Consider the following 136884-nt stretch of genomic DNA (forward strand, 5'->3'; position numbering starts at 1 on the left):
AACGGATCCACTTTAGTATATAAAGGGTGGTGACCAACTTAAGATTCTGCCGTAGATGTGCTCTTTCTATTCTTGTACTTTTGTTGGAAGAACACACCATGCTAGCATTACTGATTGGCTGATTGCTTCTATTGTTGGAAAACTTCTAATCTATGGATTGTTGGACCAATGATCTGTGAGAGGTTATGCTCTACACACGTTTCGGCCTAATACATACTTCGGCAGTTGTGCACTCTTATGTCAGCAACAAGTTTTATATATGTCCATGGTCATCAAAGCATGATTGAATCTGGAATGGACTTGTTTTTCAAGGGAAGCTGAAACCACTCAGGTGTCTCTTGCCCTCTAAACGTTTGATTCTTAGTGCCCCAGATGTGCATCAAGATTCATGCCCCAGGTATACATATGAGGTAAGAAAAAATTGTGTATTTTTATTATCATTCAATATATACCTAGATTTATTTATACCTTAGTTACGGACTATTATGTGTATTTTGAGAGTATGAGGACCGAGATGAGAACTCAAGACAAGTTTAAGGAACGGGATGAGCGTGTGGGACAAGTTTAAGGACATATATACATTTTAAGAGTACCAGGACCGGGATGAGAACTCAGGACAAGTTTAAGGACCACTGATGAAATTTACTCCTAATTTAATTTGTTGCTAGTTTATGTTGAAGTCACAACTACTTTATTTCGTAGCTAAAAGCATTGCTGGTATGAATAATTGAGATACTCAAGTGAAGGAGTTTCCAATATATTTATATATAACACTAGATTTTTGTTAATGCAAAACTGTAATATGTTTAGGCTTCACATCCCATATGGGAAGGCATTTTTTTTAAAAAATAAAAGTGATAGTAGGTCCTATCCCACTTTCAGGTAAATAGATATAAATTCTCCCAAACATTTGCATTTAGACGAGAGTATTTTTCTCTTTGAATATAATAAAGTCAGTTATTAAACCGCATGATATATACTTTATGCGTCCAAAAATGTAGGTCGTTTTGACTTTTGTATGTTCATAAATTTTGCTATGCATCTAGATCACATACACTTATATCTAGGTACATAGCAATATTATGAATTAAAAAAACAAAACGACCTACATTTTAAAATGGAGGGAGTATATTTGTTTTTTTATATAACCTATATGGCGTGTGAATGGCATGTATATATATTTCCTTTTCAATATAGACAGGATGACATTCAAGATATTGACGTGCTACTTATTATATTCCTTACTAATGATGTGGTCAAGGCTTACAAACAAGAGGAGAATGGCCAGGATATAAATAAGAATGCCATATGATACAGAACCTATAGGATTCTACTATATATGCCAATGTTAGGCTACTTTGGATCGCTAGGAGTAGATCGAGTGGTTGAATAGCTTTCTGTAGAGGAAAATACCTTGCTCCTGCTGCTCCTTGCCATGGCGCTCTTGTGGACGCGCCGGAGTGGACGTCGCAGGGGCGGCGGCGACAATGGCTTGATGGCGATGGTGCGTCGCCGGTGGAGCTTCCCGTCGCTTCAGTGCCTCCCTCTCGATCGGACTAGGGTTAGGACGGCGGGACACTGTGGTGGCGGCGAACCTTGTGACCTGTGCCGCAGTTCCACCTCCTCTATATATGGCACTGCGTGACGGGGGCCCACCAGTCATCTATTGGGCTGGGCGTCCCCGATCAAGACGTGAGTCAAGGGCTAAGTTCGCCGTTGGGCCAACTGGTGGAGATCAATACTAACATCTAAAAGCCTGGCTCCAAATGGTGGGATATATAGGCTGGAGGGTATGGGACTATGGGTATATAGGAAATAAAAGCCAGCATGACAAATAGAAATAGGACGAGAACCAGAGTTAAACCCGACGTCAGACCGGTGCTTGCGCAGGAGAGCCGCTAAGCGAGTGGGTCTGGCATCAGCTGACAGCACGCCGGCCGGACAGGTGGCCACAGTGCTCGCGTCACATCCGATCCGTTCCGTCGATGCGCTCCTGACAGCGCCCCGCAGCTTAGTTTAGCTACTAGTAATAATCGCTGGGGGCCCTAACCCCGCCATCAACTTGATGGCCGTCGACGTCGCCGGGGACAAAGCTTGCTCCGGGCCTCTCTCGCGGCGCGGCGCGCGTCGCGACACGGCGGGCGATTCGCCGGGCCCAGCGGAACGGCGACGCTGGGGGCGACGGCGAGGAGACCTTTCGTTCCGATCGAGCTCGCTCGCCGCCGTGCAACTTGCGAGCGCGCGCACGCTCGCAGCTCACTGCGGCTCCCGGACTCTTGCGGTAACTTCTCCATCGGATCGATGCCGGGATTATCTCCACCAGCGACGTCGTTCGCTCGGCGCCAGTCACTGAGTCGTGCTATCTATTTTTTTTCCTCTTCTTTTAACACCCACGTGAAATGGGGAAGAATCCGCAGTAATCCGTCGTCGGATCATCATCGTCAGGATCGCGATCCCGATCTGATCGACCCCGTCGCGTCCGCCGTGGTCAAGCTAGTTGCGCACCTGACGTTGCCTCCCGATCGATCGACGACGCTCGCATGACGACCCTCTGTGTCCTCTCCCGCGCCGGCAAGCGCTCACCTCTCGTTCTCCATCGCGCACAGTGACTTGCCATGCATCATCAGTAGGCTGTGACGTCCACAGGCGCGGCAGCGCGCGAGAACCACGCAAGCACAACCTGGCCGATCGGGGGGGGGGGGGGGGGGGGGGGCAGGGCAGAGGGCACGGCGTCGTGCGCCCAATGCAAGTGGCCGGGGCCGACGGCGACGCGGCCGCGGTGAAACGATCGCCGCCGATCGCGCGTCGCGGACCTCCAGCGGCCGGCGGCCGGCCAGCGGCCCTGTTCGATCGGCTCTAGCAGCTGATATCTCTAGATTCTCTCATATCCGGGTGGCGGTGGCGACGGCGACGTGACCGCGGCAGCGGCACCGAACGGTAGTGCAGTAAAAATTATTGAACGAACGAACACTCCCACGCGGGCGCGCCGCGCATCCGGGAGACGATTGGGCCGCGGGTCGACGCCGGACCGGGGGGAATCGCCTCGGTGCGCCGCCCGGCGACCGGGGGTGGCATGCCGGCGTTAAAAGTAGTGGCGCCGCGCGCGGGTGCTCGGCGACGACGATCTCCGCTGCCCTCCTGGCCAGACGACGAGATGCCACGTCGCACTATCGATCGTTCCCGGGAGGAAGAATGTCATCGTCGCCTTTATTTGCGTTATTTTCCTCGGGGTTCGCTTATCTCCTTGGAGCTAACTACCCTCGCGAATCGGCCGGGCGGGCTTGCCGCCGCCGCCGTCGTCGCCCGGACCGCCGTTAGGTGAGGCCCCGGTACGGTGCACGCACGGTCGCCGGAATGCCTGTCGTCTCGTGGACTCACGGGCCGGGGGCCTCCCAGCATGGCCGGCACCAAGCTGCCCATGCCACGGCGGCGGACCACGCTAAAGACCCTAGGGCGCGTCCTGCTGCACCGCACTGTCTCGTCGGTATGCACACGTACGTACGTACGACCAGCACACCAATCACGCCGCGTAGCAGCGGCTGTGCGTGTCGTCGTCGGTCGACAACGGGCGCGCGGCGGCAACGCATCAGGTTGCGAGTCCGCGTCCGATGGACGCCTAAATTTGGGCCGGTTCGCCGATGACGCGACGCGACGCGGCAGGCCCCCCTGTTGGCTGTTGTGGTACAGCCTGTACGACTGTACGAAGTGGCATGGCGGTCGGGTACGTGACCAGTGACCTGATCGCTCTCGGTGGCGACGGGCGACGGCCATCAACACAAGGGGATGGGGAGTGATGGACGGGCGGCGTCTGATGAGGGGGTGACACTGATTAGGCCGCACCCGGTGAGATTATGGGCGCTCGCTATCCGTCCGGTGCTGGCGGATAGCACCAAGGGGACGTGCGCACTGTGGGGCGTGGGCGCCTGCCGGGTGCGGTGTAGCGCGCATGGGCTTCACCTGGGTTTGTTGAGTTCAGAATCCCTGATCGGCGAGCACTGTCGAGTCTGTACCTCTGTTATCCACTGTTCCTCACTTCCTTGTGTCTGTGCCAGCCAAACTGGTGCGGTATGATGATGATCATATCATTTTTTCTGTTTTTGTTCTATTTTTTTTAATTACACAATACAACTCAGACACTTATAAAGTAATGAGCATACATTGATGAAGTCACCGGAATGTCGCTTACCACTAAAAACAACACTATTAAATTTTAAAATATTCGATTCTACGAAAAAATCAAACCTAAGAGTCCAGGACCTAAGACACTACCGAGGTCTTTCATCCCTTGTTTTTCTAGAGAGTGTGGTGTACTGGTGTGTGTTTTCTTTTTGAGACAACAGGAGGAAGAGAACTTCCAATGTTGACCTTTCTATAGGACCCCTACCAGCCCAAAATGAAACGTTGGGCCCAAACTTCGCAAAGCTACGTTACGACCCGGCGTGGTGTCCCCCAGGGCCCGGAGGATACCCCTCAAAAAAAAAAGGCCAGAGGAGGGAGAGAAAGGGCTTGCCTAATGGCCCATGTGACGCTGTACCTCTAACGGGCTGAACTCGAGTAAAACAAATGCAAAACTTACTTGCTAGCAAGCCCACGCGGGGACCTCGTCATGGGCGTCTTTTCATCAGAAAGAAAGAAAGAAAAGAACTCGTCATCGGCAGCTGGGCCCGTCCTTCTCGCCCGCCTCGTCTCCTCCCCCGTCGTCCTCCCCGGCCGCCTCCCAGCCCCTCCCCTTCCTCCGGCTACGCCATGGACAGCGCCGCCCCGAACCCTGGCGCGGCCGCGGCCGCCGCGGCGGGGAACGGCGTCCAAGCGTCGGGGGCCGGCGGGGAGCGGCCCGAGGACGCGTCGAAGCAGAACCTGGCGCAGGTGACCAGCTCGATCCAGAAGACGCTGGGCCTGCTCCACCAGCTCAACCTCACCGTCTCCTCCTTCAACTCCGCCTCCCAGCTCCCCCTCCTCCAGCGCCTGTGAGTTCTCCGAGCTCGCCCTCTATCCGGCTCCGCTTCGTCCCGTGCCTCCTTTTGGCGCGCGCTTCTGCGTGGGATGTGGTTGTTAGAGTTTGCGTTGCCGTTGACCGCTGCGTGCGCCGTGCCGCAGGAACGCGCTCGTGGCGGAGCTCGACACGATGCAGAAGCTCGCCGAGGGGTGCGACATCCAGGTGCCCATGGAGGTCGTCAAGTGAGCTCCAATGATTTCTTAGCTTCACCCGCCCTCCGACCCGATTTCGCTCTTGACTTGTTGTACTATGGTTCTGACTTGTGCTGTGATTATGACTGGTTTGTGTTCTGTTAGTTTGATCGATGACGGGAAGAACCCCGACGAGTTTACAAGGGACGTGCTCAACAGCTGCATCGCCAAGAACCAGATCACCAAGGGCAAGACTGACGCTTTCAAGGTATGGATGCATTGTATCGCTTCAATCATTGCAGAGATTGGTTAGCACAGACATATATGAGAGCTTCTCAGCTGCTATGTACAACTAATTATGACTGGTTAACACGAACAAACATGCCTGCTTTTCAGCTGCTCTGTAAAATTTGAATGAGAGTACACATTGACGCAATTATGTACTAGGAATTATAGATACACACTGGCTGTTCTTGTTGTCTGGCTTTCTCAATAAATGATCATTCTGCGCCTTGGTATTGTTTTGCAGAAGTTATAACTTTGTTTTGAGACGACTCCATACCATGGTTTCTTGTGATATACATCACTAGAATTGCCAGAGAATATTTTTTTCCTGTTCTTGGAATCCAGTTTATGTTTCATACTTGCTTTTGATATAAGAAGATACAAGTGTGAATTGAAGGGAATGTGGACCTTTGTCTTAGATTTAAGCAGCATAGGACCTATCTTGTTCATAGATTGACATTAGAGCTACCGATTTTTGCACTGCTGAGATTTGTTATGTTTACAGTCTGTCATCTGCCTTCCCTCAAAAATAAGAAGAAACCCTGTCAAACCATTATCATTTGTTACAGCTTTTCCCTGCCCTTTTCATGACTTTCTATAATATTTTATAATTTAAACTAGGTGAAACATCACCAAACTCTTCTGCAGTACTGCTCATACAGATAGCTAGCACCGTGTTATCTTGTTTATTCAGTTAGTGATTCAGATTTCTGAGTGACTATTTTGAAGTTGGAATAGTATGATTGGAAATTCTCTATGCGACGCTTAGTATATCATCTGTTCAAGGGATGTATGGCTGCAAGGTCCTGGTTTTTTTTATCCATATGGTTATCAGTGTTACAAACGGTTAGAAATTATTCATAAAATTTATCGTTCTCAGTGATCAAATGGGTGCCATTTTATGTGAACGCTGCATTATCTTTAATCAATTCACAATTCATACTGCATTTTATTTTTTAAAAAATATGAGCTTACTTCATTGGAAGTTGGTTTGTTTCAGAGTCTACGGAAGCATCTTCTTGAGGAGCTTGAACAAGCTTTCCCCGAGGATGTAGAACACTACAGGGAGATACGTGCTTCTTCTGCTGCTGTAAGTGGAAACACAATTGTCCTTATCTGATACCCATATGGCATCGATGCCAATGTGAACTTTACTATTTGTTAAACCTAATAAGATTTTGGCCTATCCTTAACAAATGACATTTATACTTTGATTTAGGGACGAGATTAACCAATATTTTACACCTTTAACCATAAGCTGCCTATTTAAAATCTATTTTAGCTATTAAGGGTTTAATCTAGCTCACACCAAAATTATTCTGTATATTCAACTTCTATTTTGTAAATTTATATGTTCAGGCTTGTTCGTTATTAGTTCAAATATTCCATTGTATGTCTTTGTTGGAGGCTAGGCAATACCTAGCTCTTATTCAGGGTTAGTTATTTGCTTAGGCGGGCTAGGTGCCTAGGCGGCACCGTAGCACCGCGTCTAGTTACACCAACTTGTATTAGGAGACCACCTTTTAGAATAGTGCTGTTAGAGATTCAGGAGACAATTAAATGGCATAATTACTTTGGAACTGTACAGCTTAAGATTAGATCATCTAGTGTCACTATCTACTGGCCTTGATTTTCTCTGCACCTTATTCATAAGGAGCTGCCTGAGGCAGGTTCTCTGCACCTTATCCCTTGGGCTTGTTTGGATGGGGGCCTCACCTAGGCAGCTGCTGCCACCTGCCAGGCAGCCATCCTGGCCCCAGGCGCACGAAATCGAGGGCCTGGATGAGCTACCTGGCACAGGCAGCTTTCCCAGGGTGCAATCCAAACAGGCGCAGTTCCTGTCCAGGCAGAGCTTTTTCTTTCTCCTAAATGTTCGTAAACCCATAACTCAGACGGACCAGGTGGTTTAGAGCTGTTTTCATGAAACAGCAGGAACTGAGAGTTACATTTGCCCCTATTCGTTTTCAACTTTTTAGCAACTGGTAACAAAGAAAGGTGAAAAGTAATTGGTTTCTGTGAGAACTATGTGCATTTCATAAAATCTTGCTCCTTGTTAAGGTTTCCAGTGACCAAGTTTTCGGCATAGTTATTTTAGTGATTATGCGTGTCTAGGTGAGGTGGAACCCCTCCACCCAGTGATTATGCGCGCCTAGGCGAGCGTGGAATGCCGCCTTGTTGAACACTAATTTTCACACATTGCCAATGGTAAGAATAAGTCAGCATTTGTATCTTATTGCATTAAGTTTGTAATTTTTCCATTTTAATGCAGGAGGCGAAGCGGTTGGCTCAGTCCCAGAGCACTTTGCCTAACGGAGATGCCAAAGTGAAAGCTGAGCACTGAGAGGAGGCTACACTTGCAGAAGGGCAAGTTTGTTACCTGTTTTTAGTTTGTTAACCAGAAACATGCATGTCTTTCTATGCAATCGCCCTTCATATGATTGATCAGTGAATCTGTACATATTGTAGTAACATGTGTGGCCCAATATATTCAACTTAACCAATAACTGAAATCAATTACATGATGCTGCGTTGTCATAGCTAGCTCATTAGGTGTTCCTGTAGGCACTAGCCCAAGAAAAATGTGAAGCAGGACAGTGCATGCAAGTAGCTAGCTATGTTTTGGTTTCTCTGAAGATTTTTAAGCACTAACTGCCATCTAGGGTAGGGGGTGTGCCGCATACTCCCTTACTATCACGATATAATGCATGTGATTGCTTTGTACTCCATTCACCTGCTAATCCAGTTGGTGGCTGCCCCTAGATTCATTCCATCAGTCTGTGCCCTAATACCACACTAGAGTTAAAATTATCTAGCGATGAGCTTGCTTTGGCGTGTGTAGTGGCACTTGTCTTGTTGCCACGTTTCGGAGTCGTCGCAGTGTTGGGCACATGGGGATTGGCCGTCGGCGTGTCCATACATGAACACGTACGGCTGTGATGCGAGAAGAACGCATAGGCACACTTGGGCTAAGGATTTTGTACTAGAGACGAACACACATGAATAACTAATCGATCCAGCTCATGGATGGCAGGATGGGTGGTTGCAGCCAGCGGTGGAGATTGGGACGGAGGGGCAAGAGGGAGCGCGATATGTGCCCTGGGTAACACAACAAACTGATTAGGAGGTCCGGTGATCAACGGATACGATATTGTATTACTCGCAGCAGTATACTATATGATCCACGACTCGGGAGTTGGGAGGGGAAAAGCGTATGATATTGTGAGTACGAGACTGATCCAACCCTTGCGAAATTTATAATGGTCACTGTGCTTAGCTGATGAAGTAAGCTTGATATCGACATCTGCACCGATATATATAATATCTATATATAAACTTATCAAAGATGCAGAGGATCTTTAAGACGTAGCATGAATGACCCGCGAGCAAGCGTATGGACTGGCCTCATAATGGGGCTGGATCGGTTCGGCCCATCGGATCTTCGAACCGGCCCAAAAAAACGACCCTTTTGGGCCCCTCCTTCAATCCATTTCAGCACATAGGTTCGCTGGATCGGAACAGGTCGAACCTGTGGATCGTGTGGTTCGACCCGCTCCTAATGGCCGCCGCACATGGTGCCGGCGGAAGCGGAGGCGGGGATCCAGCAGGAGGCACCGGCGGAGGCGGGGACCGAGCAGGAGGAGGCACCGGTGGAGGCAGGGACCCAGCAGGAGGTGCCGGCGGGTACGGGGACCGAGCAGGAGGCGTCGGCGAAGACTGTGCCGTTGGCGACTGCGGCGCCGGCTACGGTCAAGAAGAAGTGGAACCTCCCCGGGATGCCAGGTCTGTGCCGACCCTTGACGTGCTTCCTCTGATGGACTCGCGTGCTTCCTTTGACGGCTTGCTTGACCCGCCACTGCTTCTCTGCGGCAGCAGATCTGGACGCCGAGGTCATCGCACTCTCGCCGGGGACGCTGCCGGCCACGAACCACGCGGCACTCGCTCGCCGGCGCCATCCTGCTCCCGCCCTCCTCCTCCCAAGGTAAGAACCCGCCATCCACGGCTGCTACCTCAGTTCAGTGTTTTCTTTGTCATGTTTGCAAGTGATTTTTAACTTTCTTGCCTTTATTTCATTCAAAAAAATTACATGTGCTGCTGTTTGTAACATTATATATATGTCAGACACTACCATTCAGTGTGTCAGTTTGACTCCATAGATTAAATCATGTGTACATTATTTTCAGCAAATGTTACTATCGCCTGACATCTTGTACCCCGCTGTTACTTCCACACCAGTGTTGCAGTCTCTGAGGCGAGTCATGTAACTAACTGTGAGAGAATTTTGCATGCATGTATGCCATGTTCCTACCTACCTATATATTGTAATACTTGATTCTAATATACCGGTCCTCTTTTTACCTGCAGTGGATTCAAGAGAAAAAGAACTCCTCGTCAAACTAAAATGCCTGAAGCTGAAAGAGCACAAGTGGCAGAACAAGTGTTTGTTGGTAATGAGGCTGAAGAGGATGTGGGTTTGGATCAAAGTGTTGGTTTGGATGCTCAAATGGGTGAGGGTTGGTCACAGCATGCTTATGGAGGTGAAGATTCAGATGACTTTGACAGAGGTTATACCATTGAGGGGGTAATCGAGCCACATATGATTAACGGATTCCTGCATGGTGAAGAAAATAGACAGTTCAGATCAAAGGTTTGGGATGAGTTCACAAAAATCCGTGTTGGCGGTGTAGTCACCAAAGGACGGTGCATGCACTGTAACGCAGAGATTAGTGCTAAGCGTGGAGCGGGAACCAGTGCTATGGCCACACACTTGAGGCGGTGCAAAGCTAGGATGAGTGTGAATCGAGTTGTGAATCAGCTAAAGTCTACTGTTATGTATCCAGAGGGAATAGCTCTGAAAGATTGGAGATTTAACCAAGATACCTCTAGGAAAGAGCTGCTTCGAATGATATCACTTCATGGATTTCCTCTGGCTGTTGTGGACTATGATGGTTTTAGAAGGTTTGTGTCAAGCTTAAATCCTGTGTTCAAAATGGTCTCTAGGAGGACAATCACAGATGACTGCTCAAAGAAGTATCAGGAAGAAAAACAAGTTCGGCTAGATGTTTTGAAGAATGTCAAGGGCAGAGTTTCACTAACAATGGACATGTGGACCTCTAACCAGACCTTGGGATATATGTGCATCACATGCCACTTCACTGATGATGATTGGAAGATACACAAGCGAACTTTGAAGTTCCCATTCATGAAGACTCCACACACGGGTGTTGCCATATTCAATGTTGTTTTGAGGTTTCTTCAGGAATGGAACATCGAAGATAAGCTATTTGCAGTCACATTGGATAACGCTAGCAACAATAATACTATGATGAAGCTATTGAAGTCCAATTTGTTGGAGAAAAAAATGTTGTTGGGAAAAGGGAAGTTGCTGCATCAGAGATGTGCAGCACACGTGCTGAATCTGAATGCAAAGCAGAACTTTAAATCATCAATCCAATTGTGCACAAGATAAGGGAAAGTGTAAAGTATGTTCAGGGGTCCACTTCACGGAAGCAGAAATTTGAAGAAATCATTCAGCAGCTGTCTCTCTCTTGTGAGAAGCGCCCAAAGGTTGATACATGTACACGTTGGAATTCAACATATCTTATGTTGAAGATTTCTTTTAAGTTGAGGAGAGCTTTTGACTCATTGGGACAACAAGATCAAGAATATACCTTTGCACCTACATCTGAAGAGTGGGAAAAGTCCAGAAAAGTACGGAAGTTGTTGAAGATCTTCTTTGCTGCCACCACAGTTGTCTCAGGAACACTATCCAACAGCAAATTTACACTTTCATGAGATTTGGGAAATCAGATTGGTTTTGGAGAACCAAGTTCCTGAAGCAGATGCAGAACTTGCTGAGACAATTCAATATATGCAAAGAAATTTCAGAAGGTACTGGAAATTGACGTGGCTGCAAATTGCATTTCGTGTCATCTTTGATCCACGTTTCAAGCCTAAATTCATTGATTTTCGTTTGAAACAAGCCTTTGGGAGTGATGCTGAGGCAAAGATTGAAATTGTGAAGAAGACCTTGCTAGATCTGTTCAAGGATTACTCAGATAGTCAAGAAACAACACAAGCTCCTAGTGTTACAGTACAGACAAATGCAAGTGGAAGATATGCTGATTGGGATAACCATGTCAATCTCAATACCCAACCTACCAATGAGGTACCTTCTGAGCTAGAATCTTACTTATCAAACCCAGCCATACCACGAAGTGATGGATTCTTCGATATCCTGGGTTGGTGGAGGAGCAATGCGCTGGAGTATCCAACTCTGTCCCGAATGGCTAGAGATGCTTTGGTGGCCCCTGCTTCATCAGTTGCATCCGAGTCAGCATTCAGCCATGCGAAGAGACTTATCTCAGATTTTCGAAGCCGCTTATCTCCAAAGACCGTGGAGGAATTGATGTGCTTACAGGACTGGTTCCGTGCTTCTGGTTCAACCAAATTTAGCATGGAGTCGATTGATCGTTGTCTTCTGGATGAAAGCAATGAATTGTGAAGGAGGAGAAGGAGGTGAGAAATATGTGTCTCTGAACATTGAAGTATGTGATTAAATGGGATGCCTCATCTACTAAAATATGAACCTTTGTTAAAGCAAAAGATAAACCTACCTTCAACGCAAATAGTTTGCACAAACTGAGCCTAGTGGATATGGTCGGATACCAGGATTCAGGATTAATTAGAATGCTCACTGGAGCCTTATTTAAAAATATAAGTGCATTGTGGCCATTTCAGCTGCAATTCAATGGAACTGCTTGTTCAATTATAGTACCTTTTGTTTGGGATATAATATTAATACTTATGAGAATTGCCATGACACTTATGAGAATTGCAATTCAATGGAACAACTTGTTCAGCTGCAGTCTCTTGTCTTTGAATTGTTTGCAGTTCATTTGCAGGTTAGCACCAGGAGTGCAAAGGGACACACATGCCCATATCAAGGCTTTGAGAAGTTGTAAATTAAACCATGTCAAGTCTGTTACAAGGCTGCAGTAGTGTGCAGCACTTGACTGATCTACTTTGAGAAGTTGTGAACTTTTGTTCAGAGGAGCTTGTCTTTCCACTGCAGTTCAAGTCCAAAGCATAGAAACTTTTGTTTTTATTTATTGAACTAGTTACAGTTCAAGTCCACTGCAGTTGTGATCTTGCATTGAACTTTTTTTCCACCATCTTAGCTTGTTATATTTATGCAGTAGTGGGTGGCACTGTACGTACATGTGCTTGTAATTTGAATGTACATGTTAGCTCCGGCAGGCAGACAAGTCACGTAGACTCTCCGGCAAGCAGGTCAGGTCACGTAGAATCGAACCTTGATATCCACTGGTGCACCGCATGTCAGAAGATTAATTAAATGGATCGACCGGTGCTCCTCTAGCTAGCAAATGGATCGGTGGTGGTTCAACCTAAGGTTGACCCACCCCCATTTTGAGACTGGCCATTGGTTTGTTTTTGAAAGATATTCCGAGTATATAACTGAATAGGGATAGCTCTATGTTTTTCCCCCTTTCTAAGATCATTCTACTAGATTGATTGTTCCGAACTCCAAGGTGCTGGAGCTTTTAACTAATGATGAACAATTCCTGGCCACTCAAACTTCAGGTGCTGGAGTACCATGTCAGAATTAGTAAGTAAGTAACTATGAACCGCTAATCAAATCAAAGATGCCACTGTTTCCGCTTCTAAATAAATGAGGAAAATGTTAGATGTTTTAGGATCTTAAGCTCAAAATGGAACCACATAGATAACATACCTTGGTCATTAGGGCCTCCCATCTTCTTCTTTCTTAGATCTTGTCTTTGGTTTTTGCCTCTGTGTGAACGTATGTGTGTGTTTGTGTATGTCGGTGGTAATCCCCGGTGTTGGCAACGGGAAGGTGATCAGTGCCTTTGCACGGGGTTCTTACCCCGTTATTTATACCCGTTGCACACCGGGGGGGCCGCCATCGTTTTGGGTCGGTTGCCGTCCCTGATCAGGACGAAACGGGATGAAAACATCCCGTTCTCTTATCTTTTCCATTAATTGTTATCTTATCGTTTTACTGTAGATCATTTAATGAGCTTACTGTTTAAGCTCACAGATCATCATCCCAACATTCTCCACCTTGATCGTAAGGGCTTAAACTTACAAGTTTATTTCTTAACAAAATAGTACATCAAGACAAAAGGATTACAATGGTTAATAACAAACACCACTGAACCCAGTGACTATAATATACCACTTTATTTCGAAACAAACTTTTTTTTAACTTAGGAGCTCCATAAACTTATTACATCAGACTTATACAAACTTACAGACTCACTCTTTGATAGACAGTACACCAAGACACTAAGTTACAATAGTCAATTAAGTACTACTGAACTAAGTGACTATGGTTCCTGAACAATCTCCGAGGAAGTCCACATTAGGATTATGGGGAGACGATGTCATATTGGTCCCAACTAATCCAGGATCAAGGGCTTATCTACCAGACCCATACCGGTAACATGATCTTTGAATACACTGGGTGGTAGGCCCTTTGTGAGTGGATCCGCCAACATATACTTAGTGTTTATATACTTAATACTTATTGTCTGATCCTGGATCCTTTCTTTCACAACATGGTACTTAATGTCAATGTGCTTGGCACCACTCATTGACTTGTTGTTACTCGAATAGATTACTGCTGGTTGATTATCGCAGTATAATGTGAGTGGCTTTGAAATGCTGTCGACCATTCTAAGTCCCGGGATAAAATTCTTTAGCCATACTGCCTGCCCGGTAGCCTCATAACATGCCACATATTTAGCCTGCATTGTCGACGATGCAGTAACACTTTGTTTGGAGCTTTTATACGATATAGCTCCTCCTGCGAGTGTGAAGATATAACTTGACGTGGATTTCTTAGTGTCAACACATCCCGCAAAATCAGCGTCTGAATAACCTATGACTTCAAGGTTATCAGACTTCTTATATGTGAGCATGAGATCTTTAGTGCCTTGCAAATAGCGAAAGGTCTTTTTAGCTAATTTCCAGTGTTCTGGTCCTGGATTTGACTGAAATCTGCCAAGCATCCCTGTCACAAATGCCAAATCAGGGCGAGTGCACACTTGTGCATACATTATGCTTCCGACAGCCGAAGCATATGGTATTGATTTCATCTGCGCAGCTTCATACTCATTCTTTGGACATTGGAATTTTCCAAACTTATCACCCTTAACTATAGGAGCAGGCGAGGCTGAACACTTATGCATATTGTACTTTTTTAGCACCTTTTCTATATATGTCTTCTGAGATAGCCCCAAGATCCCTTTGGATCTATTTCGGTGAATTTCTATGCCCAGAACATAAGTAGTTTCACCAAGATCTTTCATCTCAAATTTGGAGGTAAGGAACCTCTTTGTTTCCAGCAGTAAATTCTTATCACTGCTGGCCAGGAGTATATCATCCACATATAATATCAAAAAGATGAATTTACTCCCCCTGAACTTAGCATAAATGAAGTTATCCCTTTTATTCTCTTCAAAGCCAAATTCTCTGATAATTTGATCAAACTTAAGGTACCATTGTCTTGACACTTGTTTCAGCCCATAAATAGATTTTTTCAATTTACATCCCAAATGTTCCTTTCCTTCCACAACAAAACCCTCAGGTTGTGCCATGTATACATTTTCATACAAATCACCATTCAGGAATGCCGTCTTAACATCCATTTGATGCAACTCCAAATCATAATGAGCCACAAGTGCCATGATGATTCTGAATGAATCTTTAGAAGAAACAGGGGAGAATGTTTCATTGTAATCAATGCCTTCCCTCTGTGTAAAACCTTTTGCCACGAGTCTTGCTTTGAACCTTTCGACATTACCCTTGGAGTCACGTTTAGTCTTGTAGACCCATTTGCAGCCTACTATTTTGGCTCCTTTAGGAATTTCTACTAAGTCCCATACTTCATTAGCATTCATGGATTCCATTTCATCTTTCATAGCATCAAGCCATTCAGATGAATGCTCATTATCCATGGCCTCTTTAAATGATGTGGGATCATCGTCCAACATTAGCTCATTCATAACTTCACTCATATAAGTGACATAATCACTAGGAATAGCTGATCTTCTTTCTCGTTGTGACCTTCTTAGTGGTTGCTCATTATTTTGCTCATTCATCACAACTGGAGGCTGTTGAATATCCTCATTAGGCTTATCATTAGGTGCAATACTTGAAGTGGTTGCAGGAGTTTCAACAGGTGTTGTATCAACAGTCCTTTGGACTTGAGGTGCAACATCAGCATGCACAGGGAAAATAGGATCTTGAGTTATGGGCATTGGAACATATTCCTGTTTTTCTTCTAAATCAATTTCCCTGGGAGTCATGCTCTCCCTGATCACTTCATCTTCCAAGAACACAGTGTGTCTTGTTTCAACAAACTTAGTAAACTGATTCGGGCAATAAAATCGATATGCCTTTGACTTATCAGAATAACCGATAAAATGACAACTGATTGTCTTGGGGTCTAACTTTCCCATATTTGGATTGAAAACTCGAGCTTCAGTAGGGCTGCCCCACACATGTAAATAATTTAGAGTTGGTTTCTTCCCAGTCTATAATTCAAAAGGTGTCTTAGGAACTGATTTGCTGGGAACTCTATTAAGAATGTGTGCAGCTGTCTTTAGAGCTTCCATCCATAAATTCACAGGCAAAATGGAGTGACTCATCATACTTCATACCATATCCATTAGAGTGCGATTACGCCTTTCAGCTACTCCATTTTGCTGTGGTTCGCCCGGTGCAGAGTACTGGGCTTTTATGCCATTTTCTTCCAAAAACCTTGCAAAAGGTCCAGGAGTTTGGCCATAAGGTGTATGCCTTCCGTAGTATTCTCCATCACGATCAGACCTTACAATTTTGATCTTCCGATCATGTTGATTCTCAACTTCTGCTTTGAAAATTTTGAACTTGTCTAATGCCTCGGATCTTTCTTTGATTGGATAAATATATCCATAACGGGAGTAGTCATCGGTGAATGTAATGAATGAATCAAAACCATCCACTGATTTTATATTAAAAGGACCACAATTATCTGTGTGGATTATTTCCAAAACTCCCGTGCTTCGGTTTGCACCTTTCTTGATTTTCTTTGCATATTTTCCTTTGATGCAATCAATGCAATGTTCTACATTTGCATCCGAGAAATCCAAAGGATGGAGGATATCTTCTTTAATGATACGCTCAATTCTCCCCCTCGAAATATGGCATAAACGATAGTGCCATAATTTCGAAGAAGTCTCATTATCATTATATTTTCGTTTGGTACTGACGTTTGAATTTGAGGTGGAATCAACATGATAAGTGACATCACATAAAGATATTTTATAAAGTTGTTCCCGTCTAACGGCGAGACCAACATTTTTATTACCACATATAATTATACATCTATGGTCTCCAAAAGTACAACGATAACCACTATCATCTAAGCATGAAACAGAAACTAAGTTTCTTTTCATAGAGGGTACATAAAGAACATCATTTAGCTGAAGTCTAAAGCCAGTATGAAGAGTAAGAGTGAAGTCTCCAATTGCCTTGACTTCTGCTTCAATTCCATTAGCAACTCTAATTCTTCTTTCCCCTCTTCTTAGGGTCCTCCTCGTAGCGAATCCCTGTAAAGAGTTTGCAACGTGAATTGTTGCACCTAAGTCAATCCACCAAGAGTCGGTGGCATAATCAATATAAAGGGATTCATCAACAAAAGTTATAACATCAGTACCTTTCTTATTGAGCCATCTCATAAAACCAATGCAGTCCCTCTGATGGTGTCCACTTTTTCCACAAAAGTGGCATCCTTCGGGATCTTTTCCTCTGCACTGGAGCCACTTGCTGGCTTGTTCTGCTGGCCTTGCTTAGAAGATTGCCCCTTTTTTTTGAATTGACTAGGCTTAGGCTTCAAGTATTCCTTCTTAAATTTCTTATACCTTTTCTTTTCAGAATGCTTGAATTGATTAGCATGATCAATCATTTCTGCCTTAAGCCTTTCTTCTTCTTGCACGCACATGGCAATTAACTCATCAATCCCCCACTTTATTTTCATAGAGTTGTAGTTGATCACAAATGGAGAGAACTCCTGGGGCAGTGATGACATAATGAAATGGACAAGAAAACCATCAGAGATTTCCATCTCCATTGACTTAAGCTTGGAAGTCATGTGACATTTCTTCATAATATGCTCCCTTAGACTGCCAGTAGCATCATATTTTTCACCCACCAACTTTTTGATGAGGGTGGTGGCATAAGCTTTAGAGGAGCCTTTGAATTGCTCCTCAATCTTAGTAAGATAATCCCTGGCAGACTGAGTATTAGAAATTGCTCCTCTTATTGCATCAATAATGGAGCTTCTAATGATCATAAGGCATTTTCGATTTGAAATGCTCCATTTTGCCCTTTCTTCATCATATTCCTTTTTCAGGACTTCATAATTTTCATCCTCTGGTTTAGGCTCAACCGGAGGATCCTTATGGAGGGCATAATCAATATCCAGCAGAGTTAGAGTGATCTCCAGCTTCTCCTTCCATGAAGCATAGTTGCTTCCATTAAGCTGCTCAATATTGCCTAAGACACTGGCAATTTGAGACGCTGCACAAGAGAGAATCAACATCATTAAATAAGCATCTCCTTTTATTGATCAAATCCAAATCAGCTTTGGCAAAAAATGAATAAGAACAATAAAATTTTGTGAATAAGTATTTATTAATCAGCTTTGACCAGAATAATAAATACAAACCGCACTTTATTGAATTTCATGAACTTCTTTTATTAATTCAATCAAATCAGATTTGGCCAGAATTGATTTGAATTAATAAAATTTTGTGATCAAATAAGCGTCAATCAGCTTTGGCCAGATGACAATTATTTGTCACACTTAATCAGAGTAATTATTTGCAGCAGAAATAATTTATAACACATAAAATGATAACTTTGAATAATAAACATAATGTAATCATCATAAAATTAAATAAACATAAGAAAATTTCATCATATAACAAGTCTAATTATTATTTGTATCATTATTTGCTAAAATACAATAAAACATCTTTAAAGAATTAAACATGAAATAACATTTATCATAATAGATAAAACATAAACCAATAAAACATAAATCAATATTTGTAACCTTAATTTCAATATCATTTTGGCCCATAAACTTTTTCAGCCTGTTACTATGCAGCCCAAAGCATTTAGACCCAATACTATGCAGCCCATTATATATTTCGTAATTTTTCATAATAAAAATTGGCCCAAACATCAAATTTTGGCCCAGGCCGTTTTTGGCCTGGCCGGTTTAAGCGCCGCCACCCCTTTCCCGGGCCCAGGCCCAAAAACCTGGGCCTGGGCCGGGAAACCGCCTCCCCCCGTCGGCCTCCGCCGGCCCGTCCGCGGCCAACGCGCGCGCGCCGTCGGATCCTATCCGACGGCCGCCGCTGCTCCCGCGCCACCTTAAAAGGCCGCTCGGCCGCGCGCCCCCAAACCCTAATTCATTTCTCCCCCCTCCTTCTCTCTCTTCTCCCCGCGGCGGCGAGCGAGCGAACGAGGCGAGCGAAGCGGGACGGCGGCGAGCGGCGCCGAGTGCCTCGCTGGCGCGGAGGAGGAAGGAGGCGGCACCGCCGAGCTCCGCTCGCCGGAGCTGCGTGCCGCGAACGCGGGCACGCAGCTTTGTCGAGCGTTGCTCGACGGTGCCCTAAGGGCACCTTGCCGGCCGCGCGTAGATCCGCAGTGGTGGCGACGGCAAGCTTCAGATCCGGCGGTCGCCGGTGTGAGGGGTGGGCCCGGTCGGCCCGGGGCTCGCGAGGCTGCTCGGGACCAAGTCCCGAGCGAGCGCTCGCCATCAGGGTTGCCATGGCGACGACAACGGCCACCACGGCGCTCAGGTAAGCCCATGGCCTCTTCTTTAGATCTTAGGGTTAGGGTTTTAGCAGGATTTGGGGATTTTTCTAGGGTTAGGGTTTCGGCAGTGGGATTTGGGGGGTTCTTTAGTGGATTTAGGGTTTCGGGCTGCACTATTTGGGCACAAAACATCATGACAGAGGCATAAGCTTATAAAAGATGAATAAAAACACTTAGATTAAGCATGATTTGTGTGTTCAGAGTACTATATAGGGTTCCAATTCGATGCTAACCAAGCTCTTGATGCCACTGTTAGATGTTTTAGGATCTTAAGCTCAAAATGGAACCACATAGATAACATACCTTGGTCATTAGGGCCTCCCATCTTCTTCTTTCTTAGATCTTGTCTCTGGTTTTTGCCTCTGTGTGAACGTATGCGTGTGTTTGTGTATGTCGGTGGTGATCCCCGGTGTTGGCAACGGGAAGGTGATCAATGCCTTTGCACGTGGTTCTTACCCCGTTATTTATACCCGTTGCACACCGGGGGGAACCGCCATCGTTTTGGGTCGGTTGCCGTCCCTGATCAGGACGGCACGGGATGGAAACATCCCGTTCTCTTATATTTTTCATTAATTGTTATCTTATCGTTTTACTTTAGATCATTTGATGAGCTTACTGTTTAAGCTCACAGATCATCATCCCAACAGAAAAATGTAGCCACTATTTGATGCCATGCTAAATTGTTGCGTGCCATGTGCTCATTTCTTGTGTGCTCTGTAACCTGTTTGGCGTCGACACCTATCGTTGCCAATTGGCTCCTCCTCATGGGCCGGTCAAACTAATTGCGTGCTTAAGACCGATGATGGGAATGTATGGAGCATCATCTGAGCAATAATGCGTCTTGTATACATGGTATACTAGCTGCACCAAGGTGTACTACTATGGCACTGAGTGTTTAGTGGTAAGGCGGGCTGGCCACGTGTGCATCTGCTGACGCCAGAAACCTTTCGCTCGATCAACAGACAGGCTAGCTGTACAAGTGGCTCCATTTGCCGCCGGGATTAGGAATTCGGTGCCATTACTAATCTGGATTAAATTATATTTCTCCGGCCCGCCGTGGCCTTCCCTTCCCTTCCCCGATGTGGGGCCGTCGCCTTTGACAGACAGGGACACGCTGCCTTTATTTTTTTGCTTATATATATAATACGTGGGACATGAGTTGTCACATTGAGTGGAACCCATATCGGTGAGATGGAAGCAACGCTAACCACCTCCACGATAACACGACAAGCGCCTGTGATATTCTGGAGCCACGGATGGATGATCGCCCTCACTCACATACTAGCCAAATACTCCACTATATATATAATTCTTTTAGTTATATATAACTACTATATTGTATATATACACTGTCTAAATTTTTGTGTTTTTTGCACCATCACGTTCTGATTTCGGTGAATTCTTGCTTACAATCAATCTCTCTGGAATATTTTCGGAGAGCTTGGCGGCTAAACACCGACATGCACACATGTGCTGTCATCACGGACAGACATAGCTCGCCTTATAGTATCTAGGATTCTACACAGTCACGGTGTCGTACAGTGACATGTCATTATATGCCGTGGGGCCCGCGCGGCAGCAGCTGAGGGCGAGAGAGAAAGGGACCTCGGCGAATAAAACAGCTCTGGCTCGGACGCGCTGCGTTGCCGTTTGCGTGTGCATCTGAACAACACAGCGGGTGATTTGGGTCTTATGTTAATTACTGGGGGGTAACTTGCTAATTGCTATTTCTCGAGAGCTAGCGCCTAGCGTGATGATAATCCTGTGTTGGAGGCGTCAGAACTGGGTCTCGTGGTGGTGACGGCGAAAACAGGATAAGGGAAATATAATGCGGGGCTGGTAATTCATAAGGAACAAAAACGTGTACTCCTACCACGACTTTTTCTTTTACACCTCGTTTTTTTACCACGTTTGTGCTGGTCGCTGTCAGGATAGAAGCAGCTTACAGCTATGCCGGAGGTGTGAAAGCGTGAAACTCTCGAGTCGCTTGTATACCTAGGATAAGTCTTGGTAGAATCTAGAATTAGGATAAGCGCCAAGGATCAGATCAAAGGTCCATGTTTCCAGCATCGTCATGTTTTGACTTCATTTAATTTGGATCTCAACCCTGAAGGCTAAAACTAGTTTGATGATCCAACATCATGAACCTAGTTTGGTGCTGCGTAAATACTTAGCAAGGATAAGACGGGAGCGAAGAAGAAAATAGAAATTTAGTCTTCTAGTTTTCTTCTTTTGTTTTAGATCATTTTTTTCTTGTATTTTGAGGGCCTTTTACAAGATTTAGATTATAAAAACTCATGCAACTATTGGGCTGTATATATCCACGCTGTTTTGTTCCTTATTAAATAAACATCATGAACATGATAGAATGGAGCATCGGCCAGCGTACATGAATTTACTTGACATCAGTGCACTCGCTTGCTCGACGCGACGGCCTCGAATCGTAAGCTTGCTTATTCAAGTACAATCACGCATGCTCCCATGAAGATTGTTGTACGAGGATGAGCGCATGTCCCCGTTGATCGTTTCTTCAGAGTAGATAAGGAAGCGTGGTTTCAATTCCACTCAACAAAATTACAAAAATCAACTTCGGACAACTCAAAATTTTGGCATTACCAAAGCATTTCTTCCATCTATGCCATTTCCACGAATAGTATTATTAGCCAAATCTATTTTTCACTGGTACTCTTTGCCTATGATCTAGTAATTTCCAAAAAAATAATCCTACCTCCATTCCAAATTACAGATCGTTTTGGCTTTCTTAAATACACAGTTTCTCTACATATGTAAGCATAGTATATATCTAGATGCATAGTATATATCAGAAAGCTAAAACGATCTACGGTTTGAAATAGAGGCTAGATGGAGTACTATGTATATATATGTCACGCCCATTCAAACTCTTATTAACTTCCAATCGTTCCTTCCAGTTGTACCTTCGTTTGCGGTCGTTAACGGGGGTGCGATCCAGGCTGAACTCACTAAACAACACTAGAGATCCCGCATCAAAATTACTATAACAATACAATACGCATTTCGGCTTGACCTAAGCAACGCGGCTCATCACCTGCATAAAAGAATGGCCGCGTGCATGTTACCTGTGTGATCTGTGCCACCCTGTACCCTCCCGTACTGTACCGTGCCCTGCTGTTCGATTCCCCCCTCCCCCTCCTCTCCTGCTCGATTAAGAATCCCGATCCACGTCGGCGTCTTTTCGCAGCCCGTGCTTCCATGCTCATGTTCTCTCCACACTCTACTAGCTGTTCATCAGCCATCTTTGGGAGAAAGAAACAACGAAACGATTAAAGAAAGAAAGCGGCCACATCGAAGAACATGGCAAATCAACTAGCTCGCATGTGACCTTCTCTCTATAGGTTGGTTTCGATCTTTCTCTACATGTTCCTGGATTACATGATCTGGGTGTAGCGACAGCAGGAGGGGGGAAAGAGGAAATTTTGTGTTGCATGATGATGGTGACTAGGAGAAGAAGAAGAGACAGCCCGGACGTACAGAGCTGGAGTTTGTTCTACTGACTGGTGAAGCTATGTACACCGTTGCTCCGGGGCTGATCACCTCTACGGACTCGTGTTCTTCGACGACCTTACGTACGTGCTCCGATAGATGTCCGAGTGGTCCGCCGCTTGTGATCGATCGTCGCATCATGATCAGCTGGTCATCACTACTCACTCAGGGACTCGAATTCCCACCATTGCGAGCTGCTGCAGGTCTGCTCCGTCGTCGACGACGGCCAGCAGCTCGACTGGAACTGGAACGGCTGGTGCTCCGGCGGCCCCGACGCGGTGAACCCGGCGGCCGGCTGCTGCGGCGACGGCCGGAAGAGGGCGCCGGCGTCGTCGTCCGCGAAGTGCGCGAACTTGCCGCCGTCGGCAGCAGCCTCGGAGGAGTAGAGCCCCGCCCCGGCGTCCGCGAACTCTTCCTTCATGCCGCCGACGCCCGGGCGCACGTCTTCCCCGGCGCCGGCGCCGGCATTGCCGCCGTACTTCCCCCGCGGCTCCTGCAGCATCTCGGCGAGCTTCTCCAGCTGCAAGCGCGAACCGAGCGACCGTTATCAGCAGCGACCAGGGACCGCATGGGAGTACGATGAACAAACAAGAACTTAGTATTTAGCTAGCAGCGGCGCCGTGATGATCATCCGGCGACGGACCGACGCGCGCGAGAGATATCGATGTCTACCAACCTGCTTGAGGAGCGCGTGCTTCTCCTTCTTGAGCGACTCGTAGCTGCAGAGGAGCGCGTCGTAGTCGTCGCGGAGCGCCGAGTACTCGCGCTCGAGCTGCTTGGACTTCCAGCGCGCGCGCTTGTTCTGGAACCAGATGGCGACCTGGCGCGGCTGCAGGCCGAGCTCCCGCGCCAGCTGCAGCTTCTGGCGCGGCTCCAGCTTGGTCTGCGTCGCGAACATGGACTCGAGCGACTTGATCTGCTCCTCGCTGAAGCGCTTCTTGTTCTTGTCCAGCCCGCCGCCGCCGCCTTTGCCCTTCCCCCCGCCGCCGCCGCCGACCTCCATCATCCACTCCGGCACGTCGTCCTCGCCCTCCATGACCAGATGCCTTCCCTGCTGCTGCTGCTGCCGGGGAAGAGGAAGGAGGAAGCAGACGGGGGGCAGCCGGATCGCAGGCGAGAAGCAAGCAGGCTAGCAAGCAAGCTGGCGAGGCCGGGCGATCGACTAGTTTAATCGGCGTGATGGCAACGGCGCTCCCAATGGAGCGCGGTGGCGTGCGCGCTCGGCCTGTCCCTCTCCCTCCCTCCCCCCCGCTCGCGTCGCGTCTCTGTAGCCCGCGAGCCCCGCTGTGCCGCCCGCGTCGCTGTCGCGGGCCGGGCAGGGGCACAGAATTCGCTCCCGATCCCTATCCTCCCTCTCTCTCTCTCTCTCTCTCTCTCTCTCTCTCCAGCGGCCAGACGCTGAGCCCGGAGCCAGCGCCAGCTCGCGCGCCGGGGGGTTGGAGGAGAGACCCTGGAAGCCGGTGGCGGCCACGTATATATCGGTGCCCGCGCGGCGCGGCGATTTTTTTCTTTACCGGAGCGGCGAGTGGTGGCGTGGTGGAGGTTGTTTGTGTGACGGCGCCGCGCCACCTTGGCAGCGGCGCGAGGAGGGGGCTGCGGCTGGACGCTGGAGTCCGGAGGAGGGGCGCCGCCGCCGACCCGACAGGTGCGGGATAACGTTAACAAATCGCCCGCCCGCGTGGCTCCGGTCCGGTCCGGTCCGTTGCGCTGCGCTGCGTGCGCGTGGCTGGTTGGTTGGGAGGATGGGCGGCCTAGCGAGTAGCGACGCCGCGCGCGGGGCCGGACGTGTCGGGCGGGCAGTGGCGCCGTCGGCGTCTCCGTGTGCCAGCCTGCCAGGCTAGCTACCTATACCCCGCCGAGCCGAGGCCCTCGGGGTCAGTGGCGCGGCGGCGGCGGCGGCGGCGGCGTGCTGGTGGTGGCTGGCGTCGCACGTCGTGGCTGCTGGCGTGTGGTGACTGCGCGCGGGCGGGCCATGGCGGCGGCGGTTAACGATGCGGTTGGAGCGCGCCGCTGGGGTGGCGCCGTGCGATCACCGCCGCGCGAGGCGCGCCCGCTCACGCTACCTCGCCGCCGCCGCGCGCCGACCGTGGGTGGATGGCTGCCAGGGCCGTTCGATCCGGTGGGCGGCCGCTGCTGTTTCGTTCCTCCGAAACCAAAACCTTGGCCTGGCTCACACGTCACACGTGCAAGCAGTGTCACCTTGCATACCTGCACAGCCCGCCCAAGTCTCGTAGTCGTAGCAACACCAATCACCCGCGTACGTTTTTGACTCGCCTTCTTCCTTGACAACTCACGAGCATCGCACGGCACACGTACACCTCCGTCTACGCGCGGCACGATACGTGGCCGCGCCTACAGCAACACAGCACCCCATGAGTCACACGCTGACGCGTCGCGGACGCACGCCGCCGCCGCGCGCACGGCGTTCCGGCTGTGTGCCGTGTGCCGGAGCGGGAGATGCTGACAGCCGAGGGTAGGGCACCGCCACCGGAGCAGAGCAGCAGACGGCGCAGCCGGATTGGGGGACGGCCGGACGGGAGCCGGCGAGGCAGCGACGCCGACGCTACCGGCCTAAGCTCCATGCGCGCGTCACCCAGGTGTCCTCCTCCTCTTTGTGTGATCGCCCGGCGGAAAAGTTCTTGACGCTGCACGCCTGCCCGGCTGGCGCTCCCGAGTCCACTAGCCCCGCCTAAACTACTCCTACTACGGCTGATGGTTGATGCCTTCCCGGTTAGGTCCCAGAATTTCGTGCCTTGATAAGCTACTTATCGTTGACCGGCGAAAGCCCGTCGCCTTTCTCTGCGATGGAATACTGAACGCGTAGAAAATTCCGTTCAGGCGCCCCGGCGCCACGCCGCTTGAGCTTTCCTGTTCATCGCCAGGGTCTGAACTTTTCTGCCATTCAGAGCGAAGCATCTGCTTTAATGCGGGGGTTTGGATGTGCTAAATCTGGCTTAGGATGTAACGTTCGAACGTGGCTTTAATGGTGCGAGACGAATTTTGTTTGAAACAGTGCCTGCACCTGCCATTCCCACTGATGATCCAAATCGATCGCCTCGTCGGGCGAAGCAGATAAAGCTCGGTCCGGAGCCGATCGAGGCGAGCAAGAACCTACCCCGCATTAATGGCCGCCGGCACTGTTCATGGACCCTCCGTCCCTCCCGCGAGCAGCTCCGCGCCTCCGCCGATCGACCGATCGCCATCGGCGCCGCTGGGGTGGCAATGGCATCAGGCTCGGCATGGAGAGGGGGCCGAGGGCCAGGCACGGCGCGCCCAACGAGAGGCGAGGAATCGGCCAGCGACGCGTACCCGCGGCTCCAGCGCCTCGGCATGGCATGGCCGCATGGCCCTGATCGACGCCGAGCGCGGGCGCGGAATCGACAGGGGGCCACGGCCACCGGCGCGCACACGTACACGCATCTCGATCCCGTCACCTGTCGGCGTCCAACAGTGCCCGGATTTGGCCTCCGCTGGCCGCTGCCGGCCGCCCTGCCTGCCCCGCTGGCCCCCGCGCGGCTGCCTTTCTTCCGCTCCACCACCCACCTTGCCCACCCCGGTTGCTCCCATGTTGCCGCTGCACATCAGGCCCCCCCTCCCCACGGCCGGAGTTGCGTGCGAGGGTGCGCTACACCGCCGCCGGCATCTAGCTGAGTAGCTGGCTGACTAGCTACGCCAGTCGTGAGGTGCCCTCTACGCAGTGGCGGAGCCAGGAATTTGCGGCTGGGTATGCCAAGTTTCAAAGCAAATACACAATATAATAGACGATAAGTTATAATGATCATAACAAATCCATATAATAGTAACCAAAATTTAAGTTCTAAACATGAATAATTAAACAATATTACAGAACAGCGGTCCGAGAGGGCCACCGGTCAGAGGAGGGCCTTGGACGTCGTTGTCTTGGCCGCCGGTGCCCGGTGGGCTGGTGGTAGTCACCTTCTATTATTCGCAACTCGCGCTAGCAGGAGAGGACGCAAGCCATGGCCCATGTGGGCGAGGACATGAGGTCGTGAGGCCGTCAGGTCTCCGGTTGCCGATCACCAGTGTGGGGGGAGCATCCGAGCGGAGAACCACCGTCCCGTCGAGCACCGAGCACCAACTGGACGCGACTCGCATAGCAGGACACGAGCGGTCCTCCGCAGCGTTGAGATCACATGAGGGACGTAAGTTTCTGCATTTCTAGGCTTGGTTCGTGAGCTTTGGTGTATTGAGCCAATTAACCATATTTGACAGTATAAGAGCAACTCCAAGAGACTCTCTATATCTTTCCTCTCGTTGCTAGGAATAGAGATTTTGATGGAAAAATACCCTACAACAGTTTCTCTAAGTGGTTATCCAAATGTAGCCATCCCCTGTTCTGTATTTCTTGCTAACTAAAGATAGATAACGAAAATGGCTTTCTAGAGTGTACACAAGATATATAAAAACTGTTGGAGAGTGAAAACATATAGAAAACAACTTTAATATAGAAGGCTCCTCAAATGATAATTTAGATAGTATGTTTTAGAAAGACTCTTGGAGATACATCTATATATCTTTACTAGTATTTTCTTCCAAATCTTGGGTATGCCAAGGAATACAGGGGCATACCCCTGGCTCCGCCCATGCCTCTACGTGTCCCTGGAGGCGGGACCTGGACCTGCTCTGCGCTCTCGCCATGCTGCTCGCCGTAGGAGCACTGTAGCCAACGAACATCCGGTCCCTGATCTGGCAGCGGCGTATTCACTGAACTGCACCGTATGGCTCGTACGGTTTGTCTGAACGACGAATCGGTGGCGAGGTAAAAATCTTGCGCGTGTGCGTGCGTGGGGAAGAGCGAGCGAGCTTGCTTTGTTTGGGGGTGGACGAATTGAACGTCGTGATCGGCCTCCCCGACAGGCGCGGATGGTTTCTTCGACCAGGACAAGCCGCCCGGGGATGAACAGCGGCGACAGTCGACCGCGGGCCGGGCTCCGCCCCGCACAGACGGGTCGACGGCGACAACCGGTGGTGGTTGACTTGTCCGCGACCTCATCACCTCGAGAGCGTTGAGCCCCTCCAGACTCCAGAGAGGATCACGGTGATCGATCGACAAGCAGCGCCATCATGATGCTTGCATTGGACCTCCGAGATCTGAAACCTCGTCCATGGCCAACGCCGGTCGCCGACCAACCTAGGATCCGTGATACGCCGGTCGAAACTGATGATTCCAGTTCCAGCACAGCGTCGAGATCCGAGGAGAGTAATAAGCACTGCTAGCTACGAACAAGAAAAGGGAGGAAGAGGAGGAGAGCTAGTAAGTACAGTGCAGTACAGTAGTAATTCTCGTAAGCGTTTCCGGTAGCTCGCTCGTCATGGTCAGGCACTGTCCATCGACGTACGATCGATCCATGACCTGAGGGGAGCGGCTGCCGAGCAGACGGCGACGACTCGACGACGGAGGAGGAGGAGCCTTTTCGTGGTGGGATTTTTTTTTGAGGAGAAACTTGTGTCAGCGCGTTATTATTAAGAGGGAGCGCGACGCAAGTGTGCGACTCGACTGGACCCAGCCAACGCGCTGATGTACAACGCGCAACGCCCGGTCCGGACCATGACGTGACAGGCCGAGGTGGGCTGGCGGGGCTGCGCGCGCGTGCACCGCGGGTGGCCTCTCGCTGCAGCCTACGCGTTCAGTCCCCCCCCCCGCGTTGTTTCCACGTCGAACCCTTCTCCTTCTCGTCCTGCGCGTGCACGTCGCTCGAGTGACGCACGTACGCAGCAGCAGGGAACGCGAGAGCGGCAGGGCAATTGTTGCCGAGCGGAGGCGAGCCGCTCCCATTAACCTTCGCTCGGCCCGGGCATCAGCGAAGGCAGACATGTAAAGATAATATAAGGTTCAGACTCTTATCTTGCATAATTGTTAGTTAAAGATACGTAAAGATCACATTGGGTCGTGAAGAGAGGTCTAGCACCACGACCGGTCACCACCCAGCGCGAGTGTGACTAGCCTTCCCCCTACTTGTGTGTGACTGGCCTTCCCTAGAGGCTAGGTAGAGCCGAGCGGCGCGGATGCAGGCGGCACCAGTCAGCTGACGCGAGACATGTGGCCTGGGAAATCCGACGGCGGGATGAGCTACTTCTTTAATATGTCAAAAATGTGGGGGTATACTTTTTATGAAAGAAAGCTGAAAACAGCATCTCGCAGCCAAGTTTATTTTTCTCCTGGAGCTTCTGCTCCCTTAGTTCTCGATCTCCCAGCCACAGTAGCGCCCGTAGCTGTCAATGGTCTCCTGCATGACATTAGGGCAGTCTGACAAATTCACTCTCCTAAGCTTGGGCAAGGATGATGTGGCTAAGATACGTAGAACATTCTTGGTGATCAAAGGGCACCCCATTAGATTAAGCTCCTCAAGGTGCTCAAATCCTGCAACCATGAGGCTCTTAATGTCGCCGTCGTTGATTTGAACACGATTCAAACCCAGCTTGATCAGATTGGGGCAATGCGCTCTGAGAAACACCGTAAAGTTGCCTGAGATCTTTGGGCATTCATCCAGGATGAGTTCCTGCAGAGCTTCCAGGGAGGAACGTGCAATAATGCAAACATGCATGTCTGTAACATGGCAGGACCTCATTTCAATCTTTGCGATCCTATTGCGGTGCAGGATGCTGCTTAGACGGCCTGCGATACCATGGTCATCAACAGGTGCTGGAGATCCAATGAGCCTAATCTCCTTCAGCCCACGGCAGGCTTTGTCGACCCATGACAAGAAGAGGTACATAATTTTCTCACAGTGCTCCATTCTGAGGACCCTCAGCTTCGGACACCACCGGGCCACAGCTCCATCAAGATGAAGTGGCGTCATTATGCCAAAATCACATGAATCCAGAATTATTGATTCAATTGTTTCGCAGACAAAGGATATTACTTTCATTGCAGCTGCAGCTGTATAAAATTGGAACCTGGCAAGTTTAATGGTCTTAAGCTTCATGGGATTCATGGCATCACCCACCAGCCATATCAGGCCCCGGTCTGTCACTCTGCAGTCATCAATCACCAAATGCCGTAGCATTCGAAACTGAATTCTAGCAAACTTGAGCATGCCCAGGTCCTGTAAACCTGGGCACTTCACCAGGATGAGACTAGAGAGCTGGCGAAACAAGCGAAAATGCCTATTGAGGGCTGATGATTGTCTTGCACCAATCCAATGTGACTCTCCAGCCATCATGCCCTTGAGCTCAAGCTTGTCTAGATAAGGTTGGTTCATCAGTAAGGTCAAGATGGCGTCTTCTCGAATTTGAGGATAGCTTCCCAGAGCAAGAGACTCAAGTCTCCTGGCATCCTGCACTAGGGCTTTTAGTGATGCCTCAGTGATGGACAAGCTCCCTTCAATACGGAGGGACTTTAAGTTTCTGCATTGCTTAGCAACCTGTGAAAGACCATCGTCACTGATTGAAGACTGTAAAATCACGAGATTTTCTAATGCAGGGCAGTTTGAAGCAATGATCCATGCAGCTTTGTTTGTGAGAGATAAGCAGTTGACGAGACAAACTGACTTCAGGTTACGGCATGCAGTGGTTACAAAACGAATAGCAGTATCAGTGAGCTGAGGACCACCAGCAAAAACAGCCTCGCGTGGTCCATTATGAAGATCAAGATCAGTCACCACACCCCTTGAGTGTATGCCAACAACAGCTTCCACAAGCTTGGCATCATCAACATCAGACAGGTGCAAGCAACGGTGAACAGCTTGATGAACACTGAAGGGGCTCCAAAAATCTGGTTGCTGAGAGACCAATATATCGGCCCATCTCCAGCAGACAGAGGCGCATGATTCCCGATCTTTACTGTTTTCCAGATGTCTGAATATTTCAGCTATGCAAGCTTCTGGTAGCATGTTTATCAAATCCTGCTGAAGAACTCTTGACTGATACATGGACGGACCTAGTGGTACCTTCTGACAAGATTGAAAAGCAGTTCCAAGAGCTTGATTGCTTCATGTCTCCCACCCTACAAACAAATTAGATAAGATTTGGAGCCATGAAGAAATAATGAAACTGATCATGAACCGAGTTGGAAACAATTCTATAAAATATTAACATGTAAAGAACTCATCCAAACTAAATAATATACATCTGTTTGTGCTGCAATATATTTCTTTATTAATACAAATGCATCATGAAAGATAACCAAAAGAAATTCACAAGGTAAATTCCAACCCCTAGAGCACAGTTTATAACAATCCTAAAGAAGGTATTTTTATATTTGCATAAGTAGCATGTAACAGCTACTGCAAATGTATAGATTTTATTTTCTGTGTGCTAGATACTATAGAAATACAACAATTTATGGACGTCATAAGTTGTGTTTTACAAGCATATTATAGCAAGCAGAATTAACTTGACAATATTATGGAAGATGATTTCAATGTTATTTTCAACTGCCCAGTATAGAAGTTTGTTTACATATACTGATCAGAGCTTGGAAACTTCAAACGTGTAAATCCATCTTGTAGTGGTACATAATGTGAACATTACATTTCAAGAAACAATTTGGGAATATATAAATCTTACTAAAACATTAACAAAATTGTAATCTAAGGTAAGTTTGCTGCTTTTGACCATGAATCTTTGGCAGGCAACCTCTTTGTAAAAAGAGATAGGCAGGAGGCAAAGTACATAGTGGTGGATCCAGGATTTTTGAGTTTGGTATTCTCAAGCCAAAAAGGAAAATATTCAATCCAAATATATGAAAAGTTCACAGTAACATGCCTGTTATGCTGTTTCTCTGTTACCGGCTTGCCCAGTGCCCAATTGTTGCTGCCTGCCGCGCACCTGCCTTGCGCCCTTGCGGGCCTGCTGTGTGCGCAATCTGCCAGCAGGGATGGTGCTGCTGCCTGCCAGCGCTTGGTGGTCACCACCACCGTTCTGTGTGGCGTTGTCTAGGACTCTAGGGTTTCCACTTGGGCGATTCAGGGAGAGAGGAAGGGGACTACGCACTAGAGTCTACACGAGGAGAGGAGGAAAAACTGAAATACCAAGTCTCAGATCTGGGCAGAAAGATGAGAGCTAGGCAAATGATGTAAATAACTGAAGAGTGGCGGCGGAGAGGTGAGCTGTATCGCATTGCTCAACATGCACCTGGTCACACAACATGTCTTGGTGCCGGGACACGCATGGCTGGGCCAGCATGCAATGGAGAACAAACCGGCGGAAGCGGTGGCGGCGGCTAGAGGCTGGAGGATAAGTGGCGGCTTGTGGAAAGTGGAAAAGAGAAATCCTAAAGGGCTTAAAAACGGGACAGGTCATGGGCAGGACCATGCCCAGGCCAAACAAGACCAAGTACACAGCCATCCCGTTTGATTGGCCGATTAGACCCCTAAACTATGCAGAAGTTAAAATAGGTTAAACCCTTACATAGGACCTCATATTCCACTGGCATGCTGTGACACCCCAGATGTTTAATTAGCTAAACTATGGTCATTAGCACCAAATCATGCATCCTTAACCAAGAAGCGTTGAAATAGATGTGTATGTATGTGTGTCTACGTGTATATATGCATAGGTCAGAAACCTTAAATAATTTTTAACCCAATGCAAGTATGCATATGAAATTGAATAGGCATCTCACTAACGTCAGGACAAACCAAAGTTTAGTTGAAGTCAAAAGGAGAAAATGAATTTTTGCACATGAAATGACGAGTCTTTCAAACCACAGTTTTCAAACATTTAAACTGTCCTTCAAACTTTAAACAAATATACTTTAAAAATAATTTCTAAAATATAGCTCAAATGAATTTTTGCCTAAAACTAAAATTGTAGGGTTTTAAATGATGAACAACTTTCGTGTTCAAAGTTTTTCAAGTTGCTATACAATCATTGAAGAAAATTTTGAATTCAAATTTGAATAGGGCAATAATGTACATTCCTCAAGAATTTAAATTTAACTCTTTAACTAGGCTTCAAATGAGTTTGTGCCTGAAATGAAAGTTGTAGGATTTTGAATTTTGAACAACTTTCGTATTCAAACTTTTTCGAGCTTCCATTGAAATTTTTTCGAAAAATCAAAGTCAACTCTCTCTCTCCCTCCTTTCTCCCTCCTCTGCTCTGCTTCCCTGCTTCCCGAGAGCAGAGCCGATCACGCCGCGGCCCGCACGCCTAGCACGCCAGCCTGCTCGCTGCCTATGCCATGATAGCACCGCCTTGCTGCGCCCTGCCTGCACCGCTGCTGAGCCTCTGCTCCTCCGCACGCCACCACCCGACGAGCGCTCGGCGACAACGCCGTGGCGACGCCGCTGGCCATCAATGCCGCTCCCAGCGCCGCGCCCCTCCCCTTCACCTGCCCGAGCCGCTGCCCGGGGCCGGCCTTCAATGCTGCAGCGCCTTCCCTCCCCCTTTTGCTGCGCAACAAAGCCCCCTCTCGCCTCTCCTCTCCACTCTAGCGCCCAAAGAAACCAGAGCCGAGCTTTCCCCTGCGCCCAGGAGCACCCGCCGGCGCCATTGCCGCCGTGCGCCCCAACTCACCGTCGAGCCCCCTCCGCTCGGCCTCCACCCCTGCCCACCCCGGAGTGGCTTCACCACCACCCACTCCACCTCCCAGGGCCGCCAAACCGCCCGCTCCTTGCCCCCACCGAGCCAGAACGCCGGCGCCACCGCCGGTGCCGCGTCATGGCCGCCGCCCGAGCTCCACTGCCGAGCACCCTTCTCCAGCCCTCCTCCGCCCAAGCCAACCCCCGAAACGGCATCCCCACCTCCCCCTGAAGCTCCACGGCGAGGTCCCGGCCGCCCAGACCTGCTGGAAACGCCGCCGTCGCCATTCGCCGCCGCCGTCGCCATTCGCCACCGCCGGAGCCGCTGCTCCGTGGAACCGCCTCTCCGGCCCTCTCCCTTCCAAATAGAGCACCCCAGCACGACTCCCACCTCCTACCGAAGCCGCCAAACCTGGCCGCCCCCTCCAAACCCTGCCTGCGAGCCGCCGCCGGCGACACAGAGCCCCCTTTCCATGGCGTCGCCGCCACAGGCCGCCCCAGACCCAATCCGAGGCACCAACAGGTAGCACTCGGTCCCCTCTCCCTTTTTCCCCACATCTCCCTCGCCGCCGGCGAGCAAGCATGCCGGAAACTCGGCCGCCGCCGGTCCTCTGCTCTGCAAGTCTAGCCAGGGACCTCCCTGCAAAGAAAACAAAACTTCCAGGGTTTAAACTGCAAACTAGACATGAACATTAAGCTGCGAACTTTGAAATTCAATAACAATTCGTAGAAAAATCTGAAAAATGCAAACTCAAGTGTTTTGGAATCCTTGAAACTAGATCTACAACTTGTGTTACATCCACTTTTGCTTTTGACCAATAGTTTTATCTCCGGATTACATATTAGTTTAATCCACATTTGTATGTATCTCAAGTTCTACCCATGATCTTTAGCTTATTTTTAGACAGTGTACTGCAACCTAGATGAGTAGCTTATTGTAAAAATTTGAGGACTTTTTGACTACTCTAGCTATAGGTTTCATTAGATCTTGTTTTATGCCTATGTTAAATAGATTTAAAACCACAGGGTGCTATACTAGTTTAATTGATCTGAAATTTTTAAAACAGCCTTACCTTAGTTTCTAGATGCTATAGAAAAATTTTGGGAATTTTTAGTAATGTATAACTAGTCCTTTTGATTTATTCATGAATAAACTTTGTAAATTGAAAGCCCTAGTTTCCTTCATTAGAAAAATCTCATATTTTTACTAGAGCTTGGTTTTCAGCACATGAACATGCCTGTAAAATTTTAGCCACTAAAACTTAGTAGTTTACTCAATAGATTTTTAGTTAGATAAATGCCTAGGAAAGGAATCTAATGTACTGGTAAAATTTCATTACCAGAACTTGCATTCTCAACCCTAGAGATTTGTTTTTGTACACTAGTAGTAATAGATTCATGAGTTTTTCTAATTTATTTGTTACATCAAATGACCTGAAAATTTTACTGCACACTAGTGACCCAGTAAAGCATCTCTCAGAAAAATATCAGCACCATTCTATGCTTTTAGCTTTAGTTATAGTTTTCCCTTGTTTTTCATGTGTTAATATGATGAAAAACACTTTTTCTGCATTTTTCTAAAAGAAAAACAGCAAACCCAGCTCCTTTGTGAGTTAAGTATAAATAAAATACTACTCGATGAATGTTTGCCCAATAAAGTATTTATGAAAGTGTTTCATTCTCCAATTCGGGTTTTGTTGGACTACAACTTTATAGTGAAAAATGAATAAATGAATAATATCACCAAAGTAACTCATATGTATGCATTTCATATAGATTCGACTACTCTCGCTGATGGTACGTACGAGCTGGTGCCGGAGTCCGAGAGTGAGCAGCGTGAAGCTCAAGTGAATCTAACTCAAGCCACTGAAGACCCGAACCAAGTGTCGAAAGAGCCCAAGGCTAGCTACGCTCAGGAAGGCAAGCCCCGGAGCATGACCTATTACTTTCAATTCTATGCAACTTATTATTTCTATATACTTGTGCATTTAAGTTTACAAGAGTTGATTGAAACCTTAGCTGCATGATCCTAGGTACCTATGCTTGAACACTAGTTAGTTTAGGTCGCTAGTTAGCTATGCTAATGATTCGGTAGAAATCGAGTGATTTCCTGTCACTCGTGATCTCATAGGAGTTGAATGTCTACTACATGCTGCAATCATAAGGTCCATGGGCGGCGCTATGGTACTTGTTGATGCCCCGTCTGTTTAGTGAAAAATGTTAAGGCCGCAGTGTGTGGTAGTGGTGGTTAAGCGTTTGAACGTACTAACAACATGCCGAGAAATATAGTAATCGGTAAGCTTAAGTACCTGATCGGCCCGGGGAGTGGACTTTTCCCTCACCCTCTTTAAACGTTGTTTCTCATGCGGCCACATGCGGGTGCAAGCGTGGTCACGACCCGGCGTCGACCGTGGCGTGGGTCTCTTGTAGTCGAAGGGGGTGACCCTGATCCACGAGCCGAAAAGAAAGGGAAAATGTTGCGTGGGGACTCGGTTCCCATGCGTGTGTTTAGGTCTGCCTGGCCAGGTTAACAAATTCGATTCGAATCGTCCGCCTCTCACGGATATTGGGACTGCTTAACCCTTTTGCCACATAGAGTAAGAAGTGGAACAATGAGGATAATGAATATGGTTGAATGATGAAAAATAATGGCAAAATTGGCCAGCGGACACCATTCAAAGTTGGTTTTTGCCACAAGTCATTAAAAAATGATGTCTTTGTTGGAAGACATTGCTCAAGAGTGGTAATTTGCTAGAGAACACTGAACCCGTTATAATATTAGATTTTAATAAAAAGCTACAGGAATTTCCCTCCTTGTCCTTGCCCGTCTCCTACCTCGCACCGCGCTGGAGCACTGCCGGCCCGTCCGCCCCTCCCTCGCGAGCGGCGCTCAGCGCCGCGTTGGGAGCGCCGCCGGCCCGTTCGCCCCTTCCTCGCGCGCCGCGATGGGAGCGCCGCCGGCCGGCCGGCCGGCCCGTCCGCCCCACCCTCGCTGGGAGCGCCGCCGGGCGCCCGGCCCGTGCGCACCTTCCTCGCCTGCCGCGCTGGGAGCGCGGGCGACTGGCCCGTCCGCGTCCACCCCTCCCTTGCGTGCTGTGCTGGGAGAGCAGGCCACCGGCCTGTCCGCGTCTGCCTTCCCTTGCGCAGGGAGCGCCGGCCAAGACGCACGGCGCACTGCAGCTAGTTTGAGAGGCGCGAGAAAAAAAACAATGCTGCAGGAGAGGATAAGCACTAGGGGTAAATTTGTCTTTCAACGTCACTCTGTAATTAAATAGAATAAAATAGTGGGTACAATGTCCCTCAGCAAATGTACATAATTTTTTAGTGTCTTTGAGCAAAGACAAACTTTTTAGTGGTCATGAGCAAAGAGCACTATTTAACGGTGTCCTGCAGCAAATTTTGCCAAAAATAATTGTTTTCCACCATGTATGCTATTGGATAGATGCTCACTTAAAATGGTCAATTGAACTAGAATTTTGAAGCTAAAATTGGAAATTAAGGATTCACTCTTAGTTGCTTTTCGGCGAAACAAACCCCTCCAGCCAAAAGCCTTACATGTCTACGTAGTGGGCCAAGTATACCCATAGTCGGGTAAGCCTTGCTGAGTATTAGTATACTCAGCCTTGCTTGTGGCTCAATTTGTTTCAGGTGATACATTTGAGGACATGGTTGCTAGTTTGACTTGACCGTGTACTTTGCCTCCTGGTTGGTCGGTGGAGTGGGACACGACTCCGGCCGATGGTGATAACAATGAGTGATGTCATGTACGGACTTCATCGTGACATCTTGTATCGTCGTTTAGTTGAACTCGTTTTATTTCCGCTGCAGTTGAACTCTGAATTAATTTAAATTTTGCATTTCAAGTAACTTTCTGAGATTTCAAACTTGGTTTGTAATAACTAAGTTAAGACTCTGTATTGTAATATAATTGTGAAATATTGTACTCTCTAGACTCACCTTCGTGTGAGTTGCATGTAAGCTTTGGGTTTCGATCGACGCATACGTGGATTCTTCGGGATTTTACCCGACAGCACTGCCGGATTACTCCGTTTGAAGTGCGTGTTAACCTGTACTGACTTTATGGTGATAGTTAGCGCACTTGAGCCGCATTAATTCGGACGGTTCTGCCACACATATGTAGCATCTCATGAACATGCAAGTATCACAACTAGTCGCCACCCATTTCAGCCATCTTCATATTGTTCCCTCCTCCATGGAATCTGCCTTCTTCTGGAAATACGCCACCACTGTCTCAATGCAATCCACATTTTCCTTCCAAGAGCGTGCTCTCTCTCGCTCATCTGCTTGACCCTAAACAAGAGCAAACTGGGAAAGCGTTTCTTCAGCACAATGTAGTCTTTCCAGGTAGCCATGGTTGCTTGCAAGGATTGCCATCTCGGCAGGATGGCAAGGTAACTGAATTTCCTTTCTTAAGTAAGTGGCAATCCAGTATTTCTTCAGGAAATTCATAACTTGCTTCAGTTCTTGTACAGCAGGGACATCAGCAAAGACCAGCAGAAAATCTGGACACATGATGCTTCAATTCAACTGAAACACATGAAAGACCAGGTGGCTGAGATTAGTGTTTTGTAAATCCAGTTTGCAAACTGCAGTTTAATGCATTCTAATGTGGTGAAGGGGCCAATGCACTAGAATGCCAAATTGGGGAATGGATGGTGGCCAGCCAAGGATTGAGCATAAGGGTGAAGCTCAGATCTGCTTTGGCCCCTGAACAACTGTTCCTTCAAGTCTGGAAACTGCTTTTGTCCATGTAGCATTTCAGCCGTGCATTTGTGCGTGTTTCAGGAAAAAAAAAGGATCAGTCCCTTGTGTCACCATGCAATGCCTTAAAGGTGAACTCCTAAGTGCAACGTGAAATGAAGTGTTGCAGCAAAACTCAGCTAAAGCCATACACTACATCTGTTCTGGGGGGTGAATCATGACCAATGCAGCACAAGGAGTCACTGATTGTCACACGCAGTATGGCTATTGACAAAGGGGTGGTAAGCAGTACTGAGCTGCAGTTTAGAGTCAAGGAACTTGAACAATTCAGTCCACAAAGCACTGGTAAAGATCTTATCTCTAATTCTCTATCAGTTGGGCACTCCCTGCAGTTTGACAATATTATTCAGAAACAGCTTGACTACTTGTGGGGCAGGGAATGGATGCTTCAGTGAAAGATAGTATGAATATTTAGCAAACCCTTGAGTCCCAGCTTCGATTGGACTGATTCTGTGGCACAGTATGATAGTGAATGCTAGAAATCAGAAAGAATTTGTGTCATGACGAAAAACATCAAAAGGTAAAGGGGAGAGAAGGGTCAGAAGGCTTAGGGAGGAAGAAGAGATCAGTTTTTGTTTGATAGTTATCCCATAGTAGAGGGCACACAGTTGCAGAGCAAAAAGGATAAGATGTCCATACAGTAAATTGCAATTTTACAAAGAAATTGTAGAGCAAGGGCATGTATCTTGAACACCTTGTAATTCAAGATACAACTATAATCTGGATTTGTCATCTTAGACATACAACAGAAGAACAACAAAGAGGCAAAATCCAGCCTAAGCTGATATCCTCGTACATTTCTATTGACGGGCACAGTCGCACAGAGAAGATAACCAACATCTGAATCTGAATGAATAAACAATCAATTTATTTTCCGATTTTCAGCACGCAGAACAGAATACACCAACTGAATGATGGAAAGCAAACATATTGCACTTCATCCATAAGGATTGCATTAGCCAAAGTTGAATCACAGCAGTTGGAGAGTACATATCTGACACCACGTAATTCGAGAAACAACCAAGTAAAAAACAGACGCCCGTCCAGGCGTGCAGCTAATTGGAAACGGAGAAGTAGCAGTAACTGTAGCCGTAAACCCTAGTACCCTCGCGACCCTAGGGGGAGGGGGGTTATAGTGAGTCCCCCCTCTCAGATGAGCTTGAAGGGGAGGGGCCAGGGTGTGGAGCGGGGCACCTCGATGCGGTCCTTGATGCGCTCGATCTTCTTCTCCCGCTTGGGCCGCGCGTTGCCGTAGGAGCCCTTGAACCGCTTCCCGCGCTTGGTCTTCTTGTCCCCGCGCCCGCACGTGACCGCCTCCGCCTCCGCCGCAGGAGCCCCCGCCGCCGCTGGGACGGGGATGGGCAGGCGCGTTGGCGCCAGGCGCCGCATGAACGCCGCCGCCGCCAACCGCATCGCCATGCCGCACAGCTCCGTGCCCGCCCGCCCGCCGCCGCCGCCGCTGGATCGCCCGCTTGTTGACGAGCAAGGGGAGTGAGTGGAAGCGAGCAGCGGGGTTGCAAGGCCCAAGACAAATTTACCAAAGCCCATCCAGAATGAATTAAGGAAAGCCCGGTTATTTCCTCTCGGCCCAATAGAAGCCCGCTCTCGTCGTCCAGCCTCCCGGCCGGGGTCAACCCCCCCCCCCCCACCCCCCACCCCCCCCCCCCCCCCCCCCCCCGCCCCGCCCCCGATCGCCGAGATCCGGCCGCCGGCGATTCCCGACTTCCCCTGTCTTTTTCACTGGAACTCGCGAGACAAATCTGCGAGGCAAATCGTCCACAGGTAGCATCTGAAATTCTGAATGCTCCTTGAGTCCCGCTTGCCCGTCTATCATTTTTTGCGTCCGATATCCGGTCACCGTCGCTTCCGTGGTGGTTGTTGAAACGGAACGTTCCGTCTTCCGAGCGTGGTCCGGCCACCCGGTGGAGCGCATCGGCGCGTGCGTCCTGTGCCGGCCCGTCGTCCTCCGCGTGAAGCGAGAACAAGGACAAGGCCGTCAAGCGTCGCCACAAGAAACGCGGCCTCGTTGTGCCGTGTGTTCATGTGGTTCAGGGGGGCTCGTGCGCACGAGCGACGCTGATCGCGTTCCGATCAGTTTGGCTTGGCCTCAACCACGGCAAGCAAAAGAAAAAACTCAGGAAGGGCTTGCAGCTGTGAGCCTGTGAGTCTGACGGGTCACGGCGGCGATCTCGCGATGGCTAGTCGACGGCAGCCCATGCGCCCGGTGCACGGAGGCGCGATGCTGGCCGCGGCCGGAAGGCAGAGCAGGTGGAAAAGAAAAGGCATGGAAGACGGCGGCCATTGGCGGCAGAGCAGCCAAGCAATTGATTCGGAGCCACACCCCCAAATCCCGCTGCTTTTCCATTCTGTGGCGGACGTCTCTCGCGGGCCCACCCCCGCCTAAATCCCCATATCCAAAACCCAAACCTAACCAACCACTCCTGGTACAAAGCAGCAGATCTCTTGGTCCCACTACGTCTGACCCCATCTGTCGGTGAAAGGACATGGCTGCATCCTCTGTAGCTAAAGCAGCCCTGGAGAATCAAATAGTTTTGGGGGGCCCACGACTCCGGAGATGCGTGCTCCCGGCTCATAGACGCACCCACACTCGCTCCTCGCCCTGCTGTGGCTCTGCTGGCTGGTGCATAGACCGTGTCTAGGAGCGTCGCGAAGTACGATGGCTCGAGAAGCGTGGGGCCCAGCACCGTGGCGGGGCGGCCCTCGACGCCCCACCACCACCCCATCCAAATGGCCAAAATCAAATAATAGCTTCCGCCGTGTCGTCCTCGCAGGCTCGCGCGGTCGCTGCCACATCTCCCCAAACTCCTGTGTGGCTGGCTTCTGCTGCACTGCCGCCGCTCCCTCCTCCACATCTCCCCCCGCCGCCAGGGCCGCCGCCCGCCGCGGCCGCAGCGCTGGGAGGGGATCGCCGGGCAGAGGCGCGAGGCGGGGGAGGAGGAGCCGCGGCTTCGTCGCCCGGATGGCGGCGGGGCGATGACGCTGGCGGCGGGAGCGGAGGGTGTTGGGATGCGGACGATCTGCGATGTGTGCGAGGGCGCGCCGGCGGTGCTCTTCTGCGCGGCCGACGAGGCCGCGCTCTGCCGGGCCTGCGACGAGAAGGTGATCTCCGCTCCCCGCTCACCCCCTTATCCGTTGGTGAGCTCTTCGTCCTTCTCGCAGATCGGGCGAGAGCGCTGCTCCACTGGAAGGGCGCACGGTGCGATCGTTGGTGTTATACTGTTATCGGTCGGTTGGGCACTGAGATCTCGGGATTTGCTACTACTTGACTGCGAGCGCGCGTGGTGGATGTCAGGGGTGGGATGTCCAGCTTAGTTTGCCCAACTGTGTCCCGATTTCTCCGTTTCTGACGATCCTACTTTTGTTTCGGTCCCACTTTGGTAGCAGAGAAATCATGGGGCATGGCATGAGGTTGGGACTAGTACTGTAGTCCAAATAGAGTAAAGTTTCTGACTGAGGAAAACAAGGGAAACATTCTAGCAGGACGCTGGTGTGCATTGATACTGATAAACTTCTCAGAGTTGTTTGGGTGGTTATTTCAGGAATTCAGAGATATGTGTGTACCTATAGGCTTGGGGTGGATCAGATTCCCGTGGGTTGCTTCTATCCCCACTTAAAGTCGACCCATATCCTTTTTTTAGGGAATGCAAAGCTTGTTATCTTTTCTTTTATGAGACAAGGCATTCTCTGCATAGGGGATTTCAGATTCATAAAGTCTAGTTAGTTGCTGCATAGGGGATTTGTACACAAAATTTCACCCATCTCGACGTTCTGTTACTAGGTGGATTGTCGACATCACCAGCATGCATGGCTATTTGTGGAGATGAGTTTGCCATGTGTTTGGTGGTAATAACAGTTGACCTTATTGGCTGCCCTTTTTTATACTTGGTGGTCGCACCTGATGCCACGCCCAGGATTTCCCAACCGGGGATTGCAACTATATGTGCCTCAGTAGTTAAGCTGTTCGTGATTCTTTAAAATTTAAGTGCAGTTGCTGAATGGAGTACATGGAAGGAACAGAATGTACTAGTATAGTATTATGTCAACCGTGAGGTAGTGACCTGATCCTGCCCATGGTGGTGGTGTTGATTTCGGTGAGGGTGCCAAGTGACAAGGAGGTAAGAATACAGAGAAAGGGAGATGAGTAATAGATTGATTTCTTGCTTGTCACATACAGGATTGCGGCTACCACAAATGTAGCCTGCCAAAATTACACCAATCTCTTTTTTACCCCAGCCACTCTATCTAAACTTCCTCAAACTAACAACCCAAATCCATGCCAACCAATCTTATCAAATCCAAACTAGCCATACTTATCGTTAGAGCATTTGCATCAAACCCAATTATTCCTTACTCCTTGTGCATCTTTCTTTGGTACTGCTTGCCCCACATCACATAGTAGTGGGGTGTGTGTGTGTTGGGGGGGGGGGGGGGGCTGATGTGGTTGGACTTGGTGTCATACTGATATCAATTTACCAAGCAATTGAGAAACCTCGGAGTGTGATATTAAATTAGACAAATCAAGTGTGTCAGTTAAATCATGATTCATCAATACCCCTGAGAAAATAGAATTCCTTCAAGAAAATTTGTTTATGCGCAATTGTCCTGTGTATTCTGTGTTTACTGCGCTGTGCAATGAGTTGTTAAATTCCCTTTCAAGAATGTTTGACTAACATATCTTGTTCAGTGTCAGTTTTCTTCATATTTTAGATTTCACTGTTGTCTTACGCAAAACCTGTTTAGAAAGTTGTGTCTATCAGCAATAATATTTTTCAGAATTAAGATACGCTGGTTGCGTGCATACTTCTTCTTTTATGAATGTGATCATTTTGTGAAGAAATAATTTAGCAGTGGTTTGTTAGCTAGGCTGCTGTGTTTTGTATGCTACACCAGTGCTTATCCTACGGACTGCTGCCAATAGAAGGCTATGCCTGTTTTTTTTTTCAGAAAATACTTTCAAAAGAACTCATTGTGAGGTGAGTTTAGACAAGTAAATGGGCAGTGCGAGAGTAATAGTAGACTTTGCAACATCCCACTGTTCTTCATTATCTGTTGCGCTACATGCCCATCCAACCAGAAGAATGGGAACATCCAACTTATATGCCTTGTTTGGATTGAGGAAGATCAATTGGTAGCCCTTTGGATTGGAGGCAAAAGAACAAACTATTCTTGCCAATCCTACCAGGGGTGAAGCTACATTGACTTACCCTGGTCCATATGCAGAAGGGTGAAGAAAAAATTCTATTAGTTGACTCAATTTGACCATGTACTGCTTCTAAAATTGTATAAGTTTCTTTATATACAAATTCAATGTAGTGTGCACCAGGGTCATTATTAATTTACCTTCGCCCAACAGGGTTGAGGTTTTTTTAATCCAAAGAAACCATATGGGATTACAATTTGAAATCTGGTCTAGTGGGACAGTGAATGATTAGAATTATCTTTATGGTTCATTTCCCCTACTTAAAACGTATATACTTAAGCAAAAGTATGACTTTGATACGCTTGGGATGGTGGCAGTTGTAATGTAATATTCCATTGTGGAAACATATTTAGATCCTTCTGCAAACTTGTGTCAAGAAAAGTTCCCAGATTGCCGGGCTTCATCGCTTGTTGGATGTTAGTGCATATTTCAGAATGGTTTAATTTTCTGCTAAGCAGTGTGTATTGGACCTCCTCCAGGGCTGCAAAGGAGCCTCGGGAATGATGAGGAAACCTTAATTTGTTTGACTCAGTATCTGATATTGCTGTTATGTTGTGAAATATGCACCATCAGACGGGCTGCATTTGTATTCTTATCTCTTTTTTTTTTGTAATTTTCATATTCTTCCATTTTTATTTCTTGGAATTATTTCTTTCAAATGTTGTTCAGGAAACTGATGTCAGTCCCCCATTTTATTTTTTTGTTTTGAGGAAACCATGTCCTCTTCTTAAAACAGTTTACAGCTTATTGCAAAATGTATCATTGAGTAATTCTTTTTAGTAACCTGACTTGGCCGTCATGGAGAAAAGTCTGCTTTTGTAGTTAGTGTTGCAGGCATCCAGGATTTCCTTCTGACAGTGTTATTTGAGGTTCATGTCCCGCTTAGAATAACACATGTAGTGTGGCGATTTCTCAGATGCTGATGACAAATTAGCACACATATTAGTGTATGAGAACATTTATATATAGGTATTATTTTGTCACTTCAACTATCAGATGCATATGGAGACTTTAGGTTTGCCTCAGCAGCTGCATTTCGTTTTTATCACCAGAAATCCACCTCTAAAAACTAACCTTTGAAGGATAGAAAACTAGCTAGTTTAATTCACTATTAAACTGATGAAATTTGGAATTAATCTTTAAATTTGGATTCATCCTGTGTTATTAAATAGTAGTTATCATTTACCAAATTTGGTGTCAGTAGCAATACCTCTTTTCCATATTCATCACTTCGGTTCATGACACCTTGATTGTCAAACAGATCACTCTAATGTTACTACTTCTGAGATCTCTTCCATTTTGCGATGCAGGTACACATGTGTAACAAGCTTGCTAGTCGGCATGTGAGAGTTGGACTTGCAAACTCTAATAAACTTGCCCGCTGTGATATATGTGAAATTTTTCCTGGTATGCCTTTTGATTCACGAATCTCCTTTTTTTTAAGGATTAGTCAACTAAATATTGAATTCTTGATTTGCCTGGGTGTAGCTTTCTTCCACTGTGAGATAGATGGCACCTCACTTTGCCTGAGCTGTGACATGACTGTTCATGTTGGTGGCAAACGAACCCATGGAAGATACCTGCTCCTAAGGCAAAGTGTTGAAGTAAGTTTATACTCACCTGCCTCAGATTTCAATTTCATGTAATTCTCTAGTTCTCAAATTAGGGGACTATTATTAGTTTCCAGGAGATAAACTAGGCCATATGGATGATGATGTGGCTATGCAAAGCAAAGATCCTGAAAACCAGATAGATCAGAAGAAGCCTCCTCATTCAGCAATAAAGGAGCAAATGGCAAACCACCATAGTAGCTCTGATGATCCAGCATCTGATGGAAACTGCGATGACCAGTTGAACCTTAATTCGAAAATGATCGACCTTAATATGCGACCGGTTCGTACCAATGGACAAGGATCAAATTCCCAGGTGTGTCATATATATGTTCACTATGGTTGAAGTCTTGCTATATCTATAGTGCACTTTTCATTTGGCACTTGCAGTTTTCTCTATAGTAACAGTTGTTCCTTGTAATGGGAAATCCAGACTCAGGGTGTGGATGTTAGCATGAACAACCATGACTCTCCTGGGGTGGTGCCGACAAGTAATTACGAAGGAGATGCCAACAAGTAAACACTGGAAGTTCGGAATGTACATTTCTTCATATACATATATACTGCTCTAGCAGCTCAGGAGGGCAGAATACGGTGGGGTTAGCATTGGCATCTCTGTTACTATTGCTATAGTAGTACATTTCTGGCAGAGTTGGAGCTAACATTACTGCATCTCGATCAATTCGGCTTGTCGTGCCCAAGATCTATTTATTGTGAGGTCAATTCTCGTCGCGATTGTCAGAACTCATGTAACTTGCCACAATGCTGCTGTTATAGATGCGCAGTGGCTGTCACCTGTGCTTTGGAGTTGGAGTGCTGTGCTATGCCATTAGAAAAACTGTACAAAAAGATGAATAGACCGCTCATTTTTGTGTGGTGGCGTATGTTCAGTTCGGTTCAGTCTCTGGTTGACAAGTGGCAACAACCAAGGCCACCCAGTTTGTTCAACGCTGAGGTCTTTACCATCATAGAAATTCATTCGACACGTTTCATGCAATACTCTGAGTGCTTGCGCGCGAGGTGGTCAAACCGTCGTGCTCAAGTATAGTATTCAGTCAAAACATGGCCGCATCAAAAGGCTCTTCGATGTCTTCCAGAACTGGAGCTTTTATCCAACCCATGCCACTCCCACCACAAACTACGAGGTTAATCCTCTGCCGGGCAGCGGGAGGCGCGCGCAATCGCACACCGCCGCGCGTGTAGTCTCGGGGAGGCGCGAGCAGAAACAAATGACCAGCCGCCACACGCACCCGCTGCTCTCCCAGCAGGGGCACGACACCGGGCGCGCGCCAGGACACGGGGGGCGGGGGGGAGCCCGCGCACGGCGGCCGGAAACCCACGCGACGCGCGGGGCGCCCGTCTCGCCTCCCAGTCCCAGGTCGCGCGACAGGGCACGGTCACGTAGGCCGGCAGCCCGGCGCGTCGAACTCCGCCGCCCGCCCGGGGGCCCCGGCCCGCTTCGCGCGCGGAGCACGACGCTCGTGCCCCGCGAGGAGCGGCGCGCCCTTTGCCGGGCACGGCGGCCGCGTTGTCGAGCCAGGGCCCGGCACTGCGGGGACCAGCGGCTGCCGCGGGCTGCGAGACACGGGCGTGGGCGGCTGGGGGTAGGAGAGGAGGAGGAGGCCGAGTTGGCTTCGTGCGGCGCGGGCACGTCGTTGCTTGCTGCTGCCCCGGCGGCGTCCGCGTGCATGCACATACGCCGCGGCTCTGGTCTTCCAGCGCCACGGAGGAACATGCACGTACCGGGCTCGCACGCGCCCACTTGCGGGGCGGCTGTCCCCTACCCCCCTCGCCAGAATCCGGGTCTACTGCGGCGGCTTCCACAGCCTGGGCTTGGCTAGCGATTGCTGGTTCTTAACTGCTTCCTCTCTCTTGTCGCGGAGAGATCCTTTGGCCGTCCATGTGTGAAGCCCACTTGCGGGGCGGCTGTCCCCTACCCCCCTCGCCAGAATCCGGATCTACTGCGGCGGCTTCCACAGCCTGGGCTTGGCTAGCGATTGCTGGTTCTTAACTGCTTCCTCTCTCTTGTCGCGGAGAGATCCTTTGGCCGTCCATGTGTGAAATTTAGACTCTACTCATATTGTCAGCTAGAGGGTCCTCGAAGACGCGAGAAGCCGAGAACCAAGGGCTGCGAGTACTAAAATGTCCTTGAAAGGCAGAGGGTCTCCTGCTAAATTCTCATGCCCAGGTTGTACATGGTAGTTTGGCACCGCAATCTGCCGCTAGATTCGCCACGATTTTTTTTTTTTGAAGTGATTCGCCGCTGAGATTCATCAACCGGTGGCTGAGCCCTGGCTGCAGCAATGACGCCACACGAGATTCCGGCCCGCCCGGGCAACGACGAAGGCCAATAGGCAGGCACGCTGCTACGCGAGAGAGATGCAGGAGACCAGGGCGTCTACCTGGCAGCGGCCGGTCGGCCCCACGGAGGACACCGTGCCAGGGCCGAGGCCGGCAGGCCTGCGGTGCCGGCCCGCACCCAAACCCAGCCGCCGGCGCTCCCGCCAGGCTCCGCAGCCGACCCCACCGGAAACCGGATCCTCTGCAACCGCAGCTAGCCACCGTGCCCGCCGCCGCATCGTATCGCATCGTCCTGGCTGGCAGCGGCACGGTGGCGGTGCCACCCGCTCCCTCCCCCGGCCCGCCGCAGAGGATCTCGTGCCCGGACGCCCTGCCGCGCCGCGCCAACGGTATATATATACGGGCCAGAGTCGCAGCTCGACGATCAGTCCGCCGCAACCTTCACGCCTCGCCCAGCTCCACCACCTCGAGTCCTCATCAGACCTCAGCTCGCCACCGCCGCCGCCGACCTGCAGCCTCCGTTCGTCGTCGACGCGCAGGCCGGCGCTTGACTGGGACGATCGACGGGCGAAGCTGACGCGCATGGCGGGCTACGGCGGCAACGACGGCGTCGACCTCACCGAGCTTACGCTGGGCCCGCCCGGCGTCAGCGCGCGCAAGGCGAGGCGGGCCAGGAAGAACGGGCAGCCGCCGTCGTCGTCCGCCAGCAGCACGCAGGCGTTCGTGAAGGTGAGCATGGACGGCACGCCGTACCTGAGGAAGGTGGACGTCGCGGCCTACGATGACTACGGCGAGCTCGTGGAGGCGCTCAACGAGATGTTCTGCTGCTGCTCCATCGGTAAGCTGCTGCACTTTAGTTGTTGAGCCTGCCTGCCTGGGCAAAAAAAAAAAAAAACAACTGAAGAAAAACGCCTGAAGAAATTGCGCATTCCGTTTGCGTCGTGCAGGGCTGATGGACGGGTACGGCGAGTGGGAGCACGCCGTGGTGTACGAGGACGGCGACGGCGACTGGATGCTCGTCGGCGACGTGCCGTGGGAGTAAGCACGCCGTCCCTCGATCGCACTGCCTGCTTTGGCTTTTGGCAGTAATGGAGTATATCGAGGCTCTAACAGATGGCGAATGCTCGCGTTTGGGTTTCGCAGGATGTTCGTGTCCTCGTGCAAGAGGATGCGAGTGATGCGATCGTGCGAGGCGAGAGGGCTGAGCTCGAACGCGTGACAGGGACGCCTGCCGCGCCGCACGACGTCGAGATCAGAACGGCAGGTGAGGGGAGGGGACAATGTTCAGAAACACGCACAGAATTCAGAACATTGACCGGCAGTAACTGACGGGCAGTCTATTTGGTTTCAGATTGAGAACCTGTAGGCATCACGCATTCACGCATCCGAACTGAACTCTCACTGTCGCACATAGCTCAAGTGGCCCCCAAGCTGACGAAGGCGATGACGCAAATCTGAACGAAGCAATGCAAGTACGATTCCATCTACGGAAAGAAAGACTGCAAGTGGAGAATAAATGTTAGTAGTTGACGCCGCCAGAACCGTACGATCTCCCCCCGCTTGCCGCTCCTCGCACGAACCGGATACGGTTGACTTCCCTTCCCTGCGATCAAAATACTCTAGCAGCTCTGAATCTGATAGTGCTCCTGCCTACGGATCACTCCTAACAAACACCTACTGCCACTCAAGCTTGTCTGAGATTGCTGTCCTTGTTTCCTTTTTGGGTCGTTTCGGCTGTACCTGTTGTACTATGTCACATGTCCATTAATCAAGGGTCGTTAATTGACCTCCAAATTTTGATACGAGTTGCCTACTTGCCTCCGGAATGGAAGATATCGGATTCAGCTCCGTACTTCAGAGCTGTTCTGTCTAGCATTCTACTGCTCGTGCTAGTAGTTTAGGTGACCGGCCGGATCAGCTGGTCGGCGTACTTTGCTACTTGCACGTGTGCGTAGCTCGATTGAGGTGTCCGGATATCGTGCGACAACGGCTGCATTTGGAGGTTTGCGTGTAGGCAGAGCTGAGAACACTGGGCATCCAAAAGCGTGGAACAAATCTTTTCCGAAGACGAGCCTAGCAAGGGGCCGTGTAGGTTAAGATCAGGCCCAGGATCATGGCAATCGCACCAAATAAATCGGGTAAAATGAACAAGTTGTCTAGAAATTCATTTAGTAGATTGTACAGTCAGGCTGTTAGGAGTGATCCTTGAGTTACTAGGGCCTTGTTTAGTTCCCATATTTTTTTAAAGCTACAATAACTCCGAACGTTTGACCACTAATTAGGAGTATTAAATGTGGATAACTGACAAAACTCATTCCACAACCCCAGCTAAAATTGAGAGACGAATATTTTAAGTCTAATTGGATCATAATTAGATAATGTCGTGCTACAGTAAACAACCTCTAATGACATGTTAATAGTCTTAATAGATTTGTCTCGTGATTTTCCGTCCATCCATATAATTAGTTTTATAATTAGATTATGTTTAATTCTTCTAATTTTTAGTTGAAAATTGCTATAGTGAATTTTGTCCAAAATTTTTCACGATCTGATATCATTAACGCGTTGCGGGGCAAAGTTTCAGTTTGTGTTTGGAGAAAACAAAAGGAGAAGAAATTTTCGGGTGAGTGCCGGGATCCCATGGGAGAACGGGCTTATGAGCTGGGGGCGTCTATACATCGCATTAAGCGATTTTAGACGGTTTCATCGCAGAAGCTAGCGAGCGGACGGCGGAACGCGCGCACTGGCGCACGCGAGCGGACACCAAAGAGGGAGGCCCAATAAGCTAGAAGACGAAGAAGCTGCAGGCCCATGAAACTAATTCCTTTCGTTATTTGTTGCCATTTGCTGCCTTATTTTCTACTTTGTAAATTTTAATATGTTTACACTTAAAAAATGGAAAACGGAGATAAAGCAATTCAGACTATTTAAATTGTTTCAGAACATTCGATATTTCTTTGAGAACAATTCAAAGTGTTCCTATTTGTTTGAAAAACATTTCAATTTGTTCAGAAGAAATGTTTAACTAAAAAATTCCACAAAAAAGTAAGCAAACATGAAACAATTAAGATTGTTTAGAACAAAATGTTTAAATAAAATGTTCCCAAAAATTGGTCATCAAACATTTTGGATTATTTAGAATGTTTAAAAACATCCAGATTTGTTTGAGAACAATTTAAAATGTTTCTATTTGTTTGAAAACATTTCAATTTGTTCAGAAGAAATGTTTAACTAAAAAAGTTTATAAAAAATGTCAGCAAACATTTCAGATTGTTTAGATGAAAATGTGTAATTAAAAAGTTCATAAAAAATGGTCATCAAACAATTCAGATTGTTTAGATTGTGGTGTTCTATCGCACACGGGTAGTGCACGCGATAAATAGAAATTGTCGTCTCGGCTTCGGAGCGTCTATTCATAGCACGTGCGATTAGCCGTCGTACCACCGCAGAAGTCTATCGGAGATAAAAACATTCTAGAGATGGAATTTGTTCCGGAACCAAATAAAATGTTCCGTAACAAAATAAAAATACCTCGAAATAGAAATTGTTTCGTTAAAAATGTTTTAGTTAAAGCATCATCTAAACATAATCAAATGTGGTCTAGTTTTGAAGATCTCGCCGTAAAAAATACAACTGTGCAATTGAAATTTAATTTGAATAATTAGTTAGTAGATAGAGCAATTTGTATTTGAATGGATATATTGTGCATGCAAATCGAGAGACACTGCCCACGCCAACAGCCTTCTGCGACCTGCGAGCTCCGGCTCTCTCGCGCGATAAATAGAAAAGGCAGAAATTCATGGGTATAGGACCGGTTCGACAACTTAGGGTATGTTTGAATCCAGGGGCTAAAAATTAACCTCTCCCCTTTTAACCCCTTTTAGTCCCAAAGGATTAAAAAATGTAGGGTTATTTGGGACTAAAGTGGATTATGTCACCTCAAAAAATTAGCCACTCCAAGAGTTGCTTATTGGGGCTATTTCTGCGTGGGTCTCGCCAAAAAGTCACTTTTCTCCTCACCCCCCTGCATGGAAGGTAGAGCCAATGATTGGGATGTATGCTTTAGTCTTTAAATTAGCCCTTGGATTCAAACAACTCTAGGGACTTTTAAAATGTTAGCAAAACATTCCAGAAATTATTCCTGAACATTTGAGAATTGTTTGAAAATATTTTAGAGTGTTCCGTAAAAATGTTTACCCAAAAAGTTCCCAAAAAATATTCGTCAAACATTACAAATTATTTCAAAAATGAATTCCAAATTTGTTCGAGAACAATTCACAGTGTTCCAAATAAAATGCCAAAATATTTCGAAAAAAGTTTGTCAAACATTCAAAATTGTTCTATAAAACAAATTCAAAATTTGTTCAAGAATAAATCATAGTGTTCTGAATAAATTCCAAAATGTTCTGCTTTTTTGCACTTTTTAAAATGTTAGCAGAACATTTCAGAAAATGTTCCTGAACATTCAAGAATTGTTTGGAAAACATTTTAGAGTGTTCCGTATAAAACACCCAAAAAGTTCAAAAAAAAGTTGTCAAACGTTCAAAATTGTTCTATAAAACAAAGTCAAATTTTGTATAGAACAAATCACAGTGCTCTGAATAATGCCAACATGTTCTGAAAATAGTTTTGCACTTTTTAAAATGTTAGCAAAACATTCCAGAAAATGTTCCTTAACATTAGAGAATTGTTTTGAGAACATTTCAGAGTGTTCTGTAGAAAATACCCAAAAAGTTCCCAATAAAATTTTTCAAACATTCAAAATTGTTTGTGAAACGAATTTCAAATTTGTTCAAGAACAATTCACAGTGTTCCGAATAAAATGCCAAAATGTTTCGAAAAAAGTAATATTTAGGCCTAAATTATCTTTTAAACTACGTTGTTTAGTTGAATCCTGTTTGTATAAGACTCACTGGAATCAATACCACACTTGTTTTCTCGTAGGACAACACTGACTGCTAGCTTCAGGCTACCAGCGAATGAAACGAAAGAGCAGCCAATGACATGCGCATGCAAATTTAGGCCAGCGCACTGCTGCGCGGCTGCTTCTACGATGAAATCGTGTCTAGTAGCGCGCGCGGTAAATAACCTTGGTGGGGGGGAGGGGTTGTCGCTTTAAGCGACTTCACGCGATAGCATCGCAGAAGCATGGGCGGGCGGTCGCACGGCGCGCGCGCCAACACGCGCGAGTGGCAGCTGAAGCTGGGGCCCGGCCCATTAATCTAATTGGATGTTAGGCTTGCCATTTTCTTTAGAAGTGGCATTTGCTTCAGTTTTTAAATGTTGAACACTTTAGAAAATGTTCCAAATGTTTCAAAAACATTTCAAATTGGTCCGAAAAATTGCTAAACAAAAAGTTACAAAAAAATGTTTGGAAATATTTCAAAGTGTTCTAAAAAATTGTTTGCTTGAGAAGTTCTCAATAATAAACAGTTTGGAATGTTTTGAAATGATTTGTTTGGAAAAAGCAATTCAGAATGTCTCAAGAAAGACCTCCAAGTTTTTTTTATCCTTTTTTAAAGGTTGTTAAACACTTAAGAATGTTCTGAAAAAAATTGTCTAAAAGAAAAAATTACCAATAAATGTTTTGGAAACAATTCATAATGTTTTGGGAAATTGAAAGAATTCCCATTTATTTGAAATCATTTGTTCTGAAATATTTATATTTGTTTGGAAACATTTCAGAGTGTTCTGAAAACAATTTAGATTTGTTTTGGAAAACATCTTAGAGTGTGCAAAAAAACTGTTTACACGAAAAGTTCCCAATAAATGTTGTTAAACACTTTGGAAAGTTCTGAATGTTTGGAAACATTTCAGAGTGTTCTGAGAAAATTGTTTCATGGTTCCCAATAAAATATTCTGAATCATTGAAACCCATTTGTCTGGAATCATTTTAGTCTGAAATATTTATGTTTGTTTGGAAACATTTCAGAGTGTTCTAAAATATTTTAGGTTTGTTTGGGAACATCTCAGAGTGTGCTGAAAAAAATATTTACACGAAAAGTTCCCAATAAATATTGTTAAACACTTTGGGAAGTTCTGAATGTTTAAAAATTTTGTTTCGAACAAGCATTTCAGATTGTTCTGAGAAATTATTCACACGAAAATGTTACTAATAAATGAACTGATTAGCAAATTAAACATCATTATTATGATGAGATCTTTAAAATAAGATCACACATGAGTATATTTAAATATTTCTTTAGTTGAAACAATTTGATGGTAAAGCGGAAACCATTCTAACTCTAGGAAGAACAAATGTTACAAATTCAAGCAATCGTTCTGAAACAAAATGAAAATGTTCAGCAAAAACTATTCTCTAAAAGATATAGAAAACATTTTGAGAACAAAACAAAATGTTATAAGAACAAAACAAAATGCTCACAAGAAGAAGTTGTTCTGAAACAAATATTTTAGAACAAATAAAAATGTTTCAGAACAAATATCATCCAAATATAAGTTAAATTTGGTATAACTTTGAAGGTTATTCTAGGAAACTAACGGTTCGATACAAAAGTTGATTTGGATAATTTTTTGTGAGCTATGAATTTTTTTCAACTCGAATGCTTATTATTATGCACAGAAATCTAAAAATACGACCATCTTGGAGAATGCAAGCACTAGCGTGCTGCGGCTGATGATGAGATAAAATAAAAAAAGAAGAAAGCGGTAGAAACTTGGAACATGCTCGTGGGCCGTGCGGAAAAGGATTGGACTCTGAGCCGTGCGGGGATCCTGGGCCCACTCGTCATGCGGTATGATGCTTCTGCGATAGGTTGAATTCTAGCAACGCGCGCGACGAATAGAATTCCCCTACGGGCCTACTAGGCCAGGAATGTTGTCGACCCAAAAGGCCGAATGACTGCAACACGAAGGCCGGAGAAGCCCACCTCCTTCTTCACGGCCCAACAGTCGGGGAGCGCAGGCACGGAGGCACGGGCGCTGCTGGGTCACGCGGGTGACCTATCACCCACTACAAATTTTATGTTGTTGGGCCTAAACTGGCTCAACAAACTGATTCATAGTCAAATTTATTTTGAAATAATTTTTTAATTTTTCTATCAATACAAAAAAATATTCGGGAATTTTTTTTTCCGGAACAAAAAGTAGTTATTAAACTTTGTGCAATGATTTGACTGCCAGTAGCCCGAGCGACTCCTAATTTTTGCCCGGAGGTCCCCACCGTGCCCGCGCATGGCGAGCGCGGCGCGCCAGGTCGCAACTCCCCGACGCCAGGCCACGCCACGCGACACCACCGTCGCCGTCGCCCCTGCGCGCACAGCGCGTGCCACGAATTCATTCCGCCGTGACCTCACCTGATGCATGGATGGCCGCATCCGAGCGCCGCCGTGCCCTCCTCTCGTGCGGTGCGCGCGGTGGTTCACCCACCGGAAGCGGCGGCGGGGGTAGGGTTTGGCTCGGCTCGGCTCGTGCGCCGCGCTGCGAAACGCTCGTTGCCGCCGTCCGGCGTCCGCCATCGTCGTTGCTCCGTGTCACGCCACGAACAGTGTTTACCGGCCGGAACGTACAGGTAGGGGGCCGAACTGAGTCCCTTGCGAGGAAAACACCACGCCCCTCCCCGTGACCTACCTATCTGTCGGTGGCGAGCTGTGCCGTCTGTGACAGCGTTCAACACCGGCGTTTCGCACCGACCGCCTTCTTCTTCTCCTTCTTCTCCTTCTCGGCTCGACTTTCCTCCGGACCGTCAGGGAGGATCTCAGGCTTTGGACTCGCGCACGCAAAGGAGCCGCGCTGGAGCGCCACGCATGGTGTCTCGCAAAATCGAGGCCCGATGATGCTCCCTTTTCTTCTGCTTACGTGAGAAAGCGCCTCGATCCATCCACCTACTAGCTATATCAGCCTTTATTTCTCTTTTTTAAGGAAGATATACCAGGATTGCAATCTTTCATAATCCTTCCTGCATGTAAATGTTCCAGGTGCTGCTTCATGAGCAGATGATCTGCTCCCATTTAGCAGCACATCATTCGCCTGAAAGTCTGGGGAAAAAAAACAAGAGACAAAAAGCGCTGCAGGTTGATTTTCGGAGATTTGAGGCGGCACGACGCTTCATGTCAGTGACTGGAAACCGTACTATCTGAAAACTTCATCGGCCAAAACAGTTTCAAAATAGGTCAACTAAAAAAACAAACTCGATCGCTATTATATTTGTGCTTTGGTGAGATAGCTGCGTTCCTGAACGACACGGACGACCAGTGGCAACAACGTCCGACGACGGACAAGGGCTCTGCTGGCCTCCCATTTCGACAACCTTAACAGCCCCCCTTTTCCGGCAAACGTCGCACATCTGCCGTATCCATGTGGCCGGTTGTTACGTTGCGCCGCGCCGCGCTACGTGTCCCGATCGTCCAAATTCGTCCGTATCTCAGGCTCTCGCGCCCCCGTTCCGGGCTAGGGGCTAACAAGCGTTTTCGCCCGGATCACAGCAGGGTTTGGGCGTTGTCCTCTTGCCGGAATGGAGGCTGCCATGGGGATGGCGTTGCCGCGGTTGAGTGGAAGCATGGAAGTCCGAGTTGGACTTGATCTTGAGAGATACAGACGCAAGGGATGAAGTCAGCGTTTTCCTCTTACTTGATAATGGAACACACACACACACACACACACGAGCAGTCTTCATCTTAAGGTTTAGGATTCAAATCCTAGGATTACTACAAATTTGAACTAAATCCCAAACATATCCTCCTCTTCGAAGCAGGCTCTTATGGCTCTGATGTCCGATCCCCTTCAAACGTTAAATCCAGCTAGGAGACCCGGGTTCGAGCCATGCTTCCTTCTTAGCTCAAAGCAGGGAGGCTGACCGGCTCTTCCCGTCAAATTTTCTTTTAAGAAGTTAAGTTGATAACAAAACATAATCACAACTTCTCAGAAAACTATGGAATGAAATAAAATCCAATGTCTACCGCTGCATGCATGAGCAGTGCCAACTTTAGGATTTAACCAGGATGGTCCTACAGGGACTCTTCCATCTGCATGTGACCACACCGAGGCCAGTAGCTGCTGGTTGCCCGTGTCGGCCATCAAGAACCCTAAAGAATCCTTTGGCCTCACCTCTTCTTACCACCACTCCCGTGACCCCAACCTTTGTCCTTTAACTACCCCGCACATTCCCTACCAGAAATCCAAGAAAAACCCAGACCCTGAGTATACACGCCCTGCAGGCATTCATCACCAGCGGTTTCTACTTAATATACCGAGTGAATGAAGCCATGCTCATAGTACAAAATGGTCAGGACCATGTCAGTATTTTGTATGTACGGAGCAGTTGAGAAGTATACGTATAACTCACCCATACTGAACTTTCCTTTTTTTTTCCTGAAAATCATACTGATTTTTTTTTGGAAAGGCTACTGAATTTTTCTTTCGAAAGCGAGCTCAACAGTACTGAATTTACCAGCGCCCATTGCCATGGATAAAGTGAGCACTGTGTGACAGTTTTTGTCAGTGCAAGCATGTGCATTGTGACATGTCGCTGCCTATAAAAACGCGCCAAAACAGCAGCGACATGCTCCAGTGGCAGTGTGAGCAGCAGCAGCGAGCTCGAAATGGCGCCTCGCGTCGCTCCCCGCCCGTCCTCCACCCACCGCTTGTGCGTGCGCATCCTACTAGCGTCCTTCCTGGCGGCGCACCGGCTCGTGCCGTCCTGCTCGGCCTCGTTCTTCAGCTTCTTCCCCGCGGCCGCCAGGCGGCACGACTACCGTGACGCGCTGGCCAAGTCCATCCTCTTCTTCGAGGGCCAGCGCTCGGGGCGGCTCCCGCCGGGCCAACGCGCGTCGTGGCGCGGGGACTCCGGCGTGTCGGACGGCGCCGCAGCCGGGGTCGACCTCGAGGGCGGCTACTACGACGCCGGCGACAACGTCAAGTTCGGCTTCCCCATGGCGTTCACCACCACCATGCTGGCCTGGAGCGTCGTCGAGTTCGGCGGCGACATGCCGCGCGATGAGCGCCGCCACGCCGCCGGCGCCGTCCGCTGGGCCACCGACTACCTCCTCAAGACCCTCGCCCACCCCGGCGTCATCTTCCTGCAGGCAAGCGCGCCGCATTGCATTGGCGGCACCGTCGCGCTCGTTCATGTCGTGGAAACTTTGGGCTGAGAGTGCCTCGCACGGGGCAATGGCAATGCAGGTGGGCGATCCGTGGAAGGATCACGACTGCTGGGAGAGGCCGGAGGACATGGACACGGAGCGCACGGTGTACAACGTCAGCGCGGGGCGGCCGGGCTCGGACATCGCGGGGGAGACGGCGGCGGCATTGGCGGCGGCGTCCATGGTGTTCCGAGACGACGACCGGGAGTACGCCGAGACGCTGCTCGCGAGCGCGAGGAAGGCGTTCGAGTTCGCGGACACGTACAAGGGCGCGTACAGCGACGACCCAGACCTCAGGGCAGGGGGCTGCCCGTTCTACTGCGACTTCAATGGCTACCAGGTCAGATGCTTGTCTCGTTTCCCTGCCTCAGTCAGCAGATGGCGACATGACCTCTGCAGCTCTGCCTCGTCACAAGAAGACACAGAGGAGCTTACCCTGTGTCTCTCAGTTACAGCGATGTTACTTTGGCAACTGGTACTTCATAGTTCTCCAAATATTTAATTTTCAAAAAAAATAGTTCTCCAAATATTACCCTGACTGTCTGTAGAGACACACACATCCGTAGCAAGAATACTAATGCAAATAGTGCTTGAATTGCAATCCACAGCGACTGCCATTTCAACAGAGCAATTTAGGTGGATCACCCTCCAGACCCTCGCTGCACACTGGCTAAGGGCCCCTTTGGGAGCGCTCAGGACGGGCGGCTCCGGCTCCGTGCTACAGTGCCGCACTGCAGCACGGAGCCGAAACGCACCGGCTTGCCTGAGGAACCGGTGAAGCTGCTGAAGCCAGATTTCGCTGGCTCCTCCGGCTTCGCGCTACAGTGATAAACAGTGATCTACAGTGATGAGGCCGGAGCCGGGGAGAGCCCTTCCAAAGAGGCCCTAAATGCTCATGCATCACGTGTTGGCCCAAATGGTAGGACATCATTTCTTAGTGCCAACAGAGCAAAGAGCAAAAAACATTTGAGTTTCCATTGCTAAACTTCAAAAGATTTTGATTTTGATTTTAGTGTAGTAACTGTGAGCCAAAAACCAAACTTTTCGACTTCGAATACACTCATATAAAACTGAAGAGAATTGAAAGCTGCTTCTACAGATTCCACACAATCAAAACATTCAGTAAAACAGAAGTTCAGAACTTAGTCAGGCCGGTACCTTAAAGCACATGCTGAAAATTCTTGGCAGGACGAGCTACTCTGGGGGGCGGCATGGCTAAGGAGAGCCTCCAAGGACGACACATTCCTCCAGTACATTCAGAACAACGGCAAGACCCTCGGTGCAGAAGACAGCAGCAACGAGTTCGGGTGGGACAACAAGCATACCGGCCTCAATGTTCTTGTCTCCAAGGTCGGGCTGCTTCCATCGATCTCCTTCAATTCCTGAATGCAAATTATGCTGACAAATCAGCAGCACGCCGCAGCTGATTGGTACAAGAAAATAAGGACTGTAATTGCTCTGCAGGAGTTCATAGAAGGCGAGGTGCTGTCTTTACAGTCCTACAAGGAGTTTGCAGACAGCTTCATCTGCACGCTCATTCCAGAGTCCTCTTCACCACACATCACGTACACCCCCGGGGGCATGCTCTACAAGCCTGGAGGCAGCAACATGCAGCATGTCACCTCCATCTCCTTCCTTCTCCTGACGTATGCCAAGTACCTCTCCAAGTCATGTCACACTGTCAACTGCGGAGACATTTCAGTTGGCCCTGCAACTCTTCAGCGGCAAGCCAAAAAGCAGGTAGGCACATCTCACACACTCCTCACAATCTACACTTGTCTCACTGACAGCCAGTTCAGGAACATCGAGAGACTGCCCTCTGAACAAAATTCGAACTTGTGCGTTCATATCTGCAGGTTGATTATCTGTTAGGAGACAACCCGATGAAGATGTCATACATGATTGGGTACGGCGACCGATACCCCCAACGGATCCATCACCGAGGATCATCGCTGCCTTCGATCAAGGACCATCCACAGCGGATTGCGTGCAAAGAAGGCACCCCGTATTACAATTCGTCCGGCGCAAACCCTAATCCGTTGGTCGGAGCGGTTGTGGGAGGGCCAGGGGAGGATGACGCCTATGAGGATGACCGTGCGGATTTCAGGAAATCTGAACCCACCACCTATATCAACGCTCCGTTAGTAGGAGTGCTGGCATTCCTCGTTGGCAACCCTAACCCTGGTCATATCAGACATTGAGCTTCAGAAGTCAGTTACATCGGCATGAAGTGATGTAGATATATAAGAGCGGGCGAAGTCATAAACAGGTGCAAGTGAAACAAGAAAGTGGGATTGTGACATTTTGTTTAGAATATTTATAGGAGTGGAGTTTATGCGACAAGAGTTTGTCTTGCACGTTTCTTTTGCCTTTGTTGTTGGACTTGCAAAGTTTGTGTGGATCTCTGCAAGAGGCATTTTTACTGCACTTGCATAGCCATCAGTGAAAAGTTTGTACTTTTGTATTTGTCTATTTGACATGAAAGGCTATCAAAATACTCATATGGAAGAGTACTAAAATGTTTCGAAATTGGGCAGGATAGTTTTATGGGCAGTCCCAGGGGAGAAGCTCCTCTCCAGTGGACTTCACGGTGAATTTATCACCGACATGTGGGCCTCGGCGCCATCAGGCCCACATGTCAGTGGCAAAGTCATTGCCTCCATAACTGTAGAGGATCTCAAACGGCAGTCCCAAACTTATATTGTCAATAGGTGGTGTCTATCCTGCCATATTAACCAGACACCTTTTCTAATAACTACACTCTACAACCTAATAATAAGGGGTGCGATTATATGTCACCAGAGACGATAATTTTACCAACTATCATCTAAACTCCTCCGCCGGCTATATTTAATGGGACGTCAGCCCAGGGTTATTTGCGCGCACAATGCACTCCGCGTAAAAAGATCTATCCACCTGTAACATCCCGTAATTTTTGCGGAATGTTATATATTCCGAAAATGCGAGTTTTCAAAAAAATTTTGTGTGGGAGTGTTAATAGCTAGAATAATCTAAGAATGTCTTCTTTTCTATCTCAAAATTCCTAGAATTTAAAACCAAATAAATATAAGGACAATATTGTTAGTGTGAATCATTTGGATTTTATTTGGAGTTATTTGAATCTACCATGTTTATTTGAATTCAAGTGAGTTTATTTTCTTTTGTTTGAATTGTGTGGTGTTTTATTTGAAAAGGCCATTCAAATAAAACACAAAAGTTAATACTAATATCTAACCTAACCAACCTAACCCGCTAAGAGTCCTAAAACCTTTAAAACCCAGCCCAACCTATCAAACCAGCCCACCTAAGCTAACCTGACCTAGCCGGCCCGCTAACCTCTCCCCTAACTTCCTTGCGCCGGCCCGCTAACACGCCCCGGCCTGCCAACCCTCTCCCGTCGGCCCGATCCGCGGCCCAACCCGCGCACGCGCTAGCCCACGCGCGCGGACGCGCCGAGCAGCCCGCTCCGCACCGCCGGTCTGCTTCGCCAGCCCGGCCCCGCCTGCCAGACACCCCAGCGCCGCTCCCCTGTTCTTCTTCCCCTTTTCGCGACGCCGCCGCGCTGCCCCTCTCACCCACCGCCTCCACTCCACGCCAAGAGAGGGCAACGGCCTCGCCTGCTTTTGCCGACGCCAGCAGCCAGCGGAGTCAACCCGCGTCGCCGCCGCACCTCACGCCGCCAACCCGGGCCCGCGAGCACCCCGACCTCGAATCGGAGAAGCCGTGGATGCACGCCACGTAGCCCTGTCCGCGAACCGCCTTCCACCGGACGATCCTAGACGTCCGTGCCGCCGTGAGGACCAAGCCAAAGCCCTAGCGCCCCTTTAAAGCCCCGCTCGGCCGCACCCCAAACCCTAGCTCGGGGAATTTTCTTCCCCTCCCATCGCCGCGAGGAGGAGAGAAGGGAGGCAAGGAGGAGAAGAGAAGGAGCACCGCGAGGAGGAGAAGGATCACCACCGCCGGGAACTCCGTCAAGCCAGCGCCCCGTTCGATGACTCCAGCGCTGTGGGTCGGCACTGCACAGCACCGGCTCGCCACTGCTTCGGATTGCCGCCGCGTCGAGCCCCTCTCCATCGAGCCGCACGGTAGGCCGCCTCCGAACACCCTCGGCCCCTTCCTGCTGCCGGCGTTGCCTTTGTGCGCCGATGAACCCCGTTAGATAGCAATAGGAAACCCCGTCCAATCCTCTGGTGCAGGGACCCGACGAGCCTCGCAACTGTAGGCCGCAACCCGCCGTCGCCTGTTTCCCCTTTGCGCCACCGTTGTGTGTGCGCCACCCTAGACAGGGCAAGCCAAGGCAATGCCCTTCGGCTCGCCGCGGCGAACCCTGCGACCGTAGCCTTGTCCCGTTGCCTGTCCCCGCCGTTGTTGCCCATCACCGCCGCCGCGGCCATGCCATGCCATGCGTGTGTCGTGTGCGTGCGCGCGTGCTTTGGTGCCCAAGCGCAGGCCTTTGCCTTGCCTTGGAGCTGACCGAGCCGGGCCGCCATGACCACCCGACCGCGCCTCGGCTTCGGCCATGCCAAAGCGCCCGTGCGCGAATGCCACCCTGGACACACGCGCACACCGCACCACGCGTGCGAGGCCACCACCGGTCTGCGCGCGCCCACTTGACCAGACCCGCGTCGCTCTAGCCTCACCTTGGCCCTGCTCGCCGCACACGCTGCGCGACGTCGCGGCGTGGTGCTCCGCGGGCGCACACGTACACCGGCCGCACAGTCTGCCCTTTGGCTCGCACCTGCACCCGTGCTGCCGTTCACCACCGTCCCGGACGAACCCGGCCTCGCCGTTGTCCCCGTGCCCAGGTGCTTCCCCGCCTGCGCATGGCCCTGCCTTGCGCGGAGGCCGCGCACACACGCCGCGCTGCCTAGAGACCTGCTCTGCTTTGCCTCTCTTTTGTTTCCGCCGCCTTGGCCTCGCCGTTGGACCCGCCGCCCTTCTGCCCTGCCTTGCGCTTGACCTCGCCACCTCGCCACCCCGATGCCGTCCGTCAGAGAGAAGAACCGAAGGGGAAAGCAGAGAGGAAGGAGGAGACGCCGAGCGGCGGCCCTGGTGCTTCAGCGAGAGAAGAAGAAAGGATAAGGGGAGAAGGAATGGGTCGCCGCCTGCCTCGGGGCCCAAGAAGCCGTCCTCAAGAGCTGAGCCTGCCAAGCCGAGCTGGGTTAGCTGGGCCAACGAGCCGGCCCTCCGAGCCGACCCACAAAGCCAGCCCGCACCCGAGCCGAGTGGGCTTCCGAGCCGGCCCATTTCTCTCTTTGAGCCCAGCAACCCCCTTTCTTCTTTTTCCTTTTCTTTTTCCTTTAAACAGACCTGACACGTGGGACCCACTGGTCAGTGACTCAGGGCCGCTGACATGTGGACCCCATTTGGACGTGGACCCAGTTTGACCGTTGACTTCATCAACGTTGACCAGGTCAACGCTGACATCGTCAAAGGCCCCGATGACGTCAGCATTTGGCGGACCCCGTGCTGACGTCAGCAGGACACGTAGCACCCCCTAGTGCTGCCACATGTCATCCTGTGTGTTTTTATTTTTACGAAAATTATTTATTAATTCCAGAAATTGTTTTAAGTTTCCAAAATTCATAATAATTCAACCGAGCTCCGAAAATCATGAAACCAGTTTCATAATTCTTCTAAAATCATGATCTACACGTTAGAACAGGTTTTGTTGTGAGTTGTATCTTATTTGGATAGTTTTGTGCATTTTTGCATTTTGGCCCTTATAGTAATTCATAATTACGAATAGGTCCTGCTGCTGAAGAGAAGACCGACGACCAGGACTACTAGAAGTCTCAGGAGTTCTACGAGGAGCACTCAGGTTCACACCCATCTATGATTTGAATTCCTATTAGGCATTGCTTGCTAGAATTTCTAGTGCTCTACTTGTGTGTATGTGATATAAGCCTGCACAACCTACTTATTTATCCTATCCCTTGTACCCTATGACTCCTTGATGGATTCTTGAATGCTTTGGCTACTATGAGAGTGAATGGGTATGGGAATGCCATGATATGATAGTCTTGCATGCTTGAGACCCACTTTGTGAGGAGCCAGAGATAGGGCTTTTAGCGGCTACTGGCTGGGAATGTGTATTTGGCACATTCTGGTGAGCACCTGTGGCAGGTGCGGGAAGAGAAGGAGGGGCAATATCTGTTATGGGTGTCCAAGGAGAGGCAATACCTGTTATGGGTGCCTTTGGCGGACCACTGCGGAGGACTGCGTGAGGAGTGCTTGCCCCGGCTCTTATGGACATATGCGGTAACTATGATTTGTGGGACTTTGTTAGCGTGCACACCACTTATCCACTATGCGGGTGGACCCGGTCTTACACAAACTCCGGAGGGCAAGGGGAGGTCCGATGCGGGAGGACCATGGGCCTTACACAAACTCCGGAGGGCAAGGGGAGAGCCACACAACTCCAGGGCGACCTCTTGCGAGGGGATGCATCCCAACCTGGAGGGACAGGATGGTGCCGTAGCGGTTAGTCTCGCTCTTCGAAGTGCTTCGGTAGGCCGGTGCCTCGGAGACGGTTGGAGTAGCTTGCCGACTGGATTTGAGGCGAGTGGGAACAGGTGTACAACCCCTGCAGGGTGAAAACTATACGTATAGCCGCGTACTCGGTCATGTACATTCCTACTCTTCTGTTACTTCATCTAGAGTAGTAAACCCAGATTTCTACCTCCCTCTAGTCCACTTCCCCCCTGTGGAGTCAGCTGAGGTGCAAGGAGAGGGAGTTCCTGCACCGACCTGGGGTTTGTAGTTGACCGGTGCCGGTATGGCTCGTGTCGGAGAGTGACAGATGACTTGTATTTATACTTGTGCTTGCATAGGAAACCTCAGCCTATCCTTGGCTACTTTTTATACCTTTCCATCCACTTAAAGCTTGCATGCGGATGGTGACGTGAACCTATCCCGTCCTTGGAGATAGTTTGGCAAGATGCAGAATCCGATTAGGAGTTCGACACCAACAACGGCGGATGATACGATTAAAGCTTAGAAGCCCGTGCTACGCTCAAGTGCTGCCTGTGGAGTTGAAGTTCGAGATGAAGGGTGGCCTGAAGACCAGCTACCGCTATCGTTTTCTGTTTGTTCCAGTATAGCTCATTGGGCTTGTAATAAAATATTTATATTGCAGATCCTCTGGATTTTGTAATAATTAAATCCATGTTTGAACCTCTTTTAAGTGAGTATGAACTGATTTACTGTCTGCAATGAGTTTTGTATGTGATAGCTACTGATCTAGGGACTATCACGACGATACAGGAATTCGGGTTCTTCGTTCGAAAACCCGGGTCGTTTCCCCACCATGCCGTAATCATGCCCGCATACAGCGCATACCCTGTTTAATGAAAGCGACGCATTAGCAAAGTAAAAAAAATATAAAATCATGACTTCACGTGCAAGAGATCTTCAACATAAAAGACTCGAAAAGCCCAAACCGAATATCTAAATTAAATTTCAGTTTCACCATAATGTTTCTTAGACGAGACCTTCAAATCAATACCACACTTGACATATATGGAATATATTTTTTAAAATATTTTTAATACTAGTTAATTTTGACTACTGTGACCAAATAATTTAACGCCTAGAACAAATGATAGCTTTAACAAGACGAACATAAAGGTTGTACATTGCAAACATTTGATCACTAAATATCATGAACCAGTGAGTTCACATACACTATCACAGAACAATTCAGTCTACAAATCAAATAAATAATTTAATATCACGAATAAATTAGCCTATAAAATGAATAAAATATTAATTTTACATGGAGAACAAATGTATCCACAACAAGAAAAGATCATCCTTACACAAGAACAAATTATTCTTATAGAAAACAAAAGAAAGTGATAAAAATTAGAAAAAAGAGAAAATTGTAAAAAAAATATTTATGAAAATTAAATAAATGAACATAAAAGTAGAAAACTAGAATAGAATAAAGTTGGTAGTATACAAGAGAAAAGAAAAAGGGAAAGCAAGGAAAAATAAGAAAGGAATGAAAAGGGAGAATAAATAAAAAATTACAAATAAAAGTAGAACGAAAATAATAAAATGTAAAAAATAGTATCACCAAAAGAGAGAAAAAAGAAAAGAAAATAAAAATAGAGTAAATTTAGTATTAAAGAAAAATAGTAAATGACAAAAGACAAGAAAAGAAAAAATTGTTGAAAAAAGAAAAATGAATGTAAAATAATCAAATGAATAGAAATAATAAATAGAAAAAAGGAAAAACAAGTTATATAAAATATGTAATAAAATATAAAGGAAATTTGAACAAGAAAATGGAAAGGAAGAAGAGAAAAACTAAAGAGAAAAGAAAATTTGGAAAGAAAGAAAGAAAAAAAGTGTTATATAGCTCTTCCGAATACCAAGAGCGAGTGTCTTTGCCTTTAGTGCAGAGGAATCTTTTCCAGATGCGAGTATGCGACCTAGTAATAAAAAAAAATCCAACCTAATCCAGCCCGGGCCGGACTTGGGCAAAAATTTGACCTCTAGGGCCTGAAAGCAAAAGAAGGCTACGGACAAGACGGGATTTCAGACTTCCACCAATCATGCAACATGATCTTGAGACTTCAGAGTCGAATTTCCGATTTTTGTCATAGCCCGAGCAGACTTCTCGAGGCTATCCGCACTGTTCTACTCTAAATTCACTCTCTAAACAAAATATTCCATCTTGGTCATCGAGATTCTTTATTCTACATTCAGTTTCTCCGTGCTCGTTCACTCTCTATATTTTTCCTCCATACCAACTACCAAGGCGTGGGGCCCACGTGTCATAATTTTTTTTCTTTTCTACCCCCTCTCCCCCGGCCTCTCTCTCTATCTCCCTCCTCCCTCCTCTCTCCCTCCGCCACCGCGCCCCTCCTCCCCCGGCCACCGCCGCCAGCCACCACCTCCTCCGGCGGCGCGGTGGAGCCGGGGACCCGTCCCCGGTGGCGGGCCTCGCGGCAGCTAGGCCGTGGCGGCGCGCGCCGCTGGGCCTCGGCGGGGGGACCTCCTCCCTGCTCACGCCGGCGGCCCGCCCCGCTGCACCGCCCTCCTCCCTCCTCGCGCCTCCTTCCAGCATGGACGCGCCGCCGTCTTCCCTCCCCGCGCCGGCCCCTGCGCGCCGGCCTCCTCCCCCTCCCTGGCATGCGCGCGGCAGTGGCCTCCTCCCCTTGCCCCGGTCCATGTGCGCCGGCCACAGCAGCGGAGCTCGAGCCCGCCTTGCCGGCCACGGATCCCTCCGCTCGTGCGCGCCGGTCGCCGGCGGCGAGGGCGAACTCGGCCTCGAGCCTGGGCGGGTGGGCGGCGGAGGTGCAGGGGCCCGCCCTCGACGATGGAGGCGCGGATCCACGGCGGAGGCGGCGGCGGAGCTCCCCAATCCGTGTGGCGGCACTGCAGCGAGCGCGACGGCGGGACGGCGGCGCGCGTGCAGCAGGTGCGCGCACGCGCGTAGGAGCAGGGGACCCGCCACTGACGGTGGGCCTTGCGCGGAGGCACACCGAGCTCGACCTGATCCGCGCTGGATCGAGCTCCATGGCGGCCTCCGCGGCCTCCCGACGTCGGCGGACGGGACACCGGCACGCGCGACGGCTCGCGGTACGGCGGGGGTTGCAGGACGGCGGTGAGCACGAGGCGGCTCGAGAGACAGCGGCACGGCGGCGGTCTCCTCCTCTCTGTCCATGGCCACGGCGGGCCGGGGATTCGGCGGCGCCACCTCCCGAGCGCCCTCCCCGACGGCGGCCCCTCCTTCCTCCCCCTTCCTGGCCCGCCTCCCCGCGCCCCTCGAGCTCGACGCCATGGGCGAGCTTGACCTTGGCTAGCGCGGCCCTCCTCCGATGTCGTGCCCCAGCGGAGCTGCGGCTTGCCGGAGGCGCGGAGCTGCGGCGGTTGGGGACGGCCGCAGGAAGGACGATGGGCCCCGCGCACAGCAGTTTTGCGTCTCGGCCGTACGCGCGCTGGATGTCTAGTGCGGGAAGCCGTCCGGGACGATAGAGAGCGGCTTGGCGTGCCCGGTGCAGTAGTTTTCTATGTAAAATGGTACTGGAAGATAGGTACCGTTTGTTTTACAGAGTCCGCTGCGGCAGCCTGATCAATCCAACCATGAAGTCACATCATAGACGAATAGACGATAGGAAACAAACAAAAATTGCAGTGGTTGCCCGGCAGCCACTAAAATGAGCCGGCAGCCCCAAAAACACTCGAGCGCTCCCAGAAAGATTTTTGTTTTAAACGTTGCAATGACCTCTACAAGCTGAGCAGTATCCAATCTTCTCTTCATCTGTGAGCAGTCAGCGGAGCAGGAGAAGATGTCTCCATACGTGCTTGCCGCCGTCGCCGCCGCCGTGCTTATCGTCTTCCTATATGTCGTCGAGAACCGTCGGCGCGGTAAGCTTCCGCCGTCTCCCCCGTCGCTGCCGCTGATCGGCCACCTCCACCTCATCGGCCGCCTCGCGCACCGCTCCTTGCACGACCTGCAACTTCGCTACGGCGGCGGCGGCGGCCTCCTCTTCCTGCAGCTCGGGCGCAGGCGGACGCTGGTCGTGTCCACGGCCGCGGCCGCCGCGGACCTGCTCGGGCACCACGACCTCGCCTTCGCCTCCCGCCTGAGCAGCGCGGCGGCGGCGAAGCTGTCGTACGGCTGCATCAACGTGTCGTTCGCGCCGTACGGCGAGAGCTGGCTCCGGGCCAAGAAGATCGCCGTGGTCCACCTCCTCTCCCCGCGCCGCCGAGGTGGCCGCGCTCGTCGCCCGGACCCGCCGCGCCGCGGAGGCGGGGGAGGCCGTGGAGCTGAGGGAGCTCCTGTACGGCTACACCAACGCGGTGATCACCCGCGCGGCGACCGGTGCCGCCGGAGCAACAGCCGAGAAGATGAAGCAGCTGATGGGGAACTCCGAGGCGCTCATGGCGGGCTTCCAGCCGGAGGACGTGCTGCCGGACACGCCGGCGAGGTTCGTGAGGTGGGCGACGGGCCTCGATAGGAAGGTCGACGACATGGCCGAGGCGTGGGACAAGTTCCTGTCCGAGATAGTGGCCGCGCACAAGGAGAAGGGGGTCGACGGTGCGGGCGAGGAGGGAGAGGACTTCTTGGACGTCCTGCTGCGGCTGAGGGAAGAAGGCACCGACGGGCTCGAGCTCACAGACGATCGTATCAAATCCATCATCGAGGTCATCTTCGCAGAAACGCTCTTCTCACTTCTCAAGAAATTTCTATTGATATTGTTTGTTCTCCTGATCCGTGCTCGATTGTTGCGTTGCGTCTGCAGGACATGATAGCCGCGGCAACTGAAACATCGTCGCAGACGCTGGAATGGGCCATGGCAGAGCTCGTCGCCAACCCGCGGGTGATGGCGAAGCTCCAAGACGAGATCGCGCGCGTCACCACCGCCGATCAGCCGGCCGTCGCGGAGTCGGACCTGAACAAAATGGAATACCTGAAGGCGGTGTTCAAAGAGGTGCTCCGGCTCCACGCGCCGGCGCCGCTCCTCGTCCCGCACGAATCGACGACGCCGGCGGTCGTGCAGGGGTACGAGATCCCGGCCAAGACCGCGCTCTTCGTCAACGCGTGGGCGATCGGGCGGGACCCCGCGGCGTGGGACGCGCCGGAGGAGTTCCGGCCGGAGCGGTTCGTGGGCGGCGGCGCCGCCGCCGTTGACTTCAGAGGGACCGACTACCAGCTCATCCCGTTCGGCGCCGGCCGGAGGACCTGCCCCGGCATCAACTTCGAGCTGCCGGTCTTGGAGCTCGCGCTCGCCAGCCTCCTGCGCCACTTCGACTGGGAGCTCCCCGGCGGCATGCGCCCGGCGGACCTCGACATGGGCGAGGCGCCGGGGCTGACGACGCCGCGGCGGGTTCCCCTTGTCCTAGTCCCCAAGAGCAAGACGCTCGACTAGCCATCACGGCATCACTTACAGAAATAGGAATCGATGTGCTGCCCCCAGCACCAAATCGGCATCCTTCCATGGGAACCGTGGTTTGTGTATGAAGTAGTTGTGTTCTGGATCAAAATATTTCTTCTTCTGTCGTGAATCTGTGAATCCACCATGAGCCAGAGCAGCAGAACATGTTTGGATTGCGCTGGAGAGGCAAGTGTGGCTACTGCCTACTTCAACCAGTACTGCTGATGCCACAAGCACAATAGTCATTGCATCAGTTATCTTTCTTAATAAATTACTCACTTCTGTCACTACAAAAATAAACTAAAGTAATAATTTTTAAACATGTATCTAAACTATCCACCTCTACTATTATAAAAAATTCAAAATAACCCCACAATGTTCAAGTAAATTATCCACCTCGGCTATGTCCGAGATAGTGTCCGTGCATATCCTTTCAAAAAAAAGATAGCGGCCACACAAAAGGAGAAAGGGACCGATGGTGCAGGGGCGGAGGATGAGGACTTCTTGGACGTCTTGCTGCGGCTGAGGGAAGAAGGCGTCGACGGGCTCTAGAAACTCTTCTACCCATCCCTTGACTTGCGCCCTCCATCCGTCCACCTTCTCCCGGTCAGAAGCCCGAAGCCGACCTCACCATATCTGTATAAAAGAGTCAGATTTGAAACTTACATCTAATGGGGACTTGATGAAAACTCCCTCTATAGTCATTTTATTACGGACATTCCAAAGTGTACAAAGAGGTCCTGCAAGAGAATTGGGCACCCTGCCCCAGTGCAGTGCTTCTCTTGCGCAAGCCCAAACAAATTTAGCTAAAGGGCAGCGAAAAAAAGATATGATCCCCTGACTTGGGTACTTCACACAGTACACAACGCCAATTTACTCCCCCATAGAGCTTTCATCCTGTTGGGAGTCTATCTTGGAAAGTGAGCCACATGAAAACTCTTATCTTCATGGGCAATTTACTCCCCCATAGAGCTTTCATCCTTTTGATTGAGCACCCCCCGCGTTCGATAAGATACTTCAATGTTGATACTTTTTTTTCTAGAGCGGGCGAACCCGAAATTTCATTACTCACGAGTAACGAAATTACAGTTTTTGAGAACATGGGCAGGAGAGTCACCCCTCCCACCCTCTCCAGTTCTAGCGATCAGTTAAGGCGTCACCCAAAAAAAAAAAGATTCGAGTCACCTTACAAGTTTAAGAGCCATCACACATGGCTTAGGAGACAAGCACAGGAGCGAAAACGAGAAAAACACCACAGCTAAAACACCAAAAGACAGTGCGCCAAAGTGCAGCGCTGCCGAGCCTTCCGCAACGTCGATCCCTAGTTCTGGATCAGGCTGTTCAAATCTCCACCTTGTGTGTACACTTGGGCATGGAACCCAACACCGTTGCCTTGAGGGTCGCTATCCCAGCTTCAAGGAGCGCGCGGTCGTCGTCCTTCTGGAGGCCTGCCCAGTAGGTTAAGAAGGAGCAAACCAGACAGTGAACGAAGGTTTGGAACCTATCATCCAGAAACCGCATGAACCCGCAGTTGGACATGAAGAGGAGGAGCTACAGCCCCCTATGGAAAATGTGCCAGAAGTTGAGGCACAAAATGTGCCACAAGCAGTGGCCCTTAGAAGGTCACAAAGAGAAAGAATGTCGGCTATTTCTTGTGACTATGAAGTTTATAATACAGAAGAAGTTTATATGGAGGGTGATCCCACTTCATATGAAGAAGCCATGTGAAGTGTTCACTCATCTAAATGGCTGGAAGCTACGAAGGATGAGATGAAATCAATGAGTTCCAATGATGTTTGGGACTTAGAGGAAATTCCTAAATGAGCCAAAACAGTAGGCTGTAAATGGGTTTAAAAGATAAAACATGACTCCAAAGGGAATGGAGAAAGGTTCAAAGCACAACTCGTGGCAAAAGGCTTTACGCAAAGAGAAGGAATAGACTATAACGAAACCTTTTCTCCCGTTTTGTGTAAAGATTTCTTCAGAATTATAATGGCATTAGTGGCACATTATGACTTAGAGTTACATCAGATGGATGTAAAGACGGCATTCCTTAACGGGGATTTGTATGAAAATGTTTACATGGCACAACCGAAAGGTTTTGTCGTGAAAGGAAAAGAACATATGGGATGTCGCTTAAAGAAATCCATTTACGGATTAAAGCAAGCCTCTAGGCAGTGGTATTTAAAGTTTGATGAAACCATAAGAAAATTTGGATTTAAAGAAAATGAGGATGATAATTGCATTTATGCAAAGTTCAGAAGTGGAAAATTTATTTTCCTGATCCTATATATGGATGACATTCTACTTGCTAGTAGCGATGTTGGTCTGCTACTGGAGACAAAGAAATTCTTGTCCTCAAACTTTGATATGAAAGATCTCGGTGAAGCTTCATTTGTTTTGGGAATTGAAATTCACTGAGATAGAACAAAGGGGGTATTAGGACTGTCACAAAAGGCATACTTAGAAAAGGTTCTAAAGAAATACATCATGCATATGTGCAAGCCTTCACCTGCTCCAATAGTCAAGGGCGATAGATTTGGGAAATTTCAATGTCCCAGGAACCAGTATGAGATCGATCAAATAAAAGCGGTTCCATATGCTTCAGCTGTCGGAAGCCTACACTATGCTCAAGTTTGTACACGCCCTGACTTAGCTTTTGTTACCGGGATACTTAGCAGATATCAAAGTAATCCAGGACAGGCACACTGGATCATGGTAAAGAAAACTTTGCGTTATGTGCAAGGAACAAAAGGCCTCATGCTAACATACAGAAAATCCGATTTCCTAAAGTTAGAAGGGTACTCAGATGCGGATTTTGCGGGGGACATCGATAACCGAAAGTCCACGTCCGGTTATGTGTTCACACTCGCAGGGGGAGCTATATCGTGGAAAAGCTCCAAACAAAGCGTCACTGCATCATCGACGATGTACGCTGAATTTGTGGCTTGTTATGAGACGTCGGGGCAGGTTGAATGGTTAAAGAAATTTATACCCGGTTTAAGAGTGGTAGACAGCATTCAAAGACCACTCAGAATGTACTGCGATAATGAACCAGCAGTGTTTTATGCTCACAACAATAAGTCAAGTGGTGCTGCCAAATACATTGGCATAAAGTTTTATGTTGTGAAGGAGAAAATCCAGAATCACTCTATTACACTCGAGCATATAAGTACAAAGAAAATGCTTGCGGATCCGCTCACTAAAGGCTTACCACCCAATGTGTTCATGGAACATATAGCCGGTATGGGTTTAAGGGAAAGCCTGTGATTTCTGGAGAATAAAAAGGGCCCAAAAGATAAATGAATTTGTTTCAAAACAGTGATGTGTATGGTTGCTGTTGAGTCTATCGGCTTTGGACCGTGACGATAAAGCATGCTCTATTCATTAATCTGTGATGGAACAATTAAAGAAAAAAGGTTTCAAGTTAAAGTATAAAGTTAAAGTACAAAGTGAGATCAAGGGGGAGAATGTTGGATTGATCTCCTTCCTAATAGGCCCAACTACCTATTAGGCCCTTAATCCGCGCCCTGATCGGGGGCATCCAACCCTTAATGGTTAGTGGGCCCCCGCTGTACAACGCCATATAAAATGGGGTGAGGGGCCAGGCACTCGGTACGAGGTTCACCGGTACGAGGTTCACCGCGCCGCCAGCACCCTCACCCACATTCCTAAACCCTAGCCGATCTGGAGGGGGCGCTAGAGCAGCGGGAAGACTCACCGCCGCCGCCGTCGACGCTAATCCATCGACGTCGCTGCCACCGTTCTCGACTCCGGCGCTATGCCCACGACTCCTCTGCACCGCTCGTCGCCGCCCTTGAGCGGATCGCCATCAACGAACCAGAGATGGCCGCTTCAAGCTCCACCGGTGGTGATGGTCTCTACTTCTCCCTTCCTGTGTACTCAATGTTCTAGATCTAGGACTCCCTTTGTACTCAGATCAAGAAAAGAGAAAGTAATCCTATTCTATCCGTGCACTGTGTGATCCTAGAAAGCTAACACAAAGAGCAAAGAATAAAAGCATGCATTTCAATTGTTTAGGGACAACCAAAAAGACCAAGTCAGACATTTATACTTTAACTAAGACAATAGTTAAGAAGTTACCTTCCAACATAATCGAGATCTGTAAAAATGAAAGTTCTTTCAACATCAAATCCACAGGCTATAATGTCTTTGGCATTTTCACGGGCAAACCTTTTACATTCGGCAATAGTCAATTTCTTCCACAAAAACTTTTCATCGTCAGTTAGCTGTATCACTAGGGGCACCTTGAAAAGCATCCTGCAAATACCTGCAAAATGATCTTGATTGTTAAGAAACACTATCCATGGTATCAACACAATAATACCTCATACTACAATGCAAGATTTGTCAAAGAACCCACTTTCAGTGTAGATGACATAAATATAGCACATAGCCTATGGAATGGGACTTATTTATGCCTGGGAAACTGACAGTTTCCGCAGCATGCTACAGGATGTAAAGAATATTCTAAAATCTGTTTTCTTTTAAGGAGTCATGACCACCTTAGCAGCATGTCCAGCTTTCTATCCCATTGCTGGGCCTATTGAACATGCTAGCTATCATAGAAAACATTTCATAAAAAACCACAAGAAATACAGTAATCTTCGCTACCCATCTAAGGGTCAATGGACAACAACAACATCAAAACATGCATCATCTTCCAGCAACAATCAACAGATCCAACAAATAAATACCACACACCACTACCTTGAAGCCACAGCGTGGCAAGAACATATCAGAGGAGCAGCAGCCACAGTTTGGGAGCAATGCTTACTTTGTGAACATGAAGGGAATGAGGTGGCCAAGGTGCAGGGACTCGGATGAGGGTCCCCTCCCTGTGTACAGGTAGAACTTCTCCCCTGCCTCGTAGAGGTCAAGTATCCTGTTCAAATCACTATCCGAGAAGAAAAAACTCATCAGCATTTCAGTCCACACTCCAGGGGGAGTGAAAGAGAGATTCTATACTTCAAGCGCCTAAAAATATGATTTCTTTTTACTCCTTTAAAACATAGGGCCTTGCTAAGGTAATCTGTAGTAAAACCCATCCAGATCAACGGTCGCAATTACTCTGGACTACCGTAGCAAAACTCATGTTTTTCTTTACTCCTTTAAACATTTTTTTTATGGCAACGCTTGCTACTTTATTCAGGTGGTCGCATAGTCACTGACCAATAAGTTGTTTACAAAAGCTGGGAGGGGATGCATCCAAATAATTGGATGATCCGGGTGCCGATCACGACTAACACGAGCTAACTCATGAGCCACCATATTACAAGAACGATATACATGAATAACTGACCAAGAACTAAACGAGGTTGACAAGATAAACTTTGCCTCCCTAAACAGCACACCACCTGAGGCCAAATCATACTCGCATGTTTGCAGCGCCTTCACCAATATCTGGGAGTCAGTTTCCACCACAATATTCTGCATGCCATGGACCACTGCTGCCTGAAGCGCTGATATACATGCATGGGTTTCCGCACATAGCGCATTCCTCACCACCTTCAGCCGCCCTGCACCTGCTAGTACAGCATTTGCATGATGATCACAAACAACAAAACCCCAAGCTCCCGATATTTCCTCTGGCCAGAACGTCGCATTAACGTTAATTTTCCAGATATCAGGTGACGGTGGAATCCACCTCTGTCCATTCGCCCTGACAGCTCTCACACCCCCTTCCAAAACAACTTCTTGCACCTGAATCAACACTGATCGAGCTTTGTAGACAACCTCCTCAGTCAATCTCCTCTCCTCCCCGGCATTAGCTTTGTTACGTGCATCCCACCATGCCCACAACAGTCCAATGATCAGTAATCTCTTTTGATCAGACATGGACATAATCTGTCCTGCCACTTGTTCAGCTGATGACATGTTATTCAGTAGCAGCCTTTCCTCCTCCAAATTCAGAGCCCTCCAACACAATTTAACGTATTTCCATTTAAAGAAACAATGTCCCCCATCCTCATCCATCCTCCAACATACCGGGCATCTAGTATCAATCTCCATCCCTCGTCAGCAAATGTTTCTTCTGAGAGGGAGGCTGTTGTGTGTGAATCTCCAAAAAAAATGTTTAACTTTGGGTGGGCATTTTAGCTCCCAGATCTTACGCCAACCGAACCCAGCATCTGGTGATTGGCCTAGGGCCGAGCTTCCCTCACCAGTCTGTTTTCGTGCTTCCCTTTTTTGCTCATCTGCTAGAACATGGTACTCTGATTTAACCGAGAACACACCTTTTTTGTCATAGTGCCAGGCCAACAGATCATCCATTCCTTGCTTGATTGGTATACTAAGGATGCGTTCCCAATCCTCCTCCCAGAACACATCTTCAATCAACTGGCGGTCCCAGTCGCTAGTAGCTGGATCTATCAACTCTGAGACCTTTGTCAGCAACGTGTGGCCCCTTGGTGTTATTGGCCTCCTCATAATCCCATCCGGGATCCATGGATCAAGCCAAATGTTAATCTTTGTCCCGTCACCAACTCTCCATATTATCCCTTTCTTCAGAGCGTGCACTCCACGCACTATGCTACGCCAAGAATAAGAAATACCCGGCCCTTCTTGCACCTTCATAATATCACCATCAGGAAAATATTTTGCCCTAGGAACCTGTGCACACAAGGACTCCGGGTTTGTTAGCAGGCGCCATCCTTGCCTGGCAAGCATCGCCAGATTGAATAAGTGAAGATCCCGAAAGCCCAGTCCTCCATTTTCTTTACGAGTACATAGGGTTTCCTTCGACAGCCAATGCATCTTCTGTTCATTTTCTTGCTGAGTCCACCAAAAGCGCCCAATCATTGAGCCAATGTCATCACATAGTGTTTTGGTGAGATCAAAACAAGACATAGCATAGCTAGGAATAGCTTGTGCCACTGCCTTAATTAATATCTCTTTCCCAGCCTTTCCCAGCCTTGGATAGTAACTTCTCCTTCCATCCTTGCACTCGTTTCCATATTCTGTCCTTGAGATAGGCAAACGTTCTCACCTTGGACTTCCCCATGTATACTGGGAGGCCCAAGTACTTCTCATTCCAAGCTTCAACAGCAATATCAAGAGCAGTCATCACCTGCTGCTTGTCTGCAATTCTTGCATTTCGACTAAGCATAATGGAAGACTTCTCTTTATTAATGGTTTGCCCCGAGCATTCCTCATACAGTGAAAGAATATCTTGCAGATGATTTGCACTCCGCGCATCAGCTTTTAGGAGTAGCAATGAGTCATCCGCAAACAACAGATGATTAATACTCGGTGCATCTTGGCACACCTCCCTCCAACTCTCCACTTTCTTCTGCTGCATGTAGTAAACACGAAAAAGCTTCAGCACATATTAAGAACAAGTAGGGGGAAAGGGGGTCCCCCTGTCTCAAGCCACGTTCAGGCACAATTTCCTCAGTAAGCTCACCATTGACTTTGATGCAGTAAGTCACTGTGGTCACACATTTCATAATTGTGCTGACCCATTGTTCATGAAAACCCAGTCTGATCATCATCTTTTCTAGAAAGGACCATTCCACACGATCATAGGCATTGCTCATATCCAATTTCACCGCAGCAAAACTCTGTTGCCCACCCCTCTTTGTCTGCAAATAGTGTGTCAATTCATAAGCCAATAGAACATTATCCGTGATCATACGTCCTGGGACAAAGGCACTTTGGTTCAAAGCAATAATCTCCGGTAGAACGATCTTCAAACGATTTGACAGTACCTTTGAAGCTATTTTGTATATGACATTACAAAGACTAATTGGCCGGAGATCTTTAAGTTGTTCTGGATTCGGGACCTTCGGGATTAAGGCCACAATAGTTTCATTCCACCCCTTTTGCATCTCCCCTCCTTGCAGCAGATTTTTAACTTCTCGTGTTACATCGCTGCCTACAATATCCCAAAACTGCTTATAAAAGAGAGCAGGCATTCCATCCACTCCCGGCGCCTTCAAATCCCCCATGCCATCAAGAGCTAATTTAACCTCCTCATTTGTGATCTCTCTCAACAGAAATTGATTCATCATTTCTGTAACCTTAGGTTGGACCTTAGCCAATAATTCATCAAACCGAGTCCCTGCGCAGCTGCTGAATAAATTTTTATAAAAGTTAGTAACAAGACCATGTATCTCCCTTTCCTCCTCTACCACCACCTCATCTTCCTTCACCAGCTTGTTTATTCTATTTCTTTTCTTTACTCCTTTAAACATTGGAATTGGTAGTGATGGGTAGATGGTACGTTTTACTGCTTTAAAGAGAGATTCCGTATAAACAGACGGGCAAATGGGCTAGTTTGTTATTATAGCTGAATAGCTGATCGACTGTAAAAGTTATTTGCTTGTGGAGAAAAAAAAAACGGGTTTGAGGGCGTCACCGGTGGGCGAAGAAGATCCCGCGGCTGAGGAAACGATGCGGTGGGCGGCGCGTGAAGCGCGCGATGCGGTCGACGATTGCTGCGTCGATGCGCTAGCAGCCGAACTGGTTGATCAGCTTGTCGTAGTCGATGACCCTATCCGGAGCCGACACCTCCCACGGTGTCACTACCTACTCTGCTGCCGCCACTTCCTCAATCCCCATAGTAATCGCCGGCTGTGGATCTAGAGAATCTGCTACCTCTCCAATCACGATGCCGGCTGAGGGGTCGATCGAGTTAGGGTTCCCCTGCCGTGCCCCCCCTCTCATTTGCCTCCCTAGAAATCCAGAAAAAAAAGGAGAGGACATGTGAGGGAGAGGCAAAGCGGCGGAGCCCTGTCGGATTTTCAAGTCGGCGACTGCAGGTAACTAAAATTTTCTACACTTTACAAATAGATTATATTATAATTATTTTTGTTGACACAGTAGATTAGCAATCAGTTTAATTATTGTTAGGAGTGATTAGTGGTACATTAGCAATTATTTTAATTAATGTTAGTAGTGATTAGTGTTAGATTAAAGATTTAGGTTCGGTTATGTATGGATATGTATTTGAACCAGATGATAGCATGTAACAATATAATTTTATTATGTATGTATGTGTAGTTGAACCAGATGGTAGCATGTAACAATATAATTTCGTTATGTATGGACATATAGTATTGTACGATGATACTATTTAATTTAGATGTGTGTGATTGTATTGCATTGTTTTGATCTTACATGGTAGGTATGGCCGGGGTTACTCCTGCGTTGCTGGACCCAACAATAGACTCGGGTCACCGGTCCTTTCTTCCTATGGTTCAGCACCAACAACTCAACGTGCTGCGTCCACGTCCACCTGCAGAGTTGATTCCTGTAGACCCACGATGGGTGCCCAGGTGATATGTTGTCTATTTTCTGTTTTCGTCCGTTATACATTTCGTTATATAATGTACTAACGTTTGTGCACTATACGATGCAGGCTGAGCGAGGCAGGTCTTTTTACTGTGGCTCGTCTTGCTGAGAGTGCCTTGATGAAGCTAGACAGGTCTCTACTTTCAGCTCTCGTTGATAGATGGAGACTTGAGACATACACGTTCCATCTCCCTTGTGGGAAGATGGCACTGACCCTGCAGGACGTTGCGATGCTGCTTGGCCTTCATATCACCGGGGACTCTGTCGGCCCCGCGTGGTACCTTCTACGTGGCTGGAGGACCTTGAGCAACTTTTTGCAGGTGTTGCCACCACGATTGATCCTGAAGACTTCAATGAGCACCCACAGTCGAAAGCCCTTCAAAGTCATGGCTCCTACAGTTCCAGGTACAACTTCCTACAAAACGATGTGTTGATGCATTTTATAGCTTTGAAATACCTCATGTGTTTCTTATTCTCAATGTTCATACTTTATTACAGCCGGACCTGTTGGCAGCCGATGCTGATGACTACAGCGTGACTAGATCACTCGAGGCATACCTGTTGTGGTTGTTTGGGTACATCATGTTCAACAACTCACACGGCCACTGTGTAGATAGGGTGCTTGTGTCCTACGCACAGGAGATCGCCGATGCAGATGAGGATGCCATATCCTTATATAGTTGGGGTTCAGCGGTTCTTGCATGCACATATCTTGGACTCTGCAAGGCATCACGACAGAATGATAGCAATGCTGTCCTAACGGGGTGTCCAATTCTACTACAGCTTTGGTCTTACGAGAGGATTGCTATCGGTCGTCCCATGATTGACCAGTCACCATATAAGCCAGATATGTACGGTGACACGGTGGACGACAGACCCACCATGGGGACTCTCTGGTACTCTCGACAGGTATGAACCCGATAAAAATTTGTATTCTATGCATACTATGGTCATACATTGTTCCCTCAATACATTCGTTATGGACACATAATTTTTATTTTTGCAGAAAACATGGGCACATGTACAGACCCGGCGGTCTTATCCTGAGTTTGTTGCAGCATTTGATCGATTGGCCCTAGAAGATATTGTGTGGGAGCCATACAGACCTTCAGCTATAGCCACACAGGGTATGGGTACCCTGGTTCTCAGCCCTATGGAGGGTCAGGTGCCTTGCAAGGGGCTCCGTTTCAAGAAACCCAGTTTACCTCTATGACACCAGCTGCAGGGACTTTAGGTAAATATGTGGTGCATAATTTTATTTGCTTATGTTTTATGGTCGAAGGCTCGTACATTACTATTTACACTCAGGATCACAACAGTTCACCGGAGCGGGGCCTTCTTCGTATCACCCTATGCCGCCATCAGGAGGATATCACGGAGTTTATTCCTATCCACCACCACCACCACCCCCAACACAGGGTACGTACAATCATTTGTACGGAATTGCATTCACCTATTTAACATTGCTTTAATTTTTTTTTGTGATCCGTAGGGTGGTCTCAAGACAACGACGAGGTCTCCTTCGACGACTTTACACGGTTGTTTGCTACGCCTGCCCAGGACGATGATCCTAGCTTGCATACACCTCTGGCTCAGTTACGCCGTCTTGCCAGAGACGTGAGGCCACCGGACCGTCATAGCTACCCTACAGATCACGTACACGCACAACGTAAGAGAGGTCGGCACGGTAGGGGTGGTGAGTTGTTGCCACTTGTTTCTCTATTGTTATTATGGACCTGTCGTCTTGATTTTCATATTTTGTACTCAAACTTTGTTTATGCTACCTTGCAATGCAAGGACACTTTTGCAGTACCAATGAACTGTTAGACCATTATATGTTATATGAATAGTATTACGACAAACTGAGTTCTAAGTAATCCGCGCGGTACAAAGTTCGTGGTAGGAACTTCTTTGAGTCATTGTATTTTTATGTTCATACGAAGGAAACGAATATGTGATTTTCCAAATTGGAAAATCGAAATGAAGCCCTTTTTGAACGTTGTTTTTGGGGAGCTGGGCAGAAGGAAAAGGGGCTCCTAACTAAAGTTGTCTCGCCCTGCTTCAAAACTACAGGGCGCGCGCTACGGCTTTGACCTACGGATTTCCTGGGAAACAAAGTCATAGGCATGTAGGTTCAGAGCCAGGCCAACTACGCCAATAGCACTCATCCATAAACCAGTGACATGTACAAATAGCATAAAGAAATGTAACCCACCTATCCGCGAGATCGACTCTATGGCATAAAGAAGGCCTTCTGCTGCCAAGGTGTAGTCATTGATCTTCTAAATGCACGAGACCGCGCTGATTAGTTCGAATTATGAATTCAGAATGCTGCAAGTACGGGAACCGCCATTGTTTACAAACCAAAGGCACATTCTTTTTATTGTCTTTTATACGTATAGTATTACGACAAACCGAGAATTTTTTCTGAATTTTTGGTGAAGCAAATGAGGGTCGGCGGTATCTGGGAGGCGGCCGCCCCGCTGCCGGGCGGCCGGGGCCTGCCGCCCCGCTGTCGGGCGACCGGTCCTCCAAATTTTTGCAGAAAAGCCCCTGCTGCCCCGCAGCGGGGCGACCAGGTCCCGACCGCCCGGCAGCGGGGCGGCCGGGGTATATTCCTGTAAATTTTGAAAACGAAAATATATTTTTGTAAAAAACGAAAATAAAAAATATAAAAATAAAAAACCGCCCCATCCAGCGGATGCAGCTGGCCCATGGGGCATGTTTGGTTGGTTGCCCTTAGTGGGCCAAACCAAAATTTGGCCGAGCCCAGATAATTGCAAGAATTTGCATGGAAGTTCCGTCCAAGTTTGGCCGGCCTTCAAAAATGTTAGCATGGCTTAGATTGGATGGAAGCCTAAGTTTGACCATGTCTTCTTCAATCTCTTTCCCTAATTTTCTTTGTTGCTAGTTGATCGGTCGCTTGCTTGGATCGATTTTCTTCCAATTTTTCTTCCATGACTTTTTGCAACCTAGGATGGATTTTCCTTTTCCTACTTGTGTGCGTGAGACGGAACTGCCAAATTAAAACTCTAAATTAAGCGTAATGGCCGTCATTTGAACACATCGGGCGCATTAACTTAATGGTTTAATTTGATAGCCCTTTCTCAGCCCACGTCCCGATCGAAACATCACCGATAGTCTCACGCGAAGGTGAGCGCAGATGGTACAAGCACGACACATATTTGAAAATACAACAATATACACGAGATTCTGCCATAAGTTTTTCAAACCAAGTTTAAATACATGTATAATCTACAAACCTTACATCACCGAATCTAGAGTTCGAACAGATATAAAAGGCCTACATCTACCACAAGTGTACAACGAGAAGTCCCCTAACTAGGCGGCGGGCTCCACAACCTCCCATCCCACTACGTCCCGACAGATGAACTTAGCGCAGCAGGAACAGAAGTCAACGTCCGGGCGTTCTGAAATAATTGTGGCAACAAACCCTGAGTATACTAATACTTAGCAAGGCTTACCCGACCAAGAGTATACATAGCCCCTACCTAGACATGCATGGCTTTTTGGCCAGCGGGTTGTTTTGTAGAAAAGCATCTATAGTTGAATCCTTACATTCAATGTTTTAGCCATATGTTCTATATAGAAAGACTCTCATCTAATGTTGGCATATCTACAGCAATCATGTTGGAGCATTACAATAATGATTCAAAATAGTTTCATCATTTATCACTAACATTTCTAATTCATTTCTATGAGGCGACAAAGAGATCGAGGCCCTCATATCCGCGAGACACGGCGAATCGATTCGATTTGACCTTGCAAGGTAGACCTAACCAACACGGCATGCTTAGGCCCCGTCGGACCACACGCACCAACCATTTCCCTCCCCGCCACGAACTACAGGACCGCCCCACCAGCATATAGTCAGCCGAGCCCTACGAGAGACCACCAAAAGTAAATACATGCAAGCCAATTCTCCGCTGCCACTCGACTACCCTAAGGGGTGGGAAGGAGTCCTGTACTTTCGAAGCAAGGCAGTACTAGGCTTACCGGTTTCGAGTACCTCCTACTCCCGGTATGCGATTAGTACAGTTCCATCCCCGATCAGCACTGCCAACAACGGACGGTCCTTAATCGACACAGACGGGGCTAAGACACTCAGGAACCCTGTCCTGCTGCCATACCTATATATTGTCATCATTTCCCCTTCCGGTCTCACATTATCCATTTATCTCAAATCATACTAAAAAATTCATGTACTGAGATAGCCATATATCATATCTCTCGCGAGTAACCGGAAATTACTCGACTTCTAATCATCTTATATCTCGCGAGTGGCAGGAGAGCACTCGTCTTCTACCGGAACCCTTTAAGCATAGCACTTCTATCGTCCTATACATACTAGTATAACTCAAGGAGACCTAGGGATCATGCAACTTGGGTTTCAAACAATTTCCTAAACCTAATGCACAAATAATAGAGACATATAAAGGTGTCATAATTTGAAATAATCAGATGTGCACCGGGGCTTGCCTTCGGGCTGTTGCTCAGAGCTAGGGTCAGGCGGGCCTTGGGCCGGGTTCTCATGCCTCTCCTCCTGGGCTTGCTCCGGCTGCTCCTGCGGTGCCGCAATCACCTCAAACACAACATCCTCAACGGCGGATGCTACACGAATGCATATGAAATAATTGAGTGCAGCTCAATGATGTAACTACTACACTTCAAACTGAAATGCCCTGCGGACAGTCCGCACCCAAGTGGCGGACCGTCCGCGGTTCAACTCTTCAGACCCACCAGAACCAACTACCTCTCTGGACAAATTTCAAATCTATACGGCGGACTGTCCGCTCTCAAACAGCGGACCGTCCGTAGTTTAACTCCACAAAACCACCAGAGGCAACGATGCCTCTGGACAAATTTTAAACTCTACTGCGGACCGTCCGGCCCTCCTTGGCGGACCGTTCGCAGTTCACTCTATCCATCCACCAGAGACGACAACATCTCTGGACAAATTTTTAGACTCTATTGCGGACTTTCCACTCTCCAATAGCGGACCGTCCGCAGTTCAACTCTGCGAACCCCACCAGAGACAATTTCGTCTCCGGACAAACTTCGAACTCCATGGCGGACTGTCCGCTCTCCAATAGCGGACCGTCCGCAGTACAAATTTGCGAAACCACCAGAGACAACATTGTCTCTGGACAACTTCTAACCTAACCTGCGGACTGTCCGGCCCTCCTAGGCGGACCATCCGCGATTCATATTTCTTGACACCGCGCGCCGCCACCAGTGAGGCCAGTGCGGCGCCGCGGCACGCCGTTCCCGCCGACGGTGCCCTGACCGACGGCGAGGCTAGTACTACACCATCTACTAGAAGAGGCGCACACGGGCATGGGTGACGCACGCGAAGAAATCAAGCCTAACCTAGTCGGCGACGTGCGGCCCGTGGCGGTCAAAACGACTTTTCGAGAACGTGCGTGGAAACGATGTGAACGTGGAGGAATGAGGGGAGCACGAGCATGAGTGGCTCACTTACAGTCGATTTGAGCCCTTGGATGAGAGAAATGGTAGCTAGGCGATGGAGTTCCACGGCGAGGTCGAGTTTGGGCGAAACTTGAACTGGCGGCCGGGGAATCTGGGATTCCCGGCGAGGTGGGGGTTGTGGCTGTGGTTGGAGGGGTTGAGGAGGGAGCTAGGGAGGTGGTTAAGTTTTGGGTGCGGTGGATTTAAAATCCATGGAGGGGAGCTCGCGAAATCGGCCGGCGATCTGGAGGAGCTCAAGCTCCGTCCATGGTGTCGGGAGGGAGAGGGAGAGTGAACTGAGAGAGAGAGGAAGAGTGGGCGCGGGTGGGTGGAGGGGAGTTGTACGCCTTCAATACGGTGTACTGGTGGCCGGGGACGAGCTCGACGGTCGGCACGTGGCGGCGACCGACGAACCTCGGTCTCGGAGTGGTTGAAACAGAGCCGTCGCGGACCGTCCGCAGCCCCAAGCGGACTGTCCGCGAGGCTGGATGTTACAGTCCGTTAGTGCATCGTTGAAACTTGCAAAGGATTTTTCCAAAGCCTGGCTAACTGGCTTTGCCAGATTAATGGGCCTCTTCGGGCCACGGGGCTGATCGTACGGGGGGTTTCTATCTATCTTGTGGAAGACAGATAAGTCATCCATCTTTAAAGTCTACTTTAACTTAATTATTTGCTGCAAATATGTTCAACATTTGTCTTTCAAAATATTGAACTGTAAAGACAAAATGTTGAAATTGGAAATATAAAATGTTGAAAACACAAAATGAAAATGTTGAATATTTCTTCTCCAGCGATGCGTTTCTTCTCCAATGGCGGCGGCGCCGCGTCGCGCGCCCGCAGCAGCAGCTAGCAGCGGCCGCACGCAGCAGCAAGCAGCGGGGGACACACAGTAGCGCGCAGCAGCCAGCCGCCGCTGCCGCGCAGCAACCAGCAGCCGTGGCCCCGTAGCAGCAAGTGGCAGCATACAGCAGCGGCGGCGAGCAGCAGCAGCTCGCAGCGCACGGCGAGCAGCAGCAGCTCGCAGTGCATGAAGAGGTTAGAGTTGTGAAGATCCAATCGATGAGATAGTTTGCACGAATCTCAAAGGGGAAGAAAAAAATCTTTCGTATAGGATTCTGGATCGTGCGTGCCTCGGTGGTTTTTTTATTTTTATATTTTATATTTTCGTTTTTTACAAAAATATATTTTCGATTTGGAAATTTACAGGAATATACCCCGGCCACCCCACTGCCGGGCGGCCGGGACCTGGCCGTCCGTCAGCGGGGCGGTAGGGGCATTTCTGAAAAAAATTTCGCAAAGAAAATTGCACGCAGGTCCCTGGGGGCCTGTCGCCCGGCAGCGGGGCGGCCGGCCGTAATTTTTGCAATTTAGCCCTTTTCGCGAAAGAATTTCACATATGTGCTTTTTTGTAACTTTTTGCAGAAATAGACCCTGGGAGTCGGCGTCGTAATATGTGGCGCCGAGATAACACGTCTTGGCACCACAGATCACGGCGCCGAGGTGCCACGCACGCACAAGCTATCTAGTGAATCTTCGAACTTGCCTTTAATATTTTCGGACCTTTTCAGGAGATTAGAATACTGTGAACCACACATCAAATATAATGGTAAGAATTAAGAACTAAAAACTGCATTACACAATGTAAACCATAGGAATTACATCATAATACAACGTTAATGAAACACACATCAGACATGCAGTGGCATGTAGTGACATCAGACATGCAGGGTCTTTCGACTGTGGGTGCTCATTGAAATCTTTAGGATCAATCGTGGTGGCAACACCTGCAAAACGTTCCTCAAGATCCTCCAGCCACGTAGAAGGTACCACGCGAGGCCCGACAGCGTCTCCGGTGATAGAAAGACCAAGCAGCATCGCAACGTCCTGCATGGTCGGTGCCATCTCCCCACAAGGGAGGTGGAACGTGTGTGTCTCAGGTCTCCATCTGTCAACGAGAGCTGAAAGTAGAGACATGTCTAGCTTTACCAAAGCACTATCAGCAAAACGAACCACAGTGAGAAGACCTGTCTCGCTCAGCCTGCATCATACAGTGCACAAATGTTAATACATTATATAACGAAATGTATAACAGATAAAAACAGAAAATAGACGACATATCACCTGGGCACCCATCGTGGGTCTACAGGAACCAACTCTGCAGGTGGACGTAGACGCAGCACGTTTAGTTCTTGGAGCTGAACCTTCGCAAGGAAGGACCGGTGACCCGAGTTTATTGTTGGGTCCAGCAACGCAGGAGTAACCCCGGCCATACCTACCACGTAAGATCAAAACAATACAATACAATCACACACATCTAAATATTTCTAATAGTTCCTTATATTTCCTAAATAATTTCTAAGATTTTCTAACGATTTATAATAATTTCTAATATTTTCTAGCATTTTATAAATTTTCTAATATTATCTTGCAATTTTTAAGATTAATTAATTAGATTGCTAATGTACTATATCAACGCTAATCACTACAAGTAACTACACCTAAATGTACCACTAATCAGTCCTAATAATAATTAAACCGATTGCTAATCTACTATTTCAACAAAATAGTTTCTATAATTTTCTAACATTTTCTACAATTTTCTAACATTCTCTACAATTTTCTAACATTTTCTACAATTTTCTAATATTATCTTGTAATTTTTTTGATTTTCTAATACTTCTCTAACAATTTTCTAATACTAAATCTAAAACTAAATTTACTATATCAACGCTAATCACTATAAGTAACTGCACCTAAATTTACCACTAATCACTCCTAACAATAATTAAATTGATTGCTAATCTACTATTTCAAAAAATAATTACAACATAATCTATTTGTAAAATATAGAAAATTTTAGTTACCTATAGTCGCTGGCTTGAAAATCCGGCAGGGCTTCACCGCTTTGCCTCTCCCTCCCTCCCTCTCTTTTCTTTTTTTTCTGGATTTTTAGTGAGGCAAATGAGGGGGTGAGGGGCAGCCAACACCTTATATAGGGTTGGGGGGCTGGTCGCCCCGCAGGCGGGCGGCCAGGGCCCGCCGCTCCTCTGCCGGGCGGCCTGGAGGGCTGGCCGTCCCGCTGCCGGGCGGCCGGTCCTCCAGGGACCTCGACGCAATTTTTTATCAACTTTTTTGCAGATAAGCCCCTGCCGTCCGGCTGCCGGGCGGCCAGGTCCCGGCCGCCCGGCAGCGGGGCGGCCGGGGTATATTCATGTAAATTTCGAACACGAAAATATATTTTTTTTTAAAATGAAAATATAAAATATAAAAATAAAAAAACCGCGCGTGCCTCGTGCCGCCGGCCCGGCCGGGCTCGGAATAAATGCCTCCTGGGCCGTGCTTCGGCTCAGAGTTGGGCACGTGACTCACATCCCGGTTGTGCATAATGGGCCGCGACGAGCCAGGCCGTGCCGCCCGTTGGGCCCAGGTCTTCCATGTCGGCCAGAGTTCGTTTCGTGATTAGACCTGGGCAAATGTCGGGTCGGGTCGAGTTCGGGTCGGGTCAAGGCCGGGTCACGGGTCACATAGGACGGCCCGCGCCCGACCCGTACCTATCACCGGGTCGGGTCGGGTTGGCCCGTGCACCCTGCGCGGGCGTGTCGGGTCGGGTTTTTTGGCCTTTGGGTCGGGTTTTTCGGGTTGGGTCGGGTTTTGGGTCAAAAATCACGGCCCGTGCCCGGCCCGTTGATTGTTGCGGGTCAAAAAATACGGCCCGCGCCCACCCGCCACGTAGCTCGGGTCGGGTCGGGTCGGGTCGGGTTTTTTTCGGACGGGTTGGGTCGGGTTGTTCGGGTCGGGTGACCATGTCCAGGTCTATTCGTGATCCAAGTCGGGTTGTCGGGAAGGCGAACGGCCCCACACGGCAGCCGGCGCTGTTTTCCCATTGGACAGCTTAATCTCGTCACGGAGGCAGGAGAGGAGAGGAGACGGAGGGGGGAAAAGACCAAAAAGAGAGATGGGGGAGGCATCGCCGGAGCCCGCCGGCGCGGCGGCCGGAGGCGCCGCCGGTCCGGCGCCGCCGCGGAAGGGCAAGTCCTGCAAGGGCTGCCTCTACTACTCGTCGGTGCTCAAGTCCCGCGGCTACAACCCCATCTGCGTCGGGATCCCCCGCTCCATCTCCCAAGGTCACAAACCCTAACCCGACGCTCTGCGAATCTGCAGTCTGTTCGGCCGATACTCGCTACCCAGCCCACACTTTTTCCTCCTGTCGGATGCGAATTTGTTTGATTCAAAGAAGAAAAGAGAAACTCTGGTTTGCGTTACGCCTGATCTGAAGATCTCATGACGCTATTGGTGATTTTGGTGTGTTTAGTTCCGAACTACGTTGTGGACGAGCCTAAGGAGGAGGCCATGTCGCAGGGGCATGATCTGAGGCAGTTCAGGTACGGGTGCGCGGGGTACTCCATGTACGTGGACAGCAGGGACAGCCAAGGTGCCGAGAGCGAGGGCAAGACGTTGTTGCCGTATTGCCGGGGCCTCGAGGTTGATTTCCCTCACTTGTGAAGCTTTGAAATTAGCTGTTTGTGTATTTTTGCCGATGATCCGATGCAGCTTCTGGCATGTGTCTCTCTTCTGTTTTTGTTAATTTACACGTATAGGAAACATACCACAGCATAGGTAGTTAGTATAACATAATCGGTGTCACAAACTTATTCACGCTTTTGATGCAGTAGATACACATCAGGCAGCCAATGTGTTTTTTTTTTCCCTGCATCCTCCCCTTGATATCCTGACAAATCAGTAATCTCCATATCATGTAGGAATAAAATTTATAGCTTAGAAAAGATATGTGGACACTAATTTCCCCAATAACTGCATCTTGCCAATTAACCACATTCATGCACAACAGTGCTAGATTTGATTTACTGTTGCCATTAGAATTGCTATTCAGCAATGAGAAACAGTATTTTCTTACCTACCTAGGAGGTAAGGCCCTGTTTAGTTGCCTCCAAAATTCCAAAACTTTAAAAGATTCCCCATCACATCGAATATTTCAACGCATGCATGAAGTATTAAATGTAGCTAAACAAAATAACTAATTACATAGTTTGTCTATAATTTGTGAGACGAATCTTTTGAGCCTAATTAACCCATGACGGGACAATAATTATCAAATACAAACGAAAGTGCTACAGTACTTTACACCTAAAAGTTTACGCATCTAAACAAGGCCTAAGTTTCATTACATTGTAGTGGATATTGTTGATTGTCCTTTTTCCTGACGCTGCTAACCGTTTCGTATTGACTATTTGATGCCTTGACCTCCTTTTGATTGCTTTCTTTTTCTGCCTACCACCAGCAACCATCATCACATATGATGATCCCAGTCTTGAGCTAACCATGTAAATTGTAATATGATCTCACTTTTGACTACTTTGATTCCCAACCGTCATCCCAGTCCTGCATCACTTTCATGGGTGGGATATTGGTAGGAGGCATCAACCCCTATGATTCATGCGAATCCTTGTGGCTCAGTCCCACTGGATATCAAGGAATGGTAGCATAATTTTTTCTCTCTAGGCTTCTCTGTCAAACTCTGTTCCGGAGTGTAGTATGCTTTCTGAATGCAGTGAGCTGACTTCCTGCCTCCCAATAGGCTAATAATATATTTTACTTTTAGGATGCGCAATTGGGCTATGCTTATGTACATTTTTCTAGTTGTTGAAGTTCTGTATATGGTCCTAATAGAAGCGAGAAATGTCTCTGCAGCTATTGGCAGACAGCAGATTGGTCGAGAAAAAACCGTCTACTGCTGAACAAGCTCCAGCACATGTTTCAAATGATGGTATGTGAAGTTTTCTTCTTGGTGTTATATATCCAGTGGTTCATCCTCATGGCTCATCTAAATTTTACCAAGCACATTAGTTGGGACATGGATATACTTTTGAACCACAGTCAGCTGCAGTGCTGTATTCAAAATCCAATATGCATATATGATCCTTTCTTTTTCTTTTGAATAAATTATAGTGTGGCATGAGCTAGTTGAATTCATGCTATGCTATTATGCCATATTGTCATTATGATTAGGTTTAGGTTTCTCCTGTCTCTTGTATTCTTGATATCAGCAAATCGTATCTGGCATTGATCATTCATATTAATTCTGGTAATGTCTTCATGTTTCTTTTTGCAGCAGCTACAGCCCGCTCTCACCAGCAGGGACAACAGAGACCCGCGCACTTGGCGAGACAGGAATTCTTGGGGAGGAAAGCTACATTCCATATCTCACTCTTCTTGGTCCCCACTTTGTTATGTTGACTTGCTGATGAATAAGGATGGTGCAGGTTTAAGAGGAGCGCTGGACTGGTGGCCTCAGGTGTTGCCAAGAACCTAAACAAAACAGCAAATTATATCAAGGAAAATATCCAGGACATAGTTTACCCTGATCGCCGCCCACCGAAATAGCAGCCGTGCTGAGGGGTCATCTGCGCTCAGGTTGAGAGCTGGAGAAAATGCTTCATGATGGAAACATTACCAAAGGCCTACCTGACGATTCATAGTTTTACCGTCTCAGCAAGAAGTAGCTCCAGTTTTACTGCTTGAAAGAAAATAGTGACTTTCTGGGATACCAAATTTCTGCAGAACTCGCATGACTTTGTAATTTACGGCTACATGCAAGCCCAATGGTGTGCATTCAAATAAAATGCTGCTTGGTTGAAGTGAATCTGATTTCGGTTGCTGTACTGATGAGTAATCTCAACCGTTCACAGTGGAACTCAATGGTTATAAAAGTTTTTTTCTTCCATTCTTCTATATTGTTAAATGTTAACAGAAAGGCCATGGTATCTGCTCTTGTTCGCTTGAGCTGTTGAGAGAGACTTTTTTTCTGTCACGTTCGGAATCGCATCTCATTTCCGGTGTTGCAAGGGTTCCCTTGTTAGATACTGCTTCGTTCTGTCCATAATGGATCTGTCCGCGTGCACATTTTTACTCGTAGATACTGGGGTAGTGTGAAAATAAAATTAAAAACACTCTTTGTAGATGGGATGGCACCCGCGGGTGCGGGTGCAGGTTTGGCAAAAACCCGCCCGCAGGCAAACCCGCGGGATTGGAATAAACCCGCCCGCGAGCAAACCCGCGGGTGCATTTTTGCACCCGCACCCGCGGATTTCGGGCGCCCGCGGGTCTAACAATAGATATAATAAAAATGTACAAATTCATCAATTTAAATAGTCAAATAACACATTTCTATAAGTAATAAGAGCAAACTAGCAACAAATCCATTAGTTCAAAGTAATACGGACAAACTAACAATAAATTCATAAGTTATGTGCTCATTTTGTAGTTATGATAGTTGGGATGGACCTTATCTAAGTAGGTTGGGTTGTGGTTTTTTTTTCCGGACGGATGCGGGTCCACCCGCGGGTGGAATCTCAAATCCGCACCCGCACCCGCAATATGCGGGTGCGGGTGCGGGTCCACCCACGGGTGAAATATCAGACCCACACACGCATCCATCGGGTTTAAAATCCGCGAATACCCGCATCCGCGGGTGGTATTGCCATCCCTAATTATAGGTGGTGAGAAACGGGCTGAGAGCTTATGTCGCTTAGGAGAGAGATGGACGTGAACGACTGCCCACGCGCCCGTTCAGGCCGGCGAAATGAGTTTGCTCGTGCTGCTATTGACCAGATTGTGGGACCCGCCACTATCTCTCTCCCTATGCCACATGCATCCCAGCCGGCGATGGACGAGATCATAAAACTTGCTCTTACTCGGATCGGATCTGCTGTGCTGCTGCCCTCGTTGAATGCCTTCAGAGTTGAACGGTCGTCTGCGCTGCGGCTGCCGGTGCCAGAACCCACGCACAGCCACATGCCCTCCGGCCACTGTACTTCGTTCAGAGCCCTCATCTCGTCTCATCACAGACGCGGAGTGAGACCGGTTGCAACTGCATCGTATCTGGTCCATCGGCAAACTCCAATGGGACCACCGGCTAGAGCTGCTGAACGCCAACCAGTGATACTGCGGCGGCGGGTGCTCCGTGTGGTGGTGGTCGTCGTCGTCATTGGGTAGATTCAAACTTGGGTGATGGTGGGGGCAACGGGCGCCGGACGGCGAGCCTGACATGACATCATGTCACATCAGTCGCTTGAAAGATCCGTGCCCAGTAAATGTTCCACCTACTAGTGGTCTCCAAGGGCGTGTTTGATATGGGCCAAAAGGGGGAGGCCGAGCCCGTGGCGTGCAGAGCCGGTGTTTGATTTACTTGGCCCGGATTGGGAGCCTGGCCTGCGGTGTGCAAAATCTCTTCTCTCTCCTGGCTCTGGCCATACGCTCTAGGTTTTTGTTTCTCCTCGGCCATGCTCTTGCGGCGCTTGCGCTAGCGATTCTGGCGGCTGCGCGCGGCTCTGGCGGGCTCGCGCGGGAAGAGGGAAACTTCCGCGCGCTCCCTTCCCCGCTGAAATTCATGGCCTATATTAACCCCCCTTCTCCCTCTCTCTGCTCTTCTCCTCCTCTCCACACTCCACTCCCGTTGAGGTACTATCGTCGAGGTTAGGGCTGGAAAAAAAGCTCGAGGCTCCCGAGCCGGCTCGGGCTCGAGGTGGCTCGGCTCGGCTCGAGCCAGCTCGCGAGCCTCATGCGAGCCGAGCCGAGCCTATTTCTCTGGCTCGTAAAAACTCCGAGCCGAGCCGAGCCAGCTCGGTCAGGCTCGCGAGCCGGCTCGCGAGCTCGGCCCAACATGGCTCAAGCCGGCCCAGAAGGCAAATCCTACCTTATTCCTTACCTCCTACAATCGGCACGGAGTCATGGTCTCAAGGACGCAGGAGATATGCATCATGTCATGTTTGAACTTGTCATTTTTCAATTGCATAATATATATATATATTGATCTTGGATGATGCAAATGATGTAAATATGGCTAGAACGTTGTGTTGCTGTCCAAGTACGGCAGCTCGCGAGCCGGCTCGAGCCGGCTCGCGAGCCTCATACGAGCCGAGCCGAGCCTCATCGGCCAGCTCGTTCGAAGGCCGAGCCGAGCCTGGCTCGGCTCGCTCATGTGCCGAGCCGCACCGAGCCGAGCCGAGCCTGGCTCGGCTCGGCTCGTTTCCAGCCCTAGTCGAGGTGAGCTCCGTTGCCGGCGCGTCGGTTGCGTTCCGCGGGGTTCGTCTCCGTTCTCCCGGTGTGGATCTGCGTCCAGGCGGCGCGGCTCCCTCTGTTGGCGGGCTCCGGCGAGGCGGGCTTCTTCCTTCTTCTTCTTCTTCTCCGGCGAGGCGGTGTTTCTGTTCGTGGATCTTGCGTCTCTTGTGCTTCGTCATCCAGATCTGCTCCTTCCTCCCCACCACCTTCCGATTTGAGCAGCATCTGCACCCCTCCGACTCACCCGAGGTGAAATCGGTTTTTCCCCCAACCTTCTCGGTCTACTTTTAATGTTTGCCTCGGATCTCTGTACTTTTTGTTGATGTTTACTATACTCATGGTCAATCCTGCCTATTGTCGTCCATGGTTACTTGTTCTTATTGTTGGTACTTCGTTGATTTGTATCATAGTGTTACTATTCTTGTCGATGTTCATGTTTTGTTGGTACTGGGAGATGAATGGTCGATGATGAATAGCTTATGTGGCACAGGGAGGCATTTTTTATGCGGGCCGTGCCTTTTTGTGAATGCTTCCACTACCATGCAGAGGCCAGCTAGGGTCTACCTAAATTACTTATACATTTGTGAATGAATGTAGATGGATGCAAATGCACAACATGCTTTGATGGCTAGGCAAGCAGCTGGGATGGTTGTTGTGATGGTGACCTTTGTAGTAAATAGGCTTAGAAGGATTAGTGGAGAAGAGGCAATCCCTTATGGCCCTAGGACTCATGCTGAGAGGCATAGACAAAGCACACTGCAATTGATGTACAATTACAACGATGTTGAATGCGTTGCAATGCTGCGCATGAGAAGAGTCCCTTTTTTTTCTTTATGTAACCTGCTCAGAAATAGAGGCCTTGTACCTGAGATAGTAGGCTGTCTTGTGGAAGAGCAGGTGCCAATGTTTTTGCATGTGGTTGGTCACAACCAGAGATTTAGGGTAGTGCACCAATCTTTTAGGAGGTCCATTGAGACGGTGAGTAGAGTCTTTCACCAAGTGTTGTATGCAATTGGTGAGTTAAGGGCTGACATGATGAAGCCTCCTTCCACTGCCACACATCCAAAGATTTTGGGGATGTGGCAGAACCGCCCAAATTAAACCGGCTTAAGTGCGCTTGAAAGGATCTTAAGATGCCTAGAGGGGGGGTGAATAGGCAATCTGCAATTTAAAAACACTTAACAAAAGAGTCAGACACAGACTAGCCCGGATACTCCGGGTATATGCCTGGATACTCCGGGTTTGGTGGTCCGGAGTATCCGGAGATATATCCGGAGTCTCCGGGTTTGAACAACCTGAAACGAAACAGCAAGTATCTCTGCAAGAAAAGTAGATCGAGCTAGATAAAGAGTACCAGGGGTTCCTTAAGGTTGATATCCAACAAACGAAGTTCACTAGAAACTCGTGAGTGAGTAGATCGAGCTCAAACCCTAGAAAAGAAGTCTCACAAGCAAATGATAATGAAATCAAGTAAACTAAGACAAATGAGACAAGTATTTGTTTCCCGAAGTTCACACCCGAAGGTGCTACGTCTCCGTTGAGGAAGAATTCGAGAGACGGTGCTCAAGAACCCCTATGCTCCTCTCCCAAGGGCGAGATCACCTCTCAAGCCCAAGGTTACTTACTATGGATTCCTCGGCGAGGAATGAAGATTACAAACTTCTTGTGCAGCTCACAATCTTGGTTGAGCAATCACAAGCACGCCTAGCCGTCTAGGAGCACAAGGCTCCAAGAGTAACAAACTTGAATCCGCGGACTTGACCAAAACCAAGTGCTCAAGAGATGGAAATGGGGCTCACTAGCACTAATCCTTGCTCTTGCTTGCTTCTCACTCAAATCCCTCAAGGGAATCACTCAAGAATGAAGAAGGGAGAGTGAGGGAGCTCTTTTTGGATTAGATATGAGTTCTGTTCGTCCAAAGTGGCAAGAGAGGGGGCTGAAGGGGTATGGAGGGGTTATTTATAGTCTTCAGCCCAAAAATAGCCGTTGGGCGAAAGGGTACCCGGAGACTCCGGGTATATGCCCGGAGACTCCGGGTATATGCCCGGAGACTCCGGGCAACCCTGATTTTTCAGCCCGGAAACAGCACCCGGACACTCCGGGTAATGGGGTCCGGAGTATCCGGCCCTATACCCGGAGTATCCGGGTAAGGCAGGGATAAACTTTTAGTTTATGGTTCTTTTGATTTGTTTTGTGGCTCACAAATGTTTGTATAGGTTCTCTTGAGCACAAGATCTAAATCGAAACCTTTGAACCAAGTCCCTCTTGATAGTACGGCGTTCCTATACTCAAATTTCAAATTCAAAAACTAATTTCTTGAGTAAACTTGAACTCCGTTTTTTCATTTCCTTTTTGAGGGTCGTATATCGTCACTTGATTCACCTATATATGTTCACCACCTGCACACATGCTCAATTACACGATTAAATGCACATGTGTTTTTTTGTCAATAACCACCAAAACCCACTTGGGGGCCTAGATCACTTTCAATCTCCCCCTTTTTGGTGATTGATGACAACCCACATGTAACTCATTTGATAATCATAAAGCGATAAACATCTAGCATATAAGAGCTCCCCCTAAATGTATGCCATGAACTTTGAATTTCAATTTTGACTTGACATGTCAATGATTGGCATATATATTGAGAGAAACACAAAAGCTCTTATAAATTTACAGTGGGGTGAACAGGTGAGTGCCAAGAATATGTGTGATGCATATGACAAGTTATCCACTCAATAAAATGTGTATCTGTCAGCTGGACCCGGAGACTCTGGGTATAGGTCCGGAGACTCCGGATAAGTAACCCGGAGAATCCGGCCTTTAGCCCGGAGTATCCGGCCCTTCTGAGCCAGAACACAGAAAAACAAAATACAAAGTATCCACAGCTCAAATATGTCACACACTAGCAGAAATTTCTTAGAAATAACTCAAGTTCGACAGCTAAGCACAGAGTAGCACACATTACAAAGGATCTCACACCACATAGTCCTTACAAACAATCAAGAGAGTTTAAAACGGAATGGAAACGACATAAGTTCGATACAAAGGCGACACATGCCCAAATGAGTACATAAATGACATTTTCACTCCCCCTTTGTCATCAAGTGCCAAAAAGGGAATGAAAAGAAGCATGAAGTCCATCTACTCATCATCTTCATCTTGGGCGGCATCCTCGGAGGTATCCTCATCTTCATCGGAGTCGGGGTGCTCACGATAGCCTAAGGGCTCATCTTCTTCGGTCTCTTCATCCTCATCAAAGATCTCTTGGCCACTTGGAGGAGCACGGCGGGAGGAAGAAGTACGGCGACGAGGAGAACGGGGCTGACAACGAGCATGTGGAAGTGGAGCATGAGTGGCGGCAATAGAAGCCTCATCGGTGGCATCCCACTCAGCAAATGGATCATCAAAGTCCGGGAGCTCGCGGTGAGGATCCAAAGGAAGTCCCAAATGACCTCGAATCTCATTAATGGACCTTGAGTTCTCATGCACATCATTTGCAATATTTCTACACATCCCAAAAATGCTGCGGAGGGCCCTCTTCACAAAGGAATTATGATGACGGTGACGAGACGATGAAGAGGCACCCACAGAAGATGGAACAGGATCATGTCTTGGATTCCTTGTTGCACCGGCATGAGCTGGAGGAGGAGGTGGTGCATCACCTGAGCGGGCACGCAAGTGAAGAGGCTCATGCTTAACTGTCTTTGGAAATGTGACCTTGGTCACCCTCTCTATCATATACATGATGTATGGTGCAGCAGGAAGGGACTTCTTGGCCTCAATCATAGTCCTTCTTAACTCATTCCAAATGAAGTCCATAATGCAAAAAGGTCTGCCACTTGGCAAAGTCCGGGCTAGAAGATTCACTGCATAGTATCTAAGTGCCACGGGATCTCCATCCTTTGCATCAATTGTTGCTCTAAAGAATTGATTCATTGCATAGTAAACCGGTAAGAGATGATTTGCCTTTCCTTCTTGAGCACAATAGGGATTGTAGAACAAGGTGGGTACTTGATATGTCTTGAATTGTTCCTCAACATGAATGGGATCTCTCTGTTCATCCTCAGTGCCAAGTCCAAGTAATCTAGAGAAGGTCATATAATCCACTCCATATTTTGCTCCTTCGGTGGTCCAATAAAATGCAATCTCATTTTCATCATAATATAAAGAAGAATGAAATTGAGCAAGGATCTCTTCATTCCAATCATAGCGAAAACCCATAATATCATAGAGACCCATCTCCTTGCACTTTGCCATAGCCTCATTAAAGAATGGATCCTTCATATTCTCATAGTATTTCCAATCCACGTATTTGCAATGAACAATGGGAGCACGAGACTTACGCATCACAACTGAAGAATAGAAGTCTTCGTGAAGCTTGCACCAAAAGCGTCGCTCAAGACCTTCACTCTTGTCATATCTGTAAACTTTCTCTTTGCGTGCCTCTCTAAGTGCCACATCTTGCTTGTAATAGTTTCTTTCCATCTCTACTGTGAAGCCAGGCACTATCCCAGGTCGATGAAGCCTTGGAATGTTAGGATAAGTGTGCTGCCCGGGAGGGTACTCAACTACCAAACGAGGAGGGGTCTTAGGACATATGTCATGAGCAATACCCTTGCTTGTTGGAGTTGGACGAGATGGAGGAGCCGCTGCTCGGCTTTGCAAAATGTAAGGAGCTTTCCTTGGCTCCTTAGAGCTGCTCCCAGCGGGTTCCTTCCCGGCACGATGACGTGGACGCAACTCCCTTGGAGGATTTCGAGGAGCATCTTCCCTTTGAGAGTGAGGATCATGACGCCTCTTTTGTCTCCGTTGCTCTGCGTCCTCCAAGGACTCACCAGCGCGTGGCCTCACCATGCCTAAGTAGATAACAAAGATCAAGACCAAGCTGGATAGAATCAGGGTTCACGTATCCGACCGGTGACCGGTAACCGCCGGCCTCCGGTTCCGGTATACCGGTCCGGTTTGGCCGGTTACCGGTCGGAACCGGTGGAATTCAAATTTGAATTCAAACTTCCCCGTTCAACCGGTTCCGATCGGTATGCCGGTCGGTTAGACCGGTATACCGGCCGGTTTGGCCGGTATACCGGCCGGTTTGGATGGTAACCGGCCGGTTTGACTGGTACAGGTCAAATTCAAATTTTTTTTCTTTTTTTTTTAAATTCAAATGCCCACAAAGTATACTAAATAAATGTTTGTACAACATATTTTAGTCTAAATGAACCCTCCAACTCTTTTTTATACTACTTTTACATTGTATTTGTATACTTTCGTATGCACGTTTTTTTTATTTAACTTATAAATTCCGCAAACCATACTAAATGAACGAATTTTTGAGAAAATTTGACACCATTAGATTCATCACACCTTGAAATATTTTTAGGAATTTTTTGAGAATTTTTCATTTTTTTGAATTCAAATTCAAAATTTGAATTTGGACCGGTTGGGAACCGGTCGGAACCGGAACCGGTCCGGACCGGTTTGACCGGTTACCGGTCAAACCGGACCGGTTCCCACCGGTAAGGTTAACCATGGATAGAATTGGGAAGAAAAAGATGTGCTGGTGGAGACCAAGTCTGGAGACTCCGGGTATATCCCCGGAGACTCCGGCCCAGAGGGTCCGGAGTATCCGGGTGTATATCCGAAGTATCCGGACAAGAGCGCCTGAAACCCTAAGTTTCAAGTATCTAAGAATTTGACCATGGGATTTGAATGAAACTTGAGGAAAAGGTTCCTACACATGCTAGGAAGGGATGCCCTAAAGATTTTTCAAAGAAACCTACGACATTGGGAGATCGGGCGATCCGAAGTTCAAAAGTACCGTTGAGAGCGCGGGAACTCCAAAACCGAGACTTCCCCGGAGTTTCCGGAGGGGAGGAGAGTCTTCCTTCAAAGATTTACGAGTTCTTGATGCTTGGAAGAGTGGAATCGCCCCTAGGGCATGAGTGGGAGAGTGGAGAGGAGAGGGGGCGGCGGCTGTGGTAAAGGGAGTGAAGGTAACCGTTTACCCCGACCCCCCCATGGTATATATAGTAAAAACCAGATATCCGGAGTATCCGGCCCCAGGGCCAGAGTATCCGGATAGTCCGGAGTTTCCGGGCCCTGGTCCGGAGACTCCGGCTCCCCCTGAGACTGAGCAGAAGGAAGTTCAAAAGAACTTGATCTAGATGGATTTGGCTAAGATAGATTTTGTAGATCTAATGGTGTGAGAGAAATTACTCAACTTGAGATCAGCCAACAATCAATCAATGGAAACAATGATCTCAAGTGAGTAAAGTGAAGAACCAAGCCTTTTATAAACACAAAAACACCCAATTTTTGAAAGTTTTCAAGATCTTTTCATTTTGATAATCACTTAATCTATGATCACTCAAGTGTATGCAGTAATTCAAGCTAGATTACGAGAATCCAAGATGTTTAGTTCACTTCTCAAAGCACAAAACCTTGACTCATCTAGAGGCTTAGTAAAGATATCGGCAAGTTGCCCGTCGGTGCTTACATGTTGTAATGCAATATCTCCCTTAGCCTCATGATCCCTTAAGAAGTGATGACGAATGTCTATGTGCTTTGTTCGGGAGTGTTGTACCGGGTTGTTTGCTAATTTGATTGCACTCTCATTATCACAAAATAGAGGAATTGCATCAAAATGACAACCAAAGTCACTCAATGTTTGTCTCATCCACAAAAGTTGTGCACAACACGCACCGGCGGCGACATATTCGGCCTCCGCCGTGGACAAGGCAACCGAATTTTGCTTCTTAGAGCTCCAAGCTACCAAGGACCGGCCAAGGAATTGACAAGTCCCCGTAGTGCTCTTTCGATCCACTTTGCAACCGGCATAATCCGAATCGGAATAGCCAATTAAATCGAAAGATGAGCCCTTGGGATACCATAAACCAAGGTTAGGAGTGAAGACCAAATATCTTAGGATTCTCTTAACCGCCATCAAATGACATTCTTTCGGATTAGCTTGAAATCTTGCACACATGCACACACTAAGCATAATATCGGGCCTAGATGCACAAAGGTAAAGAAGTGATCCAATCATGGAGCGATATACCTTTTGATCCACGGCCTTGCCATCTTCATTGAGATCAAGATGCCCATTGGTTGGCATGGGAGTTTTGATGGACTTGGCATTTTCCATGTCAAACTTCTTGATCATATCCTTGATGTACTTGGTTTGACTAATGAAAGTGCCATCCTTGAGTTGCTTGATTTGAAATCCGAGGAAGAAGGTCAACTCACCCATCATGGACATCTCAAATCTCTTTGTCATAATCCTACTAAAATCATCGCACCAAGTTTTGTTAGTAGAGCCAAATATAATGTCATCGACATATATTTGGCACACAAAGATATCTTTATCAACTTTGCGAGTGAAAAGAGTAGGATCGGCTTTGCCTATTTCAAAGCCTTTTCTTAAGAGAAAGTCCTTAATGCATTCATACCATGCTCTAGGGGCTTGCTTAAGCCCATAGAGCGCCTTATGGAGCAAGTAGACGTGGTTTGGGAATTTTGGATCTTCAAAGCCCGGTGGTTGCTCAACATATACCAATTCGGAGATTGGTCCATTAAGGAAAGCACTCTTCACGTCCATTTGATAGAGCTTGAAATCATGGTGAGTAGCATAGGCAAGCAAAATACGAATTGACTCAAGCCTAGCTACGGGTGCATACGTCTCACCAAAATCCAAACCTTCGATTTGTGTGTAGCCTTGAGCAACCAACCTTGCTTTGTTTCTTGTCACCACGCCATGTTCATCTTGTTTATTTTGAAAGACCCATTTGGTTCCAATGATATTTTGCTTGGGTCTTTCTACTAAGGACCAGACTTCATTCCAAGTGAAGTTGTTCAATTTCTCTTGCATAGCCATCACCCAATCCGGATCATCCAATGCTTCTTCCACCTTAAGAGGTTCCAAAGAAGAAACAAACGAGTAATGTTCACAAAAAGTAGCCAAACGAGATCGAGTGGTTACCCCTTTACTTATACTTCCAAGAATATTATCCACGGGATGATCCTTTTGAATTATGTGATGAACTCTTGGATGTGGAATGGAGGATTGATATTGGATTGGTTCAGCTTCTCTATCATCTTGAGACTGATCTTGATGTTGAGTTGATGCTTCGGCTTGAATAGCCCGGATACTCCAGTTTGGAGTCCGGATACTCCGGTTAAGATGTCCGGAGTCTCCGGCTTCATATCCAGAGTTTCCGGGTTTTGCAGCGGATGTAGAGGTAGATGGCTCTTCAAACATCAACTCATAATCATCATTGTCCACTTGTTCTTGAGGCTTTATTTCACCAATCGCCAATTTCTTGATAGCTTGACTTGATGATTCTTCCATTCCTACAACATTATCAACTTGCTCCCCTTGAGAGCCATTAGATTCGTCAAATGTCACGTCACACGCTATTTCAACACAACCGGAGGTTTTGTTGAAAACACGATAGCCATGAGCATTTGAGGCATAACCAAGAAGAAAACCTTCATCAACTTTAGGTGCAAACTTAGAGTTCTTGGGTTTCTTGTTAAGAATGAAGCACTTACTTCCAAAAACTCTAAAGTAAGACACATTAGGCTTTTTACCAAGTAGGAGCTCATATGCCGTCTTGTTCAAGATCTTGTGAAGATATAGGCGGTTGATTGCATGACATGCCGTGTTGATTGCTTCCGCCCAAAATTGATCCGAGATCTTGTACTCAAGCATTGTTCTTGCGGCCTCGATGAGAGTTCTATTTTTCCTCTCAACAATTCCATTTTGTTGAGGAGTGTATGGAACCGAGAACTCATGACCAATGCCCTCTTCATCTAGAAACTCTTCTACATTAGTGTTCTTGAATTCGGTGCCGTTGTCACTTCTCACTTTCTTGATCTTAGTCTTAAATTCATTTTGAGCTCTTTTTGCAAACTTCTTGAAGGTCTCTTGCACTACACTTTTGTCATGCAAAAAGAATACCCAAGTGAAACGAGAATAATCATCAACAATGACAAGACCATATTTGTTACCACCAATGCTAATGTACGCCACCGGGCCAAAGAGATCCATATGTAGAAGTTCAAATGGCTTGACGGTGGTGACGATGCTTTTTGATGGATGTGGAACACCAACTTGCTTCCCGGCTTGGCATGCACTACATACACGATCTTTCTCAAAAGAAACATTTGTTAGTCCTAGGATGTGATCCCCCTTTAGAAGCTTGTTGAGATTTCTCATCCCAACATGAGCTAGTCGGCGATGCCATAACCAACCCAAGCTAGACTTTGCTATCAAGCAAGCATCAAGTTGAGCCCTCTCTTGAGAAAAAATCTACAAGATAGAGCTTTCCCTTGAGCACCCCCTTGAAAGCAACGGAGTCATCGCCTCTTCTAATGACGGTCACACCCTCGTTAGTGAACAAACAATTGAAGCCCGAATCACAAAGTTGTGAGATGGACAACAAATTATAACCAAGTGACTCAACTAAAAGAACTTTTGAGAGAGTGAACTTTGAGTTTAGATTAATGTTACCGGTATCAAGCACTCTTCCCTTTTGATTTCCCGCAAAAGTAATGAAATGATCTCCACTTGATGCGGTTATTGTTTCAAACATACTCCTTTCTCCGGTCATATGATTTGTGCATCCACTATCAATCACCCAAGTTGATCCACCGGAGGAGTATCCCTACAAAACAAAATTACTCTTTTCTTTTAGGTACCCAACAATACTTGGGTCCTTTAATGTTAGTCATAAGAACTTTGGGCACCCATACATGCTTTTCACTTTTGTGTTCCACGTACGATGTCCTACAAACTTGGCAACCACTTTACCACGGTGGTTCCTTGTCAATACATAATCGGCATAAAAGGATACATGAGATGATTCTTGTGCCTTGATCTTAGTTAGGTTAGAGGCCTTGAACTTATCTTCTTTGAATGAGGATGCAACAATCTTAGCACCCTCATCACATGTTGTGCCTCTCTTGATGAAGTTGACATGACCACTTTCTTGAATTACATCATTTGTCTTATGAATGGGAGTGGTCATGTTCACTAGACCTCCTTGTGCACCCAAGGCGGTCTTGTTCTTGGTAAATGGAATGGCATGTGGGGTTCCTTTCCCATTCCTACCAAGTCCCTTACCCACTTCAAACCCAAACTTGCTCATGTATCTTGACCCAAATCCCTTGGTGTGTTTCTCAAATTCACCTACCCTTGTAAAGGGAATTTTCTTTGGGACTTGAGTATGTGATGGAGCCTCTTCTTGCAACAAGTGAGTGAGTCTAGAGATTTCTTTCTTCATTGCATTCATCTCAACATGGTTAGTAGCACAAGTTTGAATATCAATATTAAAGCACCGTGCACATCCATTACTTGTAGAAGGACTAGATGAATTAGATGTCTCTTTAGTCTTAGAAGTACTTTCCCAAAGAGTATTAAATTGAACCTCAAGTGCCGTGTGATTAGCTTGTAAGCTTGTCATGCTCTCTTGAAGTTTCTCATTATCCTTCCTTAGGAAAGTGTTAGTGTCATTGACAAAAGAAAATTTTCTAGTCAAATCATCCACTTTTTCTTTTCACTAGAGAGTGACTCTTTTAATTCAAGAAGAGTGCCATCCTTGACTTTGATTGAGTTCACAAGCATCTTGTTTTCCTCCCTTTCATAGGCGAGGTCCTTTTCAAGAGCCTTGAATTTTTCTCTCTCAAGTCTAAGCAATTCTTCTTGTGTTTCAAGAGTCTCATCCGCTTCATCTAGTTTCATAACTAATTTCATCATTTTAGTGGCGGCCCATTTACCATATTTCTTGACTAGTTTAGCAACTTCTACTTCATTATCCAATTCATCATCCGATGTGTTTGGAGATGTTACCTTGGAGTTTTTAGCCATGAGGCACATGATAGGAGCTTCATCTTCATCGTCGGTGAGATCTTCAAACAAGCTTGTAGGATGTGGAGATGATGCCTTGAAAGCCATGGTTGCAACATCTTCTTTTTCGGACTCACTTTCTTGTTGTGAATCCCATTCTTGACCAAGATGAGCTTCTCCGGCTTGCTTCTTGTATCTTGATTTATCTCTCTTGGATGTGTTTTCTTTGGTGTCTTTGTTTTTCTTCTTCTCTTCCGGGCAATCGGCAATGAAATGCCCAACTTTGTTACACCCAAAACATGGCCTATTAGACCTTCTTCTTGGCTCATACTTCTTGTTCTTTCCAAAGTTTCTAAAGTTGCATCTCTTCAATACTCTTGTGAAGTTCTTGATAAAGAAAACCATTTGCTCATCATTAAGCTCTTCATCATCATCACTACTAGTGCCTTCATTTTTTGAGGATTGGTTTGTCTTTTCTTTGCCTTTTGACTTAGCTTGAAGTGCCAACCCACTATTCTTGGCCGTTTGTTCTTGAAGCTCGGCTAGATCTTGGTTAATCTTGACTCTCTTTAATTGATCATGGTGAGCCCCAATTCTTCCAAGGACATTCTCGGCGGTGAAGTGCTTGAATCCTCTTTCGGCTCTAATCAAGCTAGGTAGAGTAACATCCCTAGCCATATACACGGTCAGGAGCTTGTCCACAATCTCACGGTCACCCCACTTGTCACCACCAAGAGATTTGATTTGATTTGTAATTTTCTTCATGCGGTTGTACATCTCTTTCACACCTTCATCCTTCTTCATGGAGAACAAGCTCAATTCATCTTCTAAAGTTTTGATTCTTGATTCTCGTACTTTTCTTGATCCTTGATGGTTCACTAGAAGAGTGTCCCAAGCATCTTTGGCGGTTGGTGCATCCTCTATCTTGTCAAACTGTTCGGGACTCACGGATGTGTGTAGGATGTTTAATGCTTGAAAATTCCGTTGTAGCACATATGCTTGAACCGGAGTTGGAGTTTCATATTCATCCGGAATTTCACATCCAACTTCCACAACTTTCCAAAGATCCTTGTGAATTGCATTCATGTAACCGAACATCTTAGTCTTCCATTGATTATATCCGGTACCATCAAAGAAAGGTGGCTTGCCCATATGAATTGATGCATTGTGCTCACTAGGTAGAGAAAAAGTGTAATCATGAGCAACTCTTCGATAATCACCTTTGCCTTTTAACTTTGATGAGCTGCCCTTGTTTGAAGAGCGTGAGGCTCTTCTCTTGGAATCGGTGTCGGAGTCATCACTAGAGTCAATGATAACTCGGGAACTAGTCTTTTTCTTCCTTTGCTCCTTCTTCTTTTTCCTCCATGCCTTCCACTCCTCATAAGACATCTCATCATCGGATGTCTCTTCTTCACTTTCTACTCCACCATTCTTATTTTTTCCCTTCTTGTTGTTGTTAGATGGCTCTACATTCTTGTCTTTGTCTCTTTTATCACTAGGATCACCTTTTTCACCTTCATTAACCGGAATCTCTTGATTCTTTTCATCATCCGACATCTTGACCTCTCCGGACGGTTAAGCCCTTTGAATGGAGAGCCAAGCTCTGATACCAATTGAAAGGATCTTAAGATGCCTAGAGGGGGGGTGAATAGGCAATCTGCAATTTAAAAACACTTAACAAAAGAGTCAGACACAGACTAGCCCGGATACTCCGGGTATATGCCCGGATACTCCGGGTTTGGTGGTCCGGAGTATCCGGAGATATATCCGGAGTCTCCGGGTTTGAACAATCTGAAACGAAACAGCAAGTATCTCTGCAAGAAAAGTAGATCGAGCTAGATAAAGAGTACCAGGGGTTCCTTAAGGTTGATATCCAACAAACGAAGTTCACTAGAAACTCGTGAGTGAGTAGATCGAGCTCAAACCCTAGAAAAGAAGTCTCACAAGCAAATGATAATGAAATCAAGTAAACTAAGACAAAAGAGACAAGTATTTGTTTCCCGAAGTTCACACCCGAAGGTGCTACGTCTCCGTTGAGGAAGAATTCGAGAGACGGTGCTCAAGAACCCCTATGCTCCTCTCCCAAGGGCGAGATCACCTCTCAAGCCCAAGGTTACTTACTATGGATTCCTCGGCGAGGAATGAAGATTACAAACTTCTTGTGCAGCTCACAATCTTGGTTGAGCAATCACAAGCACGCCTAGCCGTCTAGGAGCACAAGGCTCCAAGAGTAACAAACTTGAATCCGCGGGCTTGACCAAAACCAAGTGCTCAAGAGATGGAAATGGGGCTCACTAGCACTAATCCTTGCTCTTGCTTGCTTCTCACTCAAATCCCTCAAGGGAATCACTCAAGAATGAAGAAGGGAGAGTGAGGGAGCTCTTTTTGGATTAGGTATGAGTTCTGTTCGTCCAAAGTGGCAAGAGAGGGCTGAAGGGGTATGGAGGGGTTATTTATAGTCTTCAGCCCAAAAATAGCCGTTGGGCGAAATGGTACCCGGAGACTCCGGGAATATGCCCGGAGACTCCGGGCAACCCTGATTTTTCAGCCCGGAAACAGCACCCGGACACTCCGGGTAAAGGGGTCCGGAGTATCCGGCCCTATACCCGGAGTATCCGGGTAAGGCAGGGATAAACTTTCAGTTTATGGTTCTTTTGATTTGTTTTGTGGCTCACAAATATTTGTATAGGTTCTCTTGAGCACAAGATCTAAATCGAAACCTTTGAACCAAGTCCCTCTTGATAGTACGGCGTTCCTATACTCAAATTTCAAATTCAAAAACTAATTTCTTGAGTAAACTTGAACTCCGTTTTTTCATTTACCTTTTGAGGGTCGTATATCGTCACTTGATTCACCTATATATGTTCACCACCTGCACACATGCTCAATTACACGATTAAATGCACATGTGTTTTTGTCATTAACCACCAAAACCAACTTAGGGGCCTAGATCACTTTCAGTCTTGTATCTTCTTCACTTTGTGGACTCACTACAGGACCACCCTAAGGATGCTGAATACCTCAACACCCCCATCAGGTTCTACAAAGAGATGGAGGCCCTCTTTGGTAGCACTTTGGCAACTGGTAGGTTTGCCTTAGGGTCCAATGAACCATTGGGGGTGAACAATGCAGACAGTGTGGCTGCTAAGCTTGAGGGGGCAGGACTTCTCTTGTGGTACTTCTGAGTTTGGGGAGGGCAGCAAGGCCACAACACCTGTGTTTGGGGAAGCCAGCAAGAACAACATTGTAGGGGCTAAGAGGAAGAGGGCCAACTTTAGTGAGGAAGAGATGCTTATGATGACCAACATGACAAATGTTGTCAACAATGTTGCCAATGCTATGCTGAAAACAGGTGCTGCACATGTCGATCCAGACCTCTACCTTGCTGTCATGGAGATGGAGATGTCTGACTTCTCCACTGAGGCCTTGATTGTTGCCTACACCCATCTCCTTGAGAACAAGGCTGTTGCAACTGGTTTTGTCAACATGTCCACCCCCATAGGGCCATATGGCTGAGGACCTACCTGGCCAAGAACTACTATTTGTAGTTCTGTCCATGTTGTGCAGACAGCACTTAGAGGGGGTTAACTGTTGAGAAGTATAGTTCCTCCACCTCCCTCCCCCACTCTCTTCTCTTTTGGGTTCCATTTTGGCTAGAAACTGTGCATGGTAGATGGCTGACCAGCACCTGTTCTTTTGGGTTTAATTAGCAGGAGGGTGGCTAACTAAGGATAGTGTACTTATATTTCAACTTGTTGTATTCAAATGCAGCCTCTGTTGGCTTGCTGTTGCACTGATATGAAGTTGTATGCTATTACGATCCATTCCTGTTTCATTACTTCATAATATGTTGCTTTGTATTTGGCCTATGATGCATTGTACACTAATCTGAGGTGCATTTGCTTGTTTTCCATATCAATAAGGTGGCTTTGCTTCTTCTTGTCTCTTGGAATGAAACTGAGCCTAGTGGTGGCTATATCCAAGCCGAGTTCATACTCCTGCCAGGCTTTGTTGCATTCCAAAAACATTTGATGTCTTGTGACTTTTTTTTCTGAATCTCATGCCACCTGATTATTTTTTGCACCCATGATGATTTATAGATTATGCCAGCAACTGAGGCCTTGTTTCTCCCTCTGATTTGTGTGCTTCTCCTGTTTAATGCCTATGATGATACCAATGCCATGGTGAGGAAAGGTTTACATTTATGGTCTTTAACTTGTGAGGTACTGGGCATATGATGAAACTATTTTTCATGACTGTCATCGAACCGTGAATAACATCCATGCCCAAGTAACTTGTCAGGATCTGGGCTTATGAATACTTGGGGCGTGTTTGATTACTGGGCTGGATGTTGGTCACGCTCTCATGGCCTTCATGACTGTACAGATTGCCTACCTTTTTAGGTCCCTTATGCTCCAAGTTAATAGACTAAATGAAAAGTCAAATTGAATCTGAGGCAAATCATTACTGTCCTTACTACCTTTCTCATAATCTCATATCACATCATCTAATGTCCTTACTACTTTTTTGTGTTGGCTGCTTCTGTCTGCTGGTGCTCCTTCTGTTAATTATGTTCGGTTGATGATAACTGTGTGATGATGAAAACTGGTGTTGGTCAACTCTAACTCCAACTCAATGTTGTTATTTTGAAATGGCCGATGATGTTGGGTAATTACCTGAGGCCATTATTTCAGACCTGATCATATGAACTTTACTATTTTCATGTGTTGTTGTTGAAATATGTTGAGTTGTGAATCCATGGGCCATGCTGGATTGGCTGGAATCAAACACCATCTCGTTTTGGTAGTTGATGGTAGTTGGGGTTGGGCCAGGCTGCTGGCTGTGAATCAAACACAGAAAAGTAATAACCTGACCCAAATGCTACATGCAAATCAAACAAGTGCACTTGTGCACCGCAGGCCGGGCCGTGGCTGGCCTGGGCTGGCTAGCTGGCCAGGCCTTGCACAGCCCTGATATCAAACACGCCCCAACTCTCCTGCCACGGCCCCTCTCCAGGTCTCTCGTCCCACACTCCTCCTCCCAGTCGCACGCCTCTCTAGTCAAACCATCGTTGACGTGACATCCAAAAAAAATTTTGTTTGGGAACTAAACGGCCCCTGAAACGCCGTGCTCGAACGTTGCTCAGCCATTGCCCGGCGTTCTGAATTTTCTGAATTCTGTCCAGAAAAACATTATTGCCCGGCGTTCTGAATTTTCTGAATTCTGTCCAGAAAAATATTACTACGATACGGATGCTGGCTGCCCGTATGTCATGCCATACTACATTACTACTCTACTTTCACTTTGAAAAGTTTTCACTCATCAGGCGTTGCTGCATTACTCTGAAGCATTGACCTGATCCTGAAACAGGCCATGATGCACTACCGTATGTATCAGCCTGCCACTCTGTACTTGAGGCTGCAAACAAAAAGAAAGGAGATGAAACATTATTCCAAATGATTTGCTCAAAAGGTGCGAATTATTTGGCCTTCGTCAGTCGGCACTCAGCTGCACTGCAGCCAGAGGGAGAGCCATTGCCCCAACCCAAGAAAAGCTGCCGGTCTTCCAAATTGTGAGGCGGTCGGTGATCTCATCTCATCCCCTTTCCCCATCTCCCCTCCCCCCCAGTTCCTGGCGGCGCACTGCCTGCCGGCCCACGCTCCTGGCTGCTACCCATCAGCGCTCGGCAAAGGCATGGATGGCATCACGAGTTCACGACCCGACGCCATCGAAGGGACCTGCCGCTTTGAACATCGAAAAGGGGGAGCAAGATCTAGCGGCGACTGTCGCTGTAATGCTCAAAAGGAGAAAGCAGCAGAGCAGGGGGGGCCGTCGTTATCCAAAAGAAAATCAAAGCAGACGGGCGTGGACTTAAAGTCTGAAACCAAAGCACCCACTGATCATATATAGCATCAAAAGATGAAAGAGGCGCCCACTGCTGCTCAAGTCCACTCCTAGGTCAACGGGGTTGTCTCTTTACTAGCTTAGTGCGTCTTTGCTGTTTTTTACTTAATCCGAAGTTACCAAATGTGTTAGTAGTGCGCATCCAAGTGGTGCGTTGGAATGTGCTCTCTTTACTAACCACTGGAATTTCCTTCTTTACAAAAGGAATGTACACTAGCCTTAAGACCGCTTGTTTGGAGCGACGTGTTCCTTCCAAGGCAGAGCTCGAGGAGAAGCGCCAAACGAGGAGGCAACGATCACACGTGTGGTCCGGCGCTCACCGAGCAGTGATCCTACACCCCGTCCATGTGTCCAGGGACTTGTCGGGCACATCCCCGTCTTGGTGCCGGGAAGCAAAGATCCCAAAGCACCCAAACCCTAAGTCCTAAAACTAAACCTGCAAGCAAGATGGCAGAGGCACAAGGCACTCAACCCCACGCCCATCACGAGAATGCGGAGAAAGCAACCCGAGAAGGCACAGAAACCCTCCAACTCCACCACCACCACCAAGTGAGCACCGAGGAAGCATGGGGAAGCACTCGGCGTCGTTCCGGCAACGAGCACGACACGACGCGTTCGGCCGAACGCCACGGCCACGCCAACACCGCACCGGGGGCGCACGGAGAGCACACGCTCAGAGAGAGAGAGAGGCGGGCGACAGGGCACCGGTCAGTCACTGAGCGGGCATCTTCCATTAAAGAAAGCCGAGGCCAAGGAGGAGAATAAAGGCCCAGTTCCCACCCGTAAATACAAAAAAACCGTAAATGCAAAAAAGTGAAAAAGAATCTTGCTAATTTAAAATACTAATGAAGTCTATTTACAAAACTTTTTGCATGGTTAGGCTGTAAATCGCGAGACGAATCTAATGAGACTACTTAATCTATGATTTGCAACAGCAATGCTACAGTAACCATCCTCTAATTATTGATTAATCATGGATTAATTAGCATCATTAGATTCGTCTCGCAATTTACAACCCATTTGTACAAAAAGTTTTGTAAATAGACTTCATTTAGTACTTCAAATTGGCAAGATTCTCACACAAAAAAAATTTTGCGTTTACATGTAAAAGGAACTAAACAGGGCCAAAGCGTAACAAACCAATCCGCGCCGCAACAGTGCGGTGGCATTTGGCCATCTCCAGTGACCGAATAATCTATCCGATATGGCATCCGGAGAAGTCGATGCAACTATTTAGGGAATACGAATCTGGAACGAGAGAGAAAGAAGTGGACTCGTACTTGAGAGTTGATTCATCGCCAATTAAAAATTGCACATGCGAATAGAAGCTGTGGTAGTAGCAGTTGATTGGTTTCTTTATAGGTAATGCTATAGAAGTGATGTTCAAAATCTGAAAAAAAATCAGATAGCGACATACTATGTTGCAATAGTTAAGCACTAGGGTTGAGTATCAATGTTGCAAATATTGTTTCTGCGTATTTCACGATAAACGTTCTATGAAACATAATGTTCATGTTCGGCGGGAATTTTCTATCCCGGAGTCGAACCATATAGTTATTTTTTACTATATTATTTTTCATGTTGCAAAGATGGCCGCTGATGTTTTACTAAGTAATTTTTAATGTTTTGTCAGAGCTTCCGATGGAACATCCGGACCCCTTCTTTATACTGCGTGCACTCTCGTAATTTTATTCTGATATGATGTGACTCACATGCGATCCATGAATTGGGAACCAATCCGACCACCGCTGATGCTCAGGCTCAGCACGGGATTTTGAATCCAAGTTCCAGTCCACAGGCCACAGCTGAGACCTGAGAGTTGAGAAGGCCGCCTTGTTCCCGTAGACAACTGTAGTGCGAGGAGGAGGCCGGGCCACCCACACACGACACACCAACCCCCTGCCTCCTCCTCCTCCCTTTCAAACCACTCCGCTCCGGCCTCCGGCTGCCATCTGCGTCAGCTTCGTCTTTGCTTCCAGCTACCGGCGAGCTGCCAGCGAGCTCGTCCGCGGCGGCCATGGTGGCCCTGCTCGGCTTCTTCCTGCTGCTGCTTCAGTTCGGCCCCTCTTCTTGCAGCAATGTGAGTGAGCCTGACCGGCCGGAGTCCCGGAGGTTCAGCTTCCCAATCACCGGGCGGTTCTTGAGCGGTTGAGCTGATGCGGTTCCGTTTCCTGCAGGTGTACATTGTGTACATGGGGGAGAGGAGCCCCAAGCTGCACCCGGCGCTGGTCCGGGACGCGCACCACGGCATGCTTGCCGCCGTCCTCGGCAGGTGAGTGAGCTCACCATTGATCTGCTTGATTCCTGTGGATTACGACTCATGGCGGCGCGCTTTGCAGCGAGCCGGCGGCCAAGGACGCCATCCTCTACAGCTACCGGCACGGCTTCTCCGGGTTCGCCGCCGTGCTCACGGACAGGCAGGCGGCGCGGCTCGCCGGTGAGCTCACATTTCCGCTGACCTCCTCTTCTGCTCAGACCTTCGGAGATTCCGTGTGTGATACTGACGAAGCCCCTCCTGCTTTCTTGTGCCGTTGGGCTCCAATCGAATTGCGGTGTCGAAGATTGGCCTGGGGTCGTGCGAGTGGTGCGGAATCGTGTTCTTGACCTGCACACCACCAGGAGCTGGGATTTCATGCGAGTGAAACCGGCGCCCTCGGTTGGAATCCTATCGGAGAGTAGATTTGGGGAGGATTCCATCATCGGCGTGCTAGATACTGGTGAGACTGACTCTTCTCAATATCTGCTGTAGCCTGTAGGTAGCAATTGGGATTATGACCGACATTGCAACGCTAAGATTGAGCTGTCCTGGTGGTTTGCACTTTGCAGGGATATGGCCGGAGTCGGCCAGTTTTAGAGACGACGGCATCGGTGAGGTTCCACGGCGGTGGAAAGGGCGGTGTATAGCCGGAGACAGATTCAACGCTTCTAACTGCAACAGGTTGGCCTGCACTTAAGTTTCACCTTACTGCTCGCCTGTAAGAGATTTTATCACTGCTTGAATTCTACTGGCTGTCCTGGTAGTGACTTCAAATTCATGATAGGATAGGAAAATAATAGGTGCGAAATGGTACATAAAAGGGTACGAAGCTGAGTATGGCAAGATGAACACAACCGACATCTATGAGTTCATGTCCGCGAGAGATGCTGTCGGGCATGGCACGCACACGGCGTCCACAGCTGCTGGTGCCCTGGTAGCCAATGCAAACTTCAGGGGCCTTGCCAGTGGTGTTGCAAGGGGAGGGGCACCGAGAGCTAGGCTGGCCGTTTACAAAGTGTGCTGGGCCACCGGAGATTGCACTTCTGCGGATATACTTGCAGCTTTCGACGACGCTATACATGATGGCGTCGATGTGCTTTCAGTGTCCCTGGGGCAAGCACCACCCCTTCCTGCTTATGTTGATGATGTCTTGTCGATTGGATCCTTCCATGCTGTCGCAAAAGGGATTGTTGTGGTCTGCTCTGCAGGAAACTCTGGACCTTATTCAGAGACGGTGATCAACTCAGCACCCTGGATTGTGACTGTTGCTGCTGGCACACTTGATAGGACTTTCCTCACAAAGATCACCCTTGGAAACAACAGCACCTATGTGGTAAGAGTTTCATCTGAATTTTTGGGTTGAGACTTGATGCTATAATGCAAGCACATGATATGCCAATATTTGTGCCTCACATTCTGATGTCTCGTGGTGCAGGGGCAAACATTGTACTCCGGGAAGCATCCTGCCAAAAGTATTCGTGTAGTCTATGCTGAAGATATTGCATCTAATAATGCAGATGATACAGATGCAAGGTAAGCTTTGTCGTCCTCAGCCTCTTCTGATAATTCCTTGAGTTCAACTTCCATATTGGCTCATGTCTTTGCAGAAGCTGTACTGCAGGATCTCTGAACTCTACTCTAGTAAAGGGAAATGTGGTGCTTTGCTTCCAAACACGAGCACAGAGATCAGCATCAGTGGCAGTAGAGACTGTCAAGAAAGCTCGTGGTGTTGGAGTCATCTTCGCTCAGTTCTTAACCAAGGACATCACATCTTCATTTGACATTCCCTGTGTTCAAGTAGACTACCAAATTGGAATAACAATACTGGCATACACTACTAGCATGAGGTATGCAAACAGTGCCATAGATTCCAACAGTTGTAACAATCTGGCAACATTGCTGTATTGATGGCAAATTTCCAATAATTTCTCTGCTATACACAGAAACCCAACAGTTCAGTTTGACTCAGCGAAAACTATTTTCGGAGAACTAATAGGCCCAGAAGTTGCATATTTCTCATCTCGGGGTCCTAGTTCTCTATCCCCCTCTGTTTTGAAGGTAAAACATCAGATCCACTAGTCCAGTTGATCAAGCTTCATCCTTTTTAAATCTCTCTATAATAGCGCCTGCCCTAGTTGGTTTCAAAAACTCTGCACCTTTCTGCAGCCAGACATTGCCGCCCCAGGTGTCAACATTTTGGCTGCATGGACACCTGCTGCTGCCATATCATCCGCCATTGGATCTGTGAACTTCAAGATTGATTCAGGAACCTCGATGTCCTGCCCACATATTTCAGGCGTGGTTGCTCTCCTCAAATCACTGCATCCTAGTTGGAGTCCCGCTGCAGTAAAATCAGCACTTGTCACAACAGGTAACGACTCATCTGCTTCTTTAGTCAAAGATGTTTTTGACCCTAACAATTCAATGCCTTGCAGCCAATGTCCATGACAATTATGGGTTTGAAATTGTATCTGAGGCGGCACCCTACAATCAGGCAAACCCATTTGATTATGGTGGTGGTCATGTGGATCCAAGCAAGGCTGCACACCCCGGTCTTGTGTATGACATGGGAACATCTGAGTATGTGCGCTTCCTTTGTTCCATGGGCTACAACGGCTCAGCCATCAGCTCCATGACTCAACAGCATGCGACATGTCAGCACACGCCGAAAACTCAGCTAAACCTGAATCTTCCATCCATCACCATTCCCGAACTGAGGGGCAAACTTACTGTGTCAAGAACAGTCACGAATGTTGGCTCAGCCATGTCGAAGTACAGAGCTCATGTCCAACCTCCGCCGGGTGTGGATGTGGCCGTCAGCCCCTCACTCCTGGTCTTCAACTCGACCGCGACAAAGTTGACATTCAAGGTTACATTCCAGGCCAAACTGAAGGTGCAAGGGAGGTATAACTTCGGTAGCCTGACATGGGAGGATGGCGCCCACACGGTGAGGATCCCTCTTGCCGTTCGGACGATGATCAGTAAGTTCTACGTCAATGCATGAGCTAATGTGTGTGTTAGCTTTCGTTCACCATCGGTGATGGTGAGACAGACAGCATGTAACTCGTTAATTTCTCCCGATTCTAATGGCATTGGTAAGGCTGGGGTTCCTGATTGGATTGAATTCAACTACTGATTGAGACGAACAAATAAATGAAATGCCCAGAGAAATTGAATCTTTCCTTTGATTGCTAATAATGAGTAGTTTCTCTTGTTACACAACAATGAGGGTGCCGTAGGAAAGCATACCAATCTAGCACACACACCAACAGCAGTCAATTTGGTAGCGCCATATCTGACGCTGATGAAGAGAAGGCCAGTAATCTAATTCAATTGGGAACAGAAGAGGGCATACACCTGGCACGCGCATCAGGGCTTAGCGCCGTCGCTGGGCTTGGTGTCAGCGGAGGAGTCCTTGCCACCGGAGCCTGATGAGGCGGCCGCGTGGGCGGCGAGGGCCTTGTCGTACGCGTCGAGCTCGTCGAAGTAGATGTCCCAGACGCAGCGCACGCAGCCGCTGCCGCAGCAGTCGCCCGGGAGCGGCTTCTCGGGCGGCTGCGGCATCGGCGCGGACGCGGGCGCGGGCGATGGCGCGGCGTCGGGCTTGGTGGCGCCGCCGCCGTCGCGGGAGCCGGCCGAGGCCATGGGCGTCCCGGGCGGCAGGCAGTCGCTGCGGCAGCGGCGGAGGACGAGGAGAGGGCGCGTCGGCGCGGGGCGCAGAGGCGGCGGGATCGGGGCCGGAACGCGGAGGACGGCGCCCCGCATACAGCCGAGAGGTGGCGTCGTCGAAAGGGGAAGGGACGCGGAGGAGGGAAGAGCCTGCGTGATGGGTCGGGAGATCGGACTCGGAGGGTCAGAGTCCAGCTGCCGCAAGCCAGCGCGGACGAGCGAACTGACGCACGCCACGTCGCGTTTGGTTGGCCTGTTCTCTCTGCTGCCCATGGAAGAGGAGCCGAGTTTCGAGGTTTCGATCGGTATGACCTTATTTTCGACGAAGGTTCGCAGAGCCGAGCCAGCATCTGATCTGATCATACAAGTTCCGTGTAGCATTACGTTTTCAGCAGACAAACCAAGAAAACCTCGTTATCCCAAGGTGAATACTGAACAAGGAAACTAGAATGCGTGCAATTAAGGACAAGCACACGCGCTAGAATGCGTGCCATTACAGGCGATCAAGGGGGTGAATGGAAGCTTTAAAAATTCCTCCGAGAGAACAAGGCATGTATCCCGAATACAGCCGACACCCCTTTCTTCTAACCGTCAATGTGACACAAGTCAACTAGTGACTAGTTCACCTAGCAATGGTTACCAAAAGCTCGACACAAATGGAAGCAAATCTAAAGCAGTCTACTTTAGCAAAGTTACCAGCAATTGTACTTAACACAGCATGCGAGATTATCAAGAATTTGAGGCTCAAATATTAGTTAGCACAAGTTAACTCAGCACGCAAAGTATCAACAAGCAACGGATCACACTCAAGTGCTCAAGTTCATTTAGTCAGCAGGCTAACTACACAAATGCTCGACCAAATCATACAGGCAAAGATTACTCGACAATTCAGCTTACTGTTCCTACAAATAAACAATTCCGAGAGGAAAACGAAATCAGGCCGAACCTGCTTGGGCACAAAAGAAGCTTTACCTGCTTGCTGGTCCATGCTGGTCTGTGTGTGGGCTGCTCGAGCCCAAAGCTTGTCCTTGCCTTATTCAAAAAAAAGCTTGTCCTTGAGCCGCGAGCAGCTGCTTGCCGGCTGCCCCGCGTGGCCTGCTCGTCACCTGGGCCACGAGCCCCGGCCTGTGTACGCCCCGCCTGGGATGCCGCGTGCGTGTGGGCCGCTCTTGTGCTGCCTGCCCTGGCCTGGCCCGCTCGCACGCCTCCGCGTGCGCTGCGCCGAGTGCTCCACGAGCGCCTCCGTCTGCAGTGCGCCGCCGTGCGCTCGCTAATGGCAAGACTAAGACATTATTAAACTTTGTTTGCAAGAGTAAGATCTAGTGTAGTTTCGACCGTACTTTTTAGAAAAATAATAGTCATAGTTTTCACCGCTATGGTTAATTTAAGCGTAAAAATTCCCAAAACTTAGCAAAACGTGCGAGGTATGAGCATCTGAACGAAAAGAACTATTTTATGACATGTTATAGCAGCGGCGCAGTGTTGTAGAATCTTATTCTTATCACGACCATAATTTAAGGGAGGAGAAGAATCATGTGTATATTTCTGTCCGAGTAGAATGCTTTCTCGTCCATCGGTTCGCAAGTGCATCCGCCCTAAGGCTTCTCAAGCCACTCTCACGTGGCTCACCAAATTCACCCCCCCCCCCCCCTCCATATACCCACTTCTCGTCCTGGAGTACTCGTGACACGTACGATATGAAGTAAATAGGGTATTTGAAGTATTAAATGAAGTCTATTTGTAAAATTTTTTGCATAGATGGGTTGTAAATCGCAAGACGAATCTAATGATGCTAATTAATTCATATTTAATCAATAATTAGCGGATAATTACTGTAGCATCACTGTTGCAAATCATGGATTAAGTAGGCTCATTAGAACCGTCTCGCGATTTACAGCCCATCCATACAAAAAGTTTTGTAAATAGACTTCATTTAGTACTTCAAATTAGAAAAAACTAAACAGCGCCAGAAGCAGCATGCCTCTAGACTCTGGAGAGCAGCCTAGGCCCCAGGCAGTACCATGCTACCAAGTGCCAATGCTGTTGCAGACAAAGCGAGGTGGCAGTCGACACTCGCCAGTCGAGTAACAGCAGGTGCGGCAGGTGCAATCGCGTGGTTGCAGCGTGTGCCCCCGGCCCTTCGCGAATTCCCAATGCTTCCCTCCCAGTCCCTCGGCTCATCTGGTCATCCCCTTGCGTGGTTGCCATACACCTAGTTTAGTTTCCAGACAAAATGTTTTTGGGTGTCACGTTAATAGTTTGACCAGATGTTGGGAGAGTTTTCGAATACTAATTAAAAAACTAATTTCAAAACTCACTTGGAATCGAGGCGAATCTTTTGATTCCTTTGACCGCATCATTAGCACATATGGGTTAATGTAGCACTTATGGCTAATCATGCACTAATTAGGCTCAAAAAATTCGTCTCGTCGTATACATCCAAACTGTGTAATTAGTTTTATTGTTTAATTACATTTAATACTCTATATATGTGTCCAAAGATAAAGACATAAATTTTGAGGTGAAAATTTTTGGAACTAAACACCCCGCCGGGCAGCCGGCTATAGCCAGCATACAGTACGTACGCCTAGCGTCTGATCATTGCCTCATTTCTTTTTTAAAAAAAAACATTGCCTCATCGGATGGCCTACGAGCAGGAGTGGACGACGTTCGACGTGGGAGGTAGGAAGAGAAGGCAGCAGGCTGCTCACAAAACGCCGCTTCAGCGGGCGAAGACGCGCTGCGCAGATAATAATTGGTCGAGCAGTGTTGATAATTGGTTTTGTAAACTGATTTTATTTAACACCGTAATTAGCTGTCAAAGTTGTTCCTATTACTATCGTGTTAGGATTCTACGATCCACAAGGCTATAAACCTTGCTCTACGGCTCCTGGCTACAGGGGCAGGCAAGGCGGCCGTGGCCTCCGGCCTGGGGGGCACCTGTCGCCGGTCGGACAGGGAGCAGTGGAGCACGCCCGCACAGCTCCGATCCACAAGAGACACGAGAGAAAGAGAGACAGTCACGTCGCGAAGCAGGCCATGACCATTGTCCTCGACAGCGTTCGCTACATTGGGCGACGGGGATTGAAGTCTTGAAGAGACGAGCATTTGCGGAGAGGGGGAGAGAGAGGAGAGAGAGATGGCGATGGAGAGAGTCAGAGAGAGATGGGCTGTCTCGTTGATAGAGACGGAGGGAAGCAAAAGGGTACTGTGTCGTCTTGCCCAGGTTCACATCCCATTAATGGCAAGCGCGAGCATAGCAGGAGCGCGGTCGGTCGATCGTCAGAGCTACAAGACGCCCCTGCAAGGCCCAGGCACGGGGCAAAACCTCAACTCTTGTACTCCCGGCCTGTTCAAAAATCTGCGAGACTCGTTTTTTTCTGTACAGTCGTATTCTCACATAACACATCTAGAAATATCTTTTTATTGATAACATTCGTATTTTTATTGGTAACCGAGACAACACATCTAGAAATGCCTTTCTTTTTCCATGCAAAGCAAACCGCCGATACAAAGGCAACAATTAGTATTTTTTATTACGCCCTCAAACAATTGTAGAAATTTGATTTTCAACCCTCGACAATAAAACAGAATAGATTGATTATCGAAACCGAATAAATTTAGCTCTTGGAGTACTTTCCAAGGTGGTTTTATATTTTTTAAGAAAATAAAGAAATTTTAATTAAATCTAAAAAATCAAAACTATTTCATTTTAAATCAAAAAATTGAAACTAGTACTACTATTTTAAAAATATAATCTATTTATAGTAGTTCTATTTGAATCTTAATTATTAAAAAATAATAGACATAACTATAAGCTATCAAATATTACAAAAATAAAAAAATGGATCAGAATAACTAAATAGTATCATACCAATAGGTTACATTTTTACAAAACTTTTGATATCCTGTTTGTATTTTTTATTTACTGAATTAATTATGATTTTTTAAATCTAAAAGTAAATATTTTTAGTTCCCATAAAATTGAAAACTACATTCAAAATCACCTAAGGGAAACCACCTAAGGACAAAATTCGCTGGTGTCAATGGATGGGCTTTGTTATCCAATTTTGTAGCAAAAGGATGAAAATCAGATTTCTACATAGTTCAAGGATGTAATTTGACTTTTTCCTATTTTTATTGATACACTCAGAAAATAGCTTGAGAGACTTTTCCTCTGTACCAAATCAAACAACAAATAAAAGCTCACTAAATCGAGTGCATCAGTAATAACTATCGCGTTTACCTGCAAATACATACATGAAAACCGTACCATAATAAAGTACCATTTTATACAAATCAATTCGCTCGCATCATTCACTTGCATAAATCTACGCGTACAGATCGAAGTTTAGAACGCTGTCATCACAACACTTCTTGTAAAACGATATTACCTGCAAGTTCAACAAAATATGCAGACAATACACCTCTCCTAGGTCAATATTTCCTATAAGTTCAACAAAATATGCAGTCTGTTCGTCTGTTCGAAGATTGAAGCCAAATATAAACGTGCAGTACCTTGCTTGCTAGGACTGCTACGGGTTACCACCACAACTAGTTCAAGTACTAGTTTACTAGTGCTAATAAATTTGCTAACCAAAGTGCATTCCATTACAACATTACTCGATACATACATCCAAGATATATAGAATAAAACTGTGTATCACCAGCAGCACCGTACATATATATAGAAGACCTCCAAATTATTTCCATGAGCAAGCACATTAGCAAGTTTAACTCACTGAACAATTCCGTGTGCCGAATGCCGCTAATATTACCCGTTCAAACTAAGCTCACAACACTCTGAACATACTCCTACACGACTAGTACACAACTGACACGGCCCAAACATAATACACAACAGGTAAAGCCAGTCTCCACACATAAACTCACAAGCAAATGGAAGGAGAACACACAGGTACTCTAGCCAGGTAACCAGATCAGCCGGGCGGATCCTATCTCCCATTCTATCCCGATCCTCCACCAAGCCAGGAACCGATAGAATGCAAGATAAGGCGGCCGGCGGCGGCGAGGAGACGGCGGCGGTGGAGCTTCCATCACGAGCGGCGCAGCATGCGGCCGACGAGATGCGGCAAGGTCCTCCGGGTGCCGTCGCGGGCCGGCTCGAACCAGACGGGGAGGAATTCCTCGTTGCCGCAGTCGAACCGCGAATCCGAGAAGTGCTTCACCAGCTTCTCCCGTCCCTGCAGTTCCATGGGGGCGAACAGAAACGAACACGTAAGCCGACCAAGCACTGGGCGGCGCAAGCGAAGGGCCGGAGGCTAGCGCGCGGACGACGACCGACGCCTACCTCGATGTCTCCGTGGTCGACCTCGCAGGTCTTGCCGGAGCCATTGACCCTCCAGCGGTGCCCGTGCAGGTAGTCATGGAGCCGCCGCGCTGCCTCCGGCGTCGTCAGGTTAACGAAGGCATAGCCCTTGTTTGCACCGGTGCTGGGCAACACAGAATCAAGCAAAGGTCACGGATGGATACACCAAAAGAGCCCTTAAGGGAAAGAAGATTAATCGAGTGCTTGATTAGCACGAGGTGAATCGGTGATCATACCTGAAGTCTATCGGAAGATAGAGGAAGTCGTATTCAGACTTGACGCCGCCAGATGAGATCTCGGCGTTCTCGATGGAGCAGTGCTGATCAAGGATCTGCATCAGCCTCTTCCGCCTGCGTGAAAACGATTGGAAACCCTCGGATCAACGGAACAAATCAAAGCTTCAACCAAAACGAGAGAGAAAAATAGCGGCTCACACCTAAAGTCATTAGGGATATTACGAATCATTAACGTGGTGCTCCTGGAAGACGGGTCGAAAAGGCGGCGTGGCTTGGGGTCGCCGCCGCGCACAGTGACCCCGGCGGGCTGACGGAAACGCGGCGCGCGTTCGAGCCGCCGCCTCCGAGGCGGGGGCTGCTTGTTTCCGGCGGCGGGGACCGGGACGGCGGAAGGCGATCCCTCGGACGCCCGCGGCGCAGGGGATCCCAGCTCAGGGTAGGGGAAGGAACTAGGGAGCGCCGGCGGCGTGTCGGGCGGGCTCGTATGGACGAGCACGGAGCGGGGAGAAGGGCGGTCGTTCGCCGGCTCGACCTTGGCGGCGCCGCGGGAGGACGGGGGTGCCGCCCTACCCGCCGCTCGGGGCATCATCCTAGGCGGCACGTCGAGCCGCGGCAGCGGCACGTCGAGCCGCTGCAGCGGCCTCGCTCGGGGAGCGTGCCCAGCGCGCACGCCGTGTGACGGTCGGCCACGGCCGCCGCCCCGCGGGGTCACCGTCGCGGCCGGCAGCTGGGGCTGCCGGGCACCCTGCGGCATCCCCGCCGGCGGCGTGGGCACACCCATCGCGAGCGACGCCCAGCCAGGGGATGGGAGCACGCCCGGCAGCCCCACGCAGGGAGCCTGCGGCTGCGGGAACCCCCAGCAGCCCAGGGGGGCGACTGGTGGGTACCCTGGCGCTGGAGGCGCGACGAGGACCGGCTGCGGGTAGTAGAAGCCCGCCGGCGGCAGGGCCGCTGCGGGAGGCCCCATGTACAGCTCGGGCGGTGGCGGGGCGACGCGCCCCTTCCTCACGTACGGCTTCGCCGAAGCGTCCAGGGTTGGAGACTGGGAAGCAGCCATGGTTGCTCTCTTGGCTTAGGGAAATTTTTCTGGGAGGAGATCAAGACCGGAGGGAGAGGGCGTGCGGCCGTGAGCACCAGGGCCAGGGGCGGCCCGGGATATAAAGGGGCGGAGGCTTCGAAAGGGGCTTGGGTGGAAGAGCATGACGCTGACGGTGGGCCCAAACGGGGTGCAAGGGCTAGGGCGGATGCCGGAGTTTGCCCCTTGCTGGCTGCTGCTATTTCATGTGACCGGAGGAACCAACCCGGACTCCCGGAGGCCTAGACTGGGTTGATCAGCCGTTGTGCACTGTCTAGGCTATTACAGTGCTGCTCTAGATAATGTTTGGCTGTAATTTACTCTTATCTGGCTTCAGAAAAACGAAAGGGGAAGCATGTGTTTACGAAACGACAGGATATGAACTATGAACGAGCCCGATTTGAACACGAACACGACACATGGGGTATTATTTGTCTCTGGTAGTTTTGGATAAAAATCCTTGAAACATCCCTACACAAATCTCGTAGTACAAATCTTGGGCGACCGATGCGTACGACCGACGATATGGCACATGGATTTGAAAAACGGGTAGTTCTCGGGTTAAGGGAACACATATCCGGCTGCTTCATTTAATGCACAAGATTTGCTTCGGCGGTTCTCCGATATCTGCCCCAGAGTCTCTCTCCCAGTCACAGCCTCACTCTCCCTAGTAGGCAGAAGCTACTAGTATAGCAGCAGCTACATTTGACTCAAATTGAATCCAGCACGTTGTACTGGGCATAGCTAGATTTAGTAGTCCAGCATGAAACAATTACTATTCTTGTGAGATGGATAAGACCACAACTAGACATTGCACAACAATAATATTTGCTCTTTTCTGAACGTAGACACAACTCTACTTGCAAGTGCCAGGAGCCAAGATTTCCCGGTTGTAATCAAAGTTTTAAATCTCCGGCTATAGCTTCCGTTATCTCCGGCTATAGTTATTTGAGAGAGGTTTAGCTAAGTTTTTTCATATATAATTTAGCTCTTAGCTGCCGCTATAGCCGGCTATAGCCTTTTTCTGACAAAAATAGCTAAATGTCTTAGCCCGCTATTTAAAACATTAGTTGTAATTGCTTAATCATATTTTTCTGTGAGATACTAGCACTAATTAATCATATTATCAAAGTAATCTCATGAATCGAAATGATTTTCTATCCTCCTTGATAATGACATTGACGTGATAATATACATGCAACTGTTTCTCGGGAGAAGTAGGAACCGAAACGTACATATCCGAGATGGCAACTTAAATAGAACTACTAAATGATAAAATTTTAGTTTTTACTCTTTCTTTGTTTTTTTTTTGAAAAAGGGCAGGAGCACTGCCAAATTAGGTTAGAAGGAGCAGTAAGTCAAATGTTATAAAGTTGTATTACATAAATAATTAAAAAAAACTCTTTTCCTCACACTTATTAACATTAGAAACTAGAAAGCAACGGTTTTCCGCACGCTTGGTTGCGTAGGCCGTGTTTGGTTGAGGTGTGAAAAAGTTTTGAGGAAAACTTTTTGGTATTTTGACCACCAATTAAGGGTATTAAATAAAATCTAATTACAAAATTACTTTCACAACTATGGTACTGTAGCAGTTACTCTAACTAATGAGGTCTTTGACCGTATGATTAGTGAATAATTGAGCGTGGTCACTGTAGCATCACTGTAGCTAATCAAGACGGAACTTGAGTCATTAGATTCGTCTCGAAAAATTACACTCATCCCTGAAAAAATTTTACAAATAGACTTTATTTAGTACTCTATACAGACATTCGTCATTTTTGATATTGTGATGTGACTTGTAACCCAACATGGCCGTAGATTCAACTCTTCCTTCGTCAACTGAAAGACCCTCACTGGCTCAGCTTCTCTGGCTTCAAAAATTCTTCGGTTGCGCTCATTCCAGATGTTCCAAACTGTGTACATGTTGATTGCCGGGCACGTTATTTTTTGTTCTTTTGTTGGTAGGTGCAGCTCCAGAGTCCACCATACCATTCCGATATGCCCATCGTGCTGATCGGCTTCTTGATTAGATCGTTTGTCCACGCTCGAACAAGTTCCCAAACCTGCTGAGCAAATGGGGCATTGGGTGGGCACATCGGATACTGTAGTTATACTATAACATTTTTTGTTTGTTTGTGGTAAATATTGTCCTACCATAAGCTAACTAGCTCAAAAAATTCATCTCGCAACGTACATTAAAACTATGCAATTAGTTTTTTATTTACCTAAATTTAGTACTCTATGTATGAGTCATTTGTTATATTTAATGTTTCGATGTAATTTTAATGTGATGAAAAATTTGTAAAATTCGAGGGAAGTAAACACAGCCATTGCAAACACATATGGGTTTGCCGCAGGGGCGGAGCCAGCCGTCGCAGCCATCAGTGTCAGCTCCTTATATGAACAGTCCTAGCCAGTGCAAGCACATACGGGGGACGTATAGGGGCTCCGTTGGAGCTCGCGGGCACCCGCAACAGTCCTAGCCAGTGCTAGCCATGTCGCCGGCTCAAACGAGCTCGGCACAGTGCCGGCGGGGGCGTGGGCGAGCGTGGCTCAGGAATTTTTTCAGAAGTCCCTATCACATCAAAAGAAATCTTATTATTTTATAGTATTAAATAAAATCTGTTTATAAATGTTTTTTGACAGCTGAGTGCTTTTTCGCGAGACGAATCTAATGAGCCTAATTAATTCATAATTTGCTACATTGATGCTACAGTAACCATTCGCTAATCATAGATTAAGATATCTCATTAGATTCGTCTCGCAGTTTAGCCCAGGGTTCTACAGTTAGTTTTATAATTAATATTTATTTAATACTTCTAAATACTAAAAAGTCCCTATGACTTTTTTGAAGTCCCTGTTTCTAAACACCCCTCAAAAGAGACGGCGAGAGTCGCTAGCTCGGCCCTGTGCGCCACTGTTCATCGATTTAAAAACTAAATCGCCGGATAAATCTTCTAATACGAGCAAGTATCATGGCTACGTCTGCAAACGGGCGAGAACGAGCGCCACGATGGTGGTCGGGCCCGCAAGATTTAATGCCAGTAGCGAGGAGGCCAATAAACAGCGCGCACCGTGCCTCTCAGCCGGCGGGAGCGAGCGCGTCGCGAGACGCCCTCTCTCTCCTCATGTCAGACTCAGCCGGTATACAGCCCCGTGAGCATCTACTGCGGACGCCCTAAGAGCAACTCCAACAAATTGATTTTCCCTTTTTTTCTCACCATATAAGGAAATTCTCTTTCTCAATTTCAACATATAAGGAAGAAGTGCTCCAACAGATTGATTTTCCCTCTTTCTATATGGAAAGGGAGATATGATGTCTCCTCTTTCTATTGGGGATTGGAGAGAAATTATTGGGGATTGAGAAAAAATAAAGGGAAAAGGGGATGTAAAATCAATCTGCTAGAGTAGGTTTTTCAGCATCAATCCCCTATATTGAGAAAAAATGGAAAGGAAAAAGGAGAAAATCAATTTGTTGGAGTTGCTCAAAGTGACAGACGCAAGATAGGGAGCCGCAGCGAGTAATCATGATGATACTGCACCAGCTGTCCCACTCGTCAGTAGCTAGTTCAGTTCTGCTACTCGATTAGTTTCTGATGCCGATGGAGACCGATCGGATTGTGTGATAGTTCCGCTCTCCTCTTTCCTTTCCTATACTGCGCCTGAAGATTGTGATATAATAATATTTGCATCGGATATAAGAAACATCCACAAATTGTTATTTGCTCTAACTTTTTTTTGAAAACTATATTTGCTCTAACTAAATATTACATTTTTTGCGAGGAAAATACATTTTTTTTGCCAAAGTAGTAAAGCACGTGAGCATGTACTGCCAGATGAAAATGCACTGCCGGATAGAGGCAGCCTGCAGTACCCTTTGCGGCAGTGCCATATGCTTGCAAGTTGCTGCAGTTCTTGCTGCAAGCGTAATAACTGCAAGTGCCTGCAACACGCACCCGGTTTCAGTGGACGAAGCAAAGCAGCGCCCCCCGGCGAATTGCCGTGCATGAGCAAGCGACACGGCTTCGTCGTTCTGCCGCGGTAGCGTCCGACCCGGGGGCGGCAGGTTCTCCGCCGCGCTGGAATGGTGCAGCCTGACGGTGATGGGGGGCAGCCGGAGCGAACTCCACGACCATGATGCGGCAGAGCCGCTGTCGGGCGAGGGGCACGCCGCAACACGGCCGCAGCGCAGACAAAGGCCCGGCCCGGGCGGCGCTGGGCAGTGGGCGCGCGGGCGAGAGCGAGGACAGCGACGTGCGCGCCCGCTCCGGGCGGATACTCCCAGAGTCTGGTCGCGTTTGGGCCCGACGAGCTGCGTACGGCGGTCGCAGGGTGGCCGTCGTTCTCTACGGCCGGTCTCGCCGTCGCGGGCACGGAGGCCCGCCGCCGGAGTCAGCTCGTGTTGTGAGTTGTGACTTGCGAGTGGAGCGCGGCCGGGCGCACGACGGCGCGGCGGGCATGCAGCCAGAGTTAACCATTTCGTTTTCCGGTCAAATCCCGGTGTTTAGCGGAAACCAAATTCCATTTCGAAATTTCGATAAATTTCGGCGAATTTCGTTGAATTTCGGTCAAAATTTGTTGAATTTTGAATTTAAAAACAAAATATACCGAAAAATACCGAAATTTCGGATCCCGGTAACTAGCGGAAACGAAAAATTTTCCAAAATTTCGGCGAAATTTCGCCGAAATTGTTAACCCTGCATGCAGCTCAGCGGGCAAGGAGCACCAATGGCAAAGGGCGTCTTTGGCAGGGCTTCACGGCCGGCTCCAAACCCAGCTCTAGCCGGAGCCCTGCCAAAGGGTTGAAAATGTAGGTGCTTCAAGTATGAAGCTGCAGCTGGAGCTGCAAACGTCTTTCACACGAGCGACGGAGCCAGTGAAACAAGGCTTCTCGCGGCTTCATCCGAGGCCCACGTCCACACCCTCCACGTGCCCATCAACTTCCAATTATTTACAGCGATTTTGCCACTCCCCCTTTTCCCGTCTCAGGAGCCCAAGCGGATGGCCGGCGTGGGCCGTGGCAAGCGGCAGGGGCCGGTTCTACGGCAGCAGCCTCCCGCGGCCGCGCTTCTTCCCGGGCGACCGTGTCGACCCGCTGCCGTCCGTCACCGAGCCGGTCCTCGCCTGGGCGCAGGAGGCGCACTTATCCATGGGCGGCCTCGGCGTCAAGCGCCTCCGCCTCCAGGGCCGCATCGAGGGGTCGCCGCGTCGCTCGCCGCGCTCGGACGACGGAGCCAGCGACGGTGACTCCGACGAGGAGGAGGCCGTGGTGCAAGAGCGGATCCTGAAGCGGGAGGTCGTCGACGACGACGAGGACTCCGACGGGTCCGACCAGTCGGAGGAGGAGGAGGACGATGAGTCCCTCGCCACCATCGCCACCGCGTCCAAGAGGAAGCGCGCGAGGAAGCTCAGCGACGAGTTCGACCGCATCGCCGCGCAGCAGGAGCTGGAGAAGAAGCAGAAGGCGGCGGCCGGAGCTCGAGCGGCGGCGGGCGCGGTCGGTGGCGGTGGGCGGCGGCCGGCCCTGCGGGAGCCCGAGCGGATGCGGGTGTGGCAGGTGGCGGCGGCTGGCCCCGCAGGAGCCCAAGCAGCGGCAGGTGTGGGCGCGGTGGGAGTAGAGAGCGGCGGTGGTTGGAGCAAGGGAGCAAGGAGACGGCGGGCGGGGCCGGCTGCGAGCTGCGCAGGAGGGCGGGCGACAGCCGGTGGCAGAAGCTTCTCCGCGCGATGGGGATGGATGAGGCAGACAGTAGTGGATAAGGAGAGAGAGAATGGAAAGAAAAGGAAAAAAGAAATAGAAAGAAAGGAAATAAATAAGAAGAGTGGAAAATTAAAAAAGAAGGGTATTGTGGTCATTTTACACTTTTATTGTATTTTAACATCTACATGAAGCTGTTGTGCCAAACGTTTCTCTAAAACGGCTTCAGCTCCACGAGAGAAGCTGCTCCATCTAAAGAGCCGGAGCCGGAGCTGTTTTTGAAGGAGCCGGAGCCCTGCCAAACACGCCTAAAGTCAATACCTGCAGTTGGGCTTGGAATCTCGTTTTCCACTGAAGGAGAAAAGGAGCCATGTCGATTTCAAGGGTGCACTTGTTGACCTGCGAAGGAACCATGACCTGTTGATCTAAAATCTGCATGCTGTGGAAACTTGCAGGAGATGAATCGACCGTTCAAACGTGCCGCGTTCTACGCAAGTGCAACCGTGCACCCACTAGGAAGCAACGTCTGGAGAACAGAAACGAAACGAAGTGACGCTGCATGCCTTGCCAGGGCACTGGGTGCATCTCTCGACTGTCTTCCGACTAGCGAATGGGGCCAATAGCACCGTGCCAAAATCGAGGGCAGAAAGGTCCTGGCCGTGCTGCAGAGTCAATGGGCTCTGAAGCCATCATTTTGCCGCTGGCCGTGCCAGAGCTTCCACCGCTTTTCGAGTCAAAGTCAACCACAAGCGACAGAGAAAGGGGGATACAAGCAGGACAGGAGGCCATGTTTGGTTTAGGCGTGAAAACATTTTCGTGAGAGAGAAATGATGCTTTGACCACTAATTATAAGTATTAAGTGAAATCTAATTATAAAATTACCTCCACAACTATGGTACTGTAGCAGTTACTTTAGCTAACGAGGCCTTTGACCGCACGATTGGAGGATGATTGTGTACGGTTATTGACTTACTGTAGCATCACTGTAGTCAATTATGATGAAACTTGGCTCATTAGATTCGTCTCGAAAATTTACACCCATTCCTAAAAAAATTTTGCAAATAGACTTTATTTAGTACTACATGCGGATATTTGTTTTTTTGAAATTTTGATGTGACTCTCCAAACATCTTCACGCATTATCCCTGTGTAGGAGTAGATTCACGTCCCTTGGCTTCGAGATTCGTGTGCGCGCTCTACGTAGCGGTATGCCGGTATCGCTGTGTATCCCGTCCCTTGTGTCCATTATTATCTAGAACAGTGGAAGGATGGACAATTAATTATTACTCTTTTTTGCGGTAAAATTAATTATTACTCATTTCACTCTATATTATGCCTTGTTTAGATGCAAAATTTAAATACATGCATGAAGTATTAAATCTAGACAAATTAAAAAACTAATTGCATAGTTTATTTGTAAATTACGAGACGAATCTAATAAGCCGAATTAGACCATAATTAGACAATAAATTGCTACAGAAAAACTACAGTCAATATGTGATAATAATGTATTAATTAGTCTTAATAAATTCGTCTTGTAGTTTACAGACGAGTTTTGTATTAGTACTTCAAATGTACAAAGATCCTATTTCAAAATATTTACAACGTGCATCTAAATAAGGCCGTAGTTCATTTCAAAAAATATAAATACTCCAACATAGGTATTCTATGTACCTAGATTTAAACACTTTTAGCAGTTTTAGGTATTAACATTTGGATCTAAACACTCTTATATATCACGGTATAGGATCTCTAACAGTATCAGGTCCGTGTTTCTTCTTCTTCTTTTTTTTGTCTCGCGCTTCGCCCGCACCTCATCACCTGTAAAAGGAACGGGAGAGGATGCTACATCTACATGTACGCGTACGATGATCGCCACAAGCTTCTTGGTCCATCGCGCTGTAGAAGCGCCCCGATGGATAGTAGGGCGACTTTATTTGCTCGATCTCTTAATTCAGATCTCGGTAGCAGCAATATGGAGTTGGCATCGGCAGGCACACGCACACCCTAGATTTCGAGCGGTGGGGCGGTGACTTCTCCTGGTTGGTGCCGAGACTCCTGCAGCGAAAGCACACGGTGACCGCACGGTTCCTGAGACTGGAGCGTGAAGCTGTGTGAAGCTCCGGAAATCTTGAAGCACGCCCGATGCATGGGGTGGCTCGTCTGGCAGTTCGCTAGCTCGGCTTTCTCGCAAATATATCGGGCAGGGTGTCTATCTATGGCCTTGACCGTTCACAATCCCAAACGGAATACGTATCTACGCCACATCTACGGATTTACGGAGTAGTACAAGATAACGAGTCAAAATTACGGAGTACAGTGCAAGTCGCCCGGCTGCTCGCGACAGATTTTGGAACTGCTTTTTGGCGCCTGCCTTTTGAACCGTGATCCGGCCACTGATCCAGATCCCACCACGGACACGGTAAACTCTCGTTGCTTCGTGCTGCACGGTTAACGGAGTAGCCGCATCCTAGGCCCTCAGCGATCTACTGATTGCTTCTTCAGCTCGATCCTGTCATCCGCCACTGCTGCCACCTGATTGCCTGTTCAGCTCGGTGCTCGTCAGTCATCATACCCTCCCTTCCCTCCCCCTATACACAAGTCAGAAAAGGCAACCATAGAGTACCAGTCTACCAGACGATGGAACAGCACACATCATGATCAGTATCGTAGTGTCGGATTTTACAGTTGGACGTGACGGTATACGGAGGAACAGTATGGCATGACGGTATATGAAGGGAGACTAGCATAAATAGTCAAAACTAAGAAAATGATAACTATAAACGCCGGCTAGATTTGAGAGGATGAAATTCCTCACTCATGTCATAAAACTCATTCATCTCTCGTCAGTGAATCCAGTGAACAACTCGATCCGTAAATTTGCTGATGTGATATATTATTTTGTGCTGATGACACTCCTGATAAAACAATCCAGTGAACAAGGGCAACACGAGAGACAGCTACTCTTCTACTCCATGCGAAGGATATTCGTATACCGGATTCAAATCTTCCAGATCCACAGTACTCCTAGGACAGGTTATAGCATTGCCCTCATCGAACTTTGGTATCAGGATTTCCACTTCTCATCTGTTTACTATATTGCAGTTCTCAGCCAGACAAGACCCACAGAAATCTCATCTCAATATCCTGACAGCTAAACCAAACTGAAAATGGGCGATCACTCAAAAAAAAAAATCACGGGCGACTTGCTGTAATTGCACATTTCCCATGGCTCTATATGTCTCCTTTCCATTTCCTGCGCACCCATCCCTTTGTGTGATCTGGTCCGAGCCACAGGTATATCTGAAACTTGAAGATGAAACCTGTTTAACACGCAGAGAGTAGATAGAGCTTCTGGTTTCTCAATGTATGCAGAAAATGGGAAACATACCTGCTCATAGTTATCTGTGAAACACCATCAACAAAATTCAGCCAGAGCCAAGTGTCCCATCAGACTATGATTAAAAAAAACATTTATAGTGTAAACCGGATCAGCATATTTTAAATAGTTGGTCCTTGAAGCACTTTGACAACTTCCTCTGCTCTAGCTTGTATTTCTTTTAGAAACTCCACAAGAATGCGTTGCTGGTAAGAACCACCTTCTTGTCGAACACAAGAGAAAGGAAGAAAGTTTTTCAGTGCGAGGAGAGAAGACGCAGCCCTGCTTCCAGCAGAAACAATATGTTTGTTGATCTCACCATGCGAATCAAGACTCGCTCAATTCTCTTGCTAATAACGGCATAAAGATCATATGGTGAAATGTCTCCTTTTCCTACAGTAAGTCCATCAAGCAACACCTTGTTCCACTCATTCTCAGGCGCTGCATTGCACAATCTGTACTGATCAGATATGATGGCTAGCACATGCAAATGAGAAAAATAAGCTCAGCGTGGCAATACAGACCCTGTATTATGGATTCAAGAAACTTTTCAGGAACTACAACTTGCCCCCCTGAAAAAAGAGGAAATTTACTCAGGAACAAAATCAAAATGTAGTTCTACTCAATATCTCGAACACAAGAGAAAGGAAGAAAGTTTTTCAGTGCGAGGAGAGAAGACGCAGCCCTGCTTCCAGCAGAAACAATATGTTTGTTGATCTCACCATGCGAATCAAGACTCGCTCAATTCTCTTGCTAATAACGGCATAAAGATCATATGGTGAAATGTCTCCTTTTCCTACAGTAAGTCCATCAAGCAACACCTTGTTCCACTCATTCTCAGGCGCTGCATTGCACAATCTGTACTGATCAGATATGATGGCTAGCACATGCAAATGAGAAAAATAAGCTCAGCGTGGCAATACAGACCCTGTATTATGGATTCAAGAAACTTTTCAGGAACTACAACTTGCCCCCCTGAAAAAAGAGGAAATTTACTCAGGAACAAAATCAAAATGTAGTTCTACTCAATATCTCTAGTTGAATAGTCTAAAAGTCATGCATAAAGAATAACTACCTTTGTATGCGTAACTACGTTTTTGGAGAGATTTGGAAGCATATAACTGCAACACCTTTTGCAGCATAGCTTGAAGCCCTGGCTTATCTCCATCTTGTTTAGCCTAACCACATGTAAACATACACTGATCACAAGAAAAACAAAATTTAATTTACGTTGGGAATGATACAGAACTTGCTAGAATAAAAGGCAGAAAATAACACTTACTTGCCTCAATTGAGCACTAACTTCTGACAGAAATCCCTCATCAAGCTGTCCTTCTTGTTCTCGCCGTGATATTTCCTGCGAATATCAGGATGGCATAAAAACATCATATTAGAACTCAGGAAGAAAAAATGGGAGCAATTGGAATTTCTAGGTAACAATGTGACACAGAAAATAACAAATAATAATCAAATCTCTGAAGCCTCAAAAAATGTTGGCTGAAAAGTAGCGACACTGGCAACACCAGCGATGTCTAAAGCATTCTTTGAACAAAAGATATGTTTGGATTCTCGCATTTGCCACCACGGCACCACATTTTCACAGCACATTTTTTCTTGTTGGTGCAGATAACAATGTAAGAAAGACCATGACAAAATGCAAGTAATGGCCAAGACCAGCTGAAGGTATGCAGAAAAATAGGGAGAGATGTGACCTTACTTTCTCCATCAATTTGAGTGTGTCTGGTTCTCTTGGTGGCCACTTCACATCTCCTTCATGCATCACAGGACTAATGATTGCCTTCAGCACATCAGTTGATTGTTCAATCTTTTGCTGCATAACTTAAGAGTAAAATTAGCAGCATGCAACATATATCTGTAATGACAAAAGTACAAAACAAATGCAAAGGTTTCCATGCTTCATATCAAGACATAGTCAGTGATACTATATGAGCACTTATGCACCATTGAACATGGTTCTTACATCAGTCTTATGAACAAGCCGGTCAACAATGTTCATGACATTTTCAGCCAGCTCTTCATAATCTTTCTGAAAAGGCAAAAAAGTGAAGCCATTTACAAAGTTAAACTAACTGAAATGGAAGAAATTAGCATCCACAGGAAGCAAAATTATATCCATATGTGAAACCATGCTTTATCATCATCCGATTTGCAGAGATCAATTCTAGCTGCCAGCCGAACCCAGAAACCAGCGTCGAATGCCAGAACATTTTCAACCACAACTTGATCAAGCTGTTTACAAGCAAGAAAGGTGTATTATTAATTTAATCAGCTGAACTAATTGTGTCAAAAAAAATAGACACATTAGTCTGCTCTAGTGACGCAATTAGGCAAACTTGAAACACCGTACAAACATGTAGAACAGAATAGTAAGAAGACTAAAAGCAGTCTGATAGTTTATAAGTCAATTGTAAACTAGTTCTACACTTCAAGTAGTTGATCAAACTTAGTTCGGCTCTGCACGTTTTGAACAAGCAACATAGGAAGCGAACTCAAACTGAGCATAGTCAGACTCGTGGTTTTCAAATCTCTAGGTCTGAATTGCAATTTAGGACAGCAATCATAGTTCAAAAAGGCACTGTGAGCTAATTACAAGCCAGATTGAAGATACAAAACACATTTACCTCTCTAGGATTTGCATCCCTCAACATATCAATCAGCCTGTCCACTTCGATAGTCTTCTTGAGGGATTCTTCACGGGGTTTATCAGCTGCGCATAATAGAGTGCTCCTGTTTAATGAAATTATAAGTCCTTAATTAAGAATCGTAATGTTCTCTACTGACTTCCACATCAAAGTTCGAGATAGAAACATAGACCCTGATGACTGCAGGGTAGTGTTAACTTTAACGCATACCTAACATTAGTCACAGATTTGCGTCAGCAATTCAGCACCCAAAAGTTATCATATCGAAACTTTCTAACAATAGCCATGCTACTGCTTGACGAGTTACAGTTCCAGAGTCTCATTTAAGGGTCGAGCAACTACAAAACACAACAGGCAGTTCTACTGTAACGTCCATTCCGTGCTCACCGTTCAGTTATAAAATTTCCCCAATCCACTAATTTCTCAATCCCGCCCACAGCAATTGAGCAATGCCACAGCAAAGCTAAGGAGATGACCCGAACAATCACATTAGTCAGAACAACAATCCAGAAGCACCCACACAAGTGCGCACAAGTAAATTTAACAACAAGCAGGCATAAGGACGGAACACAAACCGCCTCCGCCGCTCCGCACGGAATGCACTCCCCCCGGCGGGCCGCACCGGGATCCCCCAACACCACCGACGCGGCAGACTCTGCTAAGCATAAGCACGGATGATTAGAGGACGCCGACGATGAGGAGACACGAGTTCGATGGGGGGAAAATCGGGATGCTCAGGGTGAAGCGTGTAACCGCCAGGCGACGCTGCGATGCCGACGGCGGGCGGAGCGACGTAGAGGCGGCGGCCGTGGCCATCGCCGGCCGGTGCCGGCAGCGGAGTGGAGGGCAAAGGGGGGAGGGGAGGGGAGGGAGTCCGCCGGGCGCGCGTGCGGTGTGCTCCACAGGTATGGAACTGGTAGATAGAGCTGGAGCTCCCGCCTCTACGGTCCGTCGTTGACGCCTTCTCTGGAAGTTTACGTAATACGCGTTCCTCGTTTGCGGAAACTTGCCGTTTGTTTGGTTGGGTGGTGGAGTCCAACCCGAATGGAGCCAACCCCTTTTTATCATGTTTGGATGAGAGTGGAAGAAGTTGGAGCCAACCTAAAAATCGAATATTCTTGTAATATGCGGGTCGCCTCCATCCGCCGAAATCTGGCGGACGGAGCGAACCCCATTTTCTCCGTCCTTCACCCGTCAGTCTCCGTCTCCTTCCCGTGCCCAGCCCTCGAGCTCCACCGCCTCCACTGCCGCCGTCGCGTCGTTCCTCTCCTCGTTCTCTCTCCCCCAGCCTCGAGCGCATCGAGCGCCGCCGTCCCCGGCGCTGCGCCTCCCTCCACCTCCCTGCATCGCCGCCCTCTGCTCCTACTCCTCCTGTTGGGGCGCGTTGGCCGGCGCGAGCAGAGCTCCAGCTCGCGGGCATGGCGCAGGCAGAGCTTCAGCTCGCGAGCATGGCGGGCCGGGGCGGCGGAGGTCCGCGCGGGCTCGGCGAGCAGCGCGCGCGGCCGCGGGCCGGGGCGGCGGAGGTCCGCGACGGGCTCAGTGAGCGGTGCGCGCGGCCACGGGCGGGAGCGGCGGAGGTCTGCGGCGGGCTAGGCGAGCAGCGTGCGCGGCCGCGGGCGGGGGCGGCGGAGATCTGCGGCGTGCTCGGCGAGCGGCAGCGCTCGCGGGGGTGCGCGGGGTGGCGGCGGCGGCGCGCGCTGGGCTGCGCAGGGGACGGCGGCGGCGACGCTGGGGCAGGCCGGCGGTGGGGGGCCGGGCGTAGGCCGGCGGCAGGGCACACGTAGGTCGGGGCGTCGGGCGGATCCGCTCACGGGGCAGCGGCGTCGGCCTCCTCATCTTCTCGGCCGGCGAGGCGGCTCCCATGGGCAGCACGCGGCTCGGACGGCGGATCTGGCGGGGGCGGCTTCGACGGGTCCGGCGAGGGCCGCGCAGGCCGGCGAGGGCGGGGAGGTCTGGCGGGGGCGGGGCGGGGCGCGCGTCGCCCTCGGCGGCAGCGGGGGCGAGGAGGTCGGGCAGCCGGGGCGCGGGGCGGCGGCATCGGGAGCGGAGCGGGTAGGAAGAAGAAGAAAGGAGATGGAGAGAGAGGAGACCGACATGTGGGGCCCGCTAACGGCCCACTAACGGAGTGAGTGTTGCCATCCAACCCGTACTCCCAATTCCCTCAACCAAACATGTGATGGGATCACTCCGTCCCCAAAATCAGAGCTGCAACCAAACAATGGATGGGTTGGCTCCGTCCCCAAAATAAGGGTTGGATCCAACCCAACCCAACCCACTGATCCCGCAACCAAACACACGGTTGGAGAGGCAGGGACCCGAACCCGAGTTATCTTCAGCATGTTCCACACTTCCACTACCCAATGGCTCCTTGAAATAGATTTTAAAAAATGTCAACGATGCATCTTTAACGAGTTTTCACTTCGTCATGTTTGAAAATTTTAGAAATTATACAAGATGTGCTTCGTTTAGTTAGAATATTATTTTGACCAATAATTATAATTATTTTTAATGTCATCTTTGTTTCAAAAAGGCCCGTGCCTAGGCACCAGGCGGAGCAACAGTGTACCTCACATGTCACCACACACACTATTTTTTTCATCTAAAGAACTTTAGAGCTCGCATTGTTTCGTATAACAAAGAGCGACAAATCAGAGGACGAGAAAGACAAAATAAAACTCATAGATGCGTGATAATGTCAAATTGTTTATT

The 136884-nt window shown here is 48.2% G+C and overlaps 15 protein-coding genes, 1 long non-coding RNA gene and 2 pseudogenes across 27 annotated transcripts; 10 read left to right on the top strand and 8 right to left on the bottom strand.

Moving 5' to 3' along the window:
• The first annotated feature begins 4612 nt into the window (after positions 1–4612).
• LOC120685075 (mediator of RNA polymerase II transcription subunit 10b-like) lies at positions 4613–8704 on the top strand. Of its 2 annotated transcripts, XM_039966925.1 has the most exons (6): positions 4619–4967; positions 5098–5178; positions 5293–5395; positions 6413–6502; positions 7682–7776; positions 8444–8704. In XM_039966925.1, exons 1-5 carry the CDS (start codon positions 4747–4749, stop codon positions 7751–7753), a joined length of 567 nt encoding a protein of 188 aa, XP_039822859.1. In that variant the 5' UTR covers positions 4619–4746; the 3' UTR covers positions 7754–7776; positions 8444–8704. The 2 variants fall into 2 exon arrangements, with proteins under 2 accessions (XP_039822853.1, XP_039822859.1); XM_039966919.1 differs by lacking the exon at positions 8444–8704 and having other exon boundaries at positions 4613–4967; positions 7682–7951.
• Positions 8705–8813: 109 nt separating this feature from the next.
• Positions 8814–12773, top strand: LOC120685041 (zinc finger BED domain-containing protein RICESLEEPER 2-like). Of its 5 annotated transcripts, none has more exons than XM_039966911.1 (4): positions 8814–9192; positions 9286–9391; positions 9594–9661; positions 12609–12773. In XM_039966911.1, the coding sequence occupies exons 1-3, from the start codon at positions 8982–8984 to the stop codon at positions 9658–9660; spliced, it is 384 nt and encodes a 127-aa protein (XP_039822845.1). In that variant the 5' UTR covers positions 8814–8981; the 3' UTR covers position 9661; positions 12609–12773. The 5 variants fall into 5 exon arrangements, with proteins under 5 accessions (XP_039822845.1, XP_039822823.1, XP_039822829.1 ...); XM_039966889.1 differs by lacking the exon at positions 9594–9661 and adding an exon at positions 9775–11928 and having other exon boundaries at positions 8850–9192; XM_039966895.1 differs by lacking the exon at positions 9594–9661 and adding an exon at positions 9775–11928 and having other exon boundaries at positions 8850–9192; positions 12612–12773.
• Positions 12774–16996: 4223 nt separating this feature from the next.
• LOC120696134 lies at positions 16997–19765 on the bottom strand. Its single transcript, XM_039979279.1, has 2 exons — positions 19630–19765; positions 16997–18018 (listed from the first exon to the last, which is right to left on the bottom strand). The coding sequence occupies exons 1-2, from the start codon at positions 19649–19651 to the stop codon at positions 17174–17176; spliced, it is 867 nt and encodes a 288-aa protein (XP_039835213.1). The 5' UTR covers positions 19652–19765; the 3' UTR covers positions 16997–17173.
• A 2868-nt stretch (positions 19766–22633) lies between these two features.
• On the bottom strand, positions 22634–24281 carry LOC120685092 (homeobox-leucine zipper protein HOX6-like). The gene is made up of 2 exons (XM_039966934.1): positions 23525–24281; positions 22634–23368 (listed from the first exon to the last, which is right to left on the bottom strand). The coding sequence occupies exons 1-2, from the start codon at positions 23882–23884 to the stop codon at positions 23006–23008; spliced, it is 723 nt and encodes a 240-aa protein (XP_039822868.1). The 5' UTR covers positions 23885–24281; the 3' UTR covers positions 22634–23005.
• Positions 24282–28715: 4434 nt separating this feature from the next.
• Positions 28716–32062, bottom strand: LOC120685101 (EIN3-binding F-box protein 1-like). Of its 2 annotated transcripts, XM_039966947.1 has the most exons (3): positions 31576–32062; positions 29433–30814; positions 28716–29387 (listed from the first exon to the last, which is right to left on the bottom strand). In XM_039966947.1, the coding sequence occupies exons 2-3, from the start codon at positions 30738–30740 to the stop codon at positions 29046–29048; spliced, it is 1650 nt and encodes a 549-aa protein (XP_039822881.1). In that variant the 5' UTR covers positions 30741–30814; positions 31576–32062; the 3' UTR covers positions 28716–29045. The 2 variants fall into 2 exon arrangements, with proteins under 2 accessions (XP_039822881.1, XP_039822875.1); XM_039966941.1 differs by having other exon boundaries at positions 28716–30814.
• Positions 32063–38965: 6903 nt separating this feature from the next.
• Positions 38966–39727, bottom strand: LOC120685116 (30S ribosomal protein S31, mitochondrial-like). Its single transcript, XM_039966954.1, has one exon. The coding sequence runs from the start codon at positions 39660–39662 to the stop codon at positions 39264–39266; it is 399 nt and encodes a 132-aa protein (XP_039822888.1). The 5' UTR covers positions 39663–39727; the 3' UTR covers positions 38966–39263.
• A 1165-nt stretch (positions 39728–40892) lies between these two features.
• Positions 40893–45835, top strand: LOC120685123 (B-box zinc finger protein 18-like). Of its 3 annotated transcripts, XM_039966959.1 has the most exons (6): positions 40905–41234; positions 41295–41429; positions 44646–44742; positions 44824–44939; positions 45016–45261; positions 45379–45835. In XM_039966959.1, the coding sequence occupies exons 1-6, from the start codon at positions 41109–41111 to the stop codon at positions 45463–45465; spliced, it is 807 nt and encodes a 268-aa protein (XP_039822893.1). In that variant the 5' UTR covers positions 40905–41108; the 3' UTR covers positions 45466–45835. The 3 variants fall into 3 exon arrangements, with proteins under 3 accessions (XP_039822904.1, XP_039822893.1, XP_039822899.1); XM_039966970.1 differs by lacking the exon at positions 41295–41429 and having other exon boundaries at positions 40893–41234; XM_039966965.1 differs by lacking the exon at positions 41295–41429 and having other exon boundaries at positions 40906–41270.
• A 1856-nt stretch (positions 45836–47691) lies between these two features.
• On the top strand, positions 47692–49051 carry LOC120696135 (auxin-responsive protein IAA26-like). The gene is made up of 4 exons (XM_039979280.1): positions 47692–48084; positions 48194–48284; positions 48390–48510; positions 48598–49051. The coding sequence occupies exons 1-3, from the start codon at positions 47829–47831 to the stop codon at positions 48463–48465; spliced, it is 423 nt and encodes a 140-aa protein (XP_039835214.1). The 5' UTR covers positions 47692–47828; the 3' UTR covers positions 48466–48510; positions 48598–49051.
• A 7723-nt stretch (positions 49052–56774) lies between these two features.
• On the top strand, positions 56775–59859 carry LOC120685146 (endoglucanase 23-like). Its single transcript, XM_039966979.1, has 5 exons — positions 56775–57289; positions 57387–57686; positions 58535–58696; positions 58811–59086; positions 59203–59859. Exons 1-5 carry the CDS (start codon positions 56807–56809, stop codon positions 59545–59547), a joined length of 1566 nt encoding a protein of 521 aa, XP_039822913.1. The 5' UTR covers positions 56775–56806; the 3' UTR covers positions 59548–59859.
• A 1035-nt stretch (positions 59860–60894) lies between these two features.
• LOC120685157 lies at positions 60895–64561 on the top strand. Its single transcript, XR_005679420.1, has 3 exons — positions 60895–61431; positions 63096–63167; positions 64278–64561. It is a non-coding gene; the product is annotated as an uncharacterized LOC120685157 (long non-coding RNA).
• A 2932-nt stretch (positions 64562–67493) lies between these two features.
• LOC120685163 lies at positions 67494–69400 on the top strand (annotated as a pseudogene).
• A 3901-nt stretch (positions 69401–73301) lies between these two features.
• Positions 73302–78800, bottom strand: LOC120695449 (annotated as a pseudogene).
• Positions 78801–87918: 9118 nt separating this feature from the next.
• On the top strand, positions 87919–90784 carry LOC120685191. 2 transcript variants are annotated; one of them, XM_039967011.1, is made up of 5 exons: positions 87919–88166; positions 88355–88524; positions 89752–89827; positions 90173–90245; positions 90324–90784. In XM_039967011.1, the coding sequence occupies exons 1-5, from the start codon at positions 87998–88000 to the stop codon at positions 90442–90444; spliced, it is 609 nt and encodes a 202-aa protein (XP_039822945.1). In that variant the 5' UTR covers positions 87919–87997; the 3' UTR covers positions 90445–90784. The 2 variants fall into 2 exon arrangements, with proteins under 2 accessions (XP_039822945.1, XP_039822950.1); XM_039967016.1 differs by having other exon boundaries at positions 90176–90245.
• Positions 90785–111669: 20885 nt separating this feature from the next.
• Positions 111670–115312, top strand: LOC120685203 (subtilisin-like protease SBT3.6). The gene is made up of 11 exons (XM_039967023.1): positions 111670–111953; positions 112051–112145; positions 112213–112310; positions 112435–112590; positions 112700–112811; positions 112920–113463; positions 113566–113663; positions 113738–113977; positions 114074–114188; positions 114297–114501; positions 114566–115312. The coding sequence occupies exons 1-11, from the start codon at positions 111891–111893 to the stop codon at positions 115132–115134; spliced, it is 2295 nt and encodes a 764-aa protein (XP_039822957.1). The 5' UTR covers positions 111670–111890; the 3' UTR covers positions 115135–115312.
• On the bottom strand, positions 115299–116072 carry LOC120685213 (protein enabled homolog). Its single transcript, XM_039967028.1, has one exon. It carries the CDS (start codon positions 116070–116072, stop codon positions 115500–115502), a length of 573 nt encoding a protein of 190 aa, XP_039822962.1. The 3' UTR covers positions 115299–115499.
• Positions 116073–120477: 4405 nt separating this feature from the next.
• LOC120695450 (protein MEI2-like 6) lies at positions 120478–122421 on the bottom strand. The gene is made up of 4 exons (XM_039978696.1): positions 121565–122421; positions 121365–121478; positions 121111–121252; positions 120478–121003 (listed from the first exon to the last, which is right to left on the bottom strand). Exons 1-4 carry the CDS (start codon positions 122419–122421, stop codon positions 120857–120859), a joined length of 1260 nt encoding a protein of 419 aa, XP_039834630.1. The 3' UTR covers positions 120478–120856.
• A 4152-nt stretch (positions 122422–126573) lies between these two features.
• On the top strand, positions 126574–128215 carry LOC120695451 (the record flags this gene model as incomplete). The annotated part of the gene is made up of 2 exons (XM_039978697.1): positions 126574–126725; positions 127429–128215. Coding segments are annotated over exons 1-2 (939 nt in total), but the record flags the coding sequence as incomplete, so codon positions are not given.
• Positions 128216–130992: 2777 nt separating this feature from the next.
• On the bottom strand, positions 130993–135090 carry LOC120685224. Of its 3 annotated transcripts, XM_039967047.1 has the most exons (13): positions 134929–135090; positions 134751–134830; positions 134155–134260; positions 133664–133762; positions 133494–133559; positions 133230–133343; positions 132795–132869; positions 132588–132690; positions 132440–132487; positions 132235–132356; position 132037; positions 131525–131735; positions 130993–131436 (listed from the first exon to the last, which is right to left on the bottom strand). In XM_039967047.1, the coding sequence occupies exons 1-12, from the start codon at positions 134989–134991 to the stop codon at positions 131635–131637; spliced, it is 978 nt and encodes a 325-aa protein (XP_039822981.1). In that variant the 5' UTR covers positions 134992–135090; the 3' UTR covers positions 130993–131436; positions 131525–131634. The 3 variants fall into 3 exon arrangements, with proteins under 3 accessions (XP_039822981.1, XP_039822969.1, XP_039822973.1); XM_039967035.1 differs by lacking the exons at positions 130993–131436; positions 131525–131735 and adding an exon at positions 131829–131953 and having other exon boundaries at positions 132037–132356; XM_039967039.1 differs by lacking the exons at positions 130993–131436; positions 131525–131735 and adding an exon at positions 131829–131953 and having other exon boundaries at positions 132037–132356; positions 134155–134240; positions 134751–135060.
• Positions 135091–136884: the final 1794 nt, after the last annotated feature.

This window comes from Panicum virgatum, chromosome 2K, assembly GCF_016808335.1.
Source record: "Panicum virgatum strain AP13 chromosome 2K, P.virgatum_v5, whole genome shotgun sequence".
In the NCBI taxonomy this organism is placed as follows: Eukaryota; Viridiplantae; Streptophyta; class Magnoliopsida; order Poales; family Poaceae; genus Panicum; species Panicum virgatum.

What these genes read in the sequence shown, in the direction of transcription:
- LOC120685075 (XM_039966919.1), top strand. Translation starts at nt 4,747, where the DNA reads ATGGACAGCGCCGCCCCGAACCCTGGCGCGGCCGCGGCCGCCGCGGCG. An exon ending in GCAAGACTGACGCTTTCAAG is followed by an intron (nt 5,396 to 6,412) that starts GTATGGATGCAT and finishes GGTTTGTTTCAG; the next exon opens with AGTCTACGGAAGCATCTTCT. An exon ending in TACGTGCTTCTTCTGCTGCT is followed by an intron (nt 6,503 to 7,681) that starts GTAAGTGGAAAC and finishes ATTTTAATGCAG; the next exon opens with GAGGCGAAGCGGTTGGCTCA.
- LOC120696135 (XM_039979280.1), top strand. Translation starts at nt 47,829, where the DNA reads ATGGCGGGCTACGGCGGCAACGACGGCGTCGACCTCACCGAGCTTACG. An exon ending in GTTCTGCTGCTGCTCCATCG is followed by an intron (nt 48,085 to 48,193) that starts GTAAGCTGCTGC and finishes TGCGTCGTGCAG; the next exon opens with GGCTGATGGACGGGTACGGC. An exon ending in GTCGGCGACGTGCCGTGGGA is followed by an intron (nt 48,285 to 48,389) that starts GTAAGCACGCCG and finishes TGGGTTTCGCAG; the next exon opens with GATGTTCGTGTCCTCGTGCA.
- LOC120685213 (XM_039967028.1), bottom strand. Translation starts at nt 116,072, where the DNA reads ATGGGCAGCAGAGAGAACAGGCCAACCAAACGCGACGTGGCGTGCGTC.
- LOC120696134 (XM_039979279.1), bottom strand. Translation starts at nt 19,651, where the DNA reads ATGGGAGGCCCTAATGACCAAG. An exon ending in GGGAGGCCCTAATGACCAAG is followed by an intron (nt 18,019 to 19,629) that starts GTATGTTATCTA and finishes TCTCTTGTGCAG; the next exon opens with CGTCTCAAATTGCCAGTGTC.
- LOC120685191 (XM_039967011.1), top strand. Translation starts at nt 87,998, where the DNA reads ATGGGGGAGGCATCGCCGGAGCCCGCCGGCGCGGCGGCCGGAGGCGCC. An exon ending in CGTATTGCCGGGGCCTCGAG is followed by an intron (nt 88,525 to 89,751) that starts GTTGATTTCCCT and finishes ATGTCTCTGCAG; the next exon opens with CTATTGGCAGACAGCAGATT. An exon ending in AGCACATGTTTCAAATGATG is followed by an intron (nt 89,828 to 90,172) that starts GTATGTGAAGTT and finishes TTCTTTTTGCAG; the next exon opens with CAGCTACAGCCCGCTCTCAC.
- LOC120685041 (XM_039966889.1), top strand. Translation starts at nt 8,982, where the DNA reads ATGGTGCCGGCGGAAGCGGAGGCGGGGATCCAGCAGGAGGCACCGGCG. An exon ending in GAACCTCCCCGGGATGCCAG is followed by an intron (nt 9,193 to 9,285) that starts GTCTGTGCCGAC and finishes CTGCGGCAGCAG; the next exon opens with ATCTGGACGCCGAGGTCATC. An exon ending in CCCGCCCTCCTCCTCCCAAG is followed by an intron (nt 9,392 to 9,774) that starts GTAAGAACCCGC and finishes TTTTACCTGCAG; the next exon opens with TGGATTCAAGAGAAAAAGAA.
- LOC120685203 (XM_039967023.1), top strand. Translation starts at nt 111,891, where the DNA reads ATGGTGGCCCTGCTCGGCTTCTTCCTGCTGCTGCTTCAGTTCGGCCCC. An exon ending in CTTGCCGCCGTCCTCGGCAG is followed by an intron (nt 112,146 to 112,212) that starts GTGAGTGAGCTC and finishes CGCGCTTTGCAG; the next exon opens with CGAGCCGGCGGCCAAGGACG. An exon ending in CATCGGCGTGCTAGATACTG is followed by an intron (nt 112,591 to 112,699) that starts GTGAGACTGACT and finishes TGCACTTTGCAG; the next exon opens with GGATATGGCCGGAGTCGGCC.
- LOC120685092 (XM_039966934.1), bottom strand. Translation starts at nt 23,884, where the DNA reads ATGGAGGGCGAGGACGACGTGCCGGAGTGGATGATGGAGGTCGGCGGC. An exon ending in AGCACGCGCTCCTCAAGCAG is followed by an intron (nt 23,369 to 23,524) that starts GTTGGTAGACAT and finishes TCGCGCTTGCAG; the next exon opens with CTGGAGAAGCTCGCCGAGAT.
- LOC120685146 (XM_039966979.1), top strand. Translation starts at nt 56,807, where the DNA reads ATGGCGCCTCGCGTCGCTCCCCGCCCGTCCTCCACCCACCGCTTGTGC. An exon ending in GCGACTTCAATGGCTACCAG is followed by an intron (nt 57,687 to 58,534) that starts GTCAGATGCTTG and finishes AATTCTTGGCAG; the next exon opens with GACGAGCTACTCTGGGGGGC. An exon ending in AGCGGCAAGCCAAAAAGCAG is followed by an intron (nt 59,087 to 59,202) that starts GTAGGCACATCT and finishes TCATATCTGCAG; the next exon opens with GTTGATTATCTGTTAGGAGA.
- LOC120685116 (XM_039966954.1), bottom strand. Translation starts at nt 39,662, where the DNA reads ATGGGCTTTGGTAAATTTGTCTTGGGCCTTGCAACCCCGCTGCTCGCT.
- LOC120685224 (XM_039967047.1), bottom strand. Translation starts at nt 134,991, where the DNA reads ATGGCCACGGCCGCCGCCTCTACGTCGCTCCGCCCGCCGTCGGCATCG. An exon ending in CACTCAAATTGATGGAGAAA is followed by an intron (nt 132,870 to 133,229) that starts GTAAGGTCACAT and finishes TGATATTCGCAG; the next exon opens with GAAATATCACGGCGAGAACA. An exon ending in TCTTGAATCCATAATACAGG is followed by an intron (nt 132,357 to 132,439) that starts GTCTGTATTGCC and finishes TGTGCAATGCAG; the next exon opens with CGCCTGAGAATGAGTGGAAC.
- LOC120685123 (XM_039966959.1), top strand. Translation starts at nt 41,109, where the DNA reads ATGACGCTGGCGGCGGGAGCGGAGGGTGTTGGGATGCGGACGATCTGC. An exon ending in GCGCGTGGTGGATGTCAGGG is followed by an intron (nt 41,430 to 44,645) that starts GTGGGATGTCCA and finishes TTTGCGATGCAG; the next exon opens with GTACACATGTGTAACAAGCT. An exon ending in TCCTAAGGCAAAGTGTTGAA is followed by an intron (nt 44,940 to 45,015) that starts GTAAGTTTATAC and finishes GACTATTATTAG; the next exon opens with TTTCCAGGAGATAAACTAGG.
- LOC120685101 (XM_039966941.1), bottom strand. Translation starts at nt 30,740, where the DNA reads ATGTATCAGTCAAGAGTTCTTCAGCAGGATTTGATAAACATGCTACCA.
- LOC120695450 (XM_039978696.1), bottom strand. Translation starts at nt 122,421, where the DNA reads ATGGCTGCTTCCCAGTCTCCAACCCTGGACGCTTCGGCGAAGCCGTAC. An exon ending in AATATCCCTAATGACTTTAG is followed by an intron (nt 121,479 to 121,564) that starts GTGTGAGCCGCT and finishes GTTTTCACGCAG; the next exon opens with GCGGAAGAGGCTGATGCAGA. An exon ending in TCGACCACGGAGACATCGAG is followed by an intron (nt 121,004 to 121,110) that starts GTAGGCGTCGGT and finishes ATGGAACTGCAG; the next exon opens with GGACGGGAGAAGCTGGTGAA.